The sequence below is a fragment of the Lycium barbarum genome, chromosome 8 (genome assembly GCF_019175385.1).
Source record: "Lycium barbarum isolate Lr01 chromosome 8, ASM1917538v2, whole genome shotgun sequence".
Taxonomy (NCBI): Eukaryota; Viridiplantae; Streptophyta; class Magnoliopsida; order Solanales; family Solanaceae; genus Lycium; species Lycium barbarum.
In genome coordinates this window covers 9,871,833-10,016,011 of record NC_083344.1, presented here as the reverse complement: position 1 = coordinate 10,016,011, position 144,179 = coordinate 9,871,833, and the positions used below count along the sequence as shown (strand labels likewise).

The following is a 144,179-nucleotide window of genomic DNA, read 5'->3' as shown; positions in this document are numbered from 1 at the left end:
CAATTATGTCAATACTCGGAGTTGTGTAGCCATCTTTGGCTCAGTTTATGATATTTCCGCATTCACTTTTTAGATAAGTATTTATTAAACATATTAAGACTTCTCATGTTTTGTTAGGGCTCATCATGTTTCAGGTTATATCCTGCTCATGTTTATACCCCATGTTGATTCAGCAAGCCATGTGGTTCGCTCGGTCACATGCAGTCAGGCACAGAGTTTCGTGTTACGCCTAGGCCATGGTTCGGGGCGTGACAGAATGATGAAATTTTGACTAAAAAATGACACGCTTAAATCAATACCCAAAAACATAAATAACTTAAAGCTAAACAAAATGGACTTCGAGCACTTTTCAACCACTAAAACGACAATCCGAAGTTTTGCTTATCCTTGATGTGTTGAGCCTACCTTATTAATTGCACAAAAATTAGTAAGGTTGTATATAAAATATTGAAGTTTCGGAGTCCCGAAGCATGATTAATCTATGGTTAAAGTATGTAAAAAAGTGTAAATAAAGAGGTGTTTAACAAAAAAAAAAAAAAAAGGGGGAAAAATGGGGGACTCCTTTAACGCAGTAATTTACTGGGTTAAAGGACTTAAGCATGCCGTTACGGTTAAGTCCTTTAACGCCGTAAATTACTGCAGTAAAGATACTTCAGTAACATTTTTTTTGTTGGGGCACTTTGGTTCAAATTTTTTTTTTTTGGGGTCATTTTGGGTCCGGACTCCCCTCACGGCACAAATGGGAATTTGGGTCGTGACACTTTATTTTGGCCATTTCACCGTCTTAATAATTATCATTAAATTACTATTTGTTAGTAATACCTTAAAGTTTTAAATATAAGTAAAATATAAAATCGAAAAATCAAATCAAACTGAGCTAAAACCAGCCAATAGCCTTCTGGGATGTTTGGTTTGGTTTGATTTTAAGATTAAAAATATGACTTAATTAATTTAGTATTGATTTTAACCAAAAATCAATCAAACCGAAGTACCAAATCATGAACACTGCTAACAATGATAATGCCACTAATTGACCAAATTGAAATCAATAACCTTGTGTAGTGTTGGGTTCGATTCAATTTTAACTGTTAAAATTTGACTAAATTGATTTAGTTTTTTTTTTTTTTTTTTTTTTTTTTGGATACATCTGACAATCCGAATCGATCCACACTATTCGGATGGTCGGAATTCAGATTTTGGATATTTTTTCTGGATAAGGGTTATGTTTTAAAAAAGATGGATACACATATCGAATACAGATTGCTATAATTTTAAATCAATTTGACCCAAAATCCAAAATACATGGATATATATAAAAGGTAACACTTTCATTTTAGATTATTAGGCATTTGTTTGGGATTTCAATTTATTTTGTTGATGATTTTCTTAACGAACTTTATTATACCTTGGTTGATGAAGATCATGAACTAGGTGTTAGGTTGTTGCCTTTCGGTTTATTTTACATTTGTTTGAGATTTCATTTCAATTTATTATGTTGATGATTTTGTCCAATAAACTTTAATAGACATTGGTTGATGAACATTACGAACTTAGTATAATTTGTAAAAATAGCATTTTCGCCGTCTGTGGGGATCGAACCCACGACCACGTGGTTAAAAGCCACGCGCTCTGCCACTGAGCTAAGACGGCTTGATGACCCTTATAATCAACCAATTAATTAATCAGTTATCTATGCACAATTAAATCCAAATCATCTAAAAGAATCAATCCTATCTACACTGAAATCAAAAACTTTGGAGTAGGTTGATTGCTAGCTAGAAAGTGAATTACTCATATATTAGAACGAAGGCTAAAGTCATAAGCGACCGCCTAAAGTTATTTGCATCTTTCATGTTGACACTTCAACCAAAAAAAAAAAAAAATCCTATTAGACACTCCAGCTATTTCAAATATATACCTAATTAAACACCTCACACTGATTTGGCACAACAAGTGCAATGCACATGCTATTGAGCTCATGCCACTGTTTTAATTTCTTTTGTTTTGCAGTTTTTTTTTTATATAAAAAATTCCTTTCTTCTTTATCATTTATTTTTGTTTGCATACCCCCTTCTCCATGAAAATCTATTTAATCATTTTTATCTGCCGTTAAATTACTCATTATATTTGTCATGCATCTTGTATTTGTGTTAAACAATTCACTTATTATATATAAATAATTTATCTACAACTCATTAAATTTCTTTTTCTGGAATCTACTTTAAACTCAAAATTTTATCTTCATTTATGATACTTTATAAAAGGTGGCAAGTTTAAAAGGGCCCAGAGGTATTATGTCTAAACAAAAAGCAAGAATCCACTTAAATAACATTATATATATATATATATATATATATATATATATATATATATATATATATATATATATAATTTATTGGTAGGAATACTTACCAAAAACAAAATTATACAGGTAGATACTTGATTGGCATTGTGTCTTATATTTTAGCAAGCAATTGAATATTACAAGATTACTAGCCTTATTTGAAATATATATATATATATACATATATATATAGATATAGTAATCTAATTATTAACAGATTACTAGCCAGATTTGAACTACTGCCATAATTTCATTTGTAATTTTTAGCAAGTAATTTAAATATTATAGATTTACTAGCCTTATTTTAGTTAACACCATAATTTCATATTTTTATTCAAGCCTATATAAGAGTCCTAAATGACATCATATATATATATATATATATATATATATATATATATATATATATATATTAAAAGATTACTAGCCAGATTTGAACTACTGCCATAATTTCATTTGTAATTTTTAGCAAGTAATTTAAATATTATAGATTTACTAGCCTTATTTTAGCTAACACCATAATTTCATATTTTTATTCAAGCCTATATAAGAGTCCTAAATGACATCAACAATTCATACTTTCATATCATACAAGAGTCCTTTCATATCATACAAAAGTACAATAGTGAAAAAAAACATGAAGAGTTGCATTATGTTGTTTCTTTTCTCCATGTCAATATTTTTCACTTTGTTTGACCCTTCGCTAGGTATGATTTCTTCTTCAATGCATATGCAATTTTTTTTTCTACAAGTATGTCTTTGAATGTTTATTGTCATTATTCATCTTTTTAGGAATATTGATTAATATGTAGTATTCTCATTCTTTTATGTCAGGTCAACAGTTTTGCCCTGGAACCTTCACGGCTAATGACACATGTGCTAACATTAGTTGTGGCAATCTGGCTCTATTTCACTGGCCAGCAAGTAAGATGCCTCATAGTTGTACTTGTGCTGCTGCAGGAAGTAATCAAAGCCTTTGTACATGCCAAATAGTTTGTTAAGCAAATTAATGGAAAAAAGTGGTTATTATTGATGTTAATTGATGAGTAATCATTTATTTGAATTGAGTTATTTAAAATAAATAGAAACTATAGTTCTTTCTATGCTATATATCTATTTGTATTATTCTACAAGTGTGAAATCCGAAAGTTAAAAGTTGAAAGACCAAAATAGTAATCAAAAGTTAGAATGATAATTTTCCCTTCAAACAAGCATTATTGAAAGAACATTTTTGTGGAAAAATAAGAATATAAATATTCATTGTATAAAGATAACAAAAAAAAAAAAAATAGAGAAACAAAAAAACGGAGAAAGTGGAATGTGGGTTGCAACAATTATGGGACTGTTCGGATGGTTAGCCTTAACTAAGATAATTTAAACTTTCAATAAGATCATTTATCAACAAAGACTTTTATTTCTTAGGAAATATGTGCTAAAGCTCAATCAATAGTTGAACACCCAATTACAAAAAATAAGAAAGACGCATGTCAAAAAATGTAATGATTAATTATATAGGTTGTTACTATCCCATATATCAACATGCGTTGTTACATCTTTAATTTAAAAATAAAATGATAAGGAATACATGAGGCTAATAATTTCATCAATTCAAGAAAGTCATTAGGTACCCACCTAAATTATCAATAAAATTATCTCATTTAGGGGAGGAAATGATCCACTTTCCATAAACATTGCCATTACCATTTAGATCAATACACAATCCATAAAACATTACCATTACAAAATTTACTTTCGGTCAATTTCACTTTATCTCACAGTCATTATTTAGATCAGTAAAAGAATCAGTTGTAGCTAGATGGTAATATTCGAACTTTCTTGGAAAATATAGAGAAATACCACTAATATTGCAGTTCTTACAGGTAGGTTAATTTCTTATTTATATACTACTAAAACATGAATTAGCCATGGAAATTTTTTGTAGCTAAACTACAAATTCGTCGCTAGTCCTATTTAGTGACGGGCTATCATAACATTCTATTGGCTAAGAGACAATTAGTGACGGATTAGTGAGAAAGTTCGTAGCTAATTCAAGTTCTTTTCATCCTATTAGTATTAAAATCTAGTAGTATGTAGGATGGCAAGTACTTCACACACTTGATCAAAGGTCTCGGGTTCAAGTTTTGAGAATTGAATCACCTTTGGTAGAGAGCGTTTCACCTCTAAAGCGATGCTTCTGACTCAAAATTAGTTGGATCTCAAAGAGGGTATCAAATATCGTGCGGAAAACAAAAAAAACTTCCTATGATTATTCATATAATTATATTTTATTTTTTGCAAGTTTCGATTAAAATACACCTCCGGTTGTTTTGTTTTTTTCCCTTTAATAATGTTACAACTCAACTATTGATTTATGAGTTAACGCTCCATTTTGATTTCCAAGAATTTGTACATGTCATATTTAAATTTAAGAAACCCACGACCACGTGGTTAAAGTCCATGCACTCTACCACTAAGCTAAGACAGCTTCTATGCTTTTTATTTATACACGACATTTGAATATGACATTACTACGCATGATAAAAGTCCAACCAAAACATTTAAATGACTTACTCCAAGATTTTATATATTAACAACGTAAAAAGACACAAGACGTATAGTTTGTTCGAAATATACACAACATAGAAGCAAGGTCAGACCATCTTCATAAAATATGTCACGACCCGCTATTAAAATCTACATAAGCAGACATTAAAAGGTTTTGAGGGTGTTTCGTTGCGTTTATAAGCTGATCAAATTGATTTATAAATATCTTTTTGCTTATTTATGCATTCGGTAAACACTAATGTGGTTATAAGTCAAGTATTTATAATTTAAAAGACATGCTTATTTAAAGTTTCAATACTTCTATCCAGCTACGTAATATTAATCAATTCAGTTTTTTCCTTTTTTGTAAAGATTTCCCATTAGGGTTCTATTGATAAGGCAAATGATACATAGGAGAGGAGAACTCCTCGACTAATCTAAAAATGACCTATTAACGGAAGATAAAGAAAAGAGGAGGGACTCTCTCATACAGTTTGAGCTCACAAAAAAGACTAAGTATACAACTTAATAGAAATCACAAAACAAATCATCACGGATCAAAGGTGAAAGACCCTTTCCTAACTCGAATCCCCAAATTTGGAGTACCCCTTTTGCCATTCTTCATTGTGGATATATTCTTTTGCGGCAAGCTTGTAGCTTCAATGAAGAATGAGTCACATCTGGTGCTTTCTGCCAAATTAGCAAAACATAAACTTTGCCGAGCCAAATTTAAGTTATATTGCGCTGTTAAATGTTGAAAGGAAAAGTTAAAGACCACAAATTTGAGGGGCGCTTGTGCGGATGACCTTAGGACATTCCAATACATTGTTTATGAATTATGGTTTGCCCATTTGGTAAGATTGTGTAAGAGTTGGGAAAGTTCTGATAGTTTTCACAAATTATAGGGTTTTCATATTTATGAAAAAATACAATATAAGAAATTCAAAGTACATGTCCAAACACAATTTTAACTTCAAATCAATCTGATTTCAAATCATGTCCAAATAGGCTCATAAAGTAAATGGCAGTTTGCTACTACAATAATTTTACCTGGACGATAAAAAACAATAATGCAATTGCTGTAGTCTTTTATGAATGCAGAGTTCCAGGTTGGATCTGCTTCCATCTCTCGTGGCTGATAGTCACCATCAGTATAACTTCGAGTTTCCAGGGTGAGCACAAGACGTTCGCTGTCTTGAAGACTCCTCTAATTATGTCGTACTTTTCCTATTTTGAGACATAGATATATTTGATGTATTTTTATATTCCAGACTTGTATATTTTTCATTAGATGCTCTTGTATGGATTAGACCAGACCCTGGGGGTATTTTCTTATTTTCGCACTATTTCTATTATAGTATCGTAAGACTTACGTGATTAGTCTCTTCCACTTAAATTGATTTATTTATTTATGTATTTACTTTCTTTGGGTTGAGGGTTCTCTTACCGAGGTGGGAAAGGTAAGTGCCCGCACGGCTTAGCCAAATTGGGTCATGACAAGTTGGCATCCAAGCCCGAGGTTACCCAGTCTATACAAGAGCGTGTCTAGTAGAGTCTCATGGATCGGTATGATGAGCTCCGTACTTATCTGCGAGAGGCTATAGGATATCTAGAAAATCTCACTTTCTTTCATGCTTTCGTGCTACTTTATTCTAATTTGTATCTGAAAAAATCAAATTGGTATCTGACTCTTATCTATTCTCTTACGGATGGTAAGGACTCGAGCTACTATAGCACGAGGTCAGGCGCCAGAGCCTGCAATCGCAGCTGGCACCAGAGGGCAAGCGATTGCCAGAGGGCGCGACAGAGCTAGAGGCTGCGGGGCAGCCCCAGTCCTGGGTAGGGCTCCTGCAGTAGGACAACAACATGAGAGATCTTCGTCTCCAGAGCCTGAGTAGCTGCATGATTGAGACCAGGCCGCAGAGGAAGGTGTGGCCTCAGCACGGACACAGCCTGAGGTTATTTCTAATCAGGCTATGTAAGATACTATGGCCAGAGTCTTACTTCATTTAGATGCCTAGCAGGCTATCGTTGGTATTACTACTCCTGACTGAGGTTCACAAACCAGAGTTAGGGCACATACCCCTGAGCAGAGATTTACTCGGGTAGCACACCCCGCTGCAGCTATGGCTCCCCGTATTGTTGAGCATGCTTCTTTGGTTGAGGGCACTAAGGCTCATGCGTTTGGTGATAGTGATAAGAGACAACATCATACTGGGAGTTATGAAGGTTCTAATTCGAGGGGTGCCGGTCAGCCATCTAGGTAGTATCAGCTATATTTTGGCCGCCCTGTGCATTCACCTTTGCAGGCTTTCCCCATTGAACCACCCAGACAGAGAGCTCCCAAGATTTCTATTTCTCGACTGATAGACAGGGTTGTTTCATCTGGGTCCTCAGTTTCAGTTTATCAGCCTCCAACTTTTTTGACCTATTATGCTTGTGGGGAGGTTAGGCATGTTGCGAGGATATGTCCCAAACCCAGGCGGGATTATTAGCCACCGACGACCCCGACACCATCTGGTGGTCGAGGTGGTGCTTCTCAGAGGAGCGGCGCTCAGTCAGGCCGCGATAGTTCTCATGGTTCTAGAGGTGGATCCCAAGCAGTTAGAGGTGGTTCCCATATTTTGAGAGGCGGATCTCAGACGGGACGTGGTGGGCCCATTATTACTCATTTTTGGGTAGGCCCGAGGCAAAGGCCTCAGATGCTGTGATTTCAAGTACTATTTTTATCCGTCATAAAGTAGCACCTGTGTTGTTTGATCCTGGATCCACTTATTCGTATGTGTGTGCATATCATGCCATTGGTTGGAATTTTCTTTGTGATAACATTACATGTGATAGCATATTATATGTCTACTCCAGTTGGAGATTCTGTTGTTGTGGATTGCGTTTATCGGTTATGTTTGGTTACTTTTATGGGGTATGACACTTGGATAGATTTGATAATTCTTGATTGGTGGACTTTGATATTATTTTGGGTATGTCCTACCTTTCTTCTTATCACGCGATCTTGGAGTGTCACGCCATGCTAATAACCTTAGCCATGCCGGGCATTCCTAGGATTGAGTGGAGGGGTACTTCTTGTCCCGCTCCAAAGAAGATTATTTCCTTCCTTCAATCGAAGAAGTTAGTAAATAAGGGGTATTTAGCCTATCTGGCTCATGTGCGTGACACGACTGTTGCATCTCCATTCCTTGACTCCTTCGTGATTGTGTTTATTGATGATATCTTGGTGTATTCCAAGAGTAAAGAGGAGCATAAGATCCATCTTCATACTATTCTTGGATTGTTAAGGAAGCATAACTCGTTTGTTAAGTTTTCGATGTGTGAGTTTTGGTTAGAGTCCGTAGCATTCTTGAGCCATGTTGTGTCTAAGGAGGGATTATGTTTGACCCATATAAGATTAAGTTACTGAGAGGTTAGGTGAGGCCCACTATTGTTACTGAGGTTCGTAATTTTGTAGGGTTTGCCAGCTACTACTGACACTTTATGAAGGGTTTTGCTGTGATTGCTTTATCCTTGACCAGATTGACTCAGAAGGATATTCTCTTTTTGTGACCCGGTCAGATGATTGTGAGGAGAGCTTTCAAAAGCTCAAGCTTCTTTTGACTTTAGCCCCGATCTTAGCTTTACCTGTGGAGGGCCAGGTTTTCACCGATCACCGTAGTCTTCAGCATATGTTTACCAAGAGAGATCTTAATTCCAGGCAATGCCGACGGATGGAGCTCCTGAAGGACTATGATATCTCTATTTTTTATCATCCCGGGAAAGCCAATGTTGTTGTCGATGCCTTGAGTCGCAAGACAGTGAGTATAGGGAGTTTAGTTTGTTTGGTGGTTTCTGAGCGTTCGTTGGCCATGGAGGTTCATACTCGGGCCAACAATTTCATTCGCCTTGATATTTCAACCCAGGCAGGGTTTTGTCTTGTGTAGAGGTGAGTTCATCTTTATTGGACTAGATCTAGACTTATCAGTTTAAGGATGCTCAGTTGAGAAAAATTCGAGATAGAGTCTTGAGGGGTGAGGCCAAGGAGGACGTGATTGGTTCTAAGGGCATTTTGAGGATTAAAGGATGCGTGTGTGTTCCTCATGTCGGAGATTTGATTCAGTTTATCTTGTCTGAGGCTCATAGCTGTCGCTATTCTATTCATCGGGGGGCAACTAAGATGTACCGTGATTTGAGACTGCACTATTGGTGGCATCGAATGAAAAGAGAAAGTTGATTTCGTGGCTAAGTGTGGAAATTGTCAGCAGGTAAAATATAAACACCAGCTTTCACGACCCAAACGGAGGGCTGCGACTGACACCCAAGACCCTACTCGGCTGAGTGCCATACTACTATTCCATCCAGGAGTCACCACTTTTTGTGAACCTTTAATCTACGAAATGACGCTTTTGTCAGGTAAAAAATACTTTTCAATAAAACTCTTTCGTCAAATCAGGAACTTCTCCCTTATCGTTAATTCAAAGAAATCCTTTAGTCACAATAAAATCTTTAAAAATAAAGCATAAAAACACATCGACCTGTATGGTCTCTTTACACAACTGTCGACAAGTCGATACACTATCCACAGGACACTATCTACAAAAGTCTCTAACATACACGAGATACCATAACATAAATACTCTGACTCGGCAACACTCCGAACTGAGATGGAGCTCACCAATCCAGCTGATAGCCTAGGAACTGTCACACCCTAACCTTACTAGGGTGTGATGGGCACTCGACCCTTACCTAGATCCGAGCGAACCCTCCGACTCTTATTACGCACATAATATCTTTGAACTCTTAAATCAAATACAATAAAATACATAGTAAAACCTTCGGAAATATCCTTTTTCTTTGTTCTCAAATCAAACAAAATCTATAATCATGTAGAACTTATATCATAACACAAAATGACACATCGGCTGATGGAGCCGCTTACAGAACTGACAACCAATACCCACGACGCTGTCTGCAAAGTCTCTAACATTAATCAGACATCATAGCACACATACTCTGACTCGGCAGCACTCCAGGAACAAGTGGAGCTTGCCAACTCCGCTGGAACATCTTCTATAATAGCTTCAGCTCATCTGGGTGTACCTGCGCGGCATGAAACGCAGCCCCCGAAGAAAGGGGGTCAGTACGGAATATGTACTGAGCGTGTAAGGCAAGGATCACAGTAAAAGAGAATCATAGCTGAAACAGAGATTTACAAGAATCAAGTATAAACTAGTAAGACATCACAGTACTTGCCTTCTCAAAAGAAAATCAGATATGTCATCATAAATGAAAATCATGTATGCCATCATCGTATATCATATGTCATATACCGTGCCCCGGCCCTATAGTGAGGGACGCGGTGAGTAAGTTCATGCATGTCATCACCATATATCATGTATGCATATAACGTGCCCCGACCCTCCATTGAGGGACGCGGTGAATGGAATCATGTATGTCATCATCATGTATCACATTTACATATAACGTGCCCCGACCCTCCATTGAGGGACGCGGTGAATGAAATCATGTATGTCATCATCATGTATCACATTTACATATAACGTGCCCCGGCCCTCCATTGAGGGACGCGGTGAATGAAGTCATGTATGCCAATGTCATGTATCATATATGCATGTAACGTGCCCCGACCCTCTTTTGCGGGACGCGGTGAATGAAATCATGTGCCATCCTGGCCACTACCCCGTCATCACATCATAATATCATCATATCATATATAACATGCCCCGGCCCGCAAGTGAGAGGGACGCGGTGAACAATGCAGAGAAGTACACACGAGAACATACCCTGGCCCGGGACGCAGTGAAGTACATACTGAGACTTGCACGAACAGAGTAGTGCGAAACCATATGCACATAAATCAAGACTCGATAGATACGTACACTTACCGACATCTGATGGCTCAGAAACAAGTTTCGGGTCAATCCGACTTAGTATAAGAAAGTTATGAGCGTTTGAAGTACAGAACCTTCTACGAACGTTTCAAAAGCAGAACCTTCTACGAACGTTTCAGAAGCCTTTTCAGAAAATCAAAGCAACAATCATATCAAGTACCTCTCAGGTATCATTACGGATCAAATCAAATAGAGCTTTTGAAACCATATGTACGTATCAAAATATATCAAAGACTCAATGGAATAATCAAACGTGCTATCATTTGAAAATCAAAACTTTAGTCATATCAATTATCTTTCGAATGCCATTCGGAAACATATCAGACAGAACTTCGGACATCATAGATACGCATCGAAACCATATGAAATAGCTTATAGAATTCTTTTGAAAACATATCAAAAGTGCATAAGAATCATAAACAGACTCGGAATCCAAGAATAGAGTAACCCCGAGGTGCATATCATACCTTATTTGGCTCTAAGACATGCCAAAAGAAAGAAAGGGTAAGCCTTACATACCTGCTCCACGTCCTATTAGCTACGCTTATTTATCCAAGCTTGCTAGTCTACATACAAAAGAATTCACATAATCATTAGACTCATTGTCATTCACTTGCCTTAGCTTCTCAAATAATTTCACTTATAATCTGCCGAAATTTCGGCAGCATTTTCCCTGTAAATACACCATCCCCGAGAATCTAACTCAGCCAATTTATCAACAACAAATTCGAGAATACAACTCGGCCAATTTATCAACAATAATCTGAGAATTCCACTCGGCCACATTATTAACAATAATCTGACATCTTCCAAACTTAGCAAGGACAATAACCACATTGTTTTCTTCCAATTCATGAACTACACCAACAATCTACATATTAACAACTTTGTCAATCAATTCAAATTACATTCTAACGTTAGTAATTTCTTTTACATAATTCGACAACACTTTTCTTATGTTCAATTCAATCACAACAACCAATTTACAACCTTCCAAACTCAATAAAATCAACACATTTCTCCCTTCCAAATTCATGCATTATACCCATAACTACACATTGACAACATTATTCCTACAAGTATAAGATTTCATGCTAGTGTCACATTAGCTCCTTCAATAATCCCACAATGATCACAACTTCATTTCAAACCATCAAATCTTCATTTTACATCATGGAATCCACAACACAACAATCAAACTACTAAATAAAAATCAATTCATCACATCCACAACATGATCTACATTCGGCCATGACCCCTATATCCATGTTCCATGAATTTTATCCATTTCTACCTTCTACAATACTCACAAATCATCCATAAAACATGTAAGAGAAGGTTGAGCACATACCTTTTTCCCTTCACTCGGCTAGGGGTATATATTGCACAAATGAATGATTTAATTGATCCAACAACTCCTTCATGTTAATAAGGACCTTCCAATTGCTTGGAACAGTAGGAGAAAATAATTTTTCTTGATGGATTTCCATGGCACCAAATTCCTTGCCATGGCCGAATACCACTATATTTCTCTTTCTTGATGTTTCTTGAACTTATGAAGAAGATTATGTCTTATTATGTGAGAAATTGTCCAATATATATTTATCCTCATCAAATAGGATGTGGACACATGCCCCCCTTCTCCTTTTTCTTGAAACTTCTTAAAATAAAGAATAATTATGTCCTTAATTTGTCATCTTTTACTACATATATTATTGGTTCATATGGGCCAAGGCCCATAGCTACCTTGGGCGGCCACTTGGCCTATTTCATGAATTTTCTTGAACATTTTGTGAAATTCCCATTTTGCCCCTAGCCTTCCACAATATTACCATAAGCCATTTTGCGAATTTTCCTTTTTGTCCTTAGCCTTTCTCAATATTTCCATAATAACAATATTCATAAATAATATTCATAACAACTTGTACATTAAAATAATTTTTTGAAAATGGTCTTGCCCCCAACTTATCACGACTATCTCGAATTATCCGATCGTACAAAATACGGGCTATAACAGGAACATCCTATAGCCAATGTCTTCTACTCATCTGTATACACCTGCGTGGCATAAAACGTAGCGCCCCCAGGCAAAGGGATGTTAGTACGAACAGTGTATCGAATATGTAAGGCAGAACGAAAATAATATATCTCGACTCGGATGATAAAAGAGTAACGGACTCAATCTGTACGTGTAACCAACTCTGATACACATGTATGCGCATATGAACTTTTGATGCAACATATACTCGCAGCCCTGTACATGCCTTCACCCTGCTTGTAGCCCCTTCGAGCATAATAGCACAATGGCCCCTTCGGGCATCATAATCATCGTATACCAGCTGATCAGGTGGTTTGCGTATATAACGCCTTATCCTTTTTTCCCTTCCCCATGAAATGATGTCGTGCATGTATGTAAATATGCAAATGCATGAAAATCTTTGAAAACCATCAAAAGACTCCCTTCAGAGCAACTTTAGTTCAAAATGGGAACTTCTTCCCTTTTCTTAAAAATGGGAACCTCTTCCCCCTTTTCTCAAAAATGGGAACTTCTTCCCTTTTTCATTTGTCTCCTTCGAGACTCAAAAATTAAATGTGAAATGCATAGGAATAAGTAAACCTTAAGAATGTCCCCTTCGGGAATTAGACATCGTTATGAAATCGTACAACTTATGGATGCCCCTTCGGGACTTAAGAAGTCAAGGAACTCGAATATCCTACATCTAGGAGTGGATTCATTATGGATATCATTACGCTTCGCACATGTCATAGATCATGCCAAAAAGAAGGAAAGGATAGCCTTAACATACCTGGAAGCTCGCTTCTCGACTTTCCAACCTACATCCTGTCTTGAATCTACATATAAAACCATTCATACTATTGTTAGGCCCGTTATTATATACTTATCCTAAGCCTCCAAATAAATCTTTCTAGAATCTGCCGAAATTTCGGCAGCATCTCCTCTATTTATATGCCTAGTCTAAAATCTCAATTTAGATCCCAACAACAACAACAAAAACAATACCAACATCAACAACAATATTATCAACACAAAAATATTCCATAAACATCCCACACGATGTTTTATCTAATTTCTTGACCCATAAATTCATTATACGCCCATTTAGTAAATTTTCCTCCGTAAATAAGCTTAAAGCAATACTAATAAAGAAAGATTCATACCTTTCACCCGGTAGAATTGCAATATCTTTGATTATCACCTTGAATCCAAGCTAAGTTTCGCCGCAATTCGATATTATAATCGCAGCTATGTTTATCCAAACTTAAATTCGGGGATTTCACTTAATTTGCGTTAAAATCTAGTGGACGGAAGTTGGGAGAATTTTCTAGAAAATTTGGGAAATATTTGGAGTATTCTTGGGCTGAAAAATGAGGTTTAGGATCAGATTTGATCCTTAAATAGTGGGTCAAATTCGGATCGGGTCACTGTAGCAGTTACTGTAGTAGCACTGTAGCAGCCCCGTTGCTGTAGCAGCGTTTCTGCTCTATCGGCCCTACCTGTAACGTCCATAATTCTCCACTTGGATGTCGTATCGATGAGAGGTTTGTTGCGTTGGAAACTAGACACGACGTACTTTATTTTAGGCTTTTACTTTGCTTCAAAACTCCTCATCTACTAAAAGATATTCTTTCTCCAAGTTGGGCCAAAATTACCCCTCATATTTTCTTCCAAGTTCCAGCAAATTTAATTTCCTTAATTCACTTTCCCTTTAATCCTTCCATAGCTTACTATATGAACTTAAAACCTTATAACCATAAGATAGGCGCATATCACTCCAGTGTTCACAATTAAGCAGTTAACACCTACGGAACTCAACGTCCAAACTGCGAGGTGTAACATCCCTACCCCCTTAGAAACATTCGTCCTCAAATGTTTAAACTAGTCTTGTACTCTATCCCTGATCCCATTCTCTGGTACATTCCCTTATCGATTCATTCTTCCCATTGACATATTGCATTTAATCGTATCATCGCCATAACAGGTCTCCATTGGTTATTTATTCGCTCTTTCCTACACTTACTTCTGTCCTTCCCAAAATCTTATCGTCCATTCCCCGACTTTTAACCTATTTAAATCCGCTCATACCCTTCATAGACTTCTACTGAATTTACTAACATCACAGGTTTACAAAACTTTGTCTACTCTTGTAGCTAATCTCTTTGCTCTCGAAACTGATAAGTCGAAAAACATGCTTCTGAAGCAATCGCTAACATACCTGGATATCGAACCTTGGCGCTTCTGGCCTCTTAACTGAGGTCTGAACCAACTATGACCTCATGTACTCCAATAGCTCATATCTTTCTCTCTTTTACCTTACTTACCTTTAAATCTCATAACTTGTCTCTTGATGCTCTCGTAACCCTCGCTCTGCAATTGTGTTAACTCTCTAACTAGTCGTAGCTCTGCTCAACGTAACCTTCTCTGCATCAATGGAAAATATAAGTTCTGACTATACTTCGTTTTACTGACAACTCCCGATCTGTAGGAACTAAGTAACCCCAATTCACTAATCTAACTTATATAAAATCATCTTAATATCTCCAGTATCCTAAAGTATAACAGGAACAACCCACATCTTTATGACATTCTTTAACTCAACCTTAACATATAATCAATTCCATAATCCTTTCTATAAGTCATTTCTTGTGAGTTAGTCGTGAAAACCTTCTCTTTATGTTAAGACACAACATAACTCATTTGTCGACTTTCCCTGAATCCCCCAATAGACCTTGTTCCTACAAAACCTCGAATGTAACCCATTTTAATCCTTCAGACTACTAATCATCTTCCTCATAAACCATTCTTCATGCACACCAAGACCATCTTAAAACTCCCTTGCATTCCCTTTTATTTTCTTGTCATATCCTTCCCATTTTGTGGACATTAAGTTCCCCACTGGAATATCGTTTAATTTCTTTTCGTCCCCACGAATTATTTTCAGTCTAGTCTCAAAAGATACTCTTTATTTACTCTATTCATTTGCTGAAGATACTCTTTATTTACTCTATTCATTTGCTGACTTGCCTTCAGATTTTGTTAATCTTATTTCCACAACAATTCTTACTTTGAACTATCTCTATAATCCATTCACAATACAACATCTACCACATATTATTTCAGTCCTTGTGCTCATACCCAAGCTTACTCGCTTCCCCCTTAAAGGCTTTACGTTATGGTGTTGTAAAGGCTTTACCTTATGGTGTTGTATTCCATTGCCATTCTCGATCAAAATTTCATCCCATAATAATCCTTTCGTCATCGCTTTTGTTCTTTCAATTACGAATCCTTCAAGTTCCCTACTTGTCATTACCCAAAAATACTACTTTAAATCTCAAATCTTGCCTACAATAATCACTAAGGATACTTGAAATAATGATGTACCCAGCTATCTGTCCAGCCGAAATAGTACTTTTTATTCCAATAACTAATGCCCAATGTCCACTTGTAGTGTCATCTTCATCTTATCATTCCATATCATCTTGTCCCATACTTTCCCATTAATTAATCTGTAGCAATCATAGACGTATAATCTTCGTGATCTCCTAAATCTTAGGTCCTTGTCCTTAAATTTTAGAAAATTTAAGCAGAGTGTCCCTTATATTTCTTACTATCCAAGACTTGCACGCAGCCCAGAAAATACATACAATGCCTCACAGGGCCAAATATATACATACTTAGCACACCTTAGCCATACAGGGCTCTCAATATCGAATAGAAATACAAAGATGATGAAACTTACCTCCTGCGTCACAACTCGGAATATACCTGAACCTTTATCGATAGTCCTTTTGTACTTTCCTAGTCACTTCCTCTTCCATTCATTAGCTATACATTTCAATCATACTTGCAACATTCTTACCATATCTGACTCATTGTCCTTTTTACCAATACTTACCTTTGTACTGATTCCTTCAACTTATGTTATCCCTGCAATCCCAATATCATCATTCACTTCCTTTGTCAGTACCATTCTTTTGCTGAAATCAAGGGTTAGTGCAAGGAATCTTATTTCCTATGACTTGGCTCTCATCGCACAATCTTAGATATGAAAGAAGGGTGACGATCCTAAATGCCCTGTAGCCCTCTATTTATAAATGTGGTGCGCAACACACCATAAACAAGACTCTGCTGGACACGACTTGGTAGACAACCCCTAGGATGAACTGCTCTGATACCACTTCTATCACGACCTAAACCGGAGGGCCGCGACTGACACCCAAGACCATACTTGGCTGAGTGCCATACTACTATTCCATCTAGGAGTCACCACTTTTTTTGAACCTTTAATCTACGAAATGACGCTTCCGTCAGGTAAAAAAAACTTTTCAACAAAACTCTTTCATAAAATCAGGGACTTCTCCCTTATCGTTAATTCAAAGAAAGCCTTTAGTCACAATAAAATCTTTAAAAATAAAGCATAAAAACACATCGACCTACATGATTGTCGACATCTCGACACACTATCCACAGGACACTGTCTGCAAAAGTCTCTAATGTACACGAGATACCATAACATAAGTACTCTGACTCGGAAACACTCCGAACTGAGATGGAACTCACCAATCCAGCTGCTAGCCTGGGAACATCCTATAGACAATGTCTTTTACTCATCTGTATACACCTGCGTGGCATGAAACGCAGCGCCCCCAAGCAAAGGGACGTCAGTACGAATAATGTATCGAGTATGTAAGGCAGAACGGAAACAATATATCTCGACTCGGATGATAAAAGAGTAACAGACTCAACCTGTACCTGTAACCAACTCTGATAAACATGTATGCGCATATGAACTTTTGATGCAGCATGAGTATGTGTGTGTATATATATATATATGCATGCCTTCACCCTGCTCGCAGCCCCTTCGGGCATAATAGCATAATGGCCCCTTCGGGCATCATAATCATCGTATACTAGCCGATCAGGTGGTTTGCATATATAACGCCTTAGCCCTTTTCCCCTTCCCTATGAAATGATGTCGTGCATGTATGTAAATATGCAAATGCATGAAAATCTTTGAAAACCATCAAAAGACTCCCTTCAGAGCAACTTTTAGCTCAAAATGGGAACTTCTTCCCTTTTCTTAAAAATGGGAACTTCTTCCCCTTTTTCTCAAAAATGTGAACTTCTTCCCCTTTTTCTTAAAAATGGGAACTTCTTCGCCTTTTCATTTGTCTCCTTCGAGACTTAAAAATAAAATGTGAAATGTATAGGAATAAGGAAACCATAAGAATGTCCTTTTCGGAAATTAGACATCGTTATGAAATCGCACAACTTATGGATGCTTCTTCGGAACTTAAGAAGTCAAGGAACTCGGATATCCTACATCTAGGAGTGGATTCATTATGGATATCATTACGCTTCGCGCTTGTCATAGATCATGCCAAAAAGAAGGAAATGATAGCCTTAACATACCTGGAGGCTCGCTTCTCGACTTTCCAACCTACATTCTGTCTTGAATCTACATATAAAACCATTCATACTATTGTTAGGCCCATTATTATGTACTTATCCTAAGCCTCCAAATAAATCTTTCTAGAATCTGACGAAATTTCGGCAGCATCTCCTCTGTTTATATGCCTAGCCCAAAATCCCAATTCAGCAACCAACAACCACAACAACAATACCAACATCAACAACAATATTATCAACACCAAATATTTCATAAACATCCCACACGATGTTTTATCGAATTTCTCGACCTATAAATTCATTATACGCTCATTTAGTAACTTTTCCTCTGTAAATAAGCTTAAATCAATACTAATAAGGAAATATTCATACCTTTCACCCGGTAGAATTGCAATATCTTAGATTATCACCTTGAATCCTAGTTAAGTTTCACCGTAATTCGATATTATAATCGCAGCTTTGTGTTGTCCGAACTTAAATTCGAGGATTTCACTTAATTTGCGTTAAAATCTAGTGGATGGAAGTTAGGAGAATTTTCTAGAAAATTTGGAAAATATTTGGAGTATTCTCGGGCTGAAAACTGAGGTTTAGGATCAGATTTGATCCTTAAATAGTGGGTCAAATTCGGGTCAGGTCACTGTAGCAGTTTACTGTAGCAAGTATGTATTGTAGCAGCCCGGTTACTGTGGCGTTTCTGCTCTGTCAGCCTAACCTGTAACGTCCATAATTCTCCACTTCGATGTCGTATCGACGAGCGGTTTGTTGCGTTGGAAACTAGACACGACGGACTTTATTTTCGGCTTTTACTTTGCTTCAAAACTCCTCATCTACTAAAATATATTCTTTCTTCAAGTTGGGCCAAAATTGCCCCTCATATTTTCTTCCAAGTTCCAACAAATTTAATTTCCTTAATTCACTTGCCCTTCAATCCTTCCATAACTATAAGATAGGTGCATATCCCTCCAGTGTTCACAATTAAGTAGTTAACACCTACGAAACTCAACATCCAAACTGCAAGGTGTAACACCAGCGACCCGGCGGTGTACTTCAGAGGATGCCCATTCCCGAGTGAAAGTGGGGGAGGATTGCCATGGATTTTGTGATGGGTCTTCCGAAGACCCTGGGCAAGTTTGATTCTATTTGGCTGATAGTTGATCGGTTGAATAAGTCCGCTCACTTTGTTCCGATTAAGATTTCTTATATCGCGAAGAAGTTAGACAAGTTATACATTCGGGATATTATGAGATTGCATGGGGTTCCTATTTCTGTTGTATCTGATCCGGGTACTATCTTCACTTCCCAATTCTGGAGGGCTTTTCATGAGGAGTTGGGTACCCGATTGGATCTTAGTATAGCTTTTCATCCCCAGATCGATGGCCAGTCCGAGCAGACCATTCAGGTGCTCGAGGACATATTGAGAGCATGTGTTATTAATTTTGACTGTCATTGGGACCAGCACCTACCATTGGCAGTGTTTGCATACATTAACAGTTATCATTAGAGTTTTGGCATGGCGCCTTTTGATGCTTTATATGATAGGAGGTGTAAATATCTAGTTGGTCGGTTTGATGGGTTCAAGATTCGACCTTGGGGTACGAATCTGTTAAGAGAGTCCCTTGATAGAGTGAGAGTTATTCAGGCCAAACTTTTGGTAGCTCAGAGTTGACAGAAGATGTATATGGACCGAAAGGTCTGAGACTAGAGTTTGCTATTGGTGACCAGGTTCTACTAAAGGTTTTACCCATGAAGGTTGTCATGAGGTTCGAAAAGAGGGTCAAGTTGAGCCCCTGGTATACTGGCTCATTTGAGATTGTAGACCGTGTGGGCGATGTAGCCTATGAGTTGGCATTGCCTCCAAGCTTAGCGGGATTTCATCCGGCGTTTCATGTTTCGATACTGAAGAAGTACCATGTTGCCGGTACCTACATTGTTTGTTGGGACTCGATATTACCTGATGAGAATTTAACTTATGTGGAGGAGCCTATTGCGATTTTGGATAGGCAGGTTCGGAAGTTGAGGTTGAAGGAGATTACTTCTGTGAAGGTACAATGGTAGCATCGTCCTGTTGAGGTAGACTGAGTCTGACATGTGTAGCCGATACCCCAGTTATTTGCTAATTCAGACATTTCCCCATTCTTTTCCTTTCTTCTCTCGAGGACGAGCGATAGTTTAATTGATATCTGATGTAACGACCTGTTTGGTCATTATAGTCTTTTCGGCATTTTTGCCCCTTTTCGAGCTTGTTTAGCTTACTTTTGACCCGAGGGTATCGTTGACACGCTTCTCGAGGTGTCTAGACTTGATTCGAGCGATTTCTTGTGAAATATAAGCTTTAAGCGAAAAAGAGTTAACTCAAGGTTGACTTTTGGTAAACGGGCCTTTTTCAAAAATTCGTCGATTTCGAGAGGTCCGGATGGTCATTTATAACTTGTGTGTATATCTGGTTTGGTTCCCAATGCACTAAGATGCATTTTGAGACTTGGGTTAAGAAATTGGAATTGAGGTATTGGGGTTTGACTCGATCAGCAAGACCTCCGTTGGGAATTTCGAGGCCACGAGCGTGTTCGGAGCGTGTTTTTATATGTGTCTGTGTATGTCGTTTGTGAGTAGATGGCCTTGAAAATTAGTCGAAAATTCATATTGAAGTGCGAAAACTTGGGAAGTTTCTAGTGTCTGGTGCCCACTTTGGCGGCACCAGCACCGTGGCAGCGGTACTGTTGAAGCGGTCCCTCTACCGTTGGAGCGGTCCTTGCCAATTGGGCATGACCGCTATAGCGGTTATGGCACCGCTGGAGCGGCCTTGGTGTCGCGGAAGCGGGTGACAGCCATCTGATGTGCCAGAAAATTATGGCACATCCAAGGCCTTTTTACGAGAAGTTTTACTTGTGTTTAAGCAAGTTAGTATCTCTTAAATGTGCTTTTAGTGTTTTTCAGGTAATAGAGCGGATTTAGAATGAAAACAGTTAAAGTGCAGCAGCTGGCCGTAATCTCAATATATGGACCGTATTCTCAAATACGGGCCGTATTCCATGGGCGTATTTAAAGATAAGCAGAACCAGAAAGGCATGTTGAGAAGATTGTGAAATATGAACAACTTTTACGGGCTGTATTCCATGGGCGTATTTAAAGATAAGCAGAACTAGAAAGGCATGCTGAGAAGATAGTGAAATATGAACAACTTTTACGGACCGTATTCCACTTACAGTCCATATTTCAAAGCGTATTTAATCATTTAGACACTTGACAGAAAGGTGAAGTTTTGCAAGTTGAAAGACGATCAAGCAGAAGATGGACCGTAAATCAAAATACGGTCCGTATTCTAGGAGGTTGCAGTTGCCTATATTTTGAAGGAAACCCTAGGCGTAAACTGGTTTACGGTCCGTATTGTGAAATATGGATCGTATTTTGTACTGACGGAGACCAAAGTATAAATCTGTACTTTTACGTTTTCAGAACCTATAAATAGCCTATTGCAGGGTTTTAATTATTATTATCAGTTAATATATTTTCATCTCTTGACTTAGAACAACAATTACTCTATAGTTTTTGGGGATTCAAACATCAATTCAAGTATTATCAATTCCTCTTTTCTTCCAAAGTAAGCAATTGTGAATTCTTCAATTTCTTATTTCTTGTTCTTTGTCATGGGTAGCTAAATACCCTTACTAGGGTTGTGAACCCAATGATGGGTGTTTTGTGATTGGGTTTGGTGATTGATATACACATAATGGATTATTAGGGTTTATTTATTCTTCATTCTTCATTCATAATTAATGGTTGCAAATATTGATTAAAGCCAGAAACCTTGATTTATTTGGGAAAATAATTAGGGTTGGTAAGAATAAATAACAAGGACTCAAAGCTTTAAACTTTATTTAATAAATTCACTTAGGAATAAGAAGAATTTACTTGGCATAGTTAACAGTTCTTCATATCACTTTCTTATACTTGGGAAAATCATAGAAAGAAATAATCCTTATTTATTGGGAAATAGTAGAGATTCACATAGAGGTTAAGTGCATTCATATAGCAATCCGTTAGAAGTATATCAAGATCAATACCCATGATCATACGCTTTATCTAAAGGGAACACAACCTTGGTTTCTTTTACCCTAAATTACACTCCAAAGAAATTAGTTAGCCATTAGTCCTAAACAACCAACTTTTTACCAAAATTATCAGGTTAAGACATTAGACTTAAATTAAGCATTCTACGACTTTAGTAAACTTTTCACACCATATTCCCTGTGAGATTCGACCCCAACCTAGTTGGGTTACTATATTTGACATCATCCGCTTTACGCTAATAAAAGGTGCAATTTGAGCGTATCAAATTTTGGCGCCGTTGCGGGGAATACGATTTTGAAATTACTAAATAATGTTTGCTTTGATTAAAGTCTTTTGCTTATTCCATCACACCTTGGTTGCTATTCCTTGTAAACCAGGTGAACATGAATCAGAATCAGCAAAAACAACGTGCTAGTAACCAGGGGAATCGATTGAATAATCAGGGGAATGAATCAGATGAAGAGAATATTTTCGCTGATCTTATTCTAGAGGAGGACTATGCATCTGCTATTGTTCATTCTCAAGTTGGAGCTGCAAGCGTAAAAATTGACTCCTCTCTATACCAGTTGTTGAAGCTTGAGGGATACTTTTGGAACTCTATCGAGAATGACCCTCAACGTCATTTACAGAATTTTGTGGATGTGTGTGCTAATCACATCCAAAACAACGTTTCAGAAGATGCTATTCGGCTGAGGTTATTCAAATATTCCTTAGCTGGAGATGCAAGAGCATGGTTTGAGAAGCTGCGGCAGAATTCTATTACTACATAGGCAGAAATGGTAGTAGTCTTTCTCAAGAAATGGTACCCTCTTAGCAAGAAGGATGAGATTCATGATAAGATCTATGAATTTAAGCAGCGACCGGGGGAACAATTATATGAAGCTTGGGAGAGATACTTCCGGGACGTCGATACTTCCGTCCGGAGTACATGTGTACATTGCATTGCATTGACATTCTTACATCATTACATTGCATTTCATCTTAGTTTATATTGTGACGATCTGGTGTTTTACTTGTGTTGTTGATTTCGGATTGGATATATATTGAGACTAATTAGCCATACTTAGTCGACCGATGATACCTACCAGTACTGTAGTTTTGTACTGAGTTGCACTTGTTGGATTCTTTTATGAATGTAGAGTTCCAGGTTGGATCTGCTTCTATCTCTCGTGGCTGATAGTCGCCATCAGTACAACTTCGAGTTTTTAAGGTTAGCACGAGACGTTCGCTTCCTTGAAAACTCCTCCTATTATGACTTACTTTTCCCATTCGGAGACATAGACAAATTTGATGTATTTTTATATTCCAGACTTGTATACTTTTCTTTAGATGCTCTTGTATGGATTAGACCAGACCCTGGGGGTATTTCCTCATTATTTCTATTATAGTATCATAGGAATTACATGATTACTCTCTTCCACTTAAATTGATTTATTTATTTATGTCTTCACTTTTGTAGGGTTGCGCGTTTGTTTACCGAGGTGGGAAAGGTAAGTGCCCGCACGGCTTAGCCAATTTGGGTCATGACAGAGGCTCACAATTCCAGGTATTCCATTCATCCAGGTTCCACTAAGATGTATCATGATCTTAAAGAGATTTATTGGTGGAATGGTATGAAGAGGAATGTAGCAAACTTTATGGCTAAGTGTCCAAACTGTCAGCAAGTGAAAGCCAAACAACAGAGGCCTGGTGGCTTGGCTCAGAATATTGATATTCCTGTCTAGAAATGGAAAATGATCAATATAGACTTTTTATCAGGTCTACCTCATTCATCCAGGAGGCATGACTATATTTGGATGATCGTTGACCGGCTTATTAAGTCCGCGCACTTTTTGCCAGTCAAGACCACAAATTCAGCAGAACATTATGCCAAGTTGTATGTTAATGAAATTATCAGATTGCATGGGACTCCAGTGTCTATTATTTCAGATCGTGGTGCCCAGTTCACGACCTATTTCTGGAAATCCTATCAGCAGGGATTGGGTACCAAGGTAAAACTCAACACAACGTTTCATCCGCAAATAGATGGTCAGGCAGAGCGTACTATTCATACTCTTGAAGACATGTTAAGAGCATGAGTCCTAGATTTCAAAGGTAATTAGGAAGATCACTTACCCCTCATTGAGATTGCTTATAATAACAGTTATCATGTTAGCATTGGGTTGACACTGTTTTGAAGCTCTGTATAGGCGAAGGTGTAGATCACTAATTGGTTGGTTCAAAATTAGTAAAGCAGAGTAGTTAGGATCAGATTGGTCTATCAAGCTATGGCGAAAGTCAAGTTGATTCAAGAGCGTTTGAAAATGGTTCAGAGTCGCCAGAAGTCTTACACAACTATGAGGCGAAGGGACTTCGAATTTGAAGCTAATGATTGGGTGTTCTTTAAGGTTTCGCCTTTGAAGGGTGTTATGAGATTCGACAAGAAAGGAAAACTCAGTCCCATATATATTGAGACTTATAGAATTCTATGAAAGGTCGGTCAAGTGGCTTAGGAACTTGAGTTGCCCCAAGAGTTGGATGCTGTTCATCCAGTGTTTCATGTATCCATGTTGAGGAAATGTGTAGGAGACCCGTCGTTGGTTGTTCCTACTGATACTATAACAGTTAAGGATGACCTCACCTATGAAGAAATCCTTGTAGCCATTCTTGATGGTCAAGTTCTCAAGTTGAGAACTAAGAAAGTTGCCTTGGTTAAAGATTTATGGAGGAGTCAGAAAGTTGAAGAGGCTACATAGGAAGCCGAAGAGGACATAAAATCCAGATATCCCCATTTATTTGAAGAGCGAGCAGAGAACGCTCATGGTAACCTTCCATAGTTATGTCATGTCTTGTGTTTCACGCTCAATTATCAAGTATTCATGTTTCCATGTAACCATATCATTTTTTTAAATTTGATTATGCCCAGTTTGGATTTTTATTTATTTAAAGAAAAAAGGTCCAACAAAGCAAAAAAAAAAGCAAATGACCGGCCCAAAATTGGTTCGGTCCAAATAAGTTACATTTGACCCCCATTTCTAAATTGGGGATATTTGAAATTTGTTGCCCTATTTTCACGCCTCTTTGTCTAAAAATTGCTGCGAATCTCTGAAACTGATATGAAGATGGTCCTGATTTGCCCCTACACTCTTTCTCGTCTTCATCTTTCCTTGTCTGGTAAGTGTTCTAAGTCAATTTCGGCCCTTTTGTTCCATTGTTGTTTATTGTTCTAGTAATTGCTTGTTATTGAACACAAATTAATCCCCCTCTTTCTTTGTTGACTTGCAAATCTTGACCTCTTGTTGAGAGTTGAAGTTTCAAGCTGTTGTTGTGGTCGTGTTCCTGATGATGTGTTTCTCTATGTTCACGCAACCAGCTGAATCTGAGCTTCATTTCTCCTATAATATTTGTAAGCTTTATTTGTTCCCCTCTTTGATTTGTCCTATGTATCTGTACCTGATGTACATCTCCTTCTAGCCATGACTTATACTTGTGTAGATTTAAATTCTGCCTTCTTGAATGAGCATCATATAATGCTAATACAAATAAGGCGTCAATAAAATCCATTTTGTATAGGTCATGACTTAGAATTTGATTGTGTACTCTTTCACTCTGTTGAACCTGTTGTATCTACAGTGACTTTGTAAGCTCTATTTGTGCCCCATTTTGTTGTATCATGTGTAACTGTATCTGTTGTAAATCTCCTTCTAGCCATGACTTATACTTGTGTAGATTTAATTTCTGCCCACTTGAATGAGCATCATAAGATGCTAATACCACAAATAAGGCATCCATCAAATCCCTTTGGTATAGGTCATGACTTAGAATTTGATTGTGTACTCTTCCTCTCTGATGAACCTGTTGTATCTGTATGACACTAGCTTTACCTTGTATATGTGTACATGTCCTGTGTTATGGCTTTTCTGATTGTTGTGTCCTGTGGTTTTCCTTGCAAGATACGCCTTGAGATTCTTCATTGTGTGTCTTCTGTATTATATGTACCTTTTCCCAGTAGCCTTTGATCCTTGTATCCAGCTTCTCTGCTGCCTGATGCCTTAGACCTGCCCTATGTGTGCTCATGTAACCCTTGCCTTGTTTTATGTTATTCTTGAACTGAGGTGTATGCCTACTAGTATCCCTTGACATTGATACAAATAGATGTAATATGTATCCCTTTGACTGAGTACCATTTGGTACTAATTCCACAAAGTAGACCCACACCCTCTCTACTTGATTCCTGTCATTGATGTACCTTCTGTGCTTGTACTGCTGTCCGGTATCTGACCTATTGTTTCTAAGATCTAATACACAACAGTTGACATTTCCTCTGTATTGTTTAGTCCTGTAACATAAACCTGCAAACATAAACAAACAGTTAGATAAAAAATTAGTCTCATTCCCCTCCTTCAGGATTTGAATGAAATGATCTCCTAGTGTCAATTCTCCTTCTTTTTCCATCCCATTCAGTATCTCCTTATTCTTAGATATGGAATTTGACTCTTATCACTGTTTAGAATTTTTCTCATCTGTCCATTCAACTCCTCAAACATGTAGCACTGCAAAGGACCTTCATCTAAAGCAAAGTTGGCTAAAGCATCAGCCAACTTATTTGCTTCCCTTAGAGTATGATTGAATATGACATCCGTGTCCCTTCTATATTCCTCCACCTCTTCCACCCAACCTACAAAAAATGATGTCGTGAAGCCCCTGTTGCTTGCAGTACCTCAAGGTCTCCAAAATAACCACAATTTATGCTTCTATATTTGTGGCATAACCAATCTCCTCAGCTTGTGCATATAGTAAATTCCCTTCAGCATCTCTCAAACAAAAACCATAGGCACTCCTTCCTGGGTTACTTCTAGAAGCACCATCTGTGTTGCATGCACACCACCCCAATGGAGGTAAATTCCATTTAACTTGTGCTACCTTCACTCTTGCCTTTCCTCCCTCCAACATTTGAATCAATTCCTTCCATCCAACAGGAATATTTCTAATAGAGGGATTCCTGCATAATACTAGTTTTTGAATAGAGATTAAGACTAGATAGATAACTAAACTATTAACCTTCATGGGCCCATGTTTGATACCATTTCTTCTCTTCCAAAGTTCCCAAATTATAATTGATGGCACTGCAGCATATATCTGTTTCAATCTGCCAGTTACTGATGCCTTCCACCACTTCACAATCAATTGTTACAGCTGCACTCCTTCCATGCTTATTCTTGCAGCATTGCAGAAAAATGACCATGTCCTTTTAGCTGTATATGATGTTAGAAACAAATGATGCATAGTCTTCTCCATAGGACTTATAAAACACCAACACCTAGACACCAAATTGATATTCATCTTTTAACACATCATCTGTAGGAATTTTGTATTTCCAGCATCTCCAAAGAAAAAAGGAAATCTTAAAAGGCAACCCCTTTATCCACACGAACCTATAACTGTCCACTTGTGGTCCCCTCAGCCTAATAAAATCCCAAGTTGATTTAATTGAAAATTCCCCTCTTGTGTCTGGTATCCACCATGGTCTATCAGTATCTCTTTCCTCTCTGGCTGGGGTTATATTCTCTACTATATGCTCAATAATGCCCTCAGTGAGCACTTCTATCAATTTTTCTCTATTCCACCTCTCCTCCACTACCACTTCTTTCACATTCTGAATTCTCTCATCATAAGTATCCCCTGGATTTACCTAGTATGAAGCTCCCAATCCAGTCCAATTGTCAAACCAGAACTGTGAGTCCCCTTTCGTAACTTGCCACCAAATTTGATGTTCTATTAAGTCCCTGGCTTCTAACATTCTTTTCCAGGTCTGTGACCCCTGTTTCCACTGTACCACTATAGCATGTTCTTTCCTACAATATTTGTTGGTCATATAAGCACTCCACAAGGTAGGTTTTGTCTTGAAATTCCACCAGAGCTTATAAAAAAGTGCCAAAGACACATCATGAAGGGATCTAAAACCTAGGCCCCTCTCTGGAGTTGGGACACACCATTTATTCCAAGCCACCCAATGTCTGCTCGTGCCCCCAATAGTATTGCTCCAAAAAAACTGAGCAAACATCTTGTGAATTTGCCTAATGATCCTAATAGAAGGATTAACAGCTGACAACATGTGTATTGGCATACTTTGAAGCACATGTTTAGTAAGAATTGCCCTTCCTCCAAAGGATAACATTTTACCCTTCCAGCCTTGTAATCTATTCATGATTTTAAGGATCAAAGCATTTAAGAATTTCTTTTTCCTCCTACAATGATAAATAGGGCAACCCAAATACATAAAAGGAAATTCTTTTCTATTAATGCCAGTTACAATCTCAACTGTGATACTAATGTCCCCTGTGACATTATTATGCATATAAACAATACTTTTGTCCATATTAATATTTTGACCAGAAGTCTGCTCATAATTCTTCAAAATCTCCATTATCTTTTGCAAAGATACCACATCTGCTGAAGTAAAGATGATCATGTCATCAGCATAGGCAAGATGATTTACTTTTGGACTCCATTTAGGCATACCCAAACCCTAAACTGGACTTTCTGATGAAGTGCATTCAGACTCCTAGATAAGACCTCAGCTGCTAGGATAAATAAAGTAGGGGAAAGAGAGTCCCCTTGCTTTACTCCTCTGGGAGATTGGAAGAAACCTTGCTGCTGCCCATTTACCAACATAGAGTACCAGTTATTGTTAACAATCCTGTAAACCATGTCTATAATCTTCTTTGAGAATCCCATCTGCCTAAATACCTTGGTTAAGAACAACCAAGATACCCTGTCATAGGCCTTTGCCATATCCAGCTTAATTATTACATTTGCATCTTTTGTCCTCAGCCTTATATCAGACACAATTTCTTGAGTCAACAGTATATTCTCCACAATACTTCTATCTTTAACAAATCCAGACTGATTGAGTGATATAATATCAGATAATTTTGACACCAATCCCCCATGAATCAGTCTAGAAAAGATTTTGTTCAGAAAATTGCTCAAACTAATTGGTCTCATATCAGAGAAAGTGTTAACCACCTATTTCTTTGGTAATAAGACCAGGTTAGTATGAGTAACAAACTTGGGCAGTTCTGCTCCAGAAAATAAAGACTTTATCATATTGGTAACATCCTCTCCAATAATTTCCCAGCAAACTTGATAAATACACCATTAAAACCATCAGGTCCTCCTGCACTCTCTCCATTTAGTTGAAAAACCACTGCCTTCACCTCTTCTTTAGTTGGTTTTGCTTCAAACCACAAATTATCATCCTCAAAAATCATTCGGGGCAAGTGATTTAGAATTTCAAAATCTTTTGGATCATCTTCCTTTGTAAATAGAGCAGTGTAGTATCTAATGGCTTCAACAATTATTCTCTCTTCTTCTTCTATCCAATTCCCATCTGCCCCTTGAATTCTTCTTATCTGCATCCTTTTCCTTCTCCCATGTACATAAGTATGAATTTTTTTTGTACTTCTATCCCCATCCTAATACCACTGCATACCAGCTTTTTGTTTCCAAAATTCTTCCTCTAGATGTAAATATTTGTGTAATTCTGCCTGCACTTTATGTGATTCCTGTCTATTTGTTGGAGTTGGTAGACTCTGAAATTGTGCTTCTTTCACCTTAATAACCTCTTCAAGAGCCTAAATTTCTTGGAATATGTTCCCAAAAGTTGCTTTACTCCATTGGACCAAAGTTGCTTTCACCTTTTTCAGTTTATGATGAAAAAGTATGAAAGGATTTGCCATAAAATCAGCTGTCCAATGTTGTTTAATCAACTCTATGAAACCTTCGTTCTTTACTCAAAAGTTCAAAAACTTAAAAGGTTTTTTGATATTTCTATTGTCTCCTATATAGGAAATTAACATAGGAGCAAGATCTGACCCATTCCTGATCAGATGAGTGATACCTACACTAGAATACTTTGCTTGTAGCAACTGATTACCCATGCATCTATCCAACCTCTTAAAAATACAATCATCACCACTTTGGCCATTCCACTAAGTAAATTTACTGCCACTAAATCCCAAATCTGTCATTCCACAGTTCTGGATGCAACCTCTAAAATCCTGTATTTCATTGATAGTTCCTGGAAGACCACCAAATTTCTCATCATCTGAAGTAATTGCATTAAAATCACCCCCAATCATCCAAGGAATATTAAATGAGGTAGACAAATCCTCCAGAGAGTCCCACAGCTCCAATCTTTCAGCTTTAGTACATTTTGCATACACTAGTGACACCAGCATATCCTCCTGAGTTCCTCTGACCCTTAATTTAATGGTTAAGTGCTGCTGATGATCCACAATTATGTGATAGTCAAATATATCTTCCACAAAAGCCCAAATCGTACCAGATATATTAACTATTGCATGCTCCATTCCAATTCTTCTTCTATATTCCTCTATCTTGTCTGGATCTTGAAAAGGTTCCATTAAGCCTATAAAACTAAAATGGTATCTTTGATTCAGTTTTATCAACCTTGTAAAAGCTTCCATGGTATTAACAGACCTAATATTCCATATAAGAGCATTCATCATGGTTTATTAAGTTTATTAATCTGCCTTCTAGTATGAACTCCACTCCCAGGTGGAACACTTGTCTCCCTTAATATCTTTTTCTTTGCTTTACCTCCTCCTTTTTGAATAAACATTGGTGAAATATCTCCTGCTCTAACAGTTGCTTCCATATTATGCTCTATGGTATGCACATCAAGATCTCTGCTTCCCCCTTTAATATTAAATTTTGATCTTGGTATCTCCTCCCACACTGTTATCAGCCCTGATACTACTGATTTGCCTTCTTCAGGCTGCACCATGTTAAGATCATGATTTTCCTTATCCTTTTGTTTCCCTGCTACATTCCCCTGATTGATTGCGTCATTTTCCATATTGTTGGTACTACTATCCCCCATTTGTTCATTTTCCTCATAGCTCTTCAAATCCCATCTGTTATGATTCTCCTGTTGTGTCAATGTTTTGCTTTGATTATCACTCTCCCTTCCCTGCAATATTTGATTTAGATCTGGAGTTTGAAATTTCTCCACATTAACATGTGCATCAGATAGTAGTTTCTCCCCTCTGCTTGTGGCTGTTATCTTGCTGCTGTCCACACTGGATCGATGTGTACTCTTGTTATTGTGCTCATTGTCCTCCCCTTGATTACTTGTTGTTGCATGCTTTTCTTGAATACTTTTGCCTGGTGTTTGCATTTGGGACTCATCAAGTAAAATACCCTCAGCATCATCATTTAATATCTGTTGTTCCCCTGGTTTCTCCATGTATTTGTTATGTTTTTTATCTCCATATAACATGTTGTCCACTTTTGGTTGTTTTGTTTCATTTAGCTTGTTGTCTGTTTCCTTTACAAGGCTTTTGTGGATATAGAAGCTCTTCTCAATCCATGTTCTAGTATCTTCTTGTGGCATCTGTTCTTGATGCACATTGTCCTGATTCTCTGAGATCTCTTCAAGTGCTGCAAATACATTAGTAGTTACATGGTTCCCTTCTTATTATTTTGTACTAGACTAACTTCCCCAATTATAACACCTAATTTATCCTTTTTTTAGTTGCTCCTTTTTTGCATCCATTCTTGTTTACCAGTATTGTACTATCCCCTTCTCCCTCGAATGCCTTCTTCATTTTGTGTTTCTGTAGAAACAACTTCTGCATTTTCTTTCCTTAATACTTTTCTGAATTGTTTTGCCAATTCAGGATTAAGCACTCTACATTCCATCTCCTCATGACCTTGGAGCTTACAGTGTTTGCAATATTTTGGTAAGCAATCATAATTAATCCTTACCCATTTTGATTTTCGTATTCCTGATTCATCCTCTTCAGCAATGTTTATCCTCTTTGGAAGTGTTGCTAACAAACCAACCTCAACTTTGACTTTTGCGCAGCTTGGCCTTCTTTTGTTTGTTGTGGCCAGATAAACAGTTAAAGGTTTTCCAACTGAAGTTGCCATGGAAAACACAACCTCTTTAGCAAAGAAATTTGGAGGCAGTTCAGGGAAAATTATCCAAGCTACAGCCCTAGAAGTCTCTTCTTTTGGATTGAACCATGGATTCCATATGAGAGGTCTCATTTGGCAATACCTGTCATGCACCCATCGCGGTTTGGATTCAATCTCGATGAAAGAATACATCAATGAGAAGTTAATTCGATAAGTTTAATGACCCTTTCTTATAACTTAGAATTTTCTAATGGAAAATCGAAAATATAAAAAAGCAGGCAAAACTCGTCTTTATTGAAAAATCGAAGAAAAGCCCTTTCATTAGAAGTAAGAAAGAACCTTTATAGAAAAAACGAAAGAGGACTGGAATCTATACATTGATTCACAATTTTTTGGAACCGTATGCATCAAAAGGCGCATGTACGGTTCCTAAGGGATATAATTTTACCCTAATCAACCGACTTTATCGAGAAAGATTACTTTTTTTAGGCCAAGGGATTAATAGCGAGATTTCGAATCAACTTATTGGTCTTATGGTATATCTCAGTATCGAGGATGAGACCAAAGAACTGTATTTGTTTATAAACTCTCCTGGGGGCTGGGTAATACTTGGGATCGCTATTTATGATACTATGCAATTTGTGCGACCAGATGTCCATACAGTATGCATGGGATTAGCCGCTTCAATGGGATCTTTTATGCAGGGGTAGACATCATTCTAACATAATCTTCCAGAAAATTTAGTCGGATCAGAATATGTCTTTCATCAAGCAATCCTATGATTGGCACACCTTTAATTCCACACTGTATTGGAATTACCTTCCTGAGTTCTTTAATATCAATATTGTCATAGGAAAACTTACCAATCACTGCATATTGTAATTTCTCTTTCACTATCATCTGTTGTATCTCATTGGAATTCCAAGCAATGAATGGTTCCCCATTGATGTATGTAATTTTCTTTAGTGGTATTTCGACAGTAGTGGTATCTATAATTGTGGGCTTGAATAAATTGGTATAAGTTTGATTCTGAGTTTTGGGCATAGGGTTTTAAGTATGCAAAACTGTAGGTTGTGGAGTTAGAGTGGTCGTCGTATTCTGGGCTACCGATGGAGGTTGTCCACCGGTTGTTTCGGCCATTCCGGCTAGTAGTGGTGGCAGCTAGGGTTTGGGTTATTTTCTAAGACAGAGAATATTCAAATGTAGGTTGTGCTGGAACTCCCAATAGAACCATATCATGTTAATTTAGTCTCCATGTTTCACATGATGTTTCCTTCACGTTTATGTATTCAAGCCATGTCCAGCCATATCCCTAACCATGACCTATCATTCGAGGACGAATAATCCCAAGGGGGAGATATTGTAACACCTCGTACCCTTAAACTAGGCTATGATTCATGATTGGGGACTTAGGCTACCAGACGGTAGTGTTAAAAATTGAAATTTAGATTTTGACGGTCAAGGTGCAGGCCGTACTTCCAAGTACGGGCCATACTTTTACACTGAACTTGGCATGGGAAAAAATGAAGTTTCTGGAAATTGCCATCAAAGTACGGGAAAAATGTGTGGGCTGCACTTTGAAGTGCGGGACACACTTCTATCCCGTACTTCGCAGTAATTTTAACCCAGCTACTGGAATTTGCAATTCCAAGTACGGCCACGAGGTACGGGCCGTACTTCAAAGTACGGGATGTACTTTTCACCCGTACATCTCCCGCTTCAGTGAACAGTATAAATTCGAAACTTGAGTTTTATTTCTCACTTTTCACATTCCCAAGCCTTAGCACGAAGTTCTTCTCTCCCAACCTTCAACATACCCTAAGGTAAGCCTATTCCAATCATTCCAAGTCAAATTCTAACATGCATTCATGTAATCTAAACAAGAAAACCATTGTTCTTAACCTAGGGTTTTCAAGAAAGCCCAATTTAAAGGATTCAAGATTAAGCTTTGGGATTCTTCTTCAAAGTTCAGATTTTTATTACAAGTTTGGAGCATACCAGGTATGTAGAGTTCCTATCTACGTGTGGGAACATCTTTGTTCTTCCCCAAGATACGTTCTTCCATGATTATGCAAGAGTTCACTAAACTATGATTTTTAGCCAAGTTCATGATAACCCTAAGTCCATGCACCATGATTTACCACGATTGAAATATATATATATCCGTTGTTATATTCCTAATCTTCCATTTTGGCTATTGGGAATCCGTCTGTAATCCATGAAAACCCATATATTTCATTCCATAGGTTCCCACATGCAAGTCATTAAATATTATGCTTACTTTCATGAATATCCAACATGTCTACACGTTTTCATGCAAATAAATTATATAATGTTTGTCCATGATTATGAAACAAGATTCCCATGTTATACCACAAGTCATGCATTTATGAAATTCATGGGCTTCTCAGCCAATCATATCATAATCATGTTTTTGGGAGTTGCACAGATTATCGAGAAGGTTTTATACCTGATACTACATATGCCAACATAGGATAAGGATCGCTCTGCCCAGTAGGACGATTCCTTCATATATTCCCTATTGGGGGATATGGATCTATTCATTTCATGTTTATGTTGTCACACCCCATTTTAACCGGGTTAAATTAGAAGTACGACATATTGGAGATTCCTATTTTTGTTTATGTTTTAAGGAGTCGCCACCTAATTCTTTATGGTGAATTAGGACACCTAAAGTTCATTAAAGTTATGTTTAAAGTTAACTCTGTTTAAGATCTGCGAAACTTAAGATTCTGGGTAAGGGTTCAATTAGTCTAAAGGGAAGGTATTAGGCATCCTTTAAGACCCATTAACAATGGTTAACCGACCGGACTTATAATTAATTAGGCTAAGTGTAAATATAGTATTATAGAAAAAAGAAAGTAGCCTTGCAAGTATGCTTAAAGTTATAGATAGATATGTATTTCAATGAGTATTTCTAAGTGTTGAAAAAGAACTAAAAGCGAAAGGGTTGTTCGTTGAATTAGTTTGCCTTTTGTTCCTTAGAGTAAGCTAACATTAGTGTAAGATTTGCGATGTTTTAAGTTTCTAAAATAGTAAGCATAGATTATTATTCCCTAAGCCAAAAGATGTAATCATGCTATTTTGAAAATCAATTACTCAAACAAAAGTTATAGATACTATATAAGTAGTTTAGAACATAAATAGAAGTGAATGTAATTTTGTGGAATTAACTACCCATAACTAAACTAGAACCCTTAATGTTACTAAAGTTTATTTTAATTAACAAGCATAAATGTTAGTCATGCAATACATGTTAAATGCACATAGAAAATGGAAAATAGAGGGATAGATATAGTATAAATGGGCTCGGCCCATTTGGATTGCTGTGATCCATTTGCAGCTGGGCTTCGGCCCAATAACAGTTTTTATTTGTTGCTGCTGTTGTCACGCCTATTGGGCTTCGGCCCAAATTTTATTTTCCTTGTTTGGCTGCGAATTGGCTGCTACTATATGGGGGCTGACTCGAGGAATGTTACGTTGGGCCTTTAGCCCAACACCGGATGCGGAAGATGACGAGTCCTTTGGACTCGTGTGCGATGGTCATGCATAAAATGGAAGGAAAAGGATTAGTAAAACGAAGATATATCAGAAAATAATACCCAATATACAGGGGATATACACTAGAATATATAAACATTACATACATGTGTGTACCCTATGCATAGATTTATTCATAGTAGCTTCACCAGACAACGCAGCATTCTACCCATAAACCCATAATGGCAGATGATGGATTTTAAGATTAGAAAACAAAGGAATGCATCTATTTAGTATGGACTGTAAATTAAAGTGAGCAAATATGAGTTCATGATTCTTCTGTTTTTTTAGAAATTTTGACCAAAGCATGCTAACTGAATGGCAAAACCAAACAAATAGCACACAAACAGAGCTTTCTATTTAGGACACTGAACCTCAAAACATGCTTTAGCTTCAGCTATTAGATCAAAACTGAACTAAAATGCATTCTGGAAACTACAATTTTGGAAGCAGGGGCTTAACATTTAATTGAAAACTAAAAAAAAATGATGTAATGACTACACTTTTAGCTTCTTATTTGAGAACAAAGAATGGCAAACAACTAACTTCCTACTCCTTTCCTTTTATCCATTATGCGTAGTATAAGATTCTAAATCAAGTAGTTGGCTAAACTTTTGAAGAGTAAATGGGCACTTCATAAGAAGGACAGAAAATCCATAATCAAACACATCAACATCCTATACAAAATGCAGATTTTTGAGATAGTCTTTCTCATGGAAAACAGAACTGGAACCAAGGAGAAAAAGGGGGGAGGGGAAGTGACAACATTCTTTATAGCATGCCAGGGACTAGATAAGTCCATCAGGAATAAATTACTGTTTACTATTTTTAGCAGGAAATATCTAAAAGGAGTTTGTGGATTAGCTCACTGGTCATGAAAAAACAGAGAAGGAAACTAAACTATTTCATGTTCAAGCTACTGGAAAAACTTACTTTTTTTTTTTTTTTTTTAAAACAAAGGAATTTAACATTTTTTGTGATAGAAACGGTGAAAGGACTTGAACACAATTAGGATGACAAAAGGATGTCCAGTTCAAAAAAAGTACAAAACACAGTTTGTTTGAAAAAGCAAAAATGTTAAGCTTTAAGAAATAACAACTTGAAACTGGCAAACCGAGTTTAGCTGTTATGAACCAACCTTTCAAGTGAAGATGCCTTGAAAGGAATTTTCAGACCACCTTGTTAGCCGAAGGAGAAAAAACTGAGAAGTGAACCAACTCATTTCATGCTCAGCTTATTAAAATACAATTCTTGTAAGAGGTTTGGATATGAGGTTTATAAAATATGGACTAAACTAACTGAAACTGTCAATAACTCTTGTTAAAGCCTAAGACAGATCCTAGTAATTCAGGCCAAACAAGACTTATACTGACTGCTTCAGCATTACTAAACCATGATGAAAAAAATGAACAAAACCTTACAATGATCATAGGCAGGGGAAAACTGATACTGAATCAAGCAGGCGAGTCTAGAGCATTTTAACGTATTGAAGTATAAACAAACAAGAGAAATGGATTCATGCTTTACATACCTGTTGCACTAATAGCTAAAACTAACTAAAAGCAACCCAGTTATGCTAAGCTGTTATTAGATCGTCAACAAGCCAATCAGAATTATAATTCGAACACAAAAAAAGGCATGAAAACGTGAGGGAGCGTTCATGTTCATTGCTAAGGCAGATTTAAAAAAAAAAGGGAGCAGGAATCTTTTACAAGATTTTGTCCTATAATATTATAAGTCCAAATGAATATTATCTTAATCCTTTAAGTAAACCACAGTTAGATAAATGACAAATTGTCCTCGAACATTATAATCCAATCACTTTGTAGAAGATGCAACAAACCGAGAACTAAATAAAAATGACCACTGATGGACATATCCTAACCAGCAGATAATAATCTTATTTTGACTCGAACAAATAACAATCGAGCCAAATATGCTCATTTGACCAACAACTCATGTGAATTAGCATTTTTACCACCTGCTTAACTAATCGATAAATACATCGTAAACAGACGTGCTAATCCACTGATAATAACAACAGGAAAAACATCCTATTTCTACAAACTTAACTGAAATATAAACAAAACAGCAACATAACCAAAACAGAAAAACAAATAAAATAACTAAAAGAGGGAAAGTTACCTTTGTTGGGTGCAGTGAAGTGGGTGTTAAGGCCTCGAATCTACTCGGACACGACGAGCTCGAAATCGATTAAAGAAACTAAAGTTTTAAGCAAAAAATGAAAGGAAAATAGAGTAATTGTTCGCTGTCTTTGTTAATTAAAACTTGTGTTTGGTGGGGGGGTTTTGTTTCCAGATCTTCGTCGATGTCCCCTTGATTTCGCCTTTCCTCTCCCTTTATAGAGTGAGGAGAAAGGAGCGTATGAGAGAGAGGAAGCGGGGAACATGGAGAGTGGAGGTGCAGGGAGGATGACAGAGAGCGTGGGGGACATGGGAGAGTGGGGGTGCAGAGGGCAGGCGTGAAGAGAGAAGGGAAGGAGGGGAGCGATGATGAAGGAGGCGGAAGTGAGAATGAGGGAAAAGAAAGAGGGATTAGGGATTTAAGATTTGGGCCGGACCGGGTTGGTTAATGGAGTGGGCTGGTCCGTGTAAGCTTGTGGGCTGGTCCGTGTAAGCTTGTGGGCTGGTCCGAATTAAACATTGGTTGAGATTTGGGCTCAAATGTTGGTCCGAAAATATGGGTTAAGTATTAAAATGTGGGTTGTTTATTTGGGTAGGGAAATAATATTGTATTTGTGTTTTGGGCCATTAATTGGATAAAAAAACACGTTAATCCTTCCTCCGCTATTTAATAATTCTTGGGCCGCTAATTTAATAACTGGTAAAGATGATAAATAATTGATAATGTAAAAAATAAATATTTTGCAAAGTGTTGTCTTGTAATTAATTTAACGCGTCCAAACCCGAAAAAATGAAATGATGACGAATCATTAAAAATTTGTGGTAAAGTAATACTCGTAATGTTAAAAATAAAAGTAGCGAAAATAATAGTAGTGAAAATAAAGTATTTAGCTCGTCAATAAATTTAGACGCTCGAGTGAATAAAATTAAATAAAGGAGGGACAAAATTGGGTGTCAACATATGTCTTGTAGCCCGGCAAGGTACAAGATGGCTTAGCTGATCGGCCAGAGATCAGATACCACGTGTTAACGTAGTGGTTACATAACGGTTATACTAATGCTCTCCCCCAGATATTTTTACTCAATGTTCTTCATATATATGTATTCATGTTCATGCTCATGACCAGGTTTAAGTATCAGTTACAGCTCTTATCATGTTATTTCCTGCACTCTGCTTATTTCATTCAGTTGTTTTACATACCAGTACATTCAATGTGCTGAAGTCCCTTTTCTATAGCCCGAGGCCTTGCATTTCACGATGCAGGTACGTATTTATAGGACGCCGCATTTTCTAAGTAGGATTTGCTCGTATTAACTTATTGGTGAGGCCTATCTTATTCGGGGTGTTATCCTTATTTATTTTCATGTCACGTTTAGCAAGTTAAGGTATGCTGGGGCTCTTGTCCCAGCGAGTATGTTTTACAGTTCAGATTCATGATAGAGGTTTCATAGACTAGTCAGTCAGTTATTGTCAATACTCGGAGTTGTGTAGTCATCTTTGGCTCAGTTTATGATATTTCCGCATTCACTTTTTAGACAAGTATTTTAAATATATTATGACTTCTCATGTTTTGTTAAGGATCATCATGTTTCATGTTATATCTTGCTCATATTTATGCCCCATGTTGATTCAGCAAGCCATGTGGTTCGCTTAGTCACATGCAGTCAAGCATCGAGTGCGGTGTTATGCCCAGGCTATGGTTCGGGGCGTGACAGAATGATGAAATTTTGACTAAAAAATAGCATGCTTAAATAGAAACCCAATAACATAAATAACTTAAAGCTAAACAAAAATGAAGTTCGAGCATTTTTCAACCACTAAAACGACAATCCGAAGTTTTGCTTATCCTTAATGTATTGAGCCTTGTTACACCTCGAAAAATTTTTCGTTAATGCACAGTGAATAGGATAACGAAGGGCACGAAGTATGCGATGTTTCAATAAGTAAGAAATGGCATTTGATGACCCTAATTGATATTGCAAAGACATTTGAGGTAAGAGAAGGAAGTCTGCCAAGAGAGGCAAGGTATGCGTTATGTATCGGGAGAGATTTACGAGTAACAAGTTAATGATGACTTAATGATGTTTTGGAGAAGAGTTATGACGTCCCTTAGAATGTTAATGAGGTGCTAAATAAGTGTTAAAAAAGTTCCATAAGGATTGGAGATCAAACGAGTCGACGAGAACGAGTTCGGAGAAACTGGCATTATACGGCCCAACCTACTGGCCGTATAAAATATACTGGCTGTATGTTAGGCCGTATATTCAGCCTAGATTTCCAGCCTCACTGGACCAAATCTACGGCCAGACATATGGTCAGTATAAATTATACGGACCGTATGTTGGTCCGTAGAATTTGGTCGGGACATCTTGAGAATTATTAATAAGGGGATCAAGTTCATTTCATTTTATTTCCTCTTCACTCCCCTTCTCTCTAGAACTCTCTAGAACATCTATCCATACCTCTCCCACAAGAATTCAAGAGATATTAAGGATCAACTTCATCAAACCAAGAGAATCAAGTGTAAGAAACTTATTAAAGTTCATCCAAGATAAGAAATCCAAGTGGAAGTGGAACTAGGGTTTTTCTCAAGTGAAGTGTTTCCACCCAAAGTCCATTCCTACACCATCTAAGGTAAGTTTTATGGTCTTTCCATGTTGTTTAAGGTATTTAGAGGTTGAAATACTTGGATTATAGAAGGAGATAGAAAATGGGTCATGAATGTGAGAATAGTGATATTTTTTAGTAGTAGCTTGGATTGAGTCATGATTCTTGATATGTTGTGATTATGATTATGTTATAAATGACATTAAGAACATGGGATAAACATTTCATATGAGTGAACGTAATAGTGTGCTATGACCATGGATATGGGTGATTTGAAGAGAATTGAGAAATATAGATAATGTGGATGAATAAAGACTATTGCTTATGATGTTGTGAATATTATTATAGATGTTTGGGAGTTGATATATGATATGGAGGAAGTTGTATAAACAAAGGAGACGCTTCCCAATTTTCTCTAGCTTTAGTCAAGTATGCTAAGCTATCGATTATCTAATGTTAGTATAACTCTAATGAAGGTAGAAACGTGAGCATTGGAGGAGAACGTTCAAGCGATAGAATAGCTGAACAAAAAGGTATGTAAGGCTAACCCTTCTTTCAATAGACATGGTTCCTTGGCTATATATCTATTCTTTCATGAGCCTATGAAGTCCTCTAAATGATTCTATCTTTAAAAACTACTAAAGCTCATGATTCTCGTTATGTTACGATTCTATGAAATTCCTTATATGATGAGTGATCCTCTAAGGATAGATGCAACAAAACGATGATAGCAATGATGTCAAAGATGCTTATGAGCTCTTATGTATATGTGTTTATGTATGACTATTATGTAACACCGAGCTTATATGGTCGGGTATGATATGTATCGCGCGCACACCACTGCAGTAGGTACGGATAACCCTGAGCCTTGGTAGGGCCAGGTATGTATAATCACCGAGCCTTGCCATGGCCGGGTATGTGAAACACCGATCCTTCATGGTCGGGTATGCTATGAATATGACTATGTAAAGGAATATGTAAATGAATACGAATATGAATATAAATATGAATATGGATATGCAATGTAAATAAGTACGGATACGGATATGAATGTATGTACACAATCACGCATTAGAAATGGAAGGTCCCTATGAAAAGCAAGTAAGTGTTTATGATGACGGTTCTACTACCCCCTATCTTATGCTAATTCTTATGTTGTCTCTTATGCTTCTATAATGATGTTGATTATGCTTTACATACTTAGTACATTCTTCGTACTGACGTCCTTTTATTTGTGGAGGCTGCGTTATGCCCGCAGGTGGTCAGGGAGAAAGGCTTGATCCATACCTTTACTACTCAGGGACTACGTAGCGGAGCTCCATTTCATTCGGAGCTACAGCTTTTGGTATCTATTCTTTTGTGTACATACTTATGGGCATGGCGGGGTCCTGTCCCGCCTATATGATATGACATACTCTCCTTAGAGGCTCGTAGACATGTGTATATGGTTAGATGTATTTGGCCTTGTCGGCTTATATTTTGGATACCGTTTTGTTAGCCTCGTCGGCTTATGTACATTGTTGTGGGCATTGTTGTTGATGGTGATATAAATGTATTGTTGCCCAATGGGAATAGTATGAATGATAGATAGAAAGTATGATTTAACTATGTGGATCACCTAGATGTAAATGTGAATGTATGATAAGAGGTGCCCGGGTGGGTTAGCACCGGGTACCCGTCATGGCCCTCCGGTTGGGTCATGACAAGCCTGCCTTATTAATAGCACAAAAATAAGTAGGGTTCTATATAAAATATTGAAGTTTTTGAGTCCCGAAGCATGATTAATTTATGGCTAAAGTACGTAAAAAAGTGTAAAGAAAGAGGTGTTTAACCAAAAAAAAAAAAAAAGGAAAAAAAATGGGGGACTCCTTTAATGCAGTAATTACTGCGTTAAAGGGCTTAACCATGCCATTACAGTTAAGTCCTTTAACGCAGTAAATTATTGCGCTAAAGGCACTTCAGTAACATTTTGTTTTGTTGGGGGTACTTTGGTTCAAAATGTTTTTTTGTGGTCATTTTGGTTCCGGACTCCCTCACGGCACAAATGGGAATTTGGGTCGTGACACTTTATTTTGGCGTGTTCACCGTCTCAATAATTATCATTAAATTACTATTTGTTAGTAAGACTTTAAAGTTTGTAAATATAAATAAAATATAAAATCGAAAAATCAAACCAAACTGACCTAAACACAACCGATAGCCTTCTCAGATGTTTGGTTTGGTTTGAATTTAATTATTAAAAATATGACTTAATTAATTTAGTATTGATTTTAACCAAAAATCAATCAAACCGAAGTACCGAATCATGAACATTGCTAACAATCATAATGCCACTAATTGACCAAATTCAAAACAATAACCTTGTGTAGTGTTTGGTTTGATTCAATTTTAACCGTTAAAACTTGACTAAATTAATTTAGTTTTATTTTTTTTAAATCAGTTTCGGATACATCCAAATTGATCCACACTATTCGGATGGTCGGATTTCAAATTTTGGATATTTTTTTCGGATAAGGGTTATGTTTTAAAAAAATTGGATATACAGATTGCTACAATTTTAAATCAATTTTGACCAAAATCCAAAATACTTAGATATATGTAAAAGGTTCACTTTCATTTTAGATTATTAGGCATTTGTTTGGGATTTCAATTTATTTTGTTGATGATTTCAGTCTAATTTGTTGATGATTTTCTTAATGAACTTTATTATACATTGGTTGATGAAGATCATGAACTAGGTGTTAGGTTGTTGCCTTTCGGTTTATCTGACATTTGTTTGAGATTTCAATTTATTTTGTTGATGATTTTGTCCAATAAACCTTAATAGATATTGGTTGATGAACATTATGAACTAAGTATCCGAGGTAAATTTGGATTGCATACACAAAAAAAAATAAAAAATTGCATACTCATAAAGATTTCCTAACAACAACAATGCCTCAATAACAAGCAGGTATAATTTGTAAAAATAACATTTTCGCCGTCTGTGGGGATCGAACCCACGACCACGTGGTTAAAAGCCACGCGCTCTACCACTGAGCTAAGACGGCTTGATGACCCTTATGATCAACCAATTAATTAATCAGTTATCTATGCAGTATTAAATCCAAATCATCTAAAAGAATCAATCCTATCTACACTGAAATCAAAAACTTTGGAGTTTGATTGCTAGCTAGAAAGTGAATTACTCATCTATTAGAACCAAGGCTAAAGTCATAAGCGACCGCCTAAAGTTGTTTGCATCTTTCATTTTGACACTTCAATCAAAAAAAAAAAAATCCTATTAGACACTCCAACTATGTCAAATATATACCTAATTAAACACCTCACACTGATTTGGCACAACAAGTGAAATGCACATGCTATTGAGCTCATGCCACTGTTTTAATTTCTTTTGTTTTGCAGTTTTTTTATAAAAAAAAAATGCCTTCTCCTTTATCATTTATTTTTTGTTTTCATACCCTCTTCTCCATGAAAATCTATTTAATCATTTTTATCTGCCGTTAAATTACTCATTAGATTTGTCATGTATCTTGTATTTGTGTTAAACAATTCGCTTATTGTATATAAATAATTTATCTAGAACTCATTAAATTTCCTTTTCTAGAATGTAGGAACTTTAAACTCAAAATTTTATCTTCATTTATGATACTTTATAAAAGGTACCAAGTTTAAAAGGGCCCGGAGGTATTCTATCTGAACAAAAAGCAAAAATCCAATTAAATAACATATAATATATATCATATATTGATAGGCATACTTACCAAAAACAAAATTATATAGGTAGGTACTTGATTTGCATTGTGTCTTATTTTTTAGCAAGTAATTTAATATTACAAGATTACTAGCATAATTTGATATTGATATATATATATAGGAAAGTAATTTAATTATTAAAAGATTACTAGCCAAATTTGAGTTAATGACATAATTTCCTTTGTAATTTTTAGCAATAATTTAAATATTATAGATTTACTAGCCTTATTTTAGCTAATACCATAATTTCATATTTTTAGTCAAGCCCTATATAAGAGTCCTAACTGACATCAACAATTCCTACTTTCATATCATACAATAGTACTTTCACATCATACAAAAGTACAATAGTGAAAAAAAAAACATGAAGAGTTGCATTATGCTTCTTCTTTTCTCTATGGCAATATTTTTCACTTTGTTTGACCCTTCGCTAGGTATGATTTCTTCTTCAATGCATATGCAATTTTTTTTTCCTACAAGTATGTCTTTGAATTTTTATTGTCATCATTCATCTTTTTAGGCGTATTGATTAATACGTTCTCATTCTTTTATGTCAGGTCAGCAGTTTTGCCCTGGAACCTTCATGGCTAATGACACATGTGCTAACATTAGTTGTGGCAATCTGGCTCTATTTCACTGGCCAGCAAGTAAGATGCCTCATAGTTGTACTTGTGCTGCTGCAGGAAGCAATCAAAGCCTTTGTACATGCCAAATAGTTTGTTAAGCAAATTAATGCAAAAGAGTGGTTATTATTGATGTTGATTGATGAGTAATCATACATTTGAATTGAGTTATTTAAAATAAAAAGAAACAATAGTTCTTTCGATATAGATATTTGTACTATTCTACAAGTGTGAAATCTGAAAGTTAAAAGTTGAAACACCAAAATAGCAATGAAAAGTTGAACGATAATTTTTCCCTTCAAACAAGCATTATCGAAAGAACATTTTTGTGAAAACAAATATATAAATATTCATTGTATAAAGATAACAAAAAAAAAATAGAGAAACAAAAAAACAGAGAAAGTGGAATGTGGGTTGCAACATATATGGGACAGTTCGGATGGTTAGCCTTAACTAAGATAATTTAAACCTTTAATAAGATCATTTATCACCAAAGACTTTTATTTCTTAGGAAATATGTGCTAAAGCTCAATAGTTGAACACCCAATTACAAAGAATAAGAAAGACGCGTGTCAAAAAATGTAATGATTAATTATATAAGTCGTTACTATCCCATATATCAACATGCATTGTTACATCTTTAATTTATAAAATGATAAGGAATACATGAAGTTAATAATTTCATCAATTCAAGAAAGTCATTAGGTACCCACCTAAATTATCAATAAAATTATCTCAATTAGGGGAGGAAATGATCCACTTTCCATAAACATTACCATTACCATTTGGATCAATATACTATCCATAAACATTACCATTACAAAATTTACTTTCGGTCAATTTCACTTTATCTCACAGTCGTTATTTAGATCACTAAAGGAATGAGTTGTAGCTAGATGGTAATATAGGAACTTTCTTGGAAAATACAGAGAAATACCACTAAAATTGCAGTTCTTACAGGTAGGCTAATTTCTTATTTATATACTACTAAAAACATGAATTAGCCATGGAAATTTTTTGTGGCTAAACTACAAATTCATCGCTAATTCTATTTAGCGACAGATTAGTGACGGGCTATCATGACAATCTGTTGGCTAAGAGACAATTAGCGACGGATTAGTGAGAAAGTTCGTAGTAATTCAAGTTCTTTTCGTCCTATTAGTATTGAAATCTAATAGTATGTAGGATAGCAAGTGCTTCACACACTTGATCAAAGGTCTCGGGTTCAAGTTTTGAGAATTGAATCACCTTTGGTAGAGAGTGTTTCACCTCTAAAGTAAGGCTTCCGACTCAAATCTAGGTTAGTTGGATCTCAAAGTGGGTATCAAATATCGTGCGGAAAACAAAAAAAAACTTTCTATGATTATTCATAAAATTATATATTATTTTTTGCCAGTTTTGATTAAAATGCACCTCATGTTGTTTTGTTTTTTTCCTTCAATAATGTTACAACCTACTATTGATTTAAGAGTTAATGCTCCATTTGATTTCCACGACTTTTTACATGTCATATTTAGATTTAAGAAACCCACGACCACGTGGTTAAAAGCCATGCACTCTACCACTGCGCTAAGACAGCTTCTATGCTTTTTATTTATACACAACGTTTCAATATAATATTACTGTGCATGATAAAAGTCCAACCAAAACATTTAAAAGACTTACTCCAAGATCCTACATTTTACAACATAAAAAGACACTAGACGTATAATTTGTTCTAAATATACACAACATAGAAGCAAGGTCAGACCATCTTCATAAAATATGTCCCGACCCGCTATTAAATCTACATAAGCAGACAGTAAAAGGTTTAGAGGGCGTTTTGCTAAGTTTATAACCTGGTCAAATTGGTTTATAAATATCATTTTACTTATTTATGCAGTCAGTAAACACTAAGGTGGTTATAAGTAATATAAGTAAAGTATTTATAATTCAAAAGACATTCTTATTCAAAGTTTCAATACTTCTATCCAAATACGTAATATTAATCAATTCAGTTTTTTTTTTCTGTTTTTTTTTTTTTTTTTTTGTCATTCTTCATTGTGGATATATTCTTTTGTGGAAAGCTTGTAGCTTCAGTGAAGAATGAGTCACATCTGGTGCTTTCTGCCAAATTAGCCAAACATAAATTTTGCCAAGCCAAATCTAAGTTATATTGCTTCGTTAAATGTTGAAAGGAAAAAAGTTAAAGTCCACAAATTTGAGGGGCTTTTGTGCGAATGACCTAGGATATTCCAATACATTATTTATGAATTATGGTTTACCCATTTGGTAAGATAGTGTAAGAGTTGGGAAAGTTCTGATAGTTTTCACAAATTATAGGGTTTTCATATTTATGAAAAAAAATACAAGATAAGAAATTCAAAGTAAATGTCCAAACACAACTTTAACTTCAAATCAATCTGATTTCAAATCATGTCCAAATTGGCTCTTAAAGTAAATGACAATTTGCTACAACATTAATTTTACCTGGGCGATAAAAAACAATAATGCACTTGCTGCATTGTTTGTTGAATGCAGAGTTCCAAGTTGGATCTGCTTCCATCTCTCGTGGCTGATAGTCGCCATCAGAACAGCTTTGAGTTTTCAGGGTGAGCACGAGGCATTCGCTGAAGACTCCTCTTATATGTCTTACTTTTCCCATTCTGAGAAATAGATAGATTTGATGTATTTTTATATTCTCTTGATGATTTTCTTAACGAACTTTATTATACATTGGTTCATGAAGATCATGAACTACTATGTGTTAGGTTGTTGCCTTTTGGTTTATGATTTATTTTGTTGATGATTTTGTCCAATAAACTTTATTAGACATTGGTTGATGAACATTATGAACTAAGTATCTGAGGTTAAATGCCTCAATAACAATCAAGTATAATTTGTAAAAATAGCATTTTCGCCGTCTATGGGGATCGAACCCACTACCACGTGGTTAAAAGCCACGCGCTCTACCACTGAGCTAAGACGACTTGATGACCCTTATAATCAACCAATTAATTAATCAATTATCTATGCAGTATTAAATCCAAATCGTCTAAAAGAATCAATCCTATCTACATTGAAATCAAAACACTTTGGAGTCGGTTAATTGCTATCTAGAAAGTGAATTACTCATATATTAGAACCAAGGTTAAAGTCATAAGCGACCGCCTAGAGTAGTTTGCATCTTTCGTTTTGACACTTCAACAAAAAAATATTCCTATTAGACACATCAACTATATCAAATATATACCTAATTCAACACCTCACACTGATTTGGCACAACAAGTGAAATGCACATGCTATTGAGCTCATGCCACGTTTTTAATTTCTTTTGTTTTGCGGTTTTTTTATTAAAAAAAAATCCCTTTCATCTTTATCATTTATTTTTGTTTTCATACCCCCTTCTCCATGAAAATCTATTTAATCATTTTTATCTGCTGTAAAATTACTCATTAGATTTGTCATGTATCTTGTATTTGTGTTAAACAATTCACATATTATATATAAATAATTTATCTAGAACTCATTAAATTTCCTTTTCTAGGAACTTTAAACTCAAAGTTTTTTTCTTCATTTACGATACTTTATAAAAGGCGCCAAGTTTAAAAGGGCCCGGAGGTATTCTATTTAAAGAAAAAGCAAGAATTCACTTAAATAACATATAGTAGATATAATATATTGGGAGGTATACTTACCAAAAATAAAATTATATAGGTAGGTACTTGATTTGCATTGTCTTATTTTTTAGCAAGTAATTTAATATTACAAGATTACTAGCCTTATTTGAAATATATATATATATATATATATATATATATATATATATATATATATATATATATATATATATATATATGGGAAAGTAATTTAATTATTAAAAGATTACTGGCCAGATTTGAACTGATGCCATAATTTCATTTGTAATTTTTAGCAAGTAATTTAAATATTATAGATTTACTAGCCTTATTTTAGCTAACACCATAATTTCATATTTTTATTCAAGCCTATATAAGAGTCCTTAATGACATCAACAATTCATACTTTCATATCATATAAAAGTACAATAGTGAAGAAAACATGAAGAGTTGCATTATGTTGTTTCTTTTCTCTATGGCAATATTTTTCACTTTGTTTGACCCTTCACTAGGTATGATTTCTTCTTCAATGCATATGCAATTTTTTTTTCTACAAGTATGTCTTTGAATGTTTATTGTCATCATTCATCTTTTTAGGCGAATTGATTAATATGTAGTATTCTCATTCTTTTATGTCAGGTCAGCAGTTTTGCCCTGGAACCTTCACGGCTAATGACACATGTGCTAACATTAGTTGTGGCAATCTGGCTCTATTTCACTGGCCAGCAAGTAAGATGCCTCATAGTTGTACTTGTGCTGCTGCAGGAAGTAATCAAAGCCTTTGTACATGCCAAATAGTTTGTTAAGCAAATTAATGGAAAAAAGTGGTTATTATTGATGTTGATTGATCAGTAATCATACATTTGAATTGAGCTATTTAAAATAAACAGAAACAATAGTTCTTTCTGTGACATATATCTATTTGTACTATTCTATAAGTGTGAAATCTAACAGTTAAAAGTTGAAAGATCAAAATAGCAATTAAAAGTTGAACGATAATTTTTCCCTTCAAACAAGCATTATCGAAAGAACATTTTTGTGAAAAAAACAATATATAAATATTCATTGTATAAAGATAACAAAAAAAAAATAGAGAAACAAAAAAAACAGAGAAAGCGGAATTTGGGTTGCAACAACTATGTGATAGTTCGGATGGTTAGCCTTAAATAAGATAATTTAAACCTTTAATAAGATCATTTATCACCAAAGACTTTTATTTCTTAGGAAATATGTACTAAAGCTCAATCAATAGTTGAACACCCAATTACAAAGAATAAGAAAGACGCGTGTCAAAAAATGTAATGATTAATTTTATAAGTCGTTACTATCCCATATATCAACATGCATTGTTACATCTTTAATTTAAAAATAAAATGATAAGGAATACATGAAGTTAATAATTTCATCAATTCAAGAAAGTCATTAGGTACCCACCTAAATTATCAATAAAATTATCTCATTTAGGGGAGGAAATGATCCACTTTCCATAAACATTGCCATTACCATTTAGATCAATACACAATCCATAAAACATTACCATTACAAAATTTACTTTCGGTCAATTTCACTTTATCTCACAGTCGTTATTTAGATCACTAAAGGAATGAGTTGTAGCTAGATAGTAATATAGGAACTTTCTTGGAAAATATAGAGAAATACAACTAAAATTGCAGTTCTTACAGGTAGGTTAATTTCTTATTTATATACTACTGAAAACATGAATTAGCCACGGAAATTTTTTGTAGCTAAACTACAAACCGTCGCTAATTCTATTTAGTGACGGGCTATCATAACATTCTGTTGGCTAAGAGACAATTAGCGACGGATTAGTGAGAAAGTTCATAGCTAATTCAAGTTCTTTTCATCCTATTAGTATTAAAATCTAATAGTATGTAGGATGGCAAGTGCTTCGCACACTTGATTAAAAGTCTCGAGTTCAAGTTTTGAGAATTGAATCACCTTTGGTAGAGAGCGTTTCACCTCTAAAGTGAGGCTTTCTGTCACGCCCCAAAACCCACCCTAGACGTGACCGGCATCCGACGTCATGAACAACATCGGAAGAACCTAAACAACACAATAATAATACTTGAACCCGCCAGGTTCAACATTCGCCTCCAACAGTTTATAAATTAAATGTAACAAATCATGAATATATGAATTAAATCAGCGGAAGTCTTTATAAGTAAATAGTCATAAACGTGGCAAACACCCATTAAGTCGTACGAGACTTTGACAATCTACCCACAATTCTGACAACTATCTATGGAGCTTCTAAGAGATAAAACAATCATCTAACTTCGGGACGCAACCCGGAAATCTAGAATAATAAATGAAACAGGAAGTGTCCCACGAACAAGGATGTGGGCTCACCAAATCAACAGCAGCAGCAGCAAGTTCTCCTAAGCGTCGAGAGTATCACGAACCTGCTCTTCTCCGTTACCTAACATACCATAAAAAAACAACAATGGTATGCCTGAGTACTTTCGTACTCAGTGAGTGCCTCGGGGATAACAAGTATTATAAAAATAAAATATAATAATACATAAAGAAATCAGTTCTGAAAGGATAGTATAAAAACAGTCATTCCACTATGTGATTCTTAATATCATTTGTTAAACAGTTTACAAAGCCATTAATCAATATAAAAACAGGTATTCAGCATGTGTATCTCAATAAGAATTATCAAAACCGATTACAAAGCCTTTTGTCAATTTATAACTTTCAATTATGCCTTTCAAATTGATCATGATTGTCAACAACAGTTCCATGAGAGAATGAGAATATCACACATGTCAATTCAGGCCCAAGAATCAATCATATCGCGCATAGCGCACCACACCGGAACATATAATTCTCGGTGGCTATCCTTCCTCCCGAATAGCTAGGCATAAATCACACCGAACTATGTAGTATGCGGTGGCTATCCTTCCTCCCGAATAGCTAGGCATAAATCACACCCCGGGTAGCGAACCCAACGGTGGCTATCCTTCCTCCCGAATAGCTAGGCAATTACCACACTAGGATCCATAGTGACTACCCTTCCTCCCGAGTAGCTAGGCATAAATACACCGGAATATGAAATCCTCGGTGACCACTCATCCTCCCGAATGGCTAGGCATAAATACACTGGAATATGAAATCCTCGGTGACCACTCATCCTCCCGAATGGCTAGGCAAAATCACATCAACAGAGTTCATAGCTTAAAAGCCGAATTACAATTCATCTTAAAGTAGTCACATCACCATTTACCGTTAAGGTTCGTTATGCCATATCGTAAAGATAAATCATTTCAAAAAATGTCTTGAAAACGTTTCGCTTCTTTAAACAAGTTTCAATTTCCACAATTCGTGATAACATACTTTATGAGTCAACAACCTTTCAAGTAACTAGTTAAATCATCTATCAAGAGAATTCCAATATCATTACCAATCGTTATCCTTCATTATTAAGCATCTCTTATAGAGGAAAACATTCATAATATCATATACATATATAGGGTTTGTTACAATCTAGGTTTAATGTGTGTTTGTCCCCTCACACACATTAACCATCATTTAGACATGAATTGGAGTTCACGAACCATGAAAAGAATTACTTTTCCTTTTATTCATTAAAGAATCTTGAATAAAATTTATACTTCCAACAATAGTTTCAAAAGTGATTTTCATTCAAAATAAGTTTTCAAAAGAGAGACATACAAATCACCTTCATAGTCAAAAAGGATTTTCAAAAGAGACATATAAATTACCTTTACATTCAAAAAGGATTTTATTTTTAAAGAGACATACATCCAAAATAAGGTTTTTAAAAGGGAGACATACAAATCACCACCAAAGAGTTCATAAAGACCGATCGAAAAAGTATGTTCAAAAGAGACATACCTTAAATCCCGTTAAAATATTCCAAACGTAAGCTCCATGCTTCAAAGAATCATTCTACATCTAATTGAGGTATGTATGACCAATAAACTATAGATATTCACCAAATTCGCAGCTACTGTTCATAGCTGGAAACGCCCAACGACAGACCTTGAAATTCGATCTTCACCGTTCCCATCTAAGACCTATATGTTGGGACCACTCAGTTAAAATTTGGGCTCAATCCAACGGTTAGATAAGCGGGAAACGTCAATTTAATATGGCTGGTCGGAGGAAATTCTACAGCAAAAATACTAGGGTTTTGTTTTTAATAAAGTGCATCTAAACCAATCCTATTTCATGATTCTACCAACTATTCCTTGTCTAAAACATAATAATAATTCCATATATCCATAAAAGTGTGAGGGTGTTACCTTTTTGAAGAAATCCCAAAGCTTCATCCCATATTTGACCTTGAATGAAGTTTCCACAATCTATCGATTTCATATAATGATTCGGTGTTAACCTAGAGATTAGCTAAGGTAATTAACTTAGGGATTTGAGTAAAAACTAACCTTAGAGAGATGATATATAGCTCTGGTGGAAAAACCCTCTCCTTGGACGTTTTTGGGTTGTATTTATAGGTCATTATAAAGGTTTGGGCTTTAAAACCTAATCCTACAAGAATCGGGATTTTCATTTTATACAACTTCAGTAAATCGATCATAACTTTTCGTACAGACCTTTGTTTGACCTCCATAATATATGATTCGAAAGGTATTTCAAATACCTACAACTTTCATGTTTTGAGTTTTCCCAAATTCCCAACAAAAATACCCGAAAACTGGGCATAACCGAAACTGTCTCAGACTTAGACGAATTTCAGGATTTCTAAGGAACTTCCTTATCTCATTTGACCCCAAAAAGATTATTTAACACCATTATCCATCCCAAGAGATCCAAAAGGTTAAAATGACATCTAAACCCCAATTATTTCACAGTGACACCTAACTCGAATTTACGGGATGTTACACTTTCCGATTCAAATCTAGCTTAGTTGGATCTCAAAGTGGGTATCAAATATCGTGCGGAAAACAAAAAAACAATCCTATGATTATTCATAAAATTATATTTTATATTTTGCACGTTTCGATTACCTCCTGTTGTTTTGTTTTTCTTCCTTTAATAATGTTACAACTCAACTATTGATTTAATAGTTAACTATGATGACCCGCCACATCATCATGCCACCTAGGCGCCACGTGGAACTATTGTTGCCATGTAGGAAGCTTATGTGGATGCTTACATGGAGAGAAGGCTAGCTTATGTGAGAAGGTTCTCGAGAAATATGGAGATTTCTCATGGAAGACCTTAGAACCTTATGGAATTGCATGGAAAGTCCTTAGAATATTCTAGTTGTGTAGAGATTTCTAGAATAGGGGCTTATTTGTAAATATGTAGGGACTTGTATAATAATTATTATTTACATACTAGTCCCTAGGTGAGTAGTATAAATAGGAGGGTCATTCATTTGTAAATCATCAAGCAAAAATCAATCAACTCTTCTATAATAAAAAGCTTCCTTCTAGCAAATTTCTCTTGTCTTATTCACCTACTATTCCCTTAGCAATCTTGAGTGTAGTAAACTAGGCTGACCTGGCATAGCAAGATCGTGAGCAAGTTGTGCAAGAACGTGAGCGAATTGTCAAGTGCCGCACGTGCGCTTAGTTGAAGACTAAGGACGTGACAACGTGGTATCAGAGCGAAGGTTACGACTGAGGGAATGGCAAATGACGGAGAAATCAACGCTGCTAAAACCCAAGCCAATGTCATCCAGGATGCTGCTGCCAAGAAGGGCCATAACAAAAAGAGGAATGACACCAACAAGAGCCAAGAGGTGCCGCCAGAGGTTGTGCCAAATGAAGGGCTTATATCCCAAGAACCATCTACCACTGAGGCGAGCGAAGATGACGTGGAGGTCCTGTCCGAGGACGTCTCGCTTGGTAAAGAGTGGGTTATGAAGGTTAACGTGGGGATGGACGCCATCGACATATTTGGCCAACGTTTGGGCAAGGTAGAGGGAACTCTTAGCGTTCTTGAGGGGCATACTCTTGAAGAGATTGAAAGCATCCGAAATGACTTGGAAGGGCACATGCAGGCTGAGATTGAGGTAAAGCAAACCATCACTGCCTTAGAGTGCAGACTCATGGAGGCGTTGAGTACTATCGATGCCATGAAGGCAAATATAGTGGCACTCGAAGAGCAGGTCAACGTTGGTGGGACCGGGGCAGCCACCAATGTTATCGTGACGAGGGAGGCTAAGATCGAGGCTCCCAAGCCACCAGTGTTCAAAGGGGTTCGTGATGCACAAGAGGTGGAGAACTTTCTTTGGCACTTGGAGAATTATTTCAGGCATGGAAAAGTGAGGGACGATGAGGCCAAGATCAACACCGCTGTATTGTACCTAACAGAGACTGCCATGTTATGGTGGAGAAGAAAGGTCGCCGATGCTGACAGAGGTCTATGCACAATCAACACGTGGGATCAGTTCAAGCATGAGTTCAAGCGACAGTTCTTCCCAAATAATGTCTTGTATGAGGCAAGGCGCAAACTTAGAGAGTTGAAGCAAATAGGGAGCATACGAGACTATGTCAAGGAGTTCACCACCCTTACGCTTCAAATTCCTAACCTCACCAATGATGACTTATTGTTTCACTTTATAGACGAGTTGCAAAATTGGGCTAAGCAGGAGTTGCAACGCCGTCAAGTTGCAAACGTAGACCAAGCCATAGTGGAGGCCGAGTCTTTGATGGACTTCAAGCATGACAAAGGCCAAGGCAATGAGTCAAGGGGTAGCGATGCCAAAGGTGGGGGAGACCGTGGCGAGAGCAAGGAGTCGCATCAACAGTACTCTAAGACTCAAAATGAGAACAGGTTCAACGGCAAGAAGTCAAGTGGTCGTCAGGGCTATGCCGAAAAGAAGGCGCAGAATGAGAAGAAGGGATGCTACTTATGCGGAGGGCCGCACATCTTCAAAAATTGCCCTGACCTGAAGAGCATTAGCGCTATGGTACGTGCAAGTCACGAGCAGACGCAAACACAGAGTACGGGAATCGCACAGTTAGGGACGATTAGACTATGTGGCGCTGTCGTGAAGAAAGATAGTTAAACCAATGATAATAAAAACCAATACGTGGATCTCACCATCAATAACAAGCCCGCTCGTGCATTGGTGGAAACTGGAGCGACTCACAATTTTGTGATCGAGGCTGCAGCGAAGAGACTAGAGTTGAAGCTCGCTCCAATTAACGCCCTCGTTAAGACCGTGAATGCTAAGCCAGAAAATGCTCGTGGTGTAGCTAATGGCGTTGGTGTCAAATTGGGCGATTGGAAAGGTACGACAAATTTTACCGCCACTACTATGGATATCTTTGACATTGTTTTGGGGCAAGAATTCTTTAGACATTGCCACGCGATGATCGATCCCTACCTCCAACGTCTCTTGGTCATGGAGCGAGAAGGCGCTTGCATGGTGCCTACAGTGACTATGTCGCATGAACAGGGCCATGCACAACTTTCAGCTATGCAGCTTGTCGAGGGGCTCAAGAAAGAGGAGCCAACATTCATGGCAACCATTACAAGTCTGAAGGAAGATAATGGTACCCAAGAGACACCGCCGCCTTGGATAGATAATTTGCTCGAAGAAAACAAAGATGGTATTTCCGAAGAGCTACCTAAGAGCTTGCCTCTTAGGCGTGAGCAGGATCACAAGATTGAGTTGGAGCATGAACCGGAAAAGGGTCAAGTCATGCACCGATTACCGTCACCGCCTCACACGATAGCGAGATTGAGGCTATCATTGACTACTAGGCCAGGCGGAAACAAGGGCAAAAGGACACTGCCATGTTCCTCATATATTGGAAGGGGAAATCACCGGAGGAGGCTGCATGGGGGCGGTACGAATACTTGTGGCAATTTAAAGACAAAATTCGAGAGTTTATACAGCAGCATTGCGCCGCGGTCGTCGCAACATCGGGTGGGGGAGAGTGTGATGACCCGCCACATCATCATGCCACCTAGGCGCCACGTGGAACTATTTTTGCCATGTAGGAAGCTTATGTGGATGCTTACATGGAGAGAAGGCTAGCTTATGTGAGAAGGTTCTCGAGAAATATGGAGATTTCTCATGGAAGACCTTAGAACCTTATGGAATTGCATGGAAAGTCCTTAGAATATTCTAGTTGTGTAGAGATTTCTAGAATAGGGGCTTATTTGTAAATATGTAGGGACTTGTTTAATAATTATTATTTACATACTAGTCCCTAGGTGAGTAGTATAAATAGGAGGGTCATTCATTTGTAAATCATCAAGCAAAAATCAATCAACTCTTCTATAATAAAAAGCCTCTTTCTAGCAAATTTCTCTTGTCTTATTCACCTACTATTCCCTTAGCAATCTTGAGTGTAGTAAACTAGGCTGACTTGACATAGCAAGATCGTGAGCAAGTTGTGCAAGAACGTGAGCGAGTTGTCAAGTGCCGCACGTGCGCTTAGTTGAAGACTAAGAACATGACATAACGCTCCATTTTGATATGTCATATTTAGATTTAAGAAACCCACGACCACGTGGTTAAAAGCCATGCACTCTACCACTGAGCTGAGACAGCTTCTATGCTTTTTATTTATACACGATGTTTCAATATAGAGCCCGTTTGGATTGGCTTATAAGTTGACTTATAAGCTGTTTTCAGCTTTTTTGAATGTTTGGCTGGCCAGCTTAAAGTCATTTTATGCTTAAAATAAGCTCAAAAAAATAATTGGACCCATTTGACTTAGTTTATCTAAAGCAGCTTATAAGCTGAAAACAGCTTATAAGCCAAAAAAAATAAGTTGGACTACCCCAACTTATTTTTTTCAGCTTATAAGCTGCAAACAGCTTTAAGCTGTAAGCCAATCCAAACGGGCTCATAATATTACTACGCATGATAAAAGTCCAACCAAAACACTTAAAAGACTTACTCCAAGATCCTACATTTTACAACATAAAAAGACACAAGACGTATAGTTTGTTCGAAATATACATAACATAGAAGCAAGGTCAGACCATCTTCATAAAATATATCACGACCCGCTATTAAAATCTAAATAAGAAGACAGTAAAAGGTTTAGAGGATGTTTCACTAAGTTTATAAGCTGGTCAAATTGGTTTATAAATATCTTTTTGCTTATTTATGGAGTCGGTAAACACTAATGTGGTTATAAGTCAAGTATTTATAATTCAAAAGACATGATTATTCAAAGTTTCAATACTTCTATCCAAATACGTAATATTAATCAATTCAATTTTTTTTTCTGTTTTTGTAAAGATTGCTCGTTAGGGTTCTATTAATAAGGCAAATGATACATAGGAGAGGAGAACTCCTCGGCTAATCTAAAAATGACCTATTAACAGAAGATAAAGAAAAGAGGAGGGACTCCCCCATACAGTTTGAGCTCTCAAAAAAGACTAAGTACATAACTTAGTAGAAATCACAAAAAAAAAATCATCCCGGATCAAAGGTGAAAGACCCTTTCCTAACTCGAATCCACAAATTTGGAATACCCATTTTGTCATTCTTCATTGTGGATATATTCTTTTGCGGCAAGCTTGTCGCTTCAGTGAACAATGAGTCACATCTGGTGCTTTCTGCCAAATTAGCCAAACATAAACTTTGCCAAGACGAATCTAAGTTATATTGCGCCGTTAAATGTTGAAAGGAAAAACTTAAAGACCACAAATTTGAGGGGCGTTTGTGCGAATGACCTTAGGATATTCCAATACATTGTTTATGAATTATGATTTGCCCATTTGGTAAGATTGTGTAAGAGTTAGGAAAGTTCTGATAGTTTTCACAAATTATAGGGCTTTCATAGTTATGAGAAAAAATACAACATAAGAAATTCAAAGTACATGTCCAAACACAATTTTAACTTCAAATCAATCTGATTTCAAATCATGTCCAAATAGGCTCTTAAAGTAAATGACAATTTGCTACTACATTAATTTTACCTGGACGATAAAAGACAATAAATATATATATATATATATATATATATATATATATATATATTTATGTTTTCAATTAGGGTTTTTTTTAAGTATATTTTTTTCATTGAGTTATGACACGTAGTAGACTTTAATTGTCTCGTGTGGTGCAATCTTCAAGAGGAAGTGATCGAGCTCGTAAGTGCATATCAGACATATTTGTGAACAAATTTGACGTGTAAAATATTGGTGTGTTAAAGGAATTCACATATAGGGTTAGGGTACAAATTACTCCCTTCGTTCATTTTTACTTGTCCACTATGAATTTTGCACGCTCCTTAAATAATAGTAAATGAACTGCATATTTTATTATAATACTCATATTAATGGTGTATAGTTTTAATAAACTAAAAAAATGATTTGGGGAATGAATAATTAATGTTAAGGGTAAAACAGGAAAAATAAAATTGCCTTTCTCTTAATATGATAAAGTGAACAAATAAAATGAAAATTTATTTTAGTATAGTAGATAAGTAAAAATGAACGGAGAAATATGTACAAGCCTTCTTCATTGTACGACTAACCAAATGGTGGGAAAATTTTATAGAGTTTATGCACAATATCTATTAGCGTAGCAACCAAATAGAATTGTTGATACTTGACATATATATATATATATATATATATATATATATATATATATATATATACATTAGTTTTGTGAGGCCCGGGCTTAATATATAAAAGTAGATATTTTAATTAAAGAAATATAATTTATGTTAGTAATATTTAAATCTCATATAAGTATATTTTCGATATATAAAAGCAAAACTTTCATTTTACTCCTTTAATATTTTAACTTTCGTTTTGATGAAATTATTTACTTCAAATCAAATATGGAGTCAGAATTTGATGGTCATGAGTTCTGGATCCTAATTTTTTTAAAGTTATTTTGTTCATAAATAATCTATACATAGTTAATGAACTTTTAAGACAAATACAAAATTTATGCAGCGGATGGGGCTGCTCATCCCGTAATTAGGGGTCACGGATTGGGGCTTGGTATGAAGAAATCTTTGGAGGGAGCGCTTTCCCCGAATAGGCGCTACACAATGCAAATTATCTGGATTTATCGGGCTCTAATGCCGATACCGAGCACCAGATAGAAAATCAAAAAACAGAAAAAATGAGGTAGGAGGTTCGACAGTTTTCGAAAAGTAGACCTTAAGAACAAAAAGTAAATTTGATTTAAAAAAATAAGATTAGGACCTAGAAATAATTAATTGAAAAGTTTGACATTTTATTGGAAACTTTTGTGAGACTACAAAAGCTTCTTAGTTGTCCCTTATATATAAAGTAATACTTATTTTGAACTAAGTATAAAAGTTAAAAATATTGTTCTATAATATAAAACTGCGAAAAGTAGACCTTAAGAACAAAAAGTAAATTTGATTTAAAAAATAGATTAGGACCTAGAAATAATTAATTGAAAAGTTTGACATTTTATTGAAAATTATGAGACTACAAAAGCCTCTTAGTTGTCCCTTATATATAATAGTAATATTTATTTTGAACTAAGTATAAAAGTTAAAAATATTGCTCTATAATATTTCTCGTATTAGGAGTATTTTGATCCTGCTTCCATGTGTTGGTCTTGTCTATCTTTGTTATTTTATCATGACTTCGTTGCTCTTGCTATTTCTCATTTTCACATGGTTTTGATTTGCTTGTCCGTATCTGACTCTTTTCCCTTGTTTTCCTTGTTTTCTTTTGAGCCGAGGGTCTTTCGGAAACAGCCTCCCTACCTTCCAAGGTGGGGGTAAGGTCTGCATACACTTTACCCTCCCCAGACCTCACGTTGTGGGATCCAACTAGGTATGTTGTTGTTGTTGTTGTTGTAATATAAAACTGAGGGAGTAAAGAGAAAAAAAAATCATAAAAATTTATTACAATATCAATAGACAAATTAAAGAGGCAGTCGAATGAACTTAAGAAAAATAATTGGTGTTAAGAATTGAGAATAACCAACCAAAATGTAACAATTGGGACACACTTGGTGCAACATGAATGATCAATTAAAAATGTGAAGACTACAAAACTTGCATATTCTCCCTTATATATATACTAGTTACACGAGGCCCGTGCTAAGCCCGGGCCCAAATTCAAAATATAAAAGTAGTAATTTTTTTTTTCAAAAGAAGTATAATTTGTGTCATATTTTTTTTACTGCATATTTAATATAATTCAGTGGCATGTTAAATATGTATTGTGGATAAGTCTTTTAAATTTTTAAAGTTTCTCTTAATTAGACAATTTTTAAATAAAATTTCTTTTACGGGGAAGGAAGTCTGGCAGGAGAATTATCAAAGAGATACAAGCGACTCAATATTTTGTAAAGTAACATGATCTAAATTATATACAATAATTATAACTTGATGAAAATCATCAATTGAATTTTTTGATGTTTTTATGAATTTCTGGCTATATGATTTCCTTATTTATAGATTGACATAGATTTTTTGGTATTTATAAGGTTTTAATTTCACTCATGATATTTCATACCGCAAGAGTTTATGTTAGTTAAATGTGGTGATTTAAGTTTAGTGTTAGATGAAATTAAGGAAAATATTAAATTCATTAAATGAACCTCAAGAATCAATTTGGTTCTCCATATATAGTTTATACTTAAAAATATTAATCACCAGTTAAAATTGTAATTATAGTACTTTTGTATAGTTTTTAAATATCTTAGTTTAACGTAAAATATTAAATTGATTTTGGGTATGAGCTGGCTGTAATTTAATTTAGCTTCAAAGATTAGTCAAATTAACTCTTGGAAAATGAAAAGTGCCACATAAATTGAATTGAAGAGAGAGTAATCAATAAGATCTAATAATGCTCCCGTAAGAAACCAAAATGTGGCTCCACAGTTGACTAAATTTTGCCAAAATGTATAATGATAAATAATGTAAAGGGTAAACTAAAACTCCACTCGATTCATATGATATGGTGTTATTAGCTAGGACACACCCCTTAAATAAATACTTATTCCGAGAGAGTGAGGAACGATTTCACTAAATTATACTTAATTAAATAGCACCAATTTAATATAATTTCTTAATCATGTTAAAATTTATTTATCTAAATAAGGGTAAATTTGAAAGAAGGAAAAAGCATACTCCATTTGATTATGTAAAAATTACTATTTGTTTTGAACTAAATATAAAAGTTAAAAATATGATACTCATAATATAAATTAAAGGGAGTAAGGGGCTAAAACGAAATAGAAAAAATATTGCAGGGCCCACCTCATATGGGCTGAAGAAAAACAGATGTGTGTGCCAAAAATGGAATAGGCAAGGAGTAACAGACATGTGTAAGTAAGCAACCAATCAAAATTCATCTTTTGCAATGTGAGGACGACCAAAAATTGAGATTGACACTTATATATATACTAGTTTAAGCAGGCCCGTGCTTAGCCCAGGCCCAAACTTAAAATTTAAAAGTTCTAAATTTAGTTATTGTATAATTTGAATCATACTTTTATTTCGGATAATAGATTTATGGTAGTAGCGCGTTAATCATGTCTTGTCGATAAGTTCTCATAAGAATCAAAGTTTTTTAGTCACATAATTAGATAATCTTTAAAAGTGATTTTTTTTAGTAAGAAGCAAGTTTGGAAGAGAATTAGTAAATAATAAAGGGACACACGTGATTCGATATACTACAAAGTAAAAATATTTACAAGTAAATAATTATAACTGATCGAAGATCATAAATTGGGAACATTTGGCATTTCTATAAATTTGTGAGCATATAATTTCTTTAGCTATGGAAGAAATAGATTTCTTTTAAACTATGTAATATTTAAGTACACATGTATTAAAAAAATTATGATACCTCAAACAACGTCAGAAAAAAGTAAGTTAATTTTGTTAAACATGAGATAAATAACTCATCAATTATATACCAACACAATTTCCCAAGAAAAAGATTTGAATCCCAAGGTTCTTATAAAAAATGAATAATAAATAAGTTAGCCAATGATATTTAATATAAAGATCAAATTTCTTGTTAAATTCTAAAAGCCTCACGTTAAACAATTGAAGATTCTATAAGCTGTTAAGCAGAGAACTTTCATTGTTCTTCGGTGCAATACTGTACATGCTTTACTTAGGGTAACACCAAATATGCATATTGTATTATCCCATTTTTAAATAGTTACAACATGTTAAAAAAAAAGGTAGCTAATTATATTGTCTGTTTCTGCTTCTCATTTTTCGAGAACATCAATTTAGAACATCATACCTTATTTGATATTTTCAAAATTAAAAAAATACTACACAAAAACAAGATGCGGAGAATTTAAAAATAATTTCATAATGCACTGGGTGAAATGTATCATCTACAGAGTAATGTTAAAAGTTTTGTATAGTGACGTGTGGAATCTTCACAATTCACAAATTATAAGTATTTCTAAAGGGCCGGAAAGTTTTTAAACTTTTATCAAATTGAATAATGGCAATTAAGTAATAAATAACCAAAGTAGGGGTAATATTGAGGCATATAAAGATGCAGTATAGCGCATAGCCGCATATGATTTCACCTGGAAACAATTAGTTTGAGGGATTTGGTATTATCGAAAAAGGGCTTCAAAGTGTGTCTATTTACACCAACACACCTTAGTAGTTTGAAGCAATAAAGGGGAGAGATAGGGGTAAATTTAGAAGAGGGAGCTTTTTCGGTTGGGGAGCCTAGTTACAATCTAACTTGAGGACGACAAAAATTGTTCGATCATCCCTTATTATATATAGTAATATACGCAAATAGATTTATTAATATCATGACGCCTTTCAAGAATATTCTACTACATTTTGTTTTTAGAAAAATGGATAGTACAATACTAGTTTGATTGACCTTCATTTACCATCGTAACGTTATACTCCTTTCCCATTTCGGTTATTTTCCGGTTAAGATTTTGATAAATTTACGAAATAAATTTAGTTTTAATAATCGTATTTAACTACATTATCATTATTTCATTTTAAAAATAATTTGGTAAAAATTATATGCCTTCTTGGTAGGAGTTTGGCCATAGACTCCACATATTTGTTACTTTATTTGGAATTCATGAAGTTGGAGTTGGAGGTGTAGTTGTTTTTTATTATACTTTTTGCAACAAATATTTAGAATAATTTTTCTGTTTGAATGTACTTAAATAACACTTCACGAAAAGTGTGTTATAAACCGATTATAAATTGTTTTTCAAGTTTTAAATACAACTTCAAATTGGATTGGGATTGTCGTGATCGAACATTGATTTTCTTTTTTCCTAAAAAAAAGTGAATAATTTTTATGGACAAATGGGTCCTTAGAGTAGTTAGAGTTAAATTAGAAAACTAATTAGTGTCGTTTTTTTTTTTTTTTTTTTTTTTTTTGGTCTGAAATGGAAAAATTTTAAACCAAATTTTTCTAACCAACGTAACAAACCAAAACACTAGTGTTTGTTTTTACTCATTCCTCCCTCTTTTGATGCCATTATTACCGTAACAAATTATCTACACGTGCACAACATCACTAACCTCTTGTAGCCGTCGATCTCCTCTTAACCTCCAACCCAAACGCTTCTAATCACTCCACGTCATCAATCCTCGTCACTCTTCTTTCTCCAATCAAAACAAACCTCAATTACCTATAAATGACTAACCAACTCCCATGCATACTTCTCCATCATAGAAAAAATTTCCCATTTCATCTTTCTTTTTTGTATCGTTCCAATTTTAGCTAAATTTTTACACTATTCTATGGCTCCTAAGGCAGAAAAGAAACCTGCAGCATCGGAAAAACCTTCTGATGAGAAAGTTCCGGCGGAGAAGAAACCAAAAGCCGGAAAAAAGCTTCCTACGAAGGATGTGGGCCCCGGTATTGGAGAAAAGAAGAAGAAGAAGGTGAAGAAGAGTTCCGAGACGTATAAGATCTATATATTCAAAGTGTTGAAACAAGTGCATCCTGATATTGGTATTTCAAGCAAAGCGATGGGAATAATGAACAGTTTTATTAATGATATATTTGAGAAATTGGCGCAAGAATCATCTAAGCTTGCGAGATATAATAAGAAACCTACAATTACGTCGAGGGAAATTCAGACTGCTGTTAGATTGGTGTTGCCTGGTGAATTGGCTAAGCATGCTGTATCCGAAGGGACGAAAGCAGTTACAAAGTTTACAAGCTCTTAATTTATTAGGGTTATTTTGGGAATTGGTCATTAGGGTCATTTTATGGTTAGAATTGATTTTTTTTTAATTTGTCATATTCTGTTTTGATGGGATAATGTAAAGTATAATGCCGTTGTTAATCAATGAAATCTTCTTTTAGTTGTTGATCTTGTATGTCACTTCTGAGACGTACAAGATCTATATATTCAAAGTGCTAAAACAAGTGCATCCTGATATTGGAAATTCGGGCAAAGCTATGGGGATAATGAACATTTTTATCAACGATATATTTGAGAAACTGGCGCAAGAAACTTCTAAACTTGCGAGGTATGATAAGAAACCTACAATTATGTCTGGGGAAATTCAGACCGCTGTTAGATTGGTGTTGCCTGATGAATTGGCTAAGCATGCTGTTTCTGAAGGAACAAAAGCAGTTACCAAGTTTGGTAGCTCTTAAGCTAGTGTTTGGACATAGATTTAGTTGAAACGTGAAAAAAGAGTTTTTATTAGCGATTTTTGGTTTATTTTGGTAATTGGTCATTAGGGTTTGGGTGTTATTTAATGGTTAGAATTGATGTTTTTAAATTTCTCATATTGTGTTTTGATGGGATAATGAAAAGTATAATGCTGTATCTAATCAATGAAATCTACTTTTACCATGTTAGTGCAGCTGATCCGCTTATGCGGATGTTATATAAGCGGATGTTGTAATTAAATATTTTTAGTGGGCGTTTGAACAAAAAAAAATGTGAAATTTGAAAGAAAACAAAAGTTGAAAAAGGGTATTTGGAAATCAGAGTTGTGTTTGGAAATGAATACAACTTGGAAAAATGTTGAATTTTTGTGAGTGATTTGGTGTGATAAAAGGTATTTGGTGGAGTTTTTTGAATTCTTGAATCCAACTTCAAGTTGAATTCTGGAAAATTGCAACAATTTTATGTCCAAACAAGATTCCAGAATACATTCCTATAAAAAGTAAAAAAGTTCCATGGGCAAACGGGCCCTTAAGAAGAAGAAGAAAGTAGAGAAGAGTTCTAAGACGTATAAGAACTATATATTTGAAGGGTCGAAAGAGGTGCATCCTGATATTGGAATTTCGAGCCAAAGCCATGGGAATAATGAACAGTTTTATTAACGACACATTTGAGAAATTGGCACAAGAATCTTTTAAACTTGAGAAGTATAATAAGAAACCTACGTATTGCCTGGTGAATTGGCTAATTAAGCGTTCTGTTTCTGAAGGGACAAAAGCAGTTACCAAGTTTACAAGCTCTTAAATTTGTTAGCGATTTTTTGGTTGTTTTGAGAATTGGTGTCATCAGGGTTTGGGTGTCATTTAATGGTTAGAATTGATGGATATGTTTTTTTGATTTTCTTATATTTTGTTTTGATGAGATAATGTAAAGTATAATGCTGTTGCTAATCAATGAAATCTACTTTTACCATATATATTGTAATTTGATCCCTGCTTGTTGATTGCCGGCAGTCCATTGAGATATTGTTTTAGCTGATCTGCTTATGCGGATGTTGTATTTGTTATTTCCACAAGTGTTTAGCGATTGTTGTGTATTATGGTGATGTTTTATTTTTGTTGCAAAATACTTTGGAAGCATTTAGAATATTGGCACATTGTGCGTGTGAAACTATAGTTTAACTGGTTGGGCTTTTGTCCTGCAATTTACCTTTTTGGTTCTAGTATGTTATTATGTAGTGTTACCTAACAACTGCTTATGCTAACATGGAACTACTGTTATTGCAATTTTGGTGTAAAAATTGTCCGATAAGTTCCTTTGAATATATTCAAAAGATTCATATTATCATATAGTTCCCCTCAACTAATTATGGTATGATAGTGTAGTTGATTTCTTGACACCGTGAAGTAATCCATGTGTGTGATGTTACTATACTTCAACTTGAACATGGTTTTAAATCGCGACATCTTTGATATTGGGTGTTTTAATACTGCAGTATTAACTGGCTAACTATTGTTATACCGTGCATTGTGGATTCTGATAATTAGAGGAGCGGGATCTCTCTTAGGATTGGACGAAAGTTAAAAATTACTGGAGAGTTGAAGCACTACTAAAAAAAAAGGCAAAAATCGACGGCCAAAAATCGACGGAAAGTCGACAACACTTTCGTTGGTTTATGTTACGTCATTTTTTGAAAACGACGGAGTCCATCGGTTATGTAAAAAAAAAAAAAAAAAAAAAAACCGATAGACTGCGTTGTTTTTTTTTAATTTTTTAAAAATAAAATAATGAAATGTAGCAACTTGGAATTGAACTCAGGTATGTTCCTTGGCATTAAAGGGCTCTACCACTAGTCTACTCATGTTCTTTGTTCAAATATTTACATTGATTTACTTTATACTGTTTTTTCACTCTAAAAACCGACGGACTCCACCGATTTTTTTTTATATAAAAAATAAATAAAACAGTGACGAAGTCTGTCCGTTTATTTTAGAAAAAAATATAAAAAATAATTATATTAAAAATAACCGACACAGTCCGTCGGTTTTCTTAAAAAAAAAAGATTTAAAAAAATTATCAAAAAACCGACGGAATCCGTCGGTTTTCCGAAGGTTTTTTTCCGTTGATTTTTGCCAGCTTTTTAGCCGTGAAGTGAGAAAAATAAAGGATAAATGAAGGGGATACAGGTTCTGCTGCTTAGCAGGTAGGTTATACATTTGGTACATAGGAGCTTGTATTTGGTTGGTGTGTTAGGTTTTTGCCCTGATTTTCTTACCATATTTGAGTTTTACTTTTCTCTTGAAAGAAAGTCAAAGTATAACCAGTGGCGGAGCCAGGATTTATGCCAAGGGGGTTCAAAAATATAAAAAAGCCATAAATGAAGAAGCTAAGGGGGTTCAACGTCTACTATATATACATCAAAAATAACTTTCACCTTGTATATACAGTGCAATTTTTCGCCGAAGGCCCCCTGGACTCTTACTAGGTCTGCCACTGAGTATAACCATAATTGCTTTACTTTTCCTAGAGAGAAAATATAATTCTCTTCCACATTTTGCTAGTCCTTTTCTTGGAGGAAAATGTTTTGGACCTCTATAAATTAAAGAATCTCTCTCATATAACAGAACATAATAGCATCCACAATGTAGTCTTTTAAAGTTCAGAGTTTTGTTTAGGGGGAGATTTTTCTCTCTACAATTTTTAGAGTTTTTTTATATTGGTTTTTCAATACGTAGGTCACTTGACCAAACCAATATTATAATATTATGTCCTTGTAGCATATTTTTCTATGTTGTCTGATTTATCGTCGTTCAAGATTTGCAATTGTTAATCTTCCGCATGACGCTCTGTTACTTCGATCCCAACATGGTGCTCTCTGCACTTTTTCCCAGTGTATAGCTGTTATAATAGTACATTGAAGGAAAGGGGAAAACAAACTTTTCAAGGTAAGCTCTTGTTCTGAATTCACTTTTATAATGAACTTGGAACTACCGAACTAGCAACGATCAAGGTGTAGACTGGCTTTTGTAAGTTAAATCCTCTATTTCTATATTTCGCGTTGGTGCTTTAGTAGATTGTTGTTCGTTCATGTCCATTTGCTCTTGTACACATGAGCCATTACTGGCATATATGCTCACTTAGTCCTGCCGCTCTTAATATGCTAACTCTGTGTGTTGCTTCTAACTAGTTTATGTGTTCCAAGTTCCAAAGGTATAACCTTCTGAAAGCTGTAAGGTGAACAATCAAGTGGACATTTGACCTCTGAAAGTGAATGATTTTAGATTTTGTTTTCTGGCGTGGCTGTTGCTTATTGACTATTGCTAGACTGAAGGAAGTGTGGAGTTGAATACCAAAAGAAACGTAGTCAATGCAGAATTGCAAAAAAAATATGACATCAAAATATCAAGATCCGGAGTTGATTGGTTTGATGAATTTGGCCAGATTGGAGAGGGTATCAGTTGATCCCCAAACTTTAAACTGGAATGGGGACGTATTGGGAATAAATTCACGGTAAAATCCTGTTATATGAATTCATGCAGGCACAATTCCCTTTCTTACACAAATTTTTTACTCAAATGGTCATTCAACTAATAGTTATTATCTCTGAAATATTTTCTTTGTTGAAGGAAATTAGAATCAAGAAGAAAGATGACTTTCTGAAATAATAATTGTTAGTTGAGTAACCATTTGAAAAATCAAACCCTTTTTCAAGCAGGGCTAACCAACTGTTTACAGGAGAATTTCAGTAAAAGAGAAGTTTCTCTCTGTAGCATATAGCCAATGTGCCTACGGTATTCAGAGGATATTTGCCACCCTCTACACAAGTTGGTGTCTATTGATCTTGGTAATTCCATTAAGAGGATCTGGAAGATGGTACCAACTCTCATTTTCTTGACGTAATTGGACAGAGAAATCATAGATGCTTTTAATGGGATTTCAACTCCCAATCATTCCCTTAAAGCTAGGTGCCTAATGAATCCTTTTTTTTTTTTTTTCCAAATATAAACCAAGTAATGTAGATAGTGACCATTTTATTGGGCCGAGGGAATGCTAACCGCCTTCGGCACAAATTTACACTGTACATACAAGGTTAAAATCATTATTTTTTATGTATATGTATTAGATGTTAAACTACTTGGCTTCTTCGTGTGTTTAATTCTTTATATTTTTGAACTCTTAGTGAAAATCCCGGCTCGTTCGATTTTATGTAGGAGTCACAGGATCAACGTACATGAGCTAATTCCTCCTTAGTTCATCTTTGGTTATCAATAACTACTGGATGCACATGAATGAAATATTCTTTACTTTATCAACCAAAAAAAAAAAAAAGCTTGACCTCTTATCTGTAACTGTAAGTAAAGAAGCCAAGAAAGAGACCAATTGATTGAGACAATTAGTTGTTCCTTTTTGCAATACGAACTGAATCATGGCCAGAATTTTGGATTTAGTTGGCCTAGGAATATGTTGAAACTTCACATTCGACTATATATGCTTACGTACGTCTGGTTAAAATATTAAAACTGAAATCAAACCAACAAAAGGGTCCATAGCTCAGTGGTAGAGCATTTGACTGCAGATCAAGAGGTCACCGGTTCGAACCCGGTTGGGCCCTTTCAATAATGTTTTATTTTTTCTTTACCACTTCCATTGGGATAAAAAAACAAAAAAAAAACAAAAAAACAAAATGCAATTTATGAAACTCCAACGGCAATAAAAAAGGACTTGTCTTTGGGACCCAATTTGGCTTAAATTCTGCATTGCTTTACAAACAACAGCCCGCTGAAGGAAATGGATTTATAAGAAAAATAAGCAGGAAAAATAAATTGGCTTCGCCCGGACTCGAACCGGAGACCTTCAGTGTGTTAGACTGACGTGATAACCAACTACACCACGAAACCTCAGATGCCTGATAATTGCCTAATAACCGATCTATTGGCTTATCTTGTTAACAAACAAAAATATGAAAAGTAAAAAAATTAATTCTTACAAGTACTTTTGAAGAGAATATATCACATCGGTGACGGATGAGGACCCTCGGCTTCTTATAAGGCTTGGTAGATCCTCCTTTCTTTGATCTAACTTTTGGGTTATGAGTTAGGCTGAAAACTTAATTTGACGTGGTATTAGAACAGTACCCATCTCACCGGTGGTTAATTTAACTTCAATTCTTAATTAAAAATAAATTTAGCTTTGATGTTTTGAACCATCTCGTGCCTTGATATAGTCTCTAGATTTGATATTCTTTGACGACTTGCTTTCTTTCGGACTTCAATTATGACTTTTAAAGAACTTCTTGTGCGTAGTTAACATTTTGCTGGTGTTGCTCTTCTCCATTATAACCAAAAAGGAAAATCAAACACTCATTATGCTATCTCATAAAATGGGCTTCAACCAATTGCATTTTAGGAGTAATTACGAGGTAATCTTGTGTATATGTGTGTATATATATATACACATATATACATATATATGTATATATATTGTAACAATGCGTTGCAATACAATATATATATATATATATATAATTCTGATAGGGTAATAAATAAGCCTAGAAAAATAGATACATTAAAAAACCTAGAATACTTAGACTTAAGAATATATCAAGAAAATAAATATAGAGCATTAAAAGACCATAGTATTATAAAGTGCAATTTTAGTAACGGAGAACATATACTACATAGTGAAGACAAACAGTTGAATACATTAGTAGATTTACTCATAAATTTTAGTGAAAAAATACAAGAAAATAATAAAGACATCACTAGAATATTAGAGGTGGTAGAAACATCTCAAACTAAGCAAAAGAAAACATTCGAAAAATTAGAACAAAATCTAGATTATTTAAAAACACAAGAATTAGAATTAGAAAAGAAAGTTCAGACTCTAGTTAATAAATTTAATCTAGAAAAATTACCTACAAAGACAGAAATAGAAAAGTTAGTTAAAGTTATTACAGAAAAACCAAAAGAGATAGAACTAAAAACAACGCACATAATCTCTAAAATAACGCAACAAGTAGAAGTGTTAGCTAGTGACATTAGAGAATTAAAAAAGACAGTAGCAGAACTAAAAGAAATCACTCTTTCATGAGTAGACCAACATTAGTTCAAGAAAAAGCCTCAAAACTAATAGAAAAGTTTATACCTTTACCAGTAGACTATAAAGATTATATACCTAACGCCAAATCAGATCAAATAACACTACAACAAAATATTACTATAATTTCATTAATAGTAGAAATAATAAAGAAAATAGAAATAATAGTACCAAGGTTAGAATTAATAAGTGAGCGCGTTCGGTTGTTAAGTGAACAACAAAAAGAGAGAAATAAAGAGACCCCAAAAAACAAAGAAGTTGAAGAATTAATAGAACAATTGAAAAAGGTTGAAATAACACCTCAAAAAGAAAAAGTTAAAGTAATTAAGAAACCACAAAAATAGACTTTCTTTCAGCTAGACCAAGAAGCGAAGGAGGATCATAAAGGCAAGGACAAGAGAGACCCAGAGTAAGTTTTTCAGATAATAGAATAGGTAATAATTTCTTATCAAGAATTTTAAGTAGAAGAACACCAGAAGAAAACAATCAACAGCTAAGTGAGATAATAGACGTAGATAAAGATATACAAATTTTCCAACAAAACCAATTAAAACTATTATTTTACAAACTTCCTTATGGTGCTCTGTAATAGTTCTATATCTTCTCTTATACCGTGTAATTCCCACGTTATAACAGAGATTGTCTCTTCGCTAATCTGACTTTGTAAGAGTCTATTGTTTATTAGTGATGATAATGTTTCTGAATTTATTATCTCTAAATACGCACTTAAGGCTTTTTCTACTTGTCTATATTCTCGTCTTTTCTTTATATCTCTACATAGATACCAATGATTAATAGCTATTTGTCTAACAAAGGGTAGTGTTCTCATACAATTAATATGGTCTAAATCGCTTTTGGTTCTTTGAGGTCTTTCTAGATTTTATATGTCCTAGTAACTTATATTCTAATCCTGATATTATATCTATTAATTCTTGTAGTCTTAACTGGTTTTCTTTGGTACTACTTAATTTAATATATTCTGAGTATAGGTTATTTAACTCTTGCTTGACTTTTAGATAATTATCTTACATCTATTAACCTAAAGGTATGAAGTTTACTGTTTGTTCTAGATGTCTAATACGATCTTCAGCTCTAACTATCTCGTCATTGATGAAAAATAATTCCCAATTAATATTATTTCTTAAATTTAGTATTGTTATATTATTATGTAAGTCTTGGCGATGGACTATGTCTATGTATCTACTATATTCAGTTACAAACTTTCTTATTTGTCTAAGATTTGCAAGTCTTCTTTGGGTGAAATATATCATACGATAATTATAACTTATATATTGAGTAAAACTATGTTGTCTCATATAATCTTAGTCTTTAAACAGGTTTAAGTCCAAAAATCTTCTCGCTCTAATACCAAATATTAAAGGGGGTAGTAAATTTTTCAATCAGAAAAGTTAAAAGGACAAAGCAGGAAATTAATATTGTTTTCAAATAAATTTTTTAACAATCCTACTCGGTACTTCCTCACTCCTATATTTCTTCTTATCATGTAGTTATAATTAATTTTCTGTCTATCTCCCAAATTATTATTATTATCTTTTTTTTATGAACAGTAAAAAGTGAACAGTACTAGGAACAGTACCTTTTTTTTTTTATCTTAATCTGGACTTTGTCCAGTCACGAATCTTGTTATATTATTCATCTCTTTCTCTTAACCTTTGTTCTTCATAACAATCTTCTTTAACCACACTCCGGTAACCACGGCCAACATCGTCCTTCATTATTTGGACATTAAAACGGCCTCTTTAAAACCTAGGAATTTACAGGTTAATCCATCGAGGTTATTAAGAAGTTAAGAGAATAGCCATATACTAAAAATAACAAATTCATGATGATAGGAAGTAATTACTTAAACATAATAATCACAAAATAATTTACATAATAAGGAGATTAGTACAGAAAACATAGTAAATAAACTTACATGGTTTGAAGAAGGAGAGAAGTTTTCCTTTCGGGGAACCCCAAAAACGACTACTTCACACTAGGGGGTAGTTATTAAAAACTTAATACTAATTTACAATAGGAGTTTATATTACACAGGTTTTTGACTGGGCAAGGGATTGGAGCATTTGATGAAAGAGAAGGGGAATATGGGAGTTTTCTAGAGAGAGGTGCTCTTGTTGGTGATGTCTTTGCTTCTCCACAAATGCTGCTATTTATAGGCGTCTGGCGGACTTTAACTCCGGATTTCAAAATGCTAAAGAATCTCTTGAGTTCAGCCGGGTGCTCTTTGGGCCCCATCGTCACGTGAACTTTTTCAAAAGACACTTTATTTACTCGTCTGTTAGCTGATCTGTCCATTTACTATGACTACTTTATTAAAGTTGCTTTTAATAAAGCCTTCTTTTTCTGTAAATGTCTGCTAGCCGTTGCTTTGTTCAACGAATCTTTCAGCCTTTTGTCTCATCATAACTATTTCCTCCACTACGTCTGTCTGATTATTTTCACATACACATACATATATATATAATTTTTTTTTATGTGTCTAAATTATGTAGTGCAATAGAATCAAAACTCATTCCCGAGCCTACATCATTTGGATCTTGAGAGTCTTGAAATGCACTGTCTTGGAAATTAATATCATCTCCTTCGAAATCTGAACTATGGACTGGTGACATCTCTTGACTTGGAGATAATTCCGGACTAGGATTTTTAACTATATGTTTATCTTGTTCCTTTGTCTGGAAAAAAATTTCTAGTGTCTCTTTTACTATAGTTTCTATTTTTTCATTCTTCTTCTTTTTTGCAAGTGTGCTTTTCTTTGTAGAAGTCGCTCCTTGCGTAAGTGTCTTTGGTAGTCTCCGTCTTGTTTGAAGAGATGAACATCCCTCATCTTCACTTTTTGGCAAAGTGACAGCCATCAACGGATTTGATAAGTCTTTACCGGCTACCGTTTGAACCGGACTAGCTGTATCCTTACCCGATACAGTGGGTCTGACTGCATTCATTGGGGAATGCACACCCGTCTCATCCATTTTTGTCTGAGATGGAGAACTCTGAGATTGCATCAATTCGAACGTAACCGCTTGTAGTCTTTGTTCTAATGTCTTCACTTGATCCAAGAATTTCATTTTTTCTTGAACCAACGTCTCTTTCTGCTGGTTTAATCTTTTGACCACAGCAGTCATAGTAGAGTAGTGATCACAAAAAATTATCTTGTCTGTGTCTTTTTGTACATTGTACTGAGGGATTTTGTCTGAGAGCTGGAGAAATAAAGTAGTTTGGACCCAATACTCCTCTAGCATAGTCTAATGCTTCAGTGAAATCATTAAATCCTTTAAAAAGAGGTTTTCTTATGTCTTTAATAGAGTCTACAACTTCTATCCAAGTTTGAAAAACACCATTAGTTTTACCGTGAACTACAACATAAAATTTAAATTTTTTGTCTAAATTTCGATCTGTAAAATACTGACAAAGAGAATTTATAGTAGCGACAAAATGTTTAGGGTCTTTTCTATTATGCGAAATCCATAAATTATCCACTAAACATATTTGTTGTCTGTCTATTACGTATTCTGGTAATACTTTAAAAGTCCAATTTGATGGCTGGAAAGCTACTAAGTTATTGGCTCCGAATTGTATTCTTTCCATAGTATTTCTCTCTACTAAAGATGTAGGTCTAAAATGAAGGTTACCTAATACTGTTTGTCTGTATGTGTCTTGGGTTGAGGCTATGCCTTTCCCCTTGTCTGCTGTCTGAGAACTGGAAGGTCTCATGTTATTCAAATAAAAAATTAGTTAGCAGTAATCTTTAGTCTACTTAATTGGTCTGCTAAATTATTATCTTTTCCTTTTATATGTTCAAATTGTAAATTATAAATAGAAATGGTATCTAAAAAATTTAACCATCGTCTTCTACTACTATTTTTATCATTTATCTTTTGATAGAATTTAACTATAGCTTCGCAGTCTGTTCTAACTAGTATTTCTGGTTTATTTAGGATATATAGTCTAAAACTATTTAATCTATATATTATAGCTAAAATCTCTGTATCTATACTACTCATATTTCCTTTTTCTTTATACTTACCACTTTGATAAGCACATATCTTTTCTTCACTTTTGTTACTATATTTATTGGGTTTTGCTTTTAGTACTGCTCCCCACCCTTCAAAACTACCGTCTGTTTCTATAATTAAATAGTCTGTTTCTAAAAGCATGTTTAGATCGGGAATGTTTTTTATTTTTTCTTTTATTTTTTGTACTAATTTAATGTCTTTAGTATTAAAGTGTTTTTGACCATTTGATCTAGTCTTTGAATACAATGGTCCTGCTATTTTTCCAAAATCCTTTATAAAATTTCTAGCATAATTGACTATTCCTAAAAAATTTTGTTTCCTTAACATTGTCTAACTTATCCGGCATTTCTAAAGCTTTTTTAGCTATATGAGGTTGTAACTTTATCTTACCTTCTCCTAGTACTACTCCTAAAAAATTTATATAATTTTTACATAATTCCATTTTTTCTTACTAATGATTATTCCATTTTCTACAAATAGTCTAAATACTGTTTGTAAGTGTCCTAAATGTTCTTTAATATCTCTACTAAACACTAGTATATCATTTACATATACTAATACAAACCTTTTGTATTCTCCAAATATACTATCCATTTTTCTTTGGAAAATTGGTGAAACTGTCTTTAATCCAAATGACATTACTAACCATTCAAAATGTCCTTCAGGACAGGTGAATGCAGTCCATTCTATACTTTCTTCATGCATTCGTACCTGCCAATATCCCGATTTACAATCAAATTTGCTAAATATTTTCTTTCCTTGTATTCTATTTATTAATTCTGTTTTGTCTGGTAACTTATATCCATCTGTTCTAGTATTATCATTAAGTCTTTTATAGTTTATTACCATTCTCGCTTTTCCTCTTACTATTTCGCTATGATTTCTTACCATAAATGCTGCAGATCTATGTTTAGAAGTAGATCTATGTATTACTCCTAAGTCCAATAGTTCTTTTATTTGTACTTTAAAATCTTCTACATCTTGATTTGTTGCTTCAATCGAAGCTGTTTTAATTATATAGTCTGGATTTATTATATCTAATTTACATACAATCCTATTATTTTCCCAATGTTTTAATGTTTTTTCTCCTATAATTTCTATTTCATCTAGTATTTTTATTATATTATCTAGGTCTTTTTGATTTTTTATTATTCCTATATACATATATACTTATAATATACATGATCCACAAATCCCTTGCCCAGTCAAAAACCTGTGTAATATAAACTTCTATTGTAAATTAGTATTAAGTTTTTAATAACTACCCCCTAGTGTGAAGTAGTCGTTTTTGGGGTTCCCCGAAAGGGAAACCTCTCTCCTTCTTCAAACCATGTAAGTTTATTTACTATGTTTTCTGTACTAATCTCCCTATTATGTAAATTATTTTGTGATTATTATGTTTAAGTAATTACTTCCTATCATCATGAATTTGTTATTTTTAGTATATGGTTATTCTCTTAACTTCTTAATAACCTCGATGGATTAACCTGTAAATTTCTAGGTTTTAAAGAGGTCGTTTTAATGTCCAAATAGTGAAGGACGATGTTGGCCGTGGTTACCGGGGTGTGGTTAAAGAAGATTGTTATTAAGAACAAAGGTTAAGAGAAAGATATGAACAATATAACAAGTTTCGTGACTGGACAAAGTCCAGATTAAGATAAAAAATAAATAAATTAAAACATGCATTACTATCCAGTCCCACTGGGCGTGCCAGTTCGAACTCATGGTTGCAGTCTTCCGCTATATTTGCTATATTATCTATTGCTTCTAAGTCTAGATTTTCTAATCCTATTTCATTGATTAATTCTTCTCCTTCTGAGTCTGACGAGTCTGTTTTGATTTTTTCTTCAGTGTCTACACTTAAATAAAGTGTCTTTTGAAAAAGTTCACGTGACGATGGGGCCCAAAGAGCACCCGGCTGAACTCAAAAGATTCTTTAGCATTTTGATATCCGGAGTTAAAGTCCGCCAGACGCCTATAAATAGCAGCATTTGTGGAGAAGCAAAGACATCACCAACAAGAGCACCTCTCTCTAGAAAACTCCCATATTCCCCTTCTCTTTCATCAAATGCTCCAATCCCTTGCCCAGTCAAAAACCTGTGTAATATAAACTTCTATTGTAAATTAGTATTAAGTTTTTAATAACTACCCCCTAGTGTGAAGTAGTCGTTTTTGGGGTTACCTCTCCCCTTCTTCAAACCATGTAAGTTTATTTACTATGTTTTCTGTACTAATCTCCCTATTATGTAAATTATTTTGTGATTATTATGTTTAAGTAATTACTTCCTATCAAAAAAAAATTAAATTAAATTATTATTCCATTTTCTACAAATAGTCTATTTTTGTTTTATCTTAATCTAGACTTTGTCCAGTCACGAATCTTGTTATATTGTTCATCTCTTTCTCTTAACCTTTGTTCTTAATAACAATCTTCTTTAACCACACTCCGGTAACCACGGCCAACATCGTCCTTCATTATTTGGACATTAAAACGGCCTCTTTAAAACCTAGGAATTTACAGGTTAATCCGTCGAGGTTATTAAGAAGTTAAGAGAATAACCATATACTAAAAATAACAAATTCATGATGATAGGAAGCAACTACTTAAACATAATAATCACAAAATAATTTACATAATAGGGAGATTAGTACAGAAAACATAGTAAATAAACTTACATGGTTTGAAAAAGGAGAGAGGTTTCCCTTTCGGGGAACCCCAAAAGCGACTACTTCACACTTGGGGGTAGTTTTTTTTTTTTATCTTAATCTGGACTTTGTCCAGTCACGAATCTTGATATATTGTTCATCTCCTTCTCTTAACCTTTGTTCTTAATAACAATCTTCTTTAACCACCCCCGGTACTGTTCACTTTTTACTGTTCATAAAAAAAATTTGGGAGATAGACAGAAAATTAATTATAACTACATGATAAGAAGAAATATAGGAGTGAGGAAGTACCGAGTAGGATTGTTAAAAAAATTATTTGAAAACAATATTAATTTCCTGCTTTGTCCTTTGAACTTTTCTGATTGAAAAATTTACTACCCCCTTTAATATTTGGTATCAGAGCGAGAAGAGTTTTGGACTTAAACCTGTTTAAAGACTAAGATTATATGAGACAACATAGTTTTACTCAATATATAAGTTATAATTATCGTATGATATATTTCTCCCAAAGAAGACTTGCAAATCTTAGACAAACAAGAAAGTTTTTAACTGAATATAGTAGATACATAGACATAGTCGATCGCCAAGACTTACATAATAATATAACAATACTAAGTTTAAGAAATAATCTTAATTGGGAATTATTTTTCATCAACGACGAGATAGTTAGAGCTGAAGATCGTATTAGACATCTAGAACAAACAGTAAACTTCATACCTTTAGGTTAATAGATGCAAGATAATTATATAAAAGTCAAGCAAGAGTTAAATAACCTATACCCAGAATATATTAAATTAAGTAGTACCAAAGAAAACCAGTTAAGACTACAAGAATTAATAGATATAATATCAGGATTAGAATATAAGTTACTAGGACATTTAAAAAAGACCTCAAAGAACCAAAAGCGATTTAAACCATATTAATTGTATGAGAACACTACCCTTTGTTAGACAAATAGCTATTAATCATTGGTATATATATAGAGATATAAAGAAAAGACGAGAATATAGACAAGTAGAAAAAGCCTTAAGTGCGTATTTAGAGATAATAAATTCAGAAACATTATCATCACTAATAAACAATAGACTCTTACAAAGTCAAATTAACGAAGAGACAATCTCTGCTATAACGTGGGAATTACACGGTATAAGAGAAGATATAGCAAGACTTACAACTATTATAGAGCACCATAAGGAAGTTTGTAAAATAAAACGGCTAGCAGACATTTACAGAAAAAGAAGGCTTTATTAAAAGCAACTTTAATAAAGTAGCCACAGTAAATGGACAGATCAGCTAACAGACGAGTAAATAAAGTGTCTTTTGAAAAAGTTCACGTGACGATGGGGCCCAAAGAGCACCCGGCTGAACTCAAGAGATTCTTTAGCATTTTGAAATCCGGAGTTAAAGTCCGCCAGACGCCTATAAATAGCAGCATTTGTGGAGAAGCAAAGACATCATCAACAAGAGCACCTCTCTCTAGAAAACTCCCATATTCCCCTTCTCTTTCATCAAATGCTCCAATCCCTTGCCCAGTCAAAAACCTGTGTAATATAAACTTCTATTGTAAATTAGTATTAAGTTTTTAATAACTACCCCCTAGTGTGAAGTAGTCGTTTTTGGGGTTCCCCGAAAGGGAAACCTCTCTCCTTCTTCAAACCATGTACGTTTATTTACTATGTTTTCTGTACTAATCTCCCTATTATGTAAATTATTTTGTGATTATTATGTTTAAGTAATTACTTCCTATCATCATGAATTTGTTATTTTTAGTATATGGTTATTCTCTTAACTTCTTAATAACCTCGATGGATTAACCTGTAAATTCCTAGGCTTTAAAGAGGCCGTTTTAATGTCCAAATAATGAAGGACGATGTTGGCCGTGGTTACCGGGGTGTGGTTAAAGAAGATTGTTATTAAGAACAAAAGTTAAGAGAAAGAAATGAACAATATAACAAGATTCGTGACTGGACAAAGTCCAGATTAAGATTAAAAAAAAAAAAATGTTCATAGTACTGTTCACTTTTTACTGTTCATATAAGTATATATGTATATATATAGACATATATATATGTGTGTATATATATATATACACACATATATACATATATATGTATATATATTGTAACAATGCCTTGCAATAAAATATATATATATATATATATATAATAACATTTAGACCAATAAATTAATGCCACATACTTAACTAAAAAGTCCATATATTCCTCATAGATTCTGTTAAAAAGAGGAGCAATTCTAAGCTTATTTAACGTAAAGGGCAATAATGGTCCAATAGGTGAAGTAGGGCAATATTAAACCATTTCCAATACGTTGAGCGCATTTTTTATTTTTTTGACCCTTTTCCATTGTTTCAATCTACTAGATGATGAAATACGTTTATGGACTTCAAACTCAATAATGTCCATAAGAACCAAATTCAAGTCCACCTGACCACCAATTAGATTAATTTGTAACTTCAGCAACAAAAATAATAAGGAATCAATAAGTAGAAAACTGTAAATCCAAAAGTCAGTACCTGAATGCTGAAGTCTTTCAATGTCCGCATAATGTCATAAAGAAAACCCTTGTGATCAATTGAACTAATCTGAAGCAACGTATGAGCGGGGCTCAGTGAATTATCTACTGTAACATTAGCCTTCTTCAACTTCGTCATATCTGAACTAAGAGCTTGCGCATGAAATTCATTATCTTCGATTTTGCACCGAAATAATTCCTCAGCAACATATTGAGAAAGAGAAAAGCTATACTGAAGGTTGCCATACTTAGGGCCTGCTAATTGAAGCTCTAAGCCATATGATTCGCCCAAAACAGCATGCAACCGCTCATATGTTTCATCTTGCCTAGCTTTCGTATGTAACAGTTCTCTGCACATGAGATGAGACCGAAAAATCTTAAGATTAACTATTTTTTAGAACATGTTAAGAATAAAGAAAGAAAAATAGTACTTCATTGTCCCAATTTATGTGAAGGTGTTTGACTAAAATAAAGAAATAAAGAAATACTTTTGAAATTTGTCGTCTAAAATAAGCTATAGATTTTTGTGTGGCTATAAATTATCTCATTAAGGGTAAGATGAACAATTTTAAAGTTAAATTGTTACTATATATAGAAAGGTAACATTCGTTTTGGACCTAATTAAAAAGGAAAGAGTGTCGCATAGATTGGGACGGAGGGACTATTATGAATTATAACCAGACCTTTCATAGAATGAAGAACTAAAGCAAAAGTCCCGTGATTTGCATAAAACCAACTGTATCAGATATATTTGCTAGACATCACAAGATATGGTCTTCCATAATTCATCCGGTAAGTAATTGGTAATAGTTGCAGGAAATACATTATCGATTGAACATTTGAAGGTAATGAAAGCACCATCCACCAAACATCTATATATTTTTGTTACTCCAATATCAAAATATAAATGAACAAAAGAAACTCTTGCAAAAGAGACATACTTGTGATCCGGTAAACATGATTATACGTTTGGAAGGAAATATAATGCAGAAAAGGAATAATTGATAAAATTGCCGGCAAAGAAGAAATTGGAAACATCAAACATCTTATTTGTTCCTCCAAAATCAGAATACGAATGAAGAAAATAAGCTATTGCAACAGGGAAATACTTGTTATCCATTCTTCCAAGCTAAGGAATATAGACGATACTTTTCAAAATTATTTATGAATAGCTGGATAACAAAAAGAACAGAATTATTGCTGCAAATATAAATGTAGGTACTGTTTGTTACCAAATTAGAAAATATCAGTAAAAGAACATTGTGTATTATTTAGTCAAGAGGACAATCTAGAAATGAAGCAAATAAGGCACAACCATAAAATATGAGAAGTCCAATAGAAATTCAGATTGCTCCCTACAGGCTATGACCATCATTTTAGTAGTTAAATTAGTGATGAAATTTCACATTTAACTCATTTTTGTTCTAATCTCTAGAGTGGAGGAAGGGTGCGACCCTAAAGATCCATTGGTTAACTTCATTTGTCCCGAGAAGAAGCTTTTCACTAGTGTGTACGGTGTGAACCCGTAAGTTCACCTCGGTTCGATGAAGGGTCGTACGGAGAGATTAGCGAAGATCGGTCCAAGAAGTCAGGGGAAACAAACCGAGCCCACACAAAGGAAGTCCGAGAAGATAAGTCTGAATCTGAGAGTTTATCCTTTTGCTGATTTATCTCCGAGAATCAGCCTTCAATAGACGTGACCGATATTTTCGGAGCCATTTGCCCACGTTGAAGCTTGAGTCATTTAGTTAGTGTAGGACACTAGCACTATAAATATAGATATAACAACCTCATTAGAGGGCATCTCCATCTCTTTAAGTTAGTGATTACCAGTCGAAAGAATATCATAGCAAAGGCCCAATATCAATAAAGCTTTGTCACTTTTAGTTTATTTTTAGTCCAAGCAAGGGGATAATCCTTCTCCCACTCAGACTCGTCTTTTGCACTCGTTATACAGGTTATCTTCTCTTAATTTAGCACGTTATTCTTTACTTTTTGATTATCTGTTTTATCTTGCTAACAAGCCTAGTCACATATCCCTTAAACCGTGTACAAATTCAATTGTTGCTCTCTTTTGAGGGGAAACAGTTTGGCGCCCACCGTGGGGCTAAGGATAATAGTGACGGCTTATTGACTAGATACCCTTCACTTGTTTGTTCGTTTTTGTGATTTTAGGAACAACATGTCGAACCTAAGCCACTGCGTTCACCTCAACAAAGATGAATCTAGCGAGCACAACGCAAACCTCAACGGCATACCACCCAACAATGTGCCCGCTGCTGATCCAGTGGGCGACCAGCCTGTCCAAAATCCGTATGCTAATGGAGCGGATAGGCATGGATTCCCCGAAGGGGCGGCGGAGGAAATTAATTTACGTGTGATTTATAATTTGTTGCAGGAACACTAAGTCACCATACAGCAACATCAAGAGGCCACTGTGCAACTTCAAAGGCATCTCAGCGACGCATTGACACCAGAGCCGGACCGAGTGTCAAAACCAGTTCGAAGGGAAATGGAGGTCAGTGACAGTCATGTCAGGCCGGCCACTGGCGAGTCATCCGAGATGATAAGAATGCTCGAAGCTTTGACCAAACGGATAGATTCCAACGAGAAAAAGGTGGATGACTATAACTCCCGGGTGCGCCTCCGATTCTCACCGGACAAGAAACCAAATACATTGTGAGAAGGCCCTTCCCACCGAGTGTCGCACCAAAGCTGATCCCGAAGAGATTCAAAATGCTAGACATACCGAAGTACGACGGAACAACCGACCCGCAAGAGCAAATTACTGCCTACAGATGTGCTATAGTCGGGAATGATCTTGAGGACAATAAGATCGAGTCGGTAAGCTTGAAAAAATTATGTGAAACCTTGACCAAAGGAGCCATGCAGTGGTACTGTTCGTTACCTCAATACTCCATCCCATCCTTTGAGTTGCTTGCGGGCCTTCGTGAAAGCTCACGCGGGGGCACAAAAGGTACAAGCACGGAAGGCGGACATATTTAAGTTTTTCTAAAGGGACGACGAGCGACTCAGAGAGTTCGTTACCAGGTTCCAGCAGGAAAGAATGTTGCTACCTCCGGTTCCTGACGAATGGGCCGCCCAGGCGTTCATGAAAGGACTTAATCCTATAAGTTCCAACGCATCCCTCAAACTGAAGGAGAATTTGTTGGAATTCAGTGCTACGACTTAGGCAAATGTGCATAACAGGTATGAATCGAAAATCAGAGTAGAGGATGATCAGCTTGGCACTACAAGAAAAACTATATTTGGCAACAAAAATTTTTTTGTTGCCATAGATTGATTATTGTTGCCAAAATTACTTTTAGCAACAAAAAAAAATATTTTGTTGCATGAACTTTGCTCAACGGTTGTTATTGCAACAACGTGCAACAATTTTTTTTTTGTTGCCAAAAGTACTTTTTGCAACAATTATCAATACTATGGCAACAAAATTAAATTCTTTGGCAACAAAAAATTCATTTGCCAACAATAAAACTAAGTTGTTGCCAAATATAATTTTTTTTGTTGCGATTTCTATACTTTCTTGTAGTGTGGGCTCCCACCGGGTCTAGTAACTCGAACAAAGAACGACAGATCAAACAAGGCGTTTGAGCCAGAATTCAATCATCCTTACCTGTCAGTAAGGTCCGGCTTCCGGTCGGAGAAAAGTAGAAGTGCCCTCAGCCTTAACATGAACCGAAGAGACAGGCGTATCGATCGAGGAGACAGGCGAAGTGATCGAGGTTCATCGAGCAGGGGTCTCCAGTACAAAAATAACGCCGCTGCAATCTCAAGTACCGGAAAAATCCCTAGGTTGTCGGAATATAATTTCAACGTCGACTCATCGGCTCTGGTGGTGGCTATTGGAAAGATTAAAGGAGCAACATGGCTAAGACCACTTCGAACCGACCCTTCACAGCGGGATCCAAAACTGATATGTGACTATCATGGTACCCATGGACATCGGACCGATGATTGCAGGGGATTAAGAGATGAAGTAGTCCGGTTAGTCAAGAACGACCATCTCAGAGAATTGTTGAATGAACGAGGGAGGAATAACTATAAGAATAGGGAAGGTAACAAAAGGTTGAGCTAGAGGAACCTCAGCATGTAATCAACATGATCATTGGCGAGGCTGAAATACCTCGAGGACATGTCATGAAGAGGACGAAGTTCTCTATTACGAGGAAGAAGAGGAGCAGGGACAACATATCAGATGGATTCATTTCATTCAGCGATGAGAAAGTGGAAGGCATCACTCAGCCTCACAATGACGCCCTGGTAATCTCTGTACTCATAAATAAAACTCACGTTAAATGTATTTTGATTGATCCAGGTAGCTCGGCAAATGTCATCTTATGGAAGGTTGTCGAACAACTGGGTATGTTGGATCAAATTGTACCAGCAACCCGGGTCTTAAACGGGTTCAACATAGCCTGTGAAACCACCAAAGGAGAAATCACCTTGCCCGTGAATACAGCCGGAGTTGTGCAACACATAAAGTTCTACGTTATTGATGGAGAAATGAAGTACAATGCCTTGTTCGGGAGACCTTGGATACATGTAATGAGAGCAGTGCCCTCCACACTACACCAGATGTTAAAATTTCCAACCCCCGATGGGATAAAAGTAATCCGAGAGAGCAGCCAGCCGCCAAAGAGATGTTTGCAGTCGAGGAAGCAACACTAAAAGAACCAGCACCGAAGGACCCAACAGTAAGCCGCATTAAAAATTCAGATGCGGACAAAAGGGCCAAATAGCAATCACAAAATGTGGTGGCCGAAGAGGAAGACGACTTCGACATGCCAAGATCCTTCGTGCTGTCGGACAAATCTAATGCAACGAAGTCAACAATAGAAGAACTGGAACAAGTTGTCCTCTTCGTTCATCTCCCGAAAAGGAAGGTATGCTTGGGCACGGGACTTACCCCGGAGCTCAGGAGTAATTTGATTGAATTTCTTAAAGCTAATTCTGATTGTTTTGCATGGTCCCATTTAGACATGACAGGAATCCCACCGGAAGTAACCACTCACCGATTAAGCTTAGACCGGAGTTTCACCCCGGTAAAACAGAAATGAAGTCCAATGTCAGAGGTCAAACACGCCTTCGTCAAAGAGGAGGTAACAAAATTGTTAAAAATAGGGTCCATCTGGGAGGTCAAGTACCCGGACTGGTTAGCCAACGTCATCGTCGTACCAAAGAAAGGTAATAAATTTAGAATGTGCATCGATTTTAAAGATTTAAATAAGGCGTGTCCGAAGGATTCTTTCCTTTGCCTCACATCGATCGCATGATAGATGCGACGGCCGGACACGCTCTGCTAAGTTTTCTTGATGCATACTCTGGGTACAATCAAATCCGAATGAACCCGGAGGATTATGAGAAAACATATTTCATAACACGATATGGGACTTATTGTTATAACGTAATGCCCTTCGGACTGAAAAACACCGGAGCCACCTACCAACGCTTAGTTAACAAAATGTTCGAAGAACAGATAGGAAAAACGATGGAAGTTTACATTGATAACATGCTAGTTAAGTCCCTGGAAACAGAGGACCATTTAAAGCATTTGCAGGAAACTTTCGATGTTCTGCGCAAATACAACATGAAGTTGAATCCGGAAAAGTGTGCCTTTGGCATCAAGTTGGGAAAATTTAAAGGATTCATGGTATCAAACCGAGGAATTGAAATTAACCTGGACAAGATAAAAGCCATCGAAGATATCACGGTGGTAAAAAATGTGAAGGGCGTACAAAGACTGACCGAGAGAATCGCGGCCTTAAGCAGATTCATTTCCAGATCCTCCGACACAAGTCACCGTTTCTTCTCCCTACTCAAGAAGAAAAATGACTTTGTATGGACGCCTGAATGTCAATGAGCCTTAGAAGAATTGAAGCAGTATCTGTCAAGCCCACCCCTACTGCACACACCAAAGGCCGACGACCACTTATACTTGTACTTGGCTGTGTCCGAGATCGCGGTAAGTGGTGTCCTGGTCCGAGAAGAAAAAGGTGTGCAATTTTCCGTTTATTATGTTAGTAAAACTTTAGGAGATGCTGAGAAGCGTTATCCCCACTTGGAAAAGCTTGCTTTAGCATTGTTGAGAGTGTCTAGGAAGTTGAAACCATACTTCCAATGTCACCCCATATGCATAATAACTACCTACCCATTAAAAAAACGTAATGCACAAACCAGAATTATCCGGTAGGTTAGCAAAATGGGCGATTGAAATCAGCAGGTATGACATCGAGTACAAACCCTGAATAGCCATAAAGTCTCAAATCTTGGCAAACTTCATGGCAGATTGTACCCCGCGATGATAAAAAAAGAATTGTTGTTAACCTCGGGAAAAAAATCAGGGGTCTGGACCTTACACACGGACGGTGCATCCAACGTAAAGGGGTTTAGACTTGGCATCGTGCTAAAAAGTTCGACCTGAGATATTATACGTCTGTCCATAAAAGCGTTGTTGAAATTGACTAATAATGAAACCGAGTACGAGGCCCTGATTGCAGGTTTAGAGTTAGCCCGAGGATTGGGCGTCAAGGTCATCGAAGCAAAATGCAATTCCCTCCTGGTCGTGAACTAAGTTAATGGGACTTTCGAGGTAAAGAGGCTAGAATGCAGAAATACTTGGAAAAAGTTCAAGTGGTTCTACATCAGTTCAAAGAATGGACGTTACAACATACCTTGAGAGAGAAAAACATCGAGGCAGACGTTTTGGCGAACTTAGTACATAGATTATTTGGTGGATGGGAAGCTGCCAACGGATCCTAAGGAATCATGTGCATTATGAACTAAAGCAGCGAGATACTGCATGGTCGATGGTAGGATATACCGACGTTCCTTCTATGGCCCCCTCGCCAGATGTTTAGGGCTCGGGGAAGCCGACTATGCAATGAGAGAGGTATATGAAGGAACGTGTTGCAATCATTCTGGATCAGATTCGTTAGTTCGAAAGTTGATCTGGGCAGGTTATTATTGGGATCATATGGAAGCGGATGTGAAGAACTTCGTCCGCAAATGCGATCAGTGTTAGAGACACGCCCCGATAATACACCAGCCGGGCGAATTGCTTCACCCGGTACTTTCCCTATAGCCATTCATGAAATGGGGGATGGATATAGCCGGACCTTTACCCTCAGCGCCAAGTAAGGCTCGCTTTATATTATTTATGACTGATTATTTCTCTAAGTGGGTTGAAGCACAGGCATTTCAAAAGGTCCGGGAAAAAGAGGTCATCAATTTCATATGGGACCACATTATTTGCCGATTTGGCATCCCGACCGAGATCACATGTGACAATGGTCGACAATTCACAGGGGCCAAGGTAAATAATTTCCTCGAAGGATTGAAGATAAAGAAAATAATGTCAACTCCGTACCACCCAAATGCAAACGGACAGGCGGAGTCCACAAACAAAACCATCATTTAGAACTTGAGAAAGCCTCTCGATGAGTCTAAAGGCAGATGGAGAGAAGTTCACCCCGAGATATTATGGGCATACAGAACAACACCGAAGTCAAGCACTGGGGAAACTCCATTTTCTCTGGTGTATGGCACAGAGGCTCTAATCCTGGTGGAAGTAGGCGAGCCCAGCTTCAGGTTCCAATACTCCACAAAAGAATCAAATGACGAAGCTATGGCTATAAAGCTCGATTTGACGGAGGAATTGCATGAAGTCGCTTTAGTCCGATTAGCAGCCCAAAACAACAAATGGGCAGGTACTATAACCAAAGGACGAACCTCCGACATTTCCAAATCGGGGACCTGGTCCTTCAAAAGGTAACACTGCATAAGAAGAACCCTAACGAAGGAAAACTCGGGCCAAATTGGGAAGCACCATACAAGGTAACCGGAATAACGGGCAAAGGGTCTTATCAGCTAGAGGCAATGGACGGACAGCAGGTGCCGAACAATTGGAATGTAGCACACCTAAAGAGATACTATTGCTAAGGTACGAATCTAACTCTAATAAATTTCGTAAAACTTGTGATTTAACCCTTGTAGGTAATAGCACAAACGAAGCTGTGATATCTTAATTCAGGTCTGAAAACACATGTTGCACTCTTTTTTCCTTAGCCCGGTTTTGTCCCAACTTGGGTTTTCCAGCAAGGTTTTTAATGAGGTAACAATTTACAGCGTGTTACTTAACTTTGAAGACTGGCCACGAGCAGGGATTGGGGACTCCCCAATAACAATGATAGTGTTTTTCTTCTCGTACTTCAAACATAAACACTGAGGGACTAGAGCATATAGCCCTCGTGAGACAAACCGAGGGCATTGAAGGTTTTATGTGTTAGGTTATATTTGTAAGGGCCAAACGATCGAATGAGTCGTGTCTGGATAGATTATTTGTAAGGGCCAAACGACCGAATGAGTCGTACCCGGATAGATTAAGACCAAACGGTTAAATGAGTCATGCCCTTAGGTTCTATAATCATCCGTGATTATGAAATAAGAAAAACACTTCGGTTCAGGCACTGTGAAATTTCAATTTCGAATCAAAACTGTTCATGTTTCCACTTGATCGCTTTTCGCAAGGGACTATCCGTTACAATAAGACAAAATAAACTACGAGCCCACGCAAATTCCAAGAGAATTAAGCTCGATGCAAACATAAAGGCGTTAACAGTTCGGACTAAGCCTAAGCACCATCAAAATTCTTTTAAGCTCGAAAAATATCGACCTAAAATGGCCAGTATGGATTCGGAGACGTTCGAATTCACGAGCATAAAAAAAGGCCCACGATAGAGTAAAGGACCAAAAAACGGCCTCAAGTTGGTAAGACTCAATGAATTGAGTCCACATTGCTCTAAGAATGAGCTTACTTCGGTCTGTCAGTCCGCAAATATCCACATTATATTCAGCCCAAACATCAAAAGAGAAGTGGTACACCAAATCCAAAAACCATCATATATATATATATATATATATATATATATATATATATATATATAGGCCCAAAATATGCAAAACATCATTCAAAATTTACACGGGGAAACCAAAACCCTAAAATATAAAAACAAAAACACGAAGGGCTATCTACTCCTCCTCTGAAGAGGCCGGATCTTCAGAGTTCGAAGGGTTATCCCCGGAGCTCTCACCATTAAATGGCCTTGTCTATTTTAGCTTCCATCTCCTCGGCCTGAGCGATCTTGGCTCCAATTCCCTCGAGGCCTTGCTCGTGGATCTCACGAAGAGTATGAACCCGAGTCAGCCATTTCATATGCTCGGCCTTTAGAACAGAACGATCAGTGGCCACCTGGACATCGACAACAACTTGATCTTGGATCTGGCGACGAGCTGCCAAAGACTGGTTCAGTTAGTTGGTCAGATTTTATCCGCCGCCTTTTGGACCGTTTTCAGAACCTCTCTCTGTGCAGAGCGCTCGGTCATCAACTTATCGAATTCGGACTTAAGACCATTAAGATCCTGCCTAAGTTCAGAGATGGAAGCCACCCGTTTCTTCAAAGGCTTTGGAAGAAACCTCGACCTCCATGACCAGCCTTTCTTTATCCACCCGACGGATGGTGTACTTCTCGGCCATGTCCGTCAATTCGTTCCCTGATCAGAGGTTCTCTTCCCTAGCGAGGGCAAGCTCAGTTTTAGTCACCTCGAGTTCAGCCCTGGCGACATTGAGATCGGCCTTGACGGCGTCGACCTCAGCTTTGAGAATTGAAGCATCATGGGACTCCGACAGCTGCTTTTCGGCCTCTCGAAAAAGCATCTCAAATTTATGAGTTTCACAACTCTGGGCATCCAATTGACCCCGAGCGTCGTTAAGCTGACTTCTCAGCTCACATTCTCTTTTGAACCTCGGAGAAAGCCCTCGTGCAACAACACCACAACATGTATTTGAGAGTGGGTTAATAGAGAATTTAAAAGGTTTGAAATAAGAGGGTAATTTACTAGTACATACCCGGTTGCAGGAGTGCATGCTCTCGTTTAGGAGGCACGACCACAAGATATTATCCACCTTTTCCCGATCTTCACGGGACACCAAAGGCCAGAGATAGCTAGCTACACCAACCAGACGGGATAAAAAATGTGTAACCTCCGGTACAGACACGATGATAAATTTCATCTTCCTCGGGTCAGCACTTGGAGCAGGAAACGTGCCCACAAGGTTGGACCGAGAACCCAATTCAGTAATATGAAAAGGCCGCCTCCTACCTTGGGGGATCGGCAGGTTAAAAACCGAAGGGTCAGCCTTGACAACATCGGTTGGGGCAACCTCTTCCAGCATAGTATCAAGGTCTTCCTTGTGTAAAGAGGGGGAAGAAGAAGCCCCAGGCAAATTAGCCATATCAGTGTCATATTCCTCACCGGGTGGATCATTCTCAATTGTGATGACATTACCATAGATCCGGACTGGACTCTCTAAAGGCTGCTGAGAGCCAACATCGGGTATCCCTTGCGAATAAATATACTGCGAGTCCGCGCCAACAATAGTTGCGTTAACCACGGGTGGCGCATTTTATTGTATGCAGAAGGCAATCACGAAATCATTGTCATTTTTCTCGGGGACATCCTTCAGTGACCGTAAGTCTCACTGCGGGTCTTGGTGGGTTTCTTTCTTTTAGGACCCGCAGAAGATGAAGGTTGGGAGGACCTGCTCCGTTTACTACTTTTGGCTACCTCGGTAACAAGCTGCTCGGTGTCAGCCGGGTCGAACATCGAACTCTCTCTGGGGGACACAGCCGGAGGCTCCCTCAACTAGGTCTTGTTTCGCTTTAAGCCTACGAATATAACAAGAAATCACGAGCCGAAAGAAAATCGTAAAAGTATAGACCAGGAGCGTAAAGCCCAAGAAGACTCACCGTGATTTTTCACCTCCCATTTACCCGATGACAAGTGGCTCCAAGATCAAAGCTCATGAGGGCCTTGGGCCATGAGGTCCTCAAGCCACTCTTCGAGGTTATCAATAACACCGGGCACCCATTTTTTGGCTATAAAACAAGATAACGGAAGGAAAATAGACGATTGGAAATGAATCGAAGAAAAATTTTAGGCATCAAAGTCACTTATGTAGTTTGTTCCGCCTCTCGGGGAAGGGGCGATAACTCGGAGGAATACTTTTCTCGGTCTTGACAAGGACGTACCGCACCAACCATCCCCTATCCTTGGCATCCACACTGGAAAGAATGGGGAACTTTCCACACTTTAGAAGTTTCACTATGCCCCCGCGAAAGAAACGGGGTGAGTAAAGTCGGATCAAGTGATCCAGAGTGAACTCGGCCCTGACCTCTTTAGCCAAAAACTGAATGCATGTAACCACGCGCCAGACATTCGGGCCGATTTGCCCGAGGCATAGTTGGTATATCCGGGACATGTCCAGAATGACATCGTCAATTGCCGGCTTCAAATTAAATGTGAAGGGAAAAGTATAGACACTTGAATACCCCTCCACGTAGGTCGTAATATCTTCATTGGGGCCCGGGATTATGATCTCCGAGGGGCCATATTGTTAGTGTCAAGTTTTTATGGTGACAATTTTACTTGTGCAGGTATAGTAATTAAATCACATAAGGAATATATGTGAGCCCATAAAACAACCCCAACAAATTGGAAGCCCACAGAACAGCCCCAACGAGCTGGGCTCACTTGACAAATGGCTTCCTAGCCCAAACGTGGTTAGGGCAAACAGCTGTAATCTTCGGCCGCATATCTTTCAAGAAAAGGAAAACACATCTGCACAATAGAGAGGAAATATTTCGGCAGCATCAAATCGTTTCTAGAAGGAAAAGTATCAAAGGCATATCTCATGAGCTGTAAGAAATCTGCTGCTGCCTCGACGCACAAGGAAAGCAGCAACAGCTCAGCCTTATTCTTGGAAATAGGATCTCTGATACCATTTCCAAGGATCAAATCCCTTGGGTTGAACTCTCTGCGTGAAGATCCTAAAACACTATAAAAGGGCTGCTTCACAAACGCAAGACTTATGCAATTGTCTCATTACCTCCATTGCTCTGCTTTACTTTCAAACAAACACTGTTAGTCTGAGTGATTCATAGTGTAACAAGAGAGAAAGGAGAGTTATAGTTTTTGAGGCCTTGTATCAAAAAGAATAAGAGTGTTTTGAGTGTAGACGTAGGAACTTCATTCAAAACCATTATTGTACCAAATCTTATAAAAGAGCTGCAGAGATCACCCTTGCAACCCAAGGGGACTGGACTAGGATTCACATTGAATCTGAACCAGTATAAAATACGTGTGTCATTTATTTTCTGCACCTTACCTTAATATTCACTGAGTAGATAGTCGACTACTGGTTTAACCTAGTCGACTAACAGAGCGAAAAGTTTTAACAATTCACCCCCCCCCCCCCCTCTTGCACTTTCAATTGGTATCAGAGCGAGGTCTCACCTTCAGTGCTTAACCGCACGTGAGAAAAGATCAAATGGCTGGATATCAGATTCCTGGAGCAATATTGCAAGATGGGCACTCCACAACAAGACCACCATACTTTAATGGAGAACATTATGGCCACTGGAAGGAAAGGTTTAAAATATTCGTGCAATCAACTGATTATCAAGCCTGGGTCGTGATTAAAAAGGGACCTAAACCCATTCCCAGAGCGGACAGTGAAAACAAAGAAGATGCAGAAGTTTCAGCAATTGATCTAGAGTCACACGACATTACTAAAGAACAACAAGAGACTCTACAAATAAATGCAAGGGCAATAGCCTTGCTCTACTGTGCAGTGAGTGGAGAAGAGTATGCAAAAATTTCAAACTGTGATACTACCAAGGAAATGTGGGATAAACTTGAGGTCACTTATGAAGGAACATCAAAAGTAAGAGAAACAAAAATTGATGTTCTAAGACATGACTATGAAAGATGATGAGAACATCGAATCAATGTTCACAAGATTTAGCAAGATTATTGGAGAACTCAAATCGCTTGGAGTAACTTATACCAACTCACAACAAGTTAGAAAGCTTGTTAGGAGTCTGCCAAAGACTTGGGAAACCAAAGCCATTGTTCTTGAAGACGGAAATCTGGATAAGTTCACTTATGATGATTTAAGAGGAAATCTTATAGCTTTTGAAAATAATCATATCCAAAGATACCAGAAGGACGAAAAGAAGAAAGTGGTCGCATTCAAGGCTCAAGTTGAAGAATCTGATAATGATTTTAAAGAAGAAAAAGTAGCTATGATTTCGAGGCATGTGATAGAAGCCATGAGAAGATCAAGAAGTAACAGAAAAGGAAGCTCAAACTTTAGAAAAGGCAAGACCCCCACTGGACAGCAAAAGAATGATGGAAAATGTTATGAATGTGGAAAATATGGCCATATTGCGTCTGAATGCCCTGAGATAAGAAAGAAACCAACCAGAGGCTATCAAAAACAAAGAGCTTTTAGCAGTTGGAGTGAAGATGAGATCTCAGATGAAGAATCTGAAGAAGGTGAAAATATATGTTTCATGGCTCTCGAAGAAGGCAGCAAGGTAAGATCTCATTCCTGTGCTAAATGTGAAGAAACTCAAGAATTATTAGATCAAACTCTTATAGATCTAAATAATGTCTTTGATGAATATAGAAAACTGAAGAGAGAGAAAAAAGAATGGGAATCAAGATTAGAAATTTGTGAAAAAGAAAAAAATTCAATCCAAAATGAAGTCTACAATCTACAATCTAGATTAGATATCTTATTAAAACCTTCCAACCATAACCATGCCAAGTCAAACCAATCAACTTATACACACAAGTTCACTGGGAAAAAGGTTTTGCAAATAACTGGCATTCTTGAAGGAAAGAAAACTGGCTATGTGAACACTGATAAGTCAACTAGAACTCTTAAAGGAACTGAAAGGAAATCTGGAATGCATAGTTCGGCCGATTCCTATACTGTGGAAAGAAAATCTTTTCAAACGTGTTTTTACTGTGGAAAACTTGGGCATAACTATTATAACTGTAGATTTCATGTTTCAACTGCACCTGGTTGGATATGGAAACCCAAGAAAATCAAATATTTTGAAACTAACCATCAAGGACCCAAGAACTCTTGGGTACCTAAACAAGAATAAAAATTTTGTCTTGCAGGAACACCACAAGAAAAAGAAAAAGGGAAAATGGTATCTAGACAGTGCATGTTCAAGACATATGACAGGCGACAAAAATCTATTCAAATCAGTCGCTGACTTTGATGGAGGATTGGTAACTTTTGGAGACAATTCAACTGGAACGATAATTGGTATTGGTACTATTGCTTTTAATAATTCCTGTGACATTTCAAATGTTTGGTTGGTGAAGGGACTTAAGTATAACTTGTTAAGTGTAAGTCAGCTATGCGATTCAGATCTTGAGATAAGATTTAGTAAATCAGGTTGTGTCATAGAAGACTCCTCTGGAACAAAGATTCTTCCCGGAAGCAGAATTAAAAATGTGTACACTCTGGACTCTATCAAAAATCCTAAAGGTCATATATGCCTGGTATCAATGGGAGAAGATCCGTGGATGTGGCACAAGAAGCTTGGGCATGCTAGTATGCGATTAATTGAAAAACTAGCAAGACATGATCTTGTAATAGGATTGCCAAAACTCAACTACACAAAAGATCACTATGTGATTCGTGTCAAAAAGGTAAAAAAAACTAGAAACTCCTTTAGTTCTAAAGATATTGTGTCTACATCAAAACCCCTGCAATTACTTCATATGGATTTAGTCGGTCCTACTAGAACTGCTAGCATTGGAGGAATCAGATCGGACTTTTGGTAGGATCGCTTCGGTGATAGCCGTGGGGTAACACCTCACGTCGTAACCCCAATCTGCATTACCTCCCTTCGGGGACTTCTTGGGAGCAAATTCTAAGTCGAAATTGTATGACAACGGCATCACATCCCTACCACGAGGTTCATAAGGAACCTTAATCTCGGCCTCGGCAGCAGTATCGATGGCACGAGGGGAACTAGCCGGAGTATTTTCATGGGAAAAAGGTCTAGAACTAGAAGCCATATTTCCTTAGAAAAGAGAGTGAATATCTGGGGAAAACGCGATGAAGACTTGAAGGACAAATAGAAAATTGTAAAAAATATGAAGATCAAACGGAAAAAACAATGAAGATTTGAAGAAATTTGATGAGAAGCTGAAAGGATGAAAGATTTGAAGATTGGAAGGTTTGAAGTTTTGGAGATTTGAAGATTTGAAAGGTGGAGGGAAGTTTTCGGAAACGGTAAATGAGTAAAAAGGCTGAGAGCAAGGATTTATAGAGGCAAGGAGACGTTTCCCATTCGTCGCCTCCCAAACGACCGATCGGGAACCAACGTGTGCCCCGTAATGACCAATCGAGAACTGACGCGTGCCCCGTAATAACCAATCGAGAACTGACGCGTGCCTCGTAGCAACCAATCGGGAACCGACGCGTGCCCCGTGTCAGTAAGAAGTGACATGATGGGATGTTCGGATTTCTCGCATATTCCCAATGAGATAACTATTGCTTCAGAGTTAAGTTTGAACAGATTGACTCCGAGCTAAATTATGTTCGGAGAAGAAAAATCGAGTTACGAGCCAATTCAAAAACAAAACTTTTATTTAATTAAACATCCGTACAAGAAAATTGACATCGGTCAAAATGACCGTGCAAAGCAAATCAACAAAAAACAAAAATTCTAAACTTTCGGGCTCTAGACCTCGCCATCCTTGGGCTCGTCAGAATCTCTGGATAAAGCTGCTTTAAGTCGCTCGTTCTCTGCCCGAAGTCGAGCAATCACCTCGATAAAGATCTTCTTTGTTCGAGCCGGAGAAGAAGCACAGTCACTGGGACTCGCAACAGCCTATTCTTCGGAATCGTCCTCGATCTCCACGTCAGGGTGGGACCTCCTCCAGAAGATGCTCTTCGGGAGACCCGGCGAGATTTGACCCTGGCACCGATTCCCGGACCAATGACTGATGCTTCTAGGATGACTCTTCTCTTCGGCGCCTTGGCCGAACCTGTAGCACTTCCTTTGGCGGCATCTTCGGGTTTTACTTTGGCAGCTCTTGCCGTTGGTACCTTTTTCACCGGAAGCCCTGAAACACAAAGAAATGAGTTAGGTTGGAAAACTACAAATTATGGTAACAAAGGGTGGGATTTACCATGATTCTTGCCCCCTCCATCCAATCTGACCCACATATTTCCAAGAACGACTTATGTGTTCAGCAGCACCAAACACGGTGGCTACCCATTCAAAGATCCCGGGTATGAGTTCGGGTTCGACGGTGATCAGTTCAGAATTCCACGCCTCTGGTAAAGGAGTAGGGTTGGCACGTTGCAATCGGGGGCGGATACAGCCCTTTGGGTATGGGTTCCGAACCCACTAGCTTTTGTCCGAACCATATATTTATATTAAAAATTTTGTCAAATATGTACAAATAATTAATTAAGAACCCAGTAACTTTAAAGAATTAGAACCCCGAACCCACACGCTTCTGATCCTGGCTCCGCCTCTGGTTGCAATTAGGTCATTCTCATCATAATGAATCGATGCAACCATCCTCGGTCAAAGTCATCCTTGAGGTTGATCAGACCCCGAGGGCCCCGAGAGAGCAGATGGACAATACCCCCGCAAATGACCCGAGGAATATAAATATGGATTAAATAGTCTAAGGTGAATGGGACTCCGGCCATATCGGCCAAAAACTGAATGCAATAAACAAGCTGCCATATCTAAGGAGCAATTTTCCCAACGCAAATTCGATAACTGCGGCACAGGTCTTCGATCACCTGAGGGATAGGAAGTTTAAACCCGATGGCAAATGGGTAAGTGTATATGAGAGAATAACCTGGGATGTGGTGGTTAATCCGCACACCCTGCCTAACAGGGGAAATCTCAACGTCGTCATTTAAATGGCACTCTCTCCTCACCCTGGGAATTGTGGCATCAACAACAAAAGATTCAAAATGCCTCACATGGTCATAATGATGGCCAACTTTGCAATCATCCTCATATTTGAATCCAGCCGGGATGATTTTAGCAGCTTGAAACTCAAGTTCTTTCGTATCCAAAGGTCCAGTTGGAGATGGTGGAGGAGAATTTGAAGGCAGGGCAGCCTCGGGCAACTATAATGGAGAAGAAAACATCATAAACAAGGGTATGAAAGGCAAATAAGCATCAAAAGTCAATGTTTTCAAAATATGTGAAGAGCTGATAAGTGCATGGCCTTATATAATGAGGAGGTTGTATTTGAAAGGGTCTCTAGTAACGTTAAAGTGGGAATGTGAAAGGCCAAAGGATTCTGACAGTACACGTTCCCAAAGAAAATATAACAACACAACATTAATTAGACCCGGACTCAGGTCAGTCAACTGCTCGATCAAAAATAAAGCACAGTCTTGGCTAGAGCATCGCCTTTTCAATCCATTTCCCGGCTCCATTTCTTTACTCCGAAAAATGGAGGGACTATCTGTGTACTGTGTGAACCCGTAAGTTGACCTCGGTTCGATGAAGGGTCGTACGGAGTGATTAGCGAAGATCGGTCTGAGAAGTCGGAGGGAACAAACCGAGCCCACCAAAGGGAGTCCGAGAAGATAAGTCTGAATCTGAGAGTTTATCCTTTTGCTGATTTATCTCCGAGAATTACGCCCTCAATAGACGTGACCGATATTTCCGAAGCCATTTGCCTACGTTGAAGCTTGAGTCATTTAGTTAGTGTAGGACACTAACATTACAAATATAGATGTAACAACCTTATTAGAGGGCATCTCCATCTCTTTAAGTTAGTAATTACCAGTCGAAAAAATATCATAGCAAAGGCCTGATATCAATAAAGCTCTGTCACTTTTAGTTTATTTTTAGTCCAACCAAGGAGATAAATCCTTCTCCCACTCGGACTAGTCATTTGCACTCGTTATACAGGCTATCTTCTCTTAATTTTACACGTTATTCTTTACTTTTTGATTATCCGTTTTATCTTGCTAACAAGCCTGTTCACATATCCTTTAAACCGCGTACAAATTCAATTGTTGCTCTCTTTTGAGGGGAAACAACTAGCCAATTCTAAACTGTGATAACAAGAAGTAGTTTATTACAACCCTATCAGAGGCGGATCCATTAAGGGTCGTGAGAGTGCCACGCCACCCGCAAGCTTCGCCCGAAACCCTATGTATATATATATAGATATGTATATATACAGAAACTATATACAAATATTTAAAGTGGCACCCTCACTATGAAATGACCCGCTGGTGCCAGTGGCGAAGGGCTCTGTTTTCTTCTGTCTGGTCGCAGGATTGAATCCTAGCAGCTGCACGCTACACTTTATTTTTATTTTTACCTTGCAGTCAGCAATGTGATTGGGCAGTGAGTACAAAACAATTCCCAATTTCCCATTAACTTTATATTCTCTTTTCTTATTTCTATAATTGTTGTTGACTTAATTTAATTTTTTAATCTTTGACTTTTTAATTTCTTAAAGTTGAAAACATAAGTTTCCCTCTCTTCCTTCTCATTAAAAAAAAAAAAAAAACTCTCTCTTCTCAATTCTCATCAAAGAAACAAACCCTCTCTTCTTAATTCTCATCAAATAAACAAACCCTCTTCATGAAGTACAGATTAGAGATTTGAGTTACCAACTCGATACTTTCATATTTCATATGCGAAGTGGTAATCCCAAGTTCTCCAACTTGCAAGGAATTCGTGATTTGGCAAAAGCATTGGTTGAGGCAAATCGTGTGGATACTTATTTACTTGTGAAATTAACTCTGATCTTACCTGTTGCTACCGCAACTATGGAGAGAGGATTCTCATCCATGAAGCGGATCCAAAATGAAGTGCGGAATAGCATTGGTGAACAATATTTGAATGATTGTTTAGTTTGTTACATAGAGTGTGACATATTTACAAATGTAAGTAATGATGTCATCATTGATCATTTTCAGAAGATGAAACCTTGTCGAGGACAATTGTAAATGAATGATGGATATTTATGATATTCGTAATATTATTGGAAGTTTTATGTTTTTCTCTTCTGTATATTGCTATAAATAAATGTTTCATCGGAAAAGACGAATAGCCCGAATCAAAGCCCGAAAAGACGAATAATCTGATCGGAAGCCCAAATTGATTGAATGACGCATGGCACCCGGAAACTTCAAATCCTGGATCCGCCTCTGAACCCTATAACTCAATATTCTAACAGAAATGCACTAGCTATATACTTACAAGTTGTCTGTTATAAAGAAAAGGTCCACTGCATGGCCATCCGGAGTTTGTGTCACTTCACCCTTTGGATGGTAAGCTCAAGCTCGGAGAGAACTTGGGTAACATCTAGCAGCATTATGCAATAGCATTAGAAGAGAGAACTAAATAAATAAATAAATAATAATAATAATAATAATAATAATAATAATAATAATAATAATAATAACAAAGATTTGTCACTACCATGTAATAATCCTCTTCGGTCTGAGCTACAAAATATCAATAGGTAAACAGGAGAAGAAATAGCACGTGGGGACGGTTGGTTCAAAAAGAATGTTGCAGAGCACGATGGGCAAACTGATAGAAGGCGCTCTTTCAAATTCTGCCAACTTACTTTAGATGAGGAAGATTGAGGAACCACCCATAAGAGCACACAGCACCATATCCCGTCTATTGAAATATCTGATTCATAGAAACATGGGGGAAATTAGTTAAAGATGTTAAAACAACGGAGAAGAGAACATTATATTTTGGGATAATTATATTTTTAAACCGCTCAAAAGAATAACAGCCAGCAAATATACATATTGTATACATAAATATACATATAATATACATAATAAGTGTGTCGGCTTTGTATATGTTTTGGCTATGCCCATAATTAATTTCAATCGATGGGCCAAAAATGAAAAAAGCCCTTCATTTTATTTGTATATTGGCAGCTGCAAAATTCAGTACATTGGCTGTAACTTGGCTTTAACCATTTGGGATCTATGTTGCTCGGACTCGGGTGCGAGTGTCCGATACGGGTACGGATCTAGAAGTCAGATCCTTCATGATCTAAATTTTAAGATTTTGGGGTACGGAACTAGGTACTGATACAGGTGCAGGAATTTGGCTAAAAATAATTCAAATATCTAAAAATAGAGTTGTATCTCTAAATTATGAGACATTATACCAGGTATTCAGAGAAAAAAATATTGATCGAGAGGAGAATCTCATAAGGATAGGAGATAAAAGGAAAAGGATTGACATAGAAATTTCTATATACAAGTTATTTCGTTTTCTCCAATTTTCACCTTAACTTTTGTTTTGATTAGAATAATCATTATATCTGTACCGAATTTCTCTGTCGATTTTGGTCAAAGTACCCAAAAGCGGTTGAACAAATCCGGTACAGATCCCACATCCACACCCCTTCGTATCGACACTGGTGTGGCACCGAAAATAAAGAGTCCGAACAACATAGTTTGGGATAACAAATAAAATGAAAGCTTATATTTCCGCTTCAATAGACAAATCTCAACATACACGTCATAACACAGACGATAAAAAACAATCGTGATAGAACTGTACAGTGCGTACAAAGGATGACACTGATTCAAATACTGAACATTAAATTAGAATTCGATTGGTGTGGCTGAAAATGTTTCCTTGAAGAAATCACATTACGGTGTTTAATTACCTTAGTGTGTAGAAAATGTATTTTCCTATTAACATTCTTTCACCAAAAGAGAAACTAAACTTCCATCAACTCTGAACAAAATTAAATTTCTCTTACAAATATCCAAACTCTTCCTCCATATCACTTTGCCTCAACGAATACTTTATGTTGTGATAAAACTTTAATAATAGAAAGTGTCTTCGTTCGATATCCTCTACAGTGCAATTATCATACCATCATTCTCAACCAAACACTAGAAAAATGATCTCGAAACTTTGTTTCTCCCGAGTCCAGATAAAATAATTGCATAGAATAACACTTTTTTTTTTCTAGGGAAACATTTTCCTCTGTAAAATGCGTCCTAATTGGTTCTGTAAAAAACTTTTTGCAAACATTTTCTGTAGGAACCTTCTGCAAGAAGCTTTAATCACAAATAGTAAAGCAAACTTTCTAGACATGAAACCAGAATACTCCCCCCGTCCCATTTATGTGTCACCGTTCGGATTTCGCGAATCAATCTTTTAATTTGACTATGAATTTGGACATGGAATGAGTTTTTTAAAATAAAATTTACATATTCGAAAACAACATAAAAAGTACTATAGCCACAATAATTTTATTTTTGATAACTGTGGTGTATGGGCCACTAATTCTACGGGATATCGATGTGCCGTGAAATTATGTCACATCTAATACCTTTTTACGAGATGTTTTACTTGTTTTTAAGCAAGTATGTGTCGTTTTGATGTGTTTTTATTGTTTTGTAGGTAATTGAGGAGTTAAAGGACAAAAGCACTGAAATTGCATAATTCAGCACTGATTATGAAGTTTTACGGGCTGTATAATCTTATACGGACCGTACTTCTGGTCGTAAATAAGAAGAGGTGGAAACAGAATGTTGAAGAAGAAAGATGATAAAATACAGACAACTTTTACGGACCGTATCTCGTGATACGGGCTGTATTTCAACACGTAATTTAGCATATATCAAGTGAGGCAGAAAGTCAAGTTCTAAAGACGAAGAAATACGGCCAAGTATTACGGACTGTATAAACAAATACGGGCCGTATAATATGATCGTGAATATTCACTGAAGACTTGAAAAAGTCCAACCGTATAACTGTATACTGTCCGTAACTCATTATACAGACCGTAATTACTGCCGTCAGGGGTCTTTTTGCAATTATGTAAATTTATATTTTTTGAGACCTTATAAATAGTTCCTTGTAGGGTTTTATTTATTATCAATTGACAGTTTTAGACTATTACTAATGAATATGACCGCGCAAAAATATTCTCTTTTACAAAGTTTCTATAAATGAAATAGCATGTTACATTATAAATGGGTAAAAAGAAAAACTAACATAGGAACAAAAATAAAGAGAAAAGGGAACATGTAAAAGAATTGTCATTCAAATTCTTGCTTTTGTTTGGTTTGTTCACACACTTGACACCCCCCCCCCCCCCCCCAAAAAAAAAAAAAAAAGATAACTCAATTTTGTTCGATACACAATTCAGAGTGCCAACAAAATCTTCTATATCTTTCCATTATTTTTTTTTGGAAGTTTTACCGTGAATACGAAGCACAATATTTGACACCATGTAATATCCTTCTTACTTGGCTTTCTTATTTGTTTATATCATTTTGAGCACACGGAGTTTCATCCATAATTTATTTGGTCGCACTACTATAATTGTCTCATCGTTAGATGAGTGAATAAAATAATGCCTATTCTAAGTAATGTTTAGATTCTCTCCACTGCTTATGGTTATATCCTTTGACATGTCCTTAATATTCAAATACTCATCAGAATACATAACTGTAACATCACATGCATATGTTTTAACAAATAATGACCTAAGCCTAAAGTAAAGCATTTTTAAGAAAAAGAACGAAAAATTAAGTTAGCAACTGCATTTTCTTACACAGAACACATGCATAAAGACACCACTGATAACAAAAAAGGAATTGGGTCATATTTATCAAGTAGTACTCACCCGTTTTCCAAAGCGCTGGATTTCTCTCTTACGATTCTTTATTATAATTTTTGCAATAATTTTTGCAACAGTTTCTAACACTATTTTTATTTTGATTTAACCAAATCAATTAACAAAGAAGAGCAAAGGAATCTGGAAACAGAATGAAGAAGAAAAAGAACCAAAAAGATATTTGCAAATCTGGAGACTCGGAAAGATCTTCCGGAAGTATGTGAATGTTGGTTTCTCCTTTATATATCCTCTACTACTTGTTACTATTAAAATTCAAAATTAATGTGCAATAAGTAACACAATAAAGAAGGGTAAATGATAAGCTTCTTCACCTAAGTAACCTATATAAACTAAATAAATAAGAGAAGATAAAGAGCCATTACTTTTTTGAAGCAAACTAAAAGATATTAAAAATGCAGTACTCCAGAAATCCATCTCATACACAACTCTATTTTATTTTAGTTTTTGATTTTGCGTTATTAGTTAAGCTAATCCTACCATTACCACAGTTTATTGTAAACCATAATGTCATAATTAATATAGTAATTTATACACAATGAATGAATATGATTGTTCAACATTTAATGAAACTCAATAAATAGGGTAGAATATTGTTAATCCTTTAATTACAAAATAAGGGGAAAATAGAGAAAAATGTTAAAAAAATGAGAAAAAAGATAAATGTGACTGGTGGCCATAAAGAAGTACCACATCACCTTATATATGCCTAACTTTCTATTATATATAGATTTCCTAGCATTGAATACTCATAGTTTTTGGAGCTTTTTGGAGAACAAACAATTGCAATTACTTTCTTTCAATTTCAATCAATCAAAAGTAGGCATTATGATTTCTGTTATCTCTTATTGTTCTTCTTCCACTATGAGTAGCTAATTTCTCTACTAAGGTTGTGAACCCCAGGATGGGTGTTTTGTAATTGGGATTGATATACGCATAATGGAGTGTTAGGGTTTATTTATTCTTTGTTCTTCATTCATTATTGATGGTTGCAAACATCGATTAAAGCCATAAACATTGCTTAACTTGGGAAAGTGAGTAGGGTTTGGTAGGAATAAATAACAACAACTCAAGGCGTTAACCCTTGTTTAATAAATTCACTTAGGAATAAGAGGAATTTACCTGGCATGAATTAACCGTTCTTCACACACTCTTTTATATTTGGGAAATTATAAAGAGAAATAATTTTTAACTGATGGGAAACATTAGGGATTCAACTAGAGGTTAAGTACATTCTTATAATGATCCATTAGAAGTATATCATGATCAATATTCAACATAGCATACATTTTATCTAAATGGGGACACAACCTTGATTTCTTTTACCATACATTACAATCCAAAGGAATTAGTTAATAAACAACCGACTTTCTACAAACTCAACGAAATACGAAACTAGAACGCAAGAAAATACTCTACGACTTTAGTAACCTTTTCACACCATATTCCCTTTGAGATTTGATCCCAACCTAGTTGGGTTACTATATTTGAGCGTATCGGATACCTGCCACCTCCCACCAACAACAGGTACCAGGTAATTCTGTTCACTAAGGCTAAAACAGATGGGAAGATCACCTAGTGTATTATCTTTACTGGGAATTGAACCTGAGACATTTTATGGTGTTCAGCCCATTTCATTGACCACTAGGTCACACCCTTGTGCAAGCCATAATAATTGATAAGTTAAAATATTTAACAATCGAAGTCAAACAAATGCTATTTGACCACTAGGCCACATAAATTGGGACAAGAAAATATATATCACGATGAGAAAATGAAAAAAGGAAAACTCAGGAAAGATCAAGCAACACGTAAGACATATCTAACGTATAAAAACAAAATAAAAAGTTTGGCAGAAGAAAAAGTGATAGCGAAATTGAGAGAAATGAAATAATATTAAGAAAATAGAGAATGGAATACCTCCTTTGAGAATGTAGAGACCGAAATCAAGGATGATACGGCAGATATCACAAGCGAGGCCAGTTTTATCTGGACAATTCACTATTGGTATTACTACTACTTTCTATGATCCATTTTATTATATACTCTACTATTTTTGGGGCAATCTAGAAGGTTTGATGTTATTTCATTAGTGTGCCAAGTGCCAACTAGTACTCTTCTCTCAATTTATATGATAGCGTTCCAAATTCTCGAGTCAGGCAAGAAATTTTTTTACCCTACTATTTTATTATGCTCTTCAAATATTTAAATTGTTAACTATTACGATTTATATATTTTTTATGTGATTTTGAAATATATAAATTATTTTAAAAAAAATTAAAGATTGTATGTCCGGTTTCATGATTAAAATAGAGAAATTTGACTAGAAAAATTCAAATTGTACTGAGTAAATTGAGAAAGGAGAAAGCAAAAAGTTACCATTAGTGCCCAACTACAGTTACCATTAGTGCCAACTACTGGTTTTTTTAATTCAAATGAGGTCACAAAGTATCATTTCATTCAATTCGTATAAGCATGAATGTAAGAGTGGAACATCTTAAGTCAAAAGTTAGGTTCATAAAAGTGTATACTTTTCAAGTGTGAGTAATCATTTTGTCCTTGAGCAAAACAACAAAAATCACCTCTCATTAAATGATTTTATTTTAGAAATTAGTATAAAGTAATATACGACACAACACAACATATTACGCTCTTATAATCATAATATTTAGTTTACATTGCACAGCCAATAAATTTTGCATTATGTACAGTCTTATATATTAGTTTATTGTATTTGTCCACTCATATAAGCAGTGTATCTAATGTTAAAAATCTTACGGAAAATACTCAATCACGAATATTGTAGGGAATTCTCGAACAATCTCATAGCTTGAGGTGTGTCAATTAAGACACTGTCCTTAAGGATATTTCACCCGGTATGAGTGTATCCCCCAGGATTCAGAAGCTCTTCTAGTACAAAACTAAGAGCCAGAATCTAACAAAGATTTTATAAGAAAGAAAACTCACCACACTAATAGACTATGGGCAATTTGCAAGATTGCCCTTCGCTAGGGGTGGTCTTTAATTTTTACCCCTCAAAATGCTGGTCTTTAAATTTTGCCCTTCAGGCAGAATTTGCATGGCACAGGCAGAATTTCTACCTGTGCGGCCGCTGGGCAGATTTGCAAAATTCTGCCTTGCGAATTTTTTTTTTTTTTTACACCTGAGCTGGGGTTCGAACCCACAACCTCGGGGTGTTAAACGAGGGGTAAAACTTAAAGATGACCAATTTGAAGGACAAAAATTAAAGACCACCCCAAATGAAGGGTAATCCGTGCAAAAAAAAAAAGATAGAATATGGGGAAAGAACTTAAGTTCATCTTCTTTCAGCCAAAAGAAAATTAGTTGAGATTATATAGTAGTAGGAAGACCCATAGGTAACGTTCTGATAATTGGCATTGAAGAATTGTAGTAATTGTAGAAGACAAATTCAAATCTTTAATGGCTGAAATTCATGACTGCTACACGTTAGGAATTGTCAAAAAATAATGGCTAGTTAAGGGTAGGCATTCAATCACAATAAATGTATTAAAGACCATTAACCAGGTTTCAGTAGAATGACTTTTTGAAATATGTAAATTAATTTTTCTCAACAATCCCCCCACTACTTCAAAAGGAATTAAGAAATAGAATGAAATAAGAAATTTTGCTGGATTTTCCATATATAAGTACAATGTGGCGAATCTGGTGTCTCGTAGACTATGAACCAGACCTAGATAAAATAAGATTTGTCACGCCTCGAGCCATGGCCTGGGCAAAACACGGCACTCAGTGCCTTACTGCATGTGATCGAGCGAACCACATAGCTTGCTGAATCATCATGAGGCATGACATGAGCGGAAATATAACGTGAGAATGTGATGGGCTTTTAAGAACACACGTGAAGTCGTAAAAATTAATAAAATACTCGTTATAACATGAATGCGGAAATAACATGAGTTGAGCCAAAGATGGCTAAACACCTTGCATGTCTAACATAACTAAACTGACTAGTCTATGAAACCTCTAATCATGAGTCTTGACTGGAAAACGTACTTGCTGGGACAAGGCCCCTAGCATACCTTTAAATGCATAACTAATAAAATAAAGATAACTGACTAAAACCTCAAATGAGATGGGGCTCACCAATAAGCTGATACGAGCGAATCCTACTGAGCAGATATGGCGTCCTATAAACCAGTACCTACATCGTGAAATGCAGCCCCCCCCCCCCCCCCCCCCCAGGCAATAAAAGGAGACGTCAGTACATTGAATGTACTGGTAAGTAAAACAACTGAATGAAATAACATGGGACATGGAAATATCATAATAGAGACTAAACTGAAACGTGATCATGAACATGAGTACATATACATTTATAACATGTGTAAAGTATCGTGAGTAGGGAGAGTAGTAAATATAATCGACAACATGGTCTGATACTTGCGTCCTACCAGCAGAACGCTCATACCTTGCCAGGGACATGAGATTTAATAATATTATGAAAAGATCCAGTCATTATGAGAGATCATCCTAACTATGGGTGGAGCGATCCTCATCCTACGGTGGCTACGTAGTTTCAGGCTGCTTGAAGCCTTCTCGGTAATTAATGCAACTCCCAAAAACATGAACATGGAAAATAAGTGGCACTTGCTGCCCATGGCTTTTCATGAATCATAACTTGCATGTACATGGATATCATTCGTATTATTCTTGTATGAACTTATAAAACATATATAGCTTTTCTTGAAAATATCATAATAGTTCATAAACTTGCATGTAAGAACCCATGGAATGCAAGGTATGGGTTTTCATGGATTACGGACAGCTTCTCAATAATCATAATGATGTATCAAGAACACGATGAAGAATTTATAACAATTTAATACATAATATAACATGGGGAATGGACCTAGGCTTATCATGAACATGGTTAAAAACCCTAGTTTTCGTAAATCTTCATACTTTATGAAAGAAGAAGCGTGGGGAAGAACAATGATGTTCCCACATGTAGATAGCAACCCTACATACCTAGTAATGCTCCAAGCTTGAAATAAAAATCTGAATTTGGAAGAAGAATTCCAAGGTTTAAGTCTTGAGTCCTTTAAATGGGTTTTCTTGAAAATCCTATGTTAAGAACAATGATTTCATTGTTAGATTATGAGAACACATGTTAGGATTGATTTGGAGGGGCTTGGATTGACTTACCTTGATGTTTTGGATTGTTGGGAGAAGAATACCTTCATTCTAGGGTTTAGAAACTTGTGAAAATAAAAATTAAAACTGAAACCAGGTATTTATAGTTTCTGGTGTGAAGAGGGAAATACGGACCAAAATACAATCTGTATTTTGAATTACCGTCCATAAACCTGGACCGTAATTAATCATGTTCAACAGGACAGAAAAACTGTAGCACCTCCATCCCAAATACGGGCCGTATTTCAAAATACGGTCCGTATTTCAAAATACGATCCATATTTAACAATATATATTCCCCAAGTCAAATTCCAAAATGCACAGTGATTTAGATGCCAAATTACGATTTGAAATACGGGACGTATGCTGAAATACGGTCCGTATTCTGGGGTGTAAATCCCCATCTGACAACTGAAGAGAAATTTTCAATTACCACATTCTTTATTTGGTTTTCAAAGTCTAGAATCATGAATATAGCCTAGTTTAAAAGTGCAGGGTGTTACAATCTATATATAATATAAAGCTAGGCATAGACAAGGTGATGTGACACCTTTCTATGGTCACCATTGCTATTTATCTTTTTTGTCAATTTTTTGAGCTTTTACCTCATTTTGTTTTATTAAAAAAATCTAATATATTCATTGGAGAAAATCCCTAATTCAATACAAGCATAAAAAGAGTAGTTATTGCAATTAAATGCTCATTTATCCGTAAAGAAAGCTAATCATTCATCCGTAAAGAAAACATTAACTATAATATGAAGGAAGTTGTGAGGCCCTTTTCTCCATTTTTGATTATTAAGTTTCATTAAATTTTGTACCAACCATATAATTAATTCATTATGTATAAGTTATTGTATTAATTATTAAATAATGTATATAGTAGTGGGGAATTGAAAAGCCACCATCAGCTTTCAAGTATTTCAATCGTGTCTTCTCCTTTCTTAATTCCTTTTAATTACTCTTCTTAAATTTCACACTTTATTGTTTGTGAATTTAATATATATTGATGTGGTATTCATAATTTGGAATGTGAAATTATTGTCTTTAGTCTTTGTAATGCGAGAGCTAATCAAAGATTATAATCTCTATTAAATTCCCTAAACATTATGTTTAACTAATTTTTTATTAGTGTGTATAGTAATGTGCAAAGGCCTAAGGGTGTCAAGTGGGCCGGGCCAGCCCGAACCCGGCCCGGTAAACCCGACCTACCACCGGCCCGGCCCAAGCCCACTAATAGGTGTAAGGGGTTGGGCTAGGTGGGTTTTATTAGGGGGCTGGGCCGGACAAGGTGGACAGCCCACCAGCCCGGCCCACCATAAGCCCGGGTGATGGCCCACCGGGGCACCGGCCCGGCCCACTTCAAATTAAAAAAAAAAGATAAGTATTACATTTATTACTAATAATAAGTATTTTAAAAACATTGTATCCCAATAAAATAGTTGTAGCTATAATTGTGGGATTCTTAAAATTTTGAAAGCAAATATATGAAATATTTATTAATTATTCAAACCATAGTTAGAATATTACTTTAGTTAATTAAAACTTAACCATTAATTTTAACTCATGTAATGTGTCTCTTATTCAAGTAAGAACTTGAGAAAAATGGAGACAATAAAAATGAAGAGGAATCGAATTCGTTAATATTTAATTGCTACTAAATGAAAAATAATTTACCTCTGAAATTGCTGATGCGTGAAATAAATCAAATACCCCTTTTAAGTTACTATCTTGCTGTTGGCTTACACAAGTTCAAAAATATTTCAATAGGTAATACAGTATACTATATAATAATATAAACTATTAGTTATATATATAATAATATATTAATATAATCTTATTAGTTTCAAATATTTTATATATAATAATAATTAAATATTTTTTAGCATATTGAAATGTCTCCACCGATGATGGAGACGTGACAATCTGCACATGACATTAGGACTTAGGATCAGATGAGATAATTAAATTAAGAACTTTGGTTTAGTATCAAAACTCATGTGCATTGTTCCCATTTAGTTCCCATTTAGATGAGTAGGAAATTTAGAGAAAGATGAGAGTAGGGAATTGTGAGATAATATGGAGAAGAATGAATGGTATTTATAGTTTGAAAATAGGGCCAAAGTATAATTTAAGGAACTTGAAGGTTAAAATAAAGTTGACAACAACTAGATTTTAAAGTATTAAACTTAATAAATTTTAGCATTAGAATTTTTTTTTAAAATAATTAAAATCCGGCTCGGCCCACTAACTAAAACCCGGCCCGGCCCACTAACTAAAACCCAGCCCGGCCCACTAACGGGCCCGGTTAGCCCGACGTGTAGCCCCTATCCGAGGTGAGCTGGATCGGACACCCTTTCCCTCTCCAAGCCCAGCCCCCAGCCCGGCCCCTTGTGGCCCACATTTAAATGGTCCGGCCCGACCCGGCCCACTTGACACCCATAGCAAAGGGTAGGAGATAAAGAAACGTTATGGGTCTTCTCGCTTCCCTTTAATTAATTTTTTATTAATGTGTATTAATATGCTAAAGATATGAGATAAAAGGACAAGAACCAACCTTTCTCTCATACTACCGAGCTATTCATATGTGAATTGTGATTTATGATCATCCATTTTAGCTTCAACGTGCATTAGGAAATTCTCCAGCATGATGAGGTCCATTGTACCATTTTTCTTTTTTACTTTTCACAGTAACAATTTGTTTTATGATATTCATGTGTTAGTGAATATATCTTTGACCTTATTTCTGTGTTATTTTCACAAAAAAATCAAATGGAACCATTACTTTACGGGCAAAAGTTTGTCAATGTTTTTGTTGAAAAGTTTACACTCTTACGTCCCACAATTTCTTACTCAATATTTGAAATTTTGGTGATTCATGCTATGCCATTTTCATCGAGGAGCTTGGTACGCTTGGTACCATCTACCTCAATGTTGAATGCATTTCATCTAAGGTAATTTTGAACAGTCTCTGAATTCATAATTTTATTCTACTGTATGAATTTATTTTAATTTCTTTTACAATGATAATTTATTGATTAGATTTGTTCTGAGAAACCAATAAAATCCTTTTTGCATTAGCTTTACTTGATTTCTCTACTAATTTAGGTTCTTTAATAGTTTATTTAGCAAACGAAAACTATATGTAGTTATTCCTTGTTTCTATGTTTTAATTTACATCTTATCTTTTCTTTTTCTTTTTCTTTTCTTTTTTTGGTTCTTGACAAAGATAAAAATCTTTTTTTATTTTTATGTAAATATAAGGGAGAGACGAAAGAAAAATAAGTGAGGGAATTACAAGAGAATCAACTTCTCACCAATAAGGTGAAAGTCCAGGTAACAAACAATTAACTATTAAGATCATCCACAGTGATCAGAATCTCACACTATATTACCCCTCTATTTAACTTTTTCATCTTCTTATTATTTTTATCTGCTTGATTATACCCTATATATACCTATATATATATATATATATATATATATATATATATATATATATATATATATATATATATATATAGGTCAGCTCAGTGCACTAAACCTTGGTTATGCGCGATATTGGGGAAGGGTCAGACCATAAAAGGGTTTATTTTTCACAACCTTACCCTGCAATTCCACAAGAGGTTGTTTCAGTACAACGAAAACTTAAAATGATGGAAGTATTGACATGGTATTTCTTATAATAAATCTTTCTTACTTTTAGTATATGGACTTCTATTACAGTGTAGCTGAATGTATATTCTGCTCGATATCAACTTATAGTTTGAGAACCGTGAAAGTTAACCATCATTATAGACTATATTAAAAACAGAATAAAGTACAAAATAATGAAATGCAAAACAACAGAATTGGTTGGTAATTTTGAGGCAAATCATAAAGGGATCGACGATTGACATCGCGAAATCATATGAGTAATCATGGGGTTCTGGTCTTTGCACTTTTCATTCCCTTGAAATGTGAATGAACATGTAATTTATTGGCCATTGTTTTTCGCATCCAAAATACACATTGATTTCACACTTTTTTAAAGTTTATCTTTTGAAAGACAAACTCATGATAACTTACTTTAAGTTTCAGAAACTATACTTTGTGATCATTTTAATATTTAGATAACTGAAATTTAATAGTATTATAGATTTAAGGAGGTTTTAATACCGCGCGATGCGCGGCTAAATTCACTAGTTAAACTTATAGAACAAATGGTGAAGTTTAAAACTTCTATGAACCAAGAATTCTTTTGTAAGCTCAGCGTCTTATTTTATCATATTATACTCGCACAATCTTTGTCGTTATCGCGGTTTTGCACTAAGAAGCCATGCTCGTGTCCTGATATTCATGAGTGCTCTAGAAATCCATCACAATTTCATAGAAGCGGCACCACTCCACACTCATATAGGTCCACCCATCAAGTGTATTCTGCAGAGCAATACACCACCACCTATAAAGGACATGGTAATGAACTAAGAGTTTATAACTCAGCCTCACTTTCCCTTGCAAAACTACACTATATTCACACACCATAGGAAGAGACATAATTTGATAGAGCACTTTTGATCAACTAATGACTTGTTATCACCCATATGAACCTAATTCATAGGATCTCCAATCACATAGGTTGGGTTACCATCATTGTTAATCTTCTCAAATGACAAAAGTCTCATTCCCCTCGATGTTTCTTTTAGTCTTGTGAATCGGCCAAATTCACGTCAGACTTCACATAATTTTAAAAATTATCACATCTCACAACAGCTGCTCTTTTCACAATATGTCGACAGAAACAATGTTGATTTTGTTACAATTTGAATACTCGCTAAGTAGTTTCTTAACCACTCAGCCTCATAATCTACCAACTCCAAAGTCTTAATTCAGATATCATCATCGAATACTATGTAGTAATTATGCTTTGTTTTTCACCCCCACAAAAGGTGAACACATAATTTATAGTGAATTTTTTTCCTCATCCGAATCATAGATCCAGTCATCATCATTTTATTTCTATAATACCACAGAAAATCCATTTAATATCCTGATTCATGGTACCTCTCAAATAATTATTTTTTAAAATTAGAATTGATCTCATTATCAACAGCTTTTTTCCAAACCTTTATTTTCAAAAATATTTTGAATAACAAGACCAAGTGAAATATTATCACCTTTAAAAATTCTCTCAACATAACTTTAGTAACACAGCCTAACCCCCACATTTTCAAAAACTCTAAAATAGGGGAATAAGACACCATAACCCCCACATTTTCAAAAAAAATTAAGATAGGGGAGCAATATTTTCAAAACTCATAAGGAGTATTACTACTTTCTCATCCGATAAATAACAAATAATAATATAACTTAACCCAAAATATTATATTCAACTAATAACTACATTATGTCATCATCAACTAATATTTCAGAAAGTACCATTTTTATAAATAATGAAACGAATCAATATTACTAAGTGATCTCTAAAAAAAAAATAGAAAATGTACTTGATATGACACATATAAGTGAGAGAAAAATATATATAAATACTAACATTTTCATCATTTATTTAAAAATACTAAGTATAAATAAATCATGATTACAATATCAGTTGCTCATAAAAATATTATTTTGCTTGATGCAACCTTATCATACTCAAATAAAAACTTTCATCCAAATCTATCTAATAATTCCACAAGAACCAAATATGCTCAAATATTAGAAACATAAATTACCCCAGCTAATGCCAATAATTGTTTCCCCAAAAGTAAGTTTAGTAAGAGCTTTTTCCTTTCCAAGAGCTTGAGTAATTCTTGCATCATCGACATAAATAAATCATTCTTTTTTTTCAACTTGGGTGTAGAACACAAAATTATTTATTAAGCACAAAGATACTTAGTAGCACTAAAGTCATCTAACATCCAATGTCTCACATTAGCCACAAGATTCGCTTGAGAAATGACCACAACCATTACATCATCCGCCTAGTCAAACTTATTTTTACTTAGCGAGATTACCATTTCTCCGAATCTTATTCTATATTGATGAATATATGATGGCTTAGCGCCCCACACAAAACGATTACAATTTCCATTAAAAGATTTATTATTGACGGCAATACATAACAGTATGGGGTTGAAATATTGTCTCTGATATTGTGCATCACAACCTCTAAACTCCCTGAAAGGTGCGTCAACTATCAGTCAAAAGTTCAATCAACTAAACCATCAAAGTCAAATTAGGCCACAGAGTTATTATATGAAGAAAACTCAATCATACCAAAGGACCAAGAGCTATGCAAATATTATTTTTTGATCATAAAGTACTTCCACAAAAAATTACAATACACCAAGGTCTTCAAATGTAATTTGTTACCACAAAAATCTCAGATTTGTAAGGTCAAAAAATATAAACACTCACTTTTTAACTTCCTCAACCATAACGGTAACTATTATATCTGATAGGTCATTGTCCGTTAAAATGGATTAATAAAAAATTACTTCAATACATGTACCTCAAATCCTCATCACATGGTATAAGCCAAAACTTTACTCTTGATATTATGTCACACAAAAACATAAGCGTAGGTAGAAATGTTGTACCGTTCATAATTGGTATTTTCCATAAGAACAAAGTGAAAATATCCTTATGATTATTGGAAATCTTACAGAAAATACTCGATCACGAATATTATAGGGAATTCTCGAACAATCTCATAACTTGAGGCATGTCAATTAAGACACTTTCCTTAAGGATATTTCACCTGGTATGACTGTATCCCCCAAGATTCAACAAGCTCTTTTAGTACAAAACTAAAAGTCAAAATCTAACAAAGATTTTATAGGGAAAAAAACTCAGCACATTAATAGAATATGGGGAAAGAGCTTAAGTTCATTTTCTCTCAGCCAAAAGAAAATAAGTTGAGATTATATAGTAGTCGGATGACCCATAGGTGATGTTCTGATAATTGGCATTGAAGAATTGTATTAATTTTGGAAGAAAATTACTATTCAAACCTTTAATTGCTGAAATTCATGGCTGCTAAACGTTAGGAATTGTCACAAAATAATGGCTAATTAAGGGTAGGCATTCAATCACATAAATGTATTAAAGACCATTAACCAGGTTTCAGTAGAATGAATATAGACGAGGTTTTGAGTAATTCTTTTTGAAATATCTAAATTAATTTTTCTTAACATCTATCATATATATATAAACATCTATAAATATGTATCGATCTTATATAGAAGTGTATAAACTCCGCTAGTTATGTTGTCAAATTTTCTCAACGATTTTCATTTACAATTCTTGTTCAAATAATAAATATTTTGAAACAAATATTTTTTGTAATATCGATAACTAATATAGGATAGGAAAGTAATTAATCAGGGTCTATTTTTAGTAATCTGTCCAAGTCTAAGTGGATTAAATTGTGACATCTCGGTTGACTTGATCTAACAAAATTGAATTTGTAGTCTATCAAACTATTGAGTAAGTATCTCAAAAGGTCACACAACTTTGAGAAATTATGTAGCAAAGTCATTGAACTTTGCTACATATCAATAAAATCACTTAATTTTAGTATTTTCTCTCATAAAATCACTCAATAAAATCACTTAATTTTAGTATTTTCTCTCATAAAATCACTCAACTAGATGTGTCATAAAAAAAATATGACATGCCAATATTAATTAATTTTTTTATGCCACGTAGACCCTATAATAAAATAAAATAAATAGAACCATATCTTAATGCACCAACATTCACCCACCAACCCTTGATCTAAAACCCATTTTCTCTCCATACGATGAAAATACACCAACTCAATCAGGTATACCTTAACTGTGTTCTACTGAAGCAAGACATTGAATCCATGTTACAAATTAATCCCTGTTAAGCTTTGGTAGTTCGTAAACGAAGATATTTATTGTCTGCATGCTTGCTTAAGACTCACTGTCGTTTATGAGACATTTGCTTTTATCTGCGCTTCCTCTCCTTGTTTCTTTAAAATTAAGTTCAACAAGTCCATATATATTTTTAGTGAGATGCTACATGAATATTGTCAGAACTTGGATCAAAATAATCACTTCGACAATATAATTTCAGACTTTGATTGTAAATCAAAATAATTACTTCCCCAATTTCCTTCCAATACCAGATAAGCAAAACATAAGACAATTTCTAAATAATATTGCGTACTAGGCTGTCATAATAGGTGCTTGACATAACCGTAGCAAAGTATATGACATAATAGGAGCACCATTGCGTACCAAAGCTTCTTTAATTTGTAACATGGATTCAGTGTCTTGCTTCAGTAGAACACAGTTAAGGTATATCTGATTGAGTACCATATTTTCATCGTCAGGAGAGAAAATGAGTTTTAGATGAAGGTTTGGCGGGTGGGTGTGGGCATATTAAGATATGGATTTATTTTATTTTATTTTATTGTGGGGTCCATGTCTACATGGTATAAAAAATTAATTAATATTGTTATGTCAGATTGTTTTTGATGACACATCTAGTTGAATGATTTTATGAGAGAAAAGACTGAAGTTGAGTGATTTTATTTATACGTATAATACCCAAACAGGCCCTCAAACTTGACCTCGGCTGACAAGTATGCCCTCCAACTTTGGGTGTGTACAAGTAGGCACCTCAACTTGTCTCCATTTTGTCAGCTGAACATTCTAACTTACAAAATGATCATCTAGACACCTCAACTTTTATAAAGTACACCTCGAAAATTTATGTGCCACGTCAACATTTGTGTTTGCGTGTTCAACTTTATATAAGTTGAGATGCCTACAGCCTACTTGTGCACACCCAAAGTTGGAGGGCATACTTGCCAGCTGAAGCCAAATTTGATGGCCTGTTTATGTATTAGGCCTTATTGATATGTAGCAAAGTTCAATGACTTTGCTACATAATTGCTCAAAGTTGAGTGATCTTTTGAGATATTTACTCCAAACTATTCGATCAAAACTGGGCAACATATACAAAATCAAGCTGACAATTTTCGTGCGAAATGAAAGACTACTCCTCTATAAATTTTTGCTTATCTTGTATTGACTTGACATACCCCTAAGTAGGTATAAATAAAATAATAATTTTATTATATCACCTCTAATTATTACTATGTGATCTAATGATTGAAATCAATCAAACATACTTTAAAAGTTATGTAGCCACTAATAATTCCTTTACTCCCGTTGTCCCAATATGTGACACACTTTTCTTTTCAGTCTATCCCAAAAATAATGTCATCTTTCTATATATAGAAATAATTTAACCACATATATTTAACGCTTGTTTTGTACCACAAATTTCAAAAGTCTTTTTTTTTAAAAACTCTGTGCATAATTAAATAATGTCATATAAATTGAAACAAAGGGAATAATAAAAGTAAAACAAGTATAAAATAATAAACTATTTCTTAATATTTTCAAATTGAATAAGTAAAAATGTATTTTTAGACAAGTAAAAATGGAGGGAGGGAGTACAATAAAACACTACAATTGAATAAAATGTGGAAATTAGGGCCCACCAAAATCGAACACCACTTTTGACATCTGCTCAGAATTCTTCCAGCAGTTCACTAAAGAGGAGTAATTCTGAAGAAAAAAAAAATCACTACAAGAGATTGCTTATCAATTGAAGATGAAGAGGATTTCTCTGTGTTACTTTTGCAATGGTACTCCATTTATCTCTTTCTTTTCTATTTCTCATTCTTGTTCACCAATTACAATTAGAGCTTTTTCTTCAACCCATAGTAATAATCCATTTCAGTAAATGCTAAACTTGGGTTAAATACAAAGATTGAGAACGTCAAGTGTTTAGATGCAGGTGCGACTCTCTTTCATCAAATGGTTAGGATGCAGCCTCTTCCTTCTGTTGTCGACTTCTCTAAATTATTTAAGACTATGCTACTATGAAGCATTACTCTAATGTCATTTTTTTTTTTCGAGAAATGCAGAAATTTGGTATCCCTATTAATGGATTCATTTTGAGTGTCGTCATTAATAGTTGTTGCCTAATGCGTTGCGCTGATTGTGCATTTTCCGTGTTAGCCATTCACTTGAAGAATGACATTTCATTTGATGTTGTAACTTTTACAACCCTAATTATGGGATTATTTGTCGAAAATAAGGTCAAAGATGCAGTTGAATTGTTCAAGAAGTTGGTGAGAGAGATTATTTGTGAGCCTAATGAAGTCACGTATGCAACCGTCATGAATAGGAGTAGCAATGAATCCAGTTGGTGAGTGGGCAGGTTCAACCTCATCCGCCTGAACATGTTTCTCCTTCGGAATCTCCTCGGGGTCTATCATGCTTTGACTATTCTACCTAATGAGGCGGAGAGGATCCGCAAGTTCATTCGAAGGTTATCATATCATCTCAAAGTTGTTGCTATGTTTGTTGCCTCTTCAGGCAAGGACTTTCAGGTTGTGATTGATGCTGCGCGGGGTACGGAGACCTTTAGGTGCCAGAAGTTTGGGGATAGGTCTGTGAAGAGGCCTCGTTCTTTCGGAGGTTTTAGAGGTTCCTTCTCTAGAGGTCGTGACCACCATAGTAGAGGCCATCATCCTCAGTTCAATCGGCCCGGCCAGGCAGCTATTCAACCGTCAAAGGGTGGTACTTCGGGTCGTAGTGGTAGATATAGTCTGGGACAGAGCTCTCAATTGTCATATCCTCCGTCAGGTGGTCGTGATAGTTATTCCGATTCTTCTCCTCAGCCAGCAGCCCGTGGTGGATGTTATGAGTGTGTTTAGGTTGGGCACCATGCCAGATATTGCCCCATAGCTCGATAGGGTGGTTCGCACCCCAGTTCTCACATTTCTACTTCGAGGCCAGCTAGTCAGCCATCGAGAGGTGGTTCCCAGAGTGGTAGAGGGACTTCTCATTCGAGTAGAGGTGGCACTTAGACTAACCATCGAGGTGGTCGTGGGGGTTCACAGTTTAGTGGTGGTGGAGCCCAGTTTTATGCATTTCCGGGTAGACAGATGCAGAGGCCTCGGATTCTGTGATTAAAGGTACTATTTTTTCTTATCACTGGTCAGTTATTGCCTTATTTGACCCTACTTATTCATATGTGTCTACTTAATTGCATCAGGTCTAGATATGGTGTGTGAGACTCTTGATGTTTCTCTTTATGTTTCTACTTTGGTGGGAGAGCCCGTAGTGGTGGATCGGGTGTACCGATCCTATGTAGTCACTATGATGGGTTATGAGACTTGGGTTGATTTGATGATTCTAGATATGACCGATTTTGATGTGATTCTGGGCATAAGTTGGTTATCCCCTACCATGCTCTCGTGGATTGTCATGCCAAGACGGTTACTTTAGCCATGCCTGGGATTCCTAGGTTAGAGTGGAAGGGTACGGTTAGTCATGCGCCTAAGTGGATAGTGTCATTTCTTAAGGCGCGTCGGATGGTTAAGAAAGGGTGTCTAGCTTATCTTGCTTATATTCGTGATACCAGTGCCGAGACTCCTTCTTTTGAGTCGGTACCGATTGTAAGGGAGTTTCCTGTGGTGTTCCCTATTGATCTTCCTGGTATTCCTCCGGACCGGAATATTGATTTCCATATTGAGGTCGACTCGGGCACCAGATCCATTTCTATTCCCCCTTATCGGATGGCTCCTGTAGAGTTGAAGGAATTGAAAGAACAGTTGCAAGATTTGTTTAGCAAATGGTTTATTCGTCCTAGTGTATTCTCGTGGGGTGCGCCAATATTGTTTGTGAAGAAGAAGGACGGATCCATGAGGATATGCATTGATTATAGGCAGTTGAACAAGGTCACCATCAAGAACAAGTATCCCATTCCCAGGATTGATGACCTGTTTGACCAGCTTTAAGGAGCGTCAGTCTTTTTCAAGATTGACTTGAGATTCGCATATCATCAGCTTAAGATCCGAACAGAGGATATTCCCTAGACAATATTTCGTACTCGCTATAGTCATTATGATTTTTTGGTCATGTCCTTTGGGTTAATTAATGTCCCTGCAGCGTTTGTGGAGTTGATGAATGAAGTTTTTCGACCGTATTTGGACTCCTTTGTGATTGTATTCATCGATGATATTTTGATCTACTCTAGGAGTAGGGAGAAGCACAAGAGTCATTTGAGGATTGTTCTTGAGACTTTGAGAGAGAAGAGGCTTTATGCTAAGTTCTCCAAGTGTGATTTTTGGCTTCGTTCTACGGTGTTTTTGGGGCACGTGGTGTCCAAGGATGGTATCATGGTTGACCCACAGAAGATTGAGGTTGTTCGTGATTGGGGCAGACCTACTACAGTTTCAGAGGTTCGGAGCTTTGTTGGTTTGGCTATTTACTATCGATGATTCGTTGAGAAATTTTCTACTATAGCATCTCCTCTTACCAAATTGACCCAAAAGGATGTTCCTTTTCAGTGGTTGGATGAGTGTGAGGTGAGCTTCAGAAAGCTCAAAGCCTTGTTGACTTCAGCTCCCATTTTGACTCTTCTCGTGAAGGAAGAGGGTTTTACCGTGTATTGTGATGCTTTGATGTTGGGTCTTGGTTGTGTCCTTATGCCAAAAGGGAAGGTCATAGCTTGTGATTCCAGGCAATTGAAGGTGCACGAGAAGAACTACCTTGTTCATGACTTGGAGTTAGCGGCGGTGGTGTTTGCTCTGAAGATTTGGAGGCACTATCTCTATGGTGTGCATTGCGAGGTTTTCACTGATCATAAGAGTCTTCAGCATATATTCAACCAAAAGGATTTGAACATGAGGCAGCGAAGATGGTTAAAGTTACTCAAGGATTATGATATGTCTATCCTTTATCATTCGGACAAGGCCAATATGGATGCGGATGCCTTGAGTCGGAAATTAGTGAGTATGGGTAGTCTTGGTTGTCACCCGATTGGGGAGAGACTTTTGGCTAGAGAGGTTTAGAGTTTGGCAAATTCCTTGGTTAGGCTTGATATTTCTGAACCTGGAAGGGTTCTTGCTTATGTAAAGGCGCGTTCCTCTTTGTTGGAGAAGATTCAAGCTTAGCAATTTGATAATCCAAAGTTGTGCAAAATTCGTGATAAATGGTTGAAGGGGAAGGCTCGTGAAGCAAAGCTTGATGAAGAAGGGGTTTTGAGGATTAAAGAATGAGTGTGTGTGTGTGCCTCAGACTGGTGATTTGACTACTTAATTATGGAGGAGGCCCACAGCTCAAGGTATTCTATTCACCCTAATGCTATGAAGATGTATCGAGATCTAAAACAACATTGTTGGTGGTGTAGCATAAAGAGAGATATTGTTAATTTTGTGTCTAAGTGTTTGAATTGTCAACAAGTGAAGTATGAACATCAAAAACCTAGTGGGATTTATCAGAGGATGCCCATTCCTGAGTGAAAATGGGAAAGGATTGCCATGGACCTTGTGGTAGGGTTGCCACGGACTTTGGGTAAGTTTGACTCCGTTTGGGTAATTGTGCATCGTTTGACTAAGTAAAGCTCATTTCATTCATGTTCAGACGACTTATGCTTCAGAGAAGCTACCTAAGATCTAAATTTGTGAGATCCTTCGTTTGCATGGAGTGCCCATTTCCATTATTTCTGATAGAGGGACTTAGTTCACCTCTTACTTCTAGAAGTATTTGCAAAAAGAGTTGGGTACGTCGCTTGAGTTGAGCATAACATTTCATCCCAGACTGATGGTCAGTCTGAGCGTACGATCTAGGTCGTGGAGGATATGTTGAGAGCATGCGTGATTGATTTTGGTGGTCATTAGGACCAATTCTTACCTTTGGCTAAGTTTGCTTATAATAACAGTTATCATTCGAGCATTGGGATGGCCCCGTTTGAGGCCTTGTATGGTAAAAAATGTCGATCTCCCGTCGGTTTGATTCTTTTGAGGTGATGCCCTGGGGTATGGACTTGCTTAGAGATTCGTTGGACAAAGTGAAGGTTATCCAGGCGAAGCTTCTCATCGTTCAGACTCGGCAAAAGAGTTAGACGGACCGGAGAGTCCATGATTTAGTGTTTATGGTGGGTGATCCGGTCTTGCTTAAAGTTTCACTCATGAAGGGTGTGATGAGGTTTGGAATGAAATTGAAGTTGAGTCCTCGTTACATGGTCCTTTTGAGATTATTCAAAGAGTTGGAGATGTTGCGTATGAGTTAGCACTACCTCCTGGTTTGTCGAGTGTTTATACGGTGTTCCATGTTTCTAGGCTCAAGAAGTATGTTTCGGACGGTTCTGATGTGATTACATGGGATTCAGTGATGCTTGATCAGGATTTGTCTATTTTGGACCGTCAGATTCGCAAGATGAGATCCAAAGAAATTGCTTCTGTGAAGGTTCAGTGGAGAGGTCATCCGGTGGAGGAGGATACTTGGGAGACCGAGTTGGATATGAGGGCGAGTACCCTCATCTTTTTTATGCCCCAGGTACGTCTTTTCTCTTTTCTTGTCTTTGATGTTCGAGGACGAACATGTGTTTTAGTAGTGGATAATGTAACGACCCGTTAGGTCTCTTTGATTGCTTTCATATTTCTTCATATTTTGCCCTTGTGAAACCGCCCTTTTGCTTGTTGTCGGTATTTGCTAAGTTGGGTAACCTTTAAGTGTTAGGTTGACTTTAGGCATCTTTGGGGGCTAATTTCATCCTTTGGGATTTTCGTCGGTTCCATTAGTTTCGGAACGTCGAATATAGGCTGTTTGAGTGTTTGGTTCAGTTCCCGAGGGTCTTGGGGGCATTTTGGTCATTTGGTTATAAAGTGGGATTTTACCCGTTCGGGGTTGACTTTGTCAACAAGACCTCTTTTGGGAATTTCAAGTGCGCGGATGAGTTTGTAGCGCATTTTACATGTGTCTACATATTTGGTTTGTGTCAGGGAGGTTCCGGGAGAGTCTCGGGATTTCAGAGAACGAGAGCCAAAACTAGATTTTTCTAGTTTCTGGTGTTATGCGCAAGCACGTGTTGGTTCCGCCCCTGCGGACACTCCCCAGCGAGCGGAGGCTCACAGGAGCGAGAACTAGTGAAGTTGTGCATAATATGCCCCTGCGAGAAATTCCCCGCAGGAGCGCTCACGCCCCAGCGAACCTGGCCCCGCCGGTGCGGGCCAGGATATTTTGGTGGACTTTGCCGAGGCAAAGATTCATCTACCGGTGTGGGTGCGCCGGGGCAAACTTAAGTTGGTAGGGGCGGGAATCACTTAACAGAATGTGGGTTTTAGGGTGTTCACCCTTTAGTCTTTCCATTCACAACCCCGAAGTTTGAGAGCATTTTTAGAGGAGAAGTGAAGGCATATCAAGAAGGATTCGTTGGGTAAGTGTTCTAATCCTATAATTTGGTTATTCCACCTAGTAAGATCATAATCCATGCTTAGAATGTTGAATTTTAGGAGTAATAATGAAGGGTTTGGAACCCAACTTATGAAATTGGGGTTTTAGAAATTGAACATGATTTAGTGATTATTTATGGATGATTTTCGGAATATAAGTCTTATGAAGTATAGATATCATGATTCTAGGCTCGATTTACTGTTTTTGCCCTTTTTGGCTTGGAATCCTAATTTTAGGGCTTATTTTAGGGGTTTTGGAATATGTAGCAATATGGATGTTGTTAGACTCATGTTCTAACGTATATTACGAATTTGACTAGATTTTGTGCGTTTGGAGTCCTTTAGTGATGGCAAGAGGACCTCGTGACTCGAGATTCGACACTACCAGGCATGTTCAGACCTTGTACCTTTTCTTAGTCGTGTGTGTTGGATTAAAATTAACCTAAAAAGGGGAAATTGGGCGAATTAAGGGGGTTCCGATACTTGTCAGGTGACGAGCACTAGCATCGGATACCGGTTATCATGTTTGGGTATTTTTGCTATTTCAATTGTATAGTTGGTTTGAATGCCATGTCTGGGCACTAACTGATAGAATAGTATGATCCTATGGAATTGTGATTGGGGTCTGATGCCCGTACTTATGCCTCTTGTTATATTTTTCTATCTTGTTTTTTTATGTGCATATCACTCATATATCCTCATTGTAATAAAATAACTAAAAATGTGAGGCCTTTATGATGTTGAGAATATCTTTTGATGGTTTCCATGCTTACATTCTTACTTATGACTTGGAGTATGCCATATTCATGCTTTACATATTCATGCATATGATTCGAGGATACGATTGTGAGTCTGATGGGACCTTGTTCCGGACAAGTGATGACATTGGCACATGATATTGGTACTTGAGCCCGGTTGGCTAAAAGACAGGTTACTGAGATATGATATGAAATGATGAGGCCACAATCCGAGAAAACTACCGGAGCGGTGGTATATGGGCCTCATGAGCCCCCCATGGGTCACGATGTCGTTCATATTCGACCGTGTATATATCGGGATGTGGAAACAAAGGACTTGCATTGCATTTCATCGTATTTGCATCTTATTTATCCATTCTCGTGTTGATATTGTGACTGTTTTGGTTTACTTTGCCTTATTTGGTGGTATACTGGTTGTGGTTTAGTTGTTATTGTGATCCTATTTTACTTGGACTAATAGCGCACAAGTGTGGTTAGAGCATTCGTAGGCCAGCCCTCGTCTCCATTCTGGAAAGGATCGGTCGACAATACATGTTGAGTACCTGTTGTTATTTGTACTCATGCTACACTTGCTACACCCTTTTGTGTGCAGACTCGATCCCTAGCACCAGTGAAGGCCGTGACTACCAGGTTCCCCGTTAGAGCTTCGTTCGAGTGATTAGGGTGAGCTTCCGGATCCGAAGATGGCCTCAGATTCTATTCATCTGTCACTCCTGTCTTCAGATAATCTTTATTGTATTTTCAGACTATTTTTCATATTCTAGTGTCCTTGTTATCATGTGACATCAGATATTTGGGAAAGCTGTAATAATTATTCAAATACTATTTATCTAAGCTTCTTAAGACTTATGAAATGACTTGTATGCCTTATTTTTCGCACTTAGATTTCCTTTTAATTATGGTTGTATTGGATTACTAGTACGGTGGGACTAGTGCCATCACGACTTAGGATTTTGGGTCGTGACAAAAGGCCGACAGCATCCCGAGATCCACTTGTGCTAGGACTAGAATCTGCACACAACAAGTGTAGCGTGAGTATGAGAAACAATGTGTACTCAGCATCGTGGACCGACCCTAACCAAAACGGAGACGAGGGTTGGCCTAAGATTACTACTTCCACACTTAACCGCAATTAGTCCACAAAAATAATATTCAGAATACTCTCAACAATATCAGTTTATAAGCCTAGATGAAACCTTCTAAACCACAAGTCCGTCAAGGTTCCAACTAAGCATTTAAGGTAAATAAGGCAACAACTCAAGCAAATCATAACCAAGTAGTCAATGAGGTAATATGATAATGAAATGCAATGCAATGCAAGGCCTTTTCCATCCCAGTACACACAAGTTCAAATATTAATGAATCGTGACCCATGGGGGACTCGCAAGTGATAAGCGGTGATTTCACCACTTATTCTAGTCTCTTTATCTTAGTTTTTGTATCCTTTATTGATAATATGAGGATATTTATGGTGTGTATTGCTATTCTCTCAGGTACATTGAGTTATAAAGAGAATTGGGATCAAACCAAGTGAAAAACAAGTCAAAAAGCGGCCAAATTGAAGAAATGGCAAAACTGGACAGTTTTGCAAAAACTGTGCAAAACTGTCCGATTGACAGTTTTGCAAAAACGGGGCAGAGTTGCAAATCCCAAACTTATGGGCTGTTTTGGTCATATTTTGATGTGAGAAAATTGGGCAACTATAAAAGCAAGACTTGGGCAAAATATCTATCATCTTTGGCCACATTTCAAGCTTGGAGCTAGGGTTGATTATCAACCACACCATTGGAGGAGAAGATTGGAGCACTTGAATGATAAATTTCTTAACCCTTTCTTCAAATCCTTGCTTGTATTGTATATCTAGTGTGTAGTATTCCATTTCATTACTTGAATCTTATTTATGAAAATATTCATTGTCCAAGTTTTGGATTGAACTCTTGTATTGCTTATGTATTGAACAATTTTTATTTCTAATGAAGTGGGTTAATGTTTTTCTAGCAACTCTGCATGCTTTAATGTCTCTTAATGGTTGCAAACATTATTTGTGCCTAAGTACTTTTAATTTGCTTGAGAAAGAAAGTGAAAGTTAGGAAAAGAGTTAGATAGCAAGGATTTGGGTCATTAGATCCATCTAATAACTTGAGCTAGAGATAGGATAGTTAACTTGAGGTTGAATTGATTGTGTTTAACATCACACTCTAAGGCTTGAGAAAGCTTAGAGTAAAATTCATTGATTTGGTTGAGAGACTTTCAATGAGATTTTAGAAATCATTATCTATTAATGTAAACCCGCTCATAGTTGTAAAATTGTAAAATACATTGGATCATTACTTGAGAGTAATTTCTCTTGTTTTCCTTTGCTTGTGAGGCCATTGGTCATTTTACTTGATTTCTAGGTTAGTTTTATCTTTGTTAGATTTTAAATCAACAATCCAAATATTGAAAAAGTGTTTGGCTTAGCTTAGTTAGTGATAATTCCTTACTTGTTTAAATCACCTTTATATTGTTCCCTATAGATTCGACCCCGACTCATAGTTGGGTAAATTATGTTGCGACGACCGTGCACACTTTCTCTTTGACAAGTGGATTTGAACGTTATCAATTTTGATCCATATACCAACCTGGAATTATTTGCCTTCGGGTTTCCTAGCCTCTTAGGCTTCCAAATCATACAACACAGCCCGTAGGCTCACAATACCTCTCACTTGGCCAATCTGGCTCATATCAGTAGCATCACTCCATCTGGAACCATTTACCCTTGGACCTTACATATGTATCCTCAAATGCTTATGAGATACAATAAACAACATGAATATGGCACGCACAGTAGTAAGAAATCAATCTAAGCAATACAGAATCAATCTTTAGCTCTTTTCCACTTTTAAATGAGTATTTAGGAGTGATAAGAACACATAATCACAATGAGACAAGTAATAAGCATATAGATAGTAAATAAGGGACCTCATATCCCAATCACAGACACAAATCAATCTATGCTATCAGTTAATTCCCAAAGTGTGACATTCAGACCGGACTATACGATTGAAATTGCACAAATACCCTTATCATGGCACTGATACCCAATACAAGTGTTCTTCACCTCACAAGTATCGGAACCCCCTTTCGTTACCTAATTATCCCCTCTTATTAGTCCAATTTAAACCAGCCATGACGCTTAAGGTTCATAGTCTCAATATGCTTGAAATAAGATCACAATAATCACAGTAGAGCCTTGCCTTTCCATAGAGCCTCCGAACTATCTCAATCTGTTATAACACATATTATACATGAGAATACGAGTCAATAGATACCCATATTGCCTTACAAATGATTCGGGTCTAGAAAGTCAACCCCAGAACCCCGTTCCAAACTTGAAGGTCAAAACCGTAATTTTATTGTAAAATCTGGTTCAATTAGGTCAAATTATTATTCTACGGATTCATACCAATCCATTGATACCCATATTAGTATACTTTAGTTCTGAACCCAAAAAGTCACCCAAAATAGGATTCCGAGCCACAAAGGGCAAAATAGGAAATTCAACCCAAAATTAGTTTACCAATCATCTATGGAGTCTAGATACCAACAACCAACCAAATCCAACATCAGTTTCGTATTAATTGAAGAAATTCTTATTTCAAGCCTAGGGTTCATAAACCCCTAATTTCCCACTCCTAAATCATGATTTCTAGCATGAAAACTCTCAATAATCCATGATATAATCGAAATACAAAGATTAGGAACTTATCCAATAGATGAATCTTGCAATATCTCTCAAAATTACCTTAAATCAAGCTCCCAAATGCCAAATATGTGAATGAGAAGTCTAATTTCGAAATGAGGTCTTAAATGAATTCTGACCAGCGATTTCCGATTTTGAGCTCATATTTCCGCACTAGCGGACTTTGCATCTCCGAACAGACCCTCGCAGGTGCGAGAAACAATAAAATATCCAAGGACGCAGGTGCGACCATTTTTCTGCAAAAGGGGGCACACATGTGAGCTGAAAGTCGCAGCTGCGGCCCGCCCAAAATCTCTCTTCCTCGCACCAGCTGCCCACCACACGCAGTTGTGGCCTCGTGGGTGCGAGACACCAGAAACTCGCAATTCCAACTCTAGTTCAAACTTAGGCCCGACACCCGAAACTTATCTGGAACCTCCCGAACCTAAACCAAATATGCAAACCACTCCTAAACTACGCTACGACTCACTCGCGCCTTCGGAATTATCAAAAGAGGCCATCTTGACACGGTGTTGATCGAGGTCAACTCCAAATCCCTTAAAACTGGATTTCCAACAAAATGATCAAAATACCCCCTAGCCCGCGGGAACTGAACCAACTACCCAACCAAGTCATAATAGATATTCCAGACCTAATGGAATCGACGAAATTACCAAAGAGACTCATTTACCCTCATGGTGACTTTGGTCAATCAAACACTTATAAACTTCTACAATTCTCATTTTCTCACCCAAATCTCATCTGAATACCACGGGAACCGCTCCACCTATCCTCACAAGTCAAAAATACTCTAATGAAGCTAGGGGAAGGGTCAATAGGGGTAAAATAGTCAAAATATCCAAACACGATTTTGGATTCAGACTTGTATTCGTATTAGTGGATTTGTACTTGTGACTTCCACGTTTTGGGGAGTGTGTCAGACTTAGACATATTTCTATCTATATATGATTAAGACTTAAGTACCTTGGTTATTTTGACTCTACTTCCGCATTTACTTAATGTTATCTTGACTTGTATGGTTTTGGGGTTTTGCCTAAGGGTTGGGTTTGGAGCTCTCAGGGCACAAATGGGAATTTGGGTCGTGACACTTTATTTTGGCCAGTTCATTATGACCGGTCTCAATAATTATCATTAAATTACTAGTTGTTAGTAAGACTTTAATGTTTGTAAATATAAAACAAAAAAATCAAACTAAACTGAGCTAAACCCAACCGATAGCCTTCTGAAATGCTTGGTTTGGTTTGATTTAATTATTAAAAATATGACTTAATTAATTTAATATTGATTTTAACCAAAAATCAATCAAACCGAAGTACCGAATCATGAACATTGTTAACAATGATAATGCCACTAATTGACCAAATTCAAATCAATAACCTTGTGTAGTGTTTGGTTTGATTCAATTTTAACTGTTAAAAATTGACTAAATTAATTTAGTTGTTTTTAAAAAAAATCAGTTTCGGATACATCCGACAATCCGAATCAATCCACACTATTCGGATGGTCAGATTTCATATTTTGGATATTTTGTTCGGATAAGGGTTATGTTTTAAAAAAATTGGATATACAAATTGCTACAATTTTAAACCAATCTTACCTAAAATCCAAAATACATGGATATATATAAAAGGTTACACTTTCATTTTAGATTATTAGGCATTTGTTCGGGATTTCAATTTATTTTGTTGATGATTTCAGTCTATTATGTTGATCATTTTCTTAATGAACTTTATTATAAATTGGTTGATGAAGATCATGAACTAGGTGTTAGGTTGTGCCTTTCGGTTTATCTGACATTTGTTTGAGATTTCAATTTATTTTGTTGATGATTTTGTCCAATAAACTTTATTAGACATTGGTTGATAAACATTATGAACTAAGCTAAGCATCCAAGGTTAATTTGGATTCCATACTCATACCAAATCATAAAGATTTCCTAACAACAACAACAATGCCTCAATAACAAGCAGGTATAATTTGTGAAAATAGCATTTTCACCGTCTGTGGGGATCGAACCCACGACCACGTGGTTAAAAGCCGCGCTCTACCACTGAGCTAAGACGGCTTGATGACCCTTATAATCAACCAATTAATTAATAAGTTATCTATGCAGTGTTAAATCCAAATCATCTAAAAGAATCAATCCTAACTACACTGAAATCAAAACACTTTAGAGTCGATTGATTGCTATCTAGAAAATGAATAACTCATATACTAGAACCAAGACTAAAGTCATAAGCGACCGCCTAAAGTTGTTTGCATCTTTCATTTGGACACTTCAACAAAAAAAATTCCTATTAGACACTCCAACTATATCAAATATATACCTAAGTAAACACCTCACACTGATTTGGCACAACAAGTGAAATGCACATGCTATTGAGCTCATGCCACTGTTTTAATTTATTTTGTTTTGCGGTCTTTTTTTATTAAAAAATAAATCCCTTTCTTCTTTATCATTTATTTTTGTTTTCATACCCCCTTCTCCGCGAAAATCTATTTAATCATTTTTATCTACCATTAAATTACTCATTAGCTTTGTCCTGTATCTTGTATTTGTGTTAAACAATTCGCTTATTATATATAAATAATTTATCTAAAACTCATTAAATTCATTTTTCTAGAATCTAGGAACTTTAGACTCAAGATTTTATCTTCATTTATGATACTTTATAAAAGATGCCAAGTTCAAAAGAGCCCGGAGGTATTCTGTCTAAACAAAAAGCAAGAATCCACTTAAATAACATATAATATTATATAGGCATACTTACCAAAAACAAAATTATATAGGTAGGTACTTGATTGACATTGTGTCTTATTTTTTAGCAAGTAACTTAATATTACAAGATTACTAGCGTTATTTAATATATAGGAAGTAATTTAATTGTTAAAAGATTACTAGCCAGATTTAAACTAATGCCATAATTTCATTTGTAATTTTTAGCAAGTAATTTAAATATTATAGATTTACTAGCCTTATTTTAGCTGATACCATAATTTCATATTTTTATTCAAGCCCTATATAAGAGTCCTAAATGACATCAACAATTCGTACTTTCATATCATACAAGAGTACTTTCATATCATACAAAAGTACAATAGTGAAAAAAACATGAAGAGCTGCATTATGCTTTTTCTTTTCTCTATGGCATTATTTTTCACTTTGTTTGACCCTTCGCTAGGTATGATTTCTTCTTCAATACATATGCAATTATTATTATTTTTCTACAAGTATGTCTTTGAATGTTTATTGTCATCATTCATCTTTTTAGGCGTATTGATTAATATGAGTATTCTCATTCTTTTATATCAGGTCAGCAATTTTGCCCTGGAACCTTCACGGCTAATGACACATGTACTAACATTAGTTGTGGCAATCTGGCTCTATTTCACTGGCCAGCAAGTAAGATGCCTCATAGTTGTACTTGTGCTGCTGCAGGAAGTAATCAAAGCCTTTGTACATGCCAAATAGTTTGTTAAGCAAATTAATGGAAAAAGGTAGTTATTATTGATGTTGATTGATGAGTAATCATACATTTGAATTGAGTTATTTAAAATAAACAGAAGCAATAGTTATTTCTATGATATATATATATCTATTTGTACTATTCTACAAGTGTGAAATCTAAAAGTTAAAAGTTGAAAGACCAAAATAGCAATCAAAAGTTGAGCGATAATTTTTCCCTTCAAACAAGCATTATCGAAAGAACGTTTTTGTGAAAAAAATATAAATATTCATTGTATAAAGATAACAAAAAAAAAAAAATAGAGAAACAAAAAAACAGAGAAAGTGAAATGTGGGTTGCAACAAATATGGGACAGTTCGGATGGTTAGCCTTAAATAAGATAATTTAAACCTTTAATAAGATCATATATCAACAATTCTTAAGAAATATGTGCTAAAGCTCAATCAATAGTTGAACACCCAATTACAAAGAATAAGAAAGACGCGTGTCAAAAAATGTAATAATTGATTATATAAGTCGTTACTATCCCATATATCAACATGCATTGTTACATCTTCAAGAAAGTCATTAGGTACCCACCTAAATTATCAATAAAATTATCTCATTTAGGGGAGGAAATGATCCACTTTCCATAAACATTACCATTAGCATTTAGATCAATATACTATCCAAAACATTACCATTACAAAATTTACTTTCGATCAATTTCACTTTATCTCACAGTCGTTGTTTAGATTAGTAAAGGAATGAGTTGTAGCTAGATGGTAATATAGGAACTTTCTTGGAAAATATAGAGAAATACCATTAAAATTGCAGTTCTTACAGGTAGGTTAATTTCTTATTTATATACTACTAAAAACATGAATTAGCCACGAAATTGTTTTGTAGCTAAACTACAAATCCATCGCTAATCCTATTTAGCGACGGATTAGTGACGGATTATCATAACATTCTGTTGGCTAAGAGACAATTAGCGACGGATTAGTGAGAAACTTCGTAGCTAATTCAAGTTCTTTTCATCCTATTAGTATTAAAATCTAATAGTATGTAGGATGGCAAGTGCTTCACACACTTGATCAAAGGTCTCATGTTCAAATTTTGAGAATTGAATCACCTTTGGTAGAGAGCGTTTCACCTCTAAAGTGAGGCTTCCGACTCAAATCTAGGTTAATTATTGGATCTCAAAGTGGATATCAAATATTGTGTGGAAAACAAAAAAAAAACTTCCTATAATCATTCATAAAATTATATTTTATTTTTTGCAAGTTTCGATTAAAATGCACCTCCTGTTGTTTTGTTTTTTTTCCTTTAATAATGTTACAACTCAACTATTGATTAATATTGTCATGTCAGATTTTTTCTGATGACACATCTAGTTGAATGATTTTATGAGAGAAAAGGCTAAAGTTGAGTGATTTTATTGATAGGTATAATACCCAAACAGGCCCTCAAATTTGGCCTCGGCTGGCAAGTATGCCCTCCAACTTTGGGTGTATACAAGTAGGCACTTCAACTTGTCTCCATTTTGTCAGCTGAACACTCTAACTTACAAAATGATCATCTAGACATCTCAACTTGTATAAAGTACACCTCGAATATTTATGTGTCACGTCAGCATTTGTGTTTGCGTGTTCAACTTTATACAAGTTGAGGTGCCTACTTGTGCACACCCAATGTTGGAGGGCATACTTGCTAGCTGAAGCCAAATTTGATGGCCTGTTTATGTATTAGGCCTTATTGATATGTAACAAAGTTCAATGACTTTGCTACATAATTGCTCAAAGTTGAGTAATCTTTTGAGTATTTACTGTCACGACCCAACTAGGGGCCGCGACGGGTACCCGGAGCTAGTTACCGAGCACCGCTCGCTCTACTACTCATCTTACTCATTTAATGCTCTTTTGCAAATTTTTATACATGAAAGTATAAGAAGACATATTTTGTATAGAAACATAAATGCTTTATATTCATTTGCCTCTCGGCCATCAAAATAATATATATATAATAACATCTTGTGAGACCATCTAACCCACACTGCGTATCTACGAGCCTCTACTGACATACTGTATATATGGACGGAACAACACTCCGTCGTGCCCAAAATATGCATATGCCAAAAGAATGACCATAAGCACCTCTGAACAATGGAGTGCTCTCTATCAGCTAACACCCACTGAGGATCTGGGCCAAGCTCACCTCCCTGTCTACCTGTGAGCATGAACACAGCGTCCAAAGAAAACGGACGTCAGTACGAATATTGTACTGAGTATGAGAGGCATAAACAATGAAGAAAGACATCAATAATATAATGAGAACATCAATATGAAACATCTGGATCTGAATGACAATCATAAGGGAAGTAATGCATGCTGTCTTACTCATACTCATCATCATGTCATATATGCATAATATGCAAGCTGCCCGTCCATGTCGGAACGGTGTGATAATCAATAACATTAGCCCGCGTCCAGGCCTCCCGTGTCCGGGGTACCATCTCATGCTGCCCACTAGTGGTGTCTGCCCATGCCAAAAGGTCATGGTGTATCCGTATAGCTGCCCGCCTAGGCGGTGACTGCCCGGCCAACTAGGCACGGTGTGAAATGCTCATGTCATGCTCATTATAAAATACTTATAGTAATATGCTTATCATCATATGCTTATCTTATCATAGTACGTGCATAAGGCTCAAGATCAGCTTTACTCTATCGGGGTGACGTAAGGTCGTGATCCCCTGATCCCATTATGTAGCCATTACTGACATTCTGCCTCACCTTGAAGGAACTAGCACATAAGGTGAGTGTAGGCAATAAATAACATCATTATCATTATAGCATCATCATACCGTATCTCTTATCTTATATAGACATTTATGAATATAGGCTTTGAACTTTCCGGAAAATGGGAACTCATGAAGAGGAAAGGAATTCATGCTATAGGATTCATGCCATTAGAAGGAAAGGACTAGCCTCACATACCTTGGTTGTTTAACTAGGCTATCGCTCACTTGTTCTCCTTCGATATCACGTAGTTACCTTCATGAGAGAATTCGAATTAACATTAGTTAATTGACTACAAGAACGCATCGTTAATTCTAGGAAAAATTGGGCAGCACTTCCTTTGTTTATACTACTTTTCCCATGTTCTATATCAACTCCCAACATTCACAATACTACTCACAATATCACAATCAACAATCATCATTTATGTATATTTAGCAAAATCCACCATTTTCCGCCAATTTTCCCATATTTCTCCTTATAACTCATCTTTGTGTTTTCACGCATTTAATACTTGTTTCATGATATAAACATCATTATAACGTATTCATAATCACAACTCTTCAACTTTCATGATTCAATTCCACTATCATTCAATTATGTCACTATTCACTCAGTAATGACCCACTTTCTATGTTCTTCTACATTTCAAGTATCTAAGTCTTCCAATACCTTAAACAACATGAAATGATCATGAAACTTACCTTGGATGATGGTTGAACAAGTCTTGAGTTGAAATTCTTCACTTAGACAAAACCCTAGTTCCACCTTCTTTGGAATTCCTTGACTTAGATGAACTATGAGCAGTTTCACACTCTTGATTTCATGAATTTGGGTGTTATTGATCTTGATTTTCACTTGAATTCTTGGTTTGGAAGTGTTTGGAAGTTTCTAGAGAGAGATTGGGTCGTGTAGTGAGAAGGGGAAATAATAAAAATGAACTTGGATCATATTTTTATAAATACAAACCAGTCCCGATGCCATTATACGGTCCGTATAATTGACCGTAAAACTGACTCAGTGATCACCCGTTTCTGTGTCAACTTGACGGTTCATTTGACGGGCCGTATAAATTTATACGGTCCGTATAATCTACCGTAAAACCCACTTTTCCTCAACTTCTTTCTGTGACACTTTAACGGTTCATTATACGGTCGTAAAACCATTTTACGGTCCGTATAACCTACCGTATAATTCGCCAGTTCACTGAGTCTTATTTTGTCACTTCGTTTAATCTCCGATCCTTACGGGACCTTCTTAACAATTGTTCAACACCTCGATACCAATCAAATGAACGTTACCACTCGTCTCCACAACATCGTATACACTATATCCTTGTAAGCCTATTCACTGTACGCTTAACGGGAAAATTTCCGGGGTGTAACATTTACTCCAAACTATTTGATCAAAACAGGGCAACATATACAAAATCAAGCTGACAATTTTCGTGCGAAATGAAAGACTACTCCTCTGTAAATTTTTACTTATCTTGTATTGACTTGACATACCCCTAAGTAGGTATAAATAAAATAATAATTTTATTATATCACCTCTAATTATTACTATGTGATCTAATGATTGAAATTAATAACATACTTTAAAAGTTATGTAGCCATAATAACTCCTGTACTCCCGTTGTCCCAATATGTGGCACACTTTTCTTTTCAGTCTGTCCAAAAAAGAATGTCATCTTTCTATATATAGAAATAATTTAACCACATATAATTAATGCTTGTTTTGTACCACAAATTTCAAAAGTCTTTCTTTCCTTTTTAAACTCTGTACATAATTAAATAATGCCATATAAATTGAAACAGAGAGAATAATAATTTAAATTTACCCTCCAAGTATGGTTTATAGTTAAAATTTACCCTCAACATCTATCTATCTCTATACCCTAACCAAATACACACAATAAATATGCTGCAAATTTTTATGATATGGCAATCCAATGTGGCAATTTTTTTTGATGTGATGTGGACTTTCATCCATTAAAGGGCAAATATAATAAGTATCCAAATGGAAAGGGCAAATTTGATCCCAAACTTTAATGGAGGGTAAATTTAAACTATAAACCATACTTGGAGGGTAAATTTGACCCTTTACAGGTACAAAATAATAAACTATTTCTTAATATTTTCAAATTGAATAAGTAAAAATGTATTTTTAGACAAGTAAAAATGGGGGGAGGGAGTACAATAAAACACTACAATAGAATAGAATGTGGACATTAGGGCCCACCAAAATCGAACACCACTTTTGACATCTGCTCAGAATTCTTCCAGCAGTTCAGTAAAGAGGAGTAATTCTGGAAAACAAAAATCACTGCAAGAGATTCCTTATGAATTGAAGATGAAGATGATTTCTCTGTGTTACTTTTGCAATGATACTCCATTTATCTCTTTCTTTGCCATTTCTCATTTTTGTTCACCAATTGCAATTAGAGATTTTTCTTCAACCTATAGTAATAAAATCCATTTCAGTAAATGCTAAACTTGGGTTAAATACAAAAATTGAGAACGTCAAGTGTTTAGATGCAGGTGCGACTCTCTTTCATCAGATGGTTAGGATGCAGCGTCTTCCTTCTTTTGTCGACTTCTCTAAATTATTTAAGACTATGCTAACTATGAAGCATTACTCTAATGTCATTTCTCTTTTTCGAGAAATGCAGTAATTGGGTATCCCTATTAATGGATTCATCTTGAGTATCGTCATTAATAGTTATTGCCTGATGCATCGTGCTGATTCTGCATTTTCTGTGTTAGCCATTCACTTGAAGAATGACATTCCATTTGATGTTGTAACTTTTACGACCCTAATTAGGGGATTATTTGCTGAAAATAAGGTCAAAGATGCGGTTGAATTGTTCAAGAAGTTGGTGAGAGAGAATATTTGTGAGCCTAATGAAGTCATGTATGCAACCGTCATGAATGGGCTCAACAAAAGTGGCCATACTTGAAAAACATTAATTTTGCTCCGGTTAATGGAACAGGGGAACGCTAAGCCCAACGTATATACCTACAGCATTGTTATAGATGCCCTTTGTAAAGATGGAAACTTAGATATTGCTATCAACCTTTTGAACGTGATGAAGATGAAAGGCATTCCTCCAGACATAGTCACATATGGTTCATTGATTGATGGTTGGTGTAAGCTTAGTCAGTGGGAGAAGGTTAGGTCTTTGTTCTCTGAGATGGTGAACCTTAATATTTATCCAGATGTGCGCACCTTCACCATGGTGATAGATGGACTATGCAAAGAAGGAAAAGTCGAAGATGCCGAGGAATTAATGAAACACATGGTCGAAAACGGTGCAGAGCCTAATATATTCACCTACAATGCAATAATGGATGGATATTGTTTGTGTGGACAACTGAATAGAGCGAAGAGGGTTTTTGATTCCATGAAAGACCAGAACATTGAACGTGACATTATTAGCTATAACATATTAATAAATGGATACCGTAGGGAAAAGAAAATGGATGAGGCCATGCAATTGCTTGGTGAAATTTCTCAAAAGGGAACAAAACCTGATATCTTTACGTACAATACTATTTTGCAAGGTTTATTTGAAGTTGGAAGAATTGGCGATGCAAAAAAGATTTATGCCGAGATGCTATCTGCGGAGTCTGTACCTGATTTATACACTTAGGGCACTTTTCTCAATGGTTATTTTAAGTATGGACTTGTTGAAGAAGTTGTATCACTCTTTAATAAGTTGGGAAAAAAAAGAGAAAATGCAAATATTGTATTTTATAATGTTGTCATTAATGGATTGTGCAAAAATGGCAAAAATGAATTTTAACAATTGTTCAACACCTCGATACCAATCAAATGAACGTTACCACTCGTCTCCACAACATCGTATACACTATATCCTTGTTAGCCTATTCATTGCACGCTTAACGGAAAAATTTTCGGGGTGTAACATTCTTCCCCCCTTTTGGAACATTCGTCCTCGAATGTTAAACACTCGGGATTCTATAAAAATTTCGCCAGAGTTTCCCCTGTAATCTGGCACTACTGACCTGTCACAGCAACCCATAATATCATCGCCTCACAGGGCTACATCACAATGTCAACACATCTATGGCCACACACGACCAAAAACATAAAAATAAAGCATACATACCTCATATCTTCGACGTTTCATCTTGAATCTCTTTCGGGGATTGGAACAAATGGGGGTACATAGATCTCATCTTCTCCTCTGCTTCCCAAGTCATTTCTTCCCGGTTGTTGTTCCGCCATAGAACTTTGACTGAAGCAACCTCTTTACTCTGAAGCCTTCGCACTTGCCTATCTAGAATAGCAATAAGCACTTCTTCGTATGTTAGCTTCTCTGTCACCTGCACATCCTCTACCGGAACTATTCTTGTTGGGTCTCCAATGCACTTGCGGAGCATCGAAACATGGAATACTGGATGGACCGATTCAAGCTCCGAAGGCAGTTTCAATTCATAAGCTGTCTGACCCACCTTATTAATGATTTCATAGGGTCCGATGTATCTAGGGCTTAACTTCCCTTTCTTTCCAAATCTCATCACCCCCTTCATCGGTGACACTTTCAGGAACACCCAATCGCCAACTTGAAATTCCAAGTCTCGTAGGCGATTGTCTGCATAAGACTTTTGGCGGCTTTAGGTTGTTAGCAATCGATCTCGGATCACCTTAACTTTTTCTACCGCTTGCTGAATCAATTCGGGGCCTATCAATTGTGCTTCTCCTGTTTCAAACCATCCAACTGGAGATCTACATTTCCTTCCATATAAGGCCTCGTATGGAGCCATTTGAATGTTGGAATGATAGGTATTGTTATATGCAAATTCAATTAGCAGTAAGTGATCATCCCAACTTCCACCGAAATCCAGCACACATGCTCGCAGCATATCCTCTAAGGTCTGAATAGTGCGCTCGGCTTGTCCATCAGTCTGCGGGTGAAATGCCGTGCTAAGCTTTACTTGAGTGCCAAGACCTTCTTGAAAAGACTTCCAAAACTTGGTTGTAAACTGTGCCCCTCTATCTGTGATAATGGCCAAAGGAATTCCATGAAGTCGCACAATTTCCTTGAGATATAACCTCGCATAATCTTCGGCTGAGTAGGTAGTCCTAACTGGGAGAAAATGGGTTGCTTTTGTCAATCTATCCACGATCACCCATATAGAATCATACTTCCCTCGTGAACGGGGTAATCCCACAGCAAAATCCATGTTAATAATTTCCCATTTCCACGTAGGAATTTCCATTGCTTGCAATAAACCTCCTGGCTTTTGATGCTCGGCCTTTACTTGCTGGCAATTCGGACATTGTGTCACAAATTCTGCTATGTCTCGCTTCATGCCATCCCACTAATATATCAATTTAGGATCATGGTACATCTTGGTTGCACCTGGATGAATAGAATACCGGGAATAATGTGCTTCCTCTAAAACCCGTTGGCGCAAATTTGCCACATCCGGTACACATAGCCTGTCCCGATATCTAATAATCCCATCTATGGAAACTTCAAATGGAGACTTTTCCTTTTCATAAGATAGATCTCGATAGCGGCTTAACTGGGAATCTTCATACTACCGTTCCTTCACTTCTATATTCAAAGATGAAACTGTGGGGTCATTGATGCTAATCCCTGCATCACCCGAATCCATTACACGTACTCCAAGATTAGCTAGTTGGTGGAGCTCACGAGCCATTTCTTGCTTCTCTGAAGGAACTCCACGTAAACTACCCATTGATCGACGGCTAAGTGCATCTGTTACTACATTTGCCTTTCCGGGGTGGTATAAAATGTTCACATCATAATCTTTTAACAATTCTAACCACCGCCTCTGCCGCAGATTTAACTCCTTTTGTTTGAAAATATACTGAAGACTCTTGTGATCTGTATAGATATCGACATGCACTAAATACAAGTAATGTCTCCACATTTTCAATGCATGAATAACCGCAGCTAATTCAAGCTCATGAGTTGGATAGTTCCTTTCATGTTTCCGCAACTGTCTCGAAGCATATGCAATAACCTTCCCATGCTGCATCAATACACATCCTAGTCCGATACCAGAAGCATCACAATATACGACATAGCCATCTGACCCTTCTGGAAGTGTTAATACTAGGGCTGAGGTCAATTTATCCTTCAACTCTTGGAAGCTACGCTCACAAGCATCACTCCACTGGAATTTAGCTGACTTCTGTGTTAGTTTCGTCAATGGAGCTGAAATAGATGAGAAACCCTCTACAAATCTTCTATAGTAGCCTGCCAGTCCAAGGAAACTACGAACTTCCGTGGGTGTTGTAGGCCTTGGCCAAGTCTTCACCGCTTTAATTTTCTGAGTGTCGACTCGAATGCCATCATCTGAAATAACATGACCCAGGAATGCCACAAAATTAAGCCAAAATTCGCACTTTGAAAACTTTGCATATAATTCCCGAGATCGAAGAACGCCAAGAACAATTCTTAGATGATCTGCATGTTCCGATTCTGTGCGAGAATACACCAGAATATCATCGATAAATACTATCACAAAGAGATCCAAGAATGGTCTGAACAAATTATTCATTAAATTCATGAACTGTCACGCCCCGAACCATGGCCTGGACGTAACACGGCACTCGGTGCTTGACTGCATGTGACCGAGCGAACCACATGGCTTGCTGAATCATCATGATACATAACATATGCGGAATATAACGTGAATGCATAATGAGCCTTTATAAAACATGGTAAGTCATAATACTTAATAAAATACTTGTTTAAGCATGAGTGAGCCAAAATGGCTATACGACTCCAAATGTCTGACATGACATAACTGACTTGTCTAGTCTATGAAACCTCTATCATGAGTCTGACTGAAAAACATACTTACTGGGACAAGGCCCCCAGCATACCTTTAGATGCATAATTAATCATAAAACAAAAGTTGACTAAACCCCGAATGAGATGGGGCTCACCAATAAGCTGATACGAATGTTGTCCTACGGAGCAGATGTGTCGTCCTGTATATCAGTACCTGCATCGTGAAATGCAGGCCCCCGAGCAATAAAATGGGACGTCAGCACATTGAATGTACTGGTATGTAAAGCAACCGAAAGAAACAACATGGGATATGGAAAAACATGATAAGAGCTGAAACTGAAAAACTTGGACATGAACATGAGTGCATACATATACATATAAAACATGGTAAAAATATCATAAGTAGGGAGAGCAATAACTTATAACCGATCCATGGTCTGGTGCTTGCGTCCCGCCAGCAGAACACTCAGTCCTTGCCAGGGAACATGAGATTTAATAAAATATGAAAGGATCCAGTCATTATGAGAGATCGTCCGGGACATGGGTGGAGCGATCCTCATCCTACGGTGGCTACGTAGTTTCAGGCTATCTGAAGCCCTCCTCGGTAATTAATGCAACTCCCAAAACATGAACATGTAAAATAGTGGCACTTGCTGCCCATGGTATATCATGAATCGTAACTTGCTTGTACATAGTATTCATGATCATAACTTGCTTGTACATGGTTTTCATGAATCATAACTTGCTTGTACATGGTTTTCATGAATCATAACTTGCTTGTACATGGTTTTCATAAATCATAACTTGCTTGTACATGGTTTTCATGAATCATAACTTGCTTGTACATGGTTTTCATAAATCATAACTTGCTTGTACATGGTTTTCATAAATCATAACTTGCTTGTACATGGTTTTCATAAATCATAACTTGTAAATATAGTTTCATAAGATAACTTGTCATCGTCTTGCAAAACATGTTTTTGATGCATGAGTAATAACAATAGTTCATAATCATATATTTGTAATTGACTTGGAAACACGCTTGTAACTTGCAAACTAAAATCATTAAGTTTCATATGAACATAATGAGAACACATGAGGAAGAATTCATGATCTATGAATTCAGCTAGGGTTCCTAATAACCGTAATGGAAGATTAGGAATACAACAACGAATATAGATACAAAATTCATGTACATAAATACTTAAATACGGGCTACCAATATGTTGGATTTAGTGCCCTAAGATTTGAACTTCATGGATATCAAGGAAACGAAGCATGGGGAAGAACATAGAGATTCCCTCATGTGGATGGAAGTTCTACATACCTTAGTTGTTCCAAAACTTGAATTAAAGACTTGGATTTTGAAGAAGATTTCCTAAATCTTGATTCTTGAATCTTGAGATGGGTTTTCTTGAAAACCCTAGATTAGGAATGATTATTTCTTGTTTAGATTACAAGGATATATGTTAGAATTGAGTTGGAATAATTGGAATGGACTTACCTTGGTGTTCTTGATGTTGGAGGAGAGTAGGAGGTCGTTCTAGGGTTTGAGGGAATGAAAAATAATGACTTGAACTGATATAAACGAACATATAATGTTTTGGAAAATGCAGTTTACGTCCAGCACTGTGCTGGCCGTATTTCAAGTTTACGGGCCGTAAACTGCAATACGGTCCGTATTCTGCCATATGGACTGCACTGCCTCTCTTCAGTAAAATGGCCATAACTCTTTACACAGATGTCCGTTTGACCCCCGTATGATACCGTTGGAAAGGTATTTCAATGCTCTACAACTTTCATCAAGGAAGTTTTCCCAAATGCCAAACACGTTTTGAAATACGGGCCGTAAAGTGAAATACGGTCCGTATTTAACCATATGACCTCAAAATGTCAAATTCCAGAATGTTAAGAAATTCTTGGTTTCAGTTTACGGGCACTGTTCATGGTCGTAAATTGAAATACGACCACTGTTCATGGGCGTAAACCACCATATCACAACTTAACGGAAAAATTTCAATTCCCACATTCTTTATCTGATGTTCTAAGTCTAGGATCATGGTCAAAACTTTCATTAAAAGTACGGGGTGTTACATGAACACCGCCAGGGCATTCGTCAACCCAAATGACATTACTCGAAACTCATAGTGCCCATACCTCGTCCTGAAAGCCGTTTTGGGGATATCTTCTTCTCTAATTCTCACTTGATGATAACCCGATCTTAGATCTATCTTGGAAAACCACTTAGCACCTTGCAATTGATCGAACAAGTCGTCAATTCTAGGGAGGGGATATCTGTTCTTTACCGTCACTTTGTTCAACTGTCTATAATCAATACACATTCGTAGCGAACCGTCTTTCTTTCTCACGAACAAGACCGGTGCTCCCCACGGTGATGAACTGGGCCTAATGAAACCCTTCTCAAGCAAGTCTTTCAACTGTGCCTTTAGCTCTTTCAATTCTGCTGGGGACATCCGATAAGGAGGAATAGAAATAGGCTTGGTGTCTGGCAATACATCAATGGCAAAATCAATTTCCCTTTCTGGAGGAAGACCTGATAGTTCATCTGGAAATACATTTGGGAATTCGCTCACTACCGGGACTGATTGAAAAGCTAGTGGCTTTGCCTCGGTATCATGAACTCGAATCGAACTAAGTGACAAATATAACCCTTAGCTATCATCTTCTTTGCCTTAAGGTAGGAAATAAACCAACCTTTGGAGAAGCTGTATTACCCTTCCATTCAAGTACGGGCTCTCCCAGAAATTGGAATCGAACTACTTTTGTCCAGCAACAAACATTAGCATAGCACGATGCCAACCAATCCATACCCATAATTACATCAAAATCTATCATCTCGAGTTCAATTAAATCAGCTTTTGTCTGACGATCACATATAACAACTACACAATTCTTATATACTTGTCTCGTTATCACGGGATCACCAACCGGAGTGAACACTTCAAAAGGTTTAATTGGCTCGGGTCTCACCCCAATAAAATCAGCAATATACGGAGTAATATATGAGAAAGTAGAACCCGGATCAATCAGAGCATATACATCACGGGAAAATATAGCCAATGTACCTGTGACAACATCTGGGGAGGACTCAAGATCCTGTCGCCCAGCTAGAGCATATACGCGGGGCTGGACAACACCTGAAGTAGATGCTCCCCCTCTGCCTCTACCTCTA

At 36.3% G+C, this 144,179-nt stretch overlaps 5 protein-coding genes, 4 long non-coding RNA genes, 6 other non-coding genes and 1 pseudogene across 15 annotated transcripts; 8 read left to right on the top strand and 8 right to left on the bottom strand.

The window, feature by feature from the left end:
* Nucleotides 1-1,578: 1,578 nt before the first annotated feature.
* On the bottom strand, nucleotides 1,579-1,650 carry TRNAK-UUU (transfer RNA lysine (anticodon UUU)). Its single transcript has one exon. It is a non-coding gene; the product is annotated as a tRNA-Lys (tRNA).
* Nucleotides 1,651-2,919: 1,269 nt separating this feature from the next.
* LOC132604995 (uncharacterized) lies at nucleotides 2,920-3,377 on the top strand. Its single transcript, XR_009568959.1, has 2 exons — nucleotides 2,920-3,051; nucleotides 3,179-3,377. It is a non-coding gene; the product is annotated as an uncharacterized LOC132604995 (long non-coding RNA).
* A 24,207-nt stretch (nucleotides 3,378-27,584) lies between these two features.
* On the bottom strand, nucleotides 27,585-29,685 carry LOC132607677 (uncharacterized). Its single transcript, XM_060321763.1, has 4 exons — nucleotides 29,384-29,685; nucleotides 28,787-29,225; nucleotides 28,101-28,694; nucleotides 27,585-27,956 (listed from the first exon to the last, which is right to left on the bottom strand). Exons 1-4 carry the CDS (start codon nucleotides 29,683-29,685, stop codon nucleotides 27,585-27,587), a joined length of 1,707 nt encoding a protein of 568 aa, XP_060177746.1.
* Nucleotides 29,686-30,258: 573 nt separating this feature from the next.
* On the bottom strand, nucleotides 30,259-30,798 carry LOC132607675 (uncharacterized). Its single transcript, XM_060321762.1, has one exon. It carries the CDS (start codon nucleotides 30,796-30,798, stop codon nucleotides 30,259-30,261), a length of 540 nt encoding a protein of 179 aa, XP_060177745.1.
* A 12,705-nt stretch (nucleotides 30,799-43,503) lies between these two features.
* TRNAK-UUU (transfer RNA lysine (anticodon UUU)) lies at nucleotides 43,504-43,575 on the bottom strand. The gene has a single exon. It is a non-coding gene; the product is annotated as a tRNA-Lys (tRNA).
* Nucleotides 43,576-44,571: 996 nt separating this feature from the next.
* On the top strand, nucleotides 44,572-45,041 carry LOC132604994 (uncharacterized). Its single transcript, XR_009568958.1, has 2 exons — nucleotides 44,572-44,715; nucleotides 44,839-45,041. It is a non-coding gene; the product is annotated as an uncharacterized LOC132604994 (long non-coding RNA).
* A 2,760-nt stretch (nucleotides 45,042-47,801) lies between these two features.
* On the bottom strand, nucleotides 47,802-47,873 carry TRNAK-UUU (transfer RNA lysine (anticodon UUU)). The gene has a single exon. It is a non-coding gene; the product is annotated as a tRNA-Lys (tRNA).
* A 1,050-nt stretch (nucleotides 47,874-48,923) lies between these two features.
* Nucleotides 48,924-49,359, top strand: LOC132604993 (uncharacterized). The gene is made up of 2 exons (XR_009568957.1): nucleotides 48,924-49,033; nucleotides 49,161-49,359. It is a non-coding gene; the product is annotated as an uncharacterized LOC132604993 (long non-coding RNA).
* A 14,779-nt stretch (nucleotides 49,360-64,138) lies between these two features.
* On the top strand, nucleotides 64,139-64,823 carry LOC132605905 (histone H2B-like). Its single transcript, XM_060319178.1, has one exon. It carries the CDS (start codon nucleotides 64,208-64,210, stop codon nucleotides 64,637-64,639), a length of 432 nt encoding a protein of 143 aa, XP_060175161.1. The 5' UTR covers nucleotides 64,139-64,207; the 3' UTR covers nucleotides 64,640-64,823.
* LOC132607674 (histone H2B.9-like) lies at nucleotides 64,782-65,242 on the top strand (the record flags this gene model as incomplete). The annotated part of the gene is made up of 1 exon (XM_060321761.1): nucleotides 64,782-65,242. A coding segment is annotated over one exon (294 nt), but the record flags the coding sequence as incomplete, so codon positions are not given.
* Nucleotides 65,243-69,631: 4,389 nt separating this feature from the next.
* Nucleotides 69,632-69,703, top strand: TRNAC-GCA (transfer RNA cysteine (anticodon GCA)). Its single transcript has one exon. It is a non-coding gene; the product is annotated as a tRNA-Cys (tRNA).
* Nucleotides 69,704-69,915: 212 nt separating this feature from the next.
* TRNAV-AAC (transfer RNA valine (anticodon AAC)) lies at nucleotides 69,916-69,989 on the bottom strand. The gene has a single exon. It is a non-coding gene; the product is annotated as a tRNA-Val (tRNA).
* A 10,208-nt stretch (nucleotides 69,990-80,197) lies between these two features.
* Nucleotides 80,198-117,854, bottom strand: LOC132607673 (ACT domain-containing protein ACR9-like; annotated as a pseudogene).
* A 12,087-nt stretch (nucleotides 117,855-129,941) lies between these two features.
* Nucleotides 129,942-130,011, bottom strand: TRNAK-UUU (transfer RNA lysine (anticodon UUU)). The gene has a single exon. It is a non-coding gene; the product is annotated as a tRNA-Lys (tRNA).
* A 986-nt stretch (nucleotides 130,012-130,997) lies between these two features.
* On the top strand, nucleotides 130,998-131,462 carry LOC132604992 (uncharacterized). Its single transcript, XR_009568956.1, has 2 exons — nucleotides 130,998-131,128; nucleotides 131,260-131,462. It is a non-coding gene; the product is annotated as an uncharacterized LOC132604992 (long non-coding RNA).
* Nucleotides 131,463-136,921: 5,459 nt separating this feature from the next.
* On the top strand, nucleotides 136,922-137,842 carry LOC132607672 (pentatricopeptide repeat-containing protein At3g22470, mitochondrial-like). The gene is made up of 2 exons (XM_060321760.1): nucleotides 136,922-137,068; nucleotides 137,183-137,842. The coding sequence occupies exons 1-2, from the start codon at nucleotides 136,922-136,924 to the stop codon at nucleotides 137,840-137,842; spliced, it is 807 nt and encodes a 268-aa protein (XP_060177743.1).
* Nucleotides 137,843-144,179: the final 6,337 nt, after the last annotated feature.

Coding starts and splice junctions, on each gene's coding strand:
- LOC132607677 (XM_060321763.1), bottom strand. CDS start 29,685: ATGCAGATAAGAAGAATTCAAGGGGCAGATGGGAATTGGATAGAAGAA. Junction 28,695..28,786: donor AAGTCCAGTTTAGGGTTTGG/GTATGCCTAAAT, acceptor TCTTTGCAAAAG/ATAATGGAGATTTTGAAGAA. Junction 27,957..28,100: donor GGAAAGAACATGCTATAGTG/GTACAGTGGAAA, acceptor GCTTCATACTAG/GTAAATCCAGGGGATACTTA.
- LOC132607675 (XM_060321762.1), bottom strand. CDS start 30,798: ATGATGAATGCTCTTATATGGAATATTAGGTCTGTTAATACCATGGAA.
- LOC132605905 (XM_060319178.1), top strand. CDS start 64,208: ATGGCTCCTAAGGCAGAAAAGAAACCTGCAGCATCGGAAAAACCTTCT.
- LOC132607672 (XM_060321760.1), top strand. CDS start 136,922: ATGCATCGTGCTGATTCTGCATTTTCTGTGTTAGCCATTCACTTGAAG. Junction 137,069..137,182: donor TTGAATTGTTCAAGAAGTTG/GTGAGAGAGAAT, acceptor TTAATGGAACAG/GGGAACGCTAAGCCCAACGT.